The sequence below is a fragment of the Schistocerca piceifrons genome, chromosome X, assembly GCF_021461385.2.
Source record: "Schistocerca piceifrons isolate TAMUIC-IGC-003096 chromosome X, iqSchPice1.1, whole genome shotgun sequence".
Taxonomy (NCBI): domain Eukaryota; kingdom Metazoa; phylum Arthropoda; class Insecta; order Orthoptera; family Acrididae; genus Schistocerca; species Schistocerca piceifrons.
In genome coordinates, this window is record NC_060149.1 from 957,077,360 (window position 1) to 957,221,538 (window position 144,179).

The following is a 144,179-nucleotide window of genomic DNA, read 5'->3' on the forward strand; positions in this document are numbered from 1 at the left end:
TTGAGAAGATGCACTCTTCTTGTACTTATGTCGGCATTGTGCCTTTTGTATTAAATCCCGACGCAATTTCTGTGTTTCATCGTCAATGTGAAGGTCCAAGCGATAGAGTAAGCTGCAGTAGTGCATCGGAATCTGATAATGATCTCCCAGAAAAGGCTCAAAGCAATCACAAAAATTGAGAGGATTTACTCTGCTTGTACTCAAGTTGCCATTCTGCTGTTTGTATTAAATCCCGACTCAATTTCTGAGTTTCATCGTCAGTGTGAAGGTTCGAGGAATAGAGTAAAGGTGCAGTAGTGCATCGGAATCTAATACTGATCTCCGAGGAAACGCTCAAAGCAAACCACAAACAATGAGAAGATTTACTCTTCTTGTACTTAAGTCGGCATTCTGCCTTTTTGTATTAAATCCCGACGCAATATCTGTGTTTCATCGTCACTGTGAAGGTACAAGGAATGGAGTAAAGCTACAGTAGTGCATCGGAATCTAATATTGATCTCGCAGGAAACCCTCAAAACACACCACAAACTATGAGAAGATTTACTCTTCTTGTACTTAAGTTGGCATTGTGCCTTTTGTATTAAATCCCGACGCAATTTCTGTTTTTCATAGTCAATGTGAAGGTCCAAGGGGTAGAGTAACACTGCAGTAGTGTATCGGAATCGAATGCTGATCACCAAGGAAACGCACAAAGCAAACCACAAACAATGAAAAGATTTACTCTAATTGTACTTAAGTCCTCATTGTGCATCTTGTATAAAATCCCGACTTAATTTCTGTGGTTCATCTTCAATGAGAAGGTCCAAGAGTTAGAGTAAAGCTGCGGTAGTGCTTTGGAATCTAATACTGATCCCCGAGGAAACGCTCAAAGCAAACCACAAACTATGAGAAGATTTACTCTTCTTGTACTTAAGTTGGCATTGTGCCTTTTGTATTAAATCCCGACGCAATTTCTGTGTTTCATCGTCAATGCGAAGGTCCAAGCGATAGAGTCAAGCTGCAGTAGTGGATCGGAATCTGATAATGATCACTCAGGAAACGCTCAAAGCAAATCACAAAAATTGAGAGGATTTACTCTGCATGTACTCAAGTTACCATTCTGCCTTTTGTATTAAACTGTGACGCAATTTTTGTGTTTCATCGACAATGTGATAGTCCAAGTGATAGAGTAAAGCTGCTGTAGTGCACCGGAATCTTATTCTGATCTCCCAGGTAACACTCTAAGCAAACCACAAAGAATGAGAAGATTTACTCTTCTTGTACTTAAGTCGGCATTGTGCCTTTTGTATTAAATACCGACGAAATTTCTGTGCTTCATCGTCAATGTGAGGGTCCAAGGGATAGAGTGACGCTGCAGTAGTGCATCGGAACCTAATACTGATCTCCCAGGAAACGCTCAAAGCACACCACGAACAATGAGAGGATTTACTATTCTTGTACATAAGTCGGCATTGTGCGTTTTGTATTAAATCCCGACGCAATTTCTGTGTTTCATCGTCAATGTGAAGGTCCAAGGGATAGAGTAATGCTACAGTAGTGCATCGGAAACTAATACTCATCTCCCAGGAAACGCTTAAAACAGACCACAAACAATGAGAAGATTTACTCTTCTTGTACTTAAGGCGGTATTGTGCCCTTTGTATTAAATCCCGACGCAATTTCTGAGTTTCATCATCAGTGTGAAGGTTCAAGGGATAGAGTAAAACTGCAGTAGTGCTTCGCAATCTAATACTGATCTCCCAGGAGACGCTCAAAGCAAACCACAAACAGTGAGAAGATTTACTCTTCTTGTACTTAAGTCGGCATTCTACCTTTTTGTATTAAATCCCGACGCAATTTCTGTGTTTCATCGTCTATGTGAAGGTCCAGGGGATAGAGAAAAGCTGCAGTGGTGCATCGGAATCTAATACTGATCTCCCAGGAACTGCTCAAAGCAAGCCACAAACAATGAGAAGGTTAATTCTTCTTGTTCTTACGTCGGCATTGTGCCTTTTGCATTATATCCCGACACAATTTCTGTGTTTCATCGTCAATGTGAAGGTCCAGGGGATAGAGAAAAGCTGCAGAGGTGCATCGGAATCTAATACTGATCTCCCAGGAAACGCTCAAAGCACACCACAAACAATGAGAGGATTTACTATTCTTGTACATAAGTCGGCATTGAGCGTTTTGTATTAAATCCCAACGCAATTTCTGTGTTTCATCGGCAATGTGAAGGTCCAAGGGATGGAGTAAAGCTGCAGTAGTGCATCGGGATCTAATACTGATCTCCCAGGAAACGCTCAAAGCTAACCACAAAAGAAACAGCATTTACTCTTCTTGTACTTAAGTCGACATTGTGTACTTTGTATTAAATCCCGACGCAATTTCCGTGATTCATCGTCAATGTGTAGGTCCAAGGGATAGAGTAAATGTGCATTAGTGCATCGGAATCTAATACTGATACCACAGGAAACGCTCAAAGCAAACCACAAACATTGAGAAGATGTACTCTTCATGTACTTAAGACGGCATTGTGCCTCTTATATGAAATCCCGACGCAATTTCTGTGGTTCATCTTCAATGAGAAGGTCCAAGGGTTAGAGTAAAGCTACGGTAGTGCATTGGAATCTAATACTGATCTCCCAGGAAACGCTCAAAGCTAACCACAAAAGAAACAACATTTACTCTTCTTATACTTAAGTCGACATTGTGTACTTTGTATTAAATCCCGACGCAATTTCTGTGTTTCATCGTCAATGTGAAGGTCCAAGCGATAGAGTAAAGCTGCAGTAGTGCATCGGAATCTGATAATGATCTCCCAGAAAACGCTCAAAGCAATCACAAAAATTGAGAGGATTTTCTCTGCTTGTACTCAAGTTGCCATTCTGCCTTTTGTATTAAATCCCGACTCAATTTCTGAGTTTCATCGTCAGTGTGAAGGTTCGAGGAATAGAGTAAAGGTGCAGTAGTGCATCGGAATCTAATACTGATCTCCCAGGAAACGCTCAAAGCAAACCACAAACAATGAGAAGATTTACTCTTCTTGTACTTAAGTCGGCATTCTGCCTTTTTGTATTAAATCCCGACGCAATATCTGTGTTTCATCGTCAATGTGAAGGTACAAGGGATCGAGTAAAGCTACACTAGCGCATCGGAATCTAATACTGATCTCGCTGGAAACGCTCAAAGCAAGCCACAAACAATGAGAAGATTTATTCTTCTTGTACTTACGTCGGCATTGTGCCTTTTGCATTATATCCCGACGCAATTTCTGTGTTTCATCGTCAATGTGAAGGTCCAGGGGATAGAGTAAAGGTGTAGTAGAGCTTCGTAATCTAACACCGATCTCCCAGTAAACGCTTAAAACAAACCACGAACAATGAGAAGATATACTCTTTTTGTACCTAAGTGGGCATTGTGCCTTTTGCATTAAATCCCGACGCAATTTCGTCGTTTCATCGTCAATGTGAAGGGCCAAGGGATAGAGTAAAGCTGTAGTAGTGCATAGGAATCTATTACTGATCTCCCAGGAAACGCTCAAAGCAAACTACAAACAATGAGAATACTTACTCCACTTGTACTTAAGTCGGCATTGTGTCTTTTGTATAAAATTCCGACGCAATTTCTGTGTTTCATCGTCAATGTGAAGTTCCAAGGGATAGAGGAAAGCTGCCGTATTGCATCGGAGTGTAATACTGATGTAACAGGAAACGCTCAAAGCAAACCTCAAACAATGAGAAGATTTACTCTTCTTGTACTTGAGACGGCTTTGTGCCTTTTGTTTTGAATCCCGAAGCAATTTCTGTGTTTCATCGTCAATCTGAAGATCCAAGGGATAAATTAAAGCTGCAACGGTGCATTGGAATCTAATACTGATCTCCCAGGAAACGCTCAAAGTAAACCACAAACAATGAGAAGATTTATTCTTTTTGTTCTTAAGTCGGCATTGTGCCTTTTGTATTAAGACCGACGAATTATTTGTGCTTCATCGTCAGTGTGAGAGTCCAAGGGATAGAGTAAAGCTGCCGTAGTGCATCGGAATATAGTACTGATCTCCCAGGAAGCGCGCAAATCAAACCACAAACAAAAAGAATATTTACCTTTCTTGTACTTAAGTCGACATTGTGCTTTTCGTATTAAATCCCGACGCAATTTCTGTGTTTCATCGTCACTGTGAAGGTCCAAGGGATAGAGTAAAGGTGCAATAGTGCATCGGAATCTAATACTGATCCCAGAGGAAACGCTCAAAGCAAACCACAAACATTGAGAATATTTACTCTACTGGTAGTTAAGTCGGCATTGTGTCTTTTGTATTAAATTCCGAAGAAATTTCAGTGTTTAAACCGTCAATGTGAAGTTCCTAGGGATAGAGTAAAGCTGCAGTAGTGCATCAGAATCTAACACTCATCTCCCAGGAAACGCTCGAAGCAAACCACTAACAATGAGAAGATATACTCATCTAATACATAAGTCGTCATTTTGCCTTTTGTTTAAATCCCGGCGCAATTTCTGTGTTTCATCGGCAATGTGAAGGTCCAAGGGATGGAGTAATGCTGCTGTAGTGCATCGGAATCTAATACTGATCTCCCAGGAAACGCTCAAAGCTAACCACAAAAGAAACAACATTTACTCTTCTTGTACTTAAGTCGACATTGTGTACTTTGTATTAAATCCCGACGCAATTTCTGTGTTTCATCGTCAATGTGTAGGTCCAAGGGATAGAGCAAAGCTGCATTAGTGCATCGGAATCTAATACTGATCCCACAGGAAATGCTCAAAGCAAACCACAAACATTGAGAAGATGTACTCTTCTTGTACTTATGTCGGCATTGTGCCTTTTGTATTAAATCCCGACGCAATTTCTGTGTTTCATCGTCAATGTGAAGGTCCAGGGGATAGAGTAAAGCTGCAGTGGTGCATCGGAATCTAATACTGATCTCCCAGGGAATGCTCAAACCAAACCACAAACAATGAGAAGATTTACTCTTCTTGTACTTAAGTCGGCATTGTTCCTTCTGTATTAATTCCCGACGCAATTTCTGTGTTTCATCGTCAATGTGAAGGTCCAAGGGATAGAGTTAAGCTGCAGTTGTGCATCGCAATCTAATGCTGATCTCCCAGTAATCGTGCAAAACAAACCACAAACAATGAGAATATTTACTCTTTTTGTACATATGTGGGCATTGTGCCTTTTGCATTAAATTCCGACGCAATTTCGTCGTTTCATCGTCAATGTGAAGGGCCAAGGGATAGAGTAAAGCTGTAGTAGTGCATAGGAATCTATTACTGATCTCCCAGGAAACGCTCAAAGCAAACTACAAACAATGAGAATATTTACTCTACTTGTACTTAAGTCGGCATTGTGTCTTTTGTATAAAATTCCGACGCAATTTCTGTGTTTCATTGTCAATGTGAAGTTCCAAGGGATAGAGTAAAGCTGTAGTAGTGCATCGTAATCTAACACCGATCTCCCAGTAAACGCTTAAAACAAACCACAAACAATGAGAAGATATACTCTTTTTGTACTTAAGTGGGCATTGTGCCTTTTGCATTAAATCCCGACGCAATTTCGTCCTTTCATCGTCAATGTGAAGGGCCAAGGGATAGAGTAAAGCTGTAGTAGTGCATAGGAATCTATTACTGATCTCCCAGGAAACGCTCAAAGCAAAATACAAACAATAAGAATACTTACTCTACTTGTACTTAAGTCGGCATTGTGTCTTTTGTATAAAATTCCGACGCAATTTCTGTGTTTCATCGTCAATGTGAAGTTCCAAGGGATAGAGTAAAGCTGCCGTATTGCATCGGAGTGTAATCCTGATCTAACAGGAAACGCTCAAAGCAAACCTCAAACAATGAGAAGATTTACTCTTCTTGTACTTGAGACGGCTTTGTGCCTTTTGTTTTGAGTCCCGACGCAATATCTGTGTTTCATCGTCAATCTGAAGATCCAAGGGATAAATTAAAGCTGCAGTGGTGCATCGGAATCTAATACTGATCTCCCAGGAAACGCTCAAAGTAAACCACAAACAATGAGAAGATTTACTCTTTTTGTTCTTAGGTCGGCATTGTGCCTTTTGTATTAAGACCGACGAATTATTTGTGCTTCATTGTCAGTGTGAAGGTCCAAGGGATAGAGTAAAGCTGCCGTAGTGCATCGGAATATAATACTGATCTCCCAGGAAGCGCTCAAATCAAACCACAAACAAAAAGAATATTTACCTTTCTTGTACTTAAGTCGACATTGTGCTTTTCGTATTAAATCCCGACGCAATTTCTGTGTTTCATCGTCACTGTGAAGGTCCAAGGGATAGAGTAAAGGTGCAATAGTGCATCGGAATCTAATTCTGATCCCAGAGGAAACGCTCAAAGCAAACCACAAACATTGAGAATATTTACTCTACTGGTAGTTAAGTCGGCATTGTGTCTTTTGTATTAAATTCCGAAGAAATTTCAGTGTTTAAACCGTCAATGTGAAGTTCCAAGGCATAGAGTACAGCTGCAGTAGTGCATCGGAATCTAACACTCATCTCCCAGGAAACGCTCGAAGCAAACCACTAACAATGAGAAGATATACTCATCTAATACATAAGTCGTCATTTTGCCTTTTGTTTTAAATCCCGGCGCAATTTCTGTGTTTCATCGGCAATGTGAAGGTCCAAGGGATGGAGTAAAGCTGCTGTAGTGCATCGGAATCTAATACTGATCTCCCAGGAAACGCTCAAAGCTAACCACAAAAGAAACAATATTTACTCTTCTTGTACTTAAGTCGACATTGTGTACTTTGTATTAAAACCCGACGCAATTTCTGTGTTTCATCGTCAATGTGTAGGTCCAAGGGATAGAGTAAAGCTGCATTAGTGCATCGGAATCTAATACTGAGCCCACTGGAAATGCTCAAAGCAAACCACAAACATTGAGAAGATGTACTCTTCTTGTACTTATGTCGGCATTGTGCCTTTTGTATTAAATCCCGACGCAATTTCTGTGTTTCATCGTCAATGTGAAGGTCCAAGCGATAGAGTAAAGCTGCAGTAGTGCATCGGAATCTGATAATGATCTCCCAGAAAACGCTCAAAGCAATCACAAAAATTGAGAGGATTCACTCTGCTTGTACTCAAGTTGCCATTCTGCTTTTAGTATTAAATCCCGACTCAATTTATGAGTTTCATCGTCAGTGTGAAGGTTCGAGGAATAGAGTAAAGGTGCACTAGTGCATCGGAATCTAATACTGATCTCCCAGGAAACGCTCAAAGCAAACCACAAACAATGAGAAGATTTACTCTTCTTGTACTTAAGTCGGCATTCTGCCTTTTTGTATTAAATCCCGACGCAATATCTGTGTTTCATCGTCAATGTGAAGGTACAAGGGATGGAGTAAAGCTACAGTAGTGCATCGGAATCTAATACTGATCTCGCAGGAAACGCTCAAAGCAAACCACAAACTATGAGAAGATTTACTCTTCTTGTACTTTAGTTGGCATTGAGCCTTTTGTATTAAATCCCGACGCAATTTCTGTTTTTCATAGTCAATGTGAAGGTCCAAGGGGTAGAGTAACACTGCAGTTGTGTATCGACATCAATTGCTGATCTCCCAAAAACGCACAAAGCAAACCACAAACAATGAGAAGATTTACTCCACTTGTGCTTAAGTCCTCATTGTGCATCTTCTATAAAATCCCGACTTAGTTTCTGTGGTTCGTCTTCAATGAGAAGGTCCAAGAGTTAGAGTAAAGCTGCGGTAGTGCTTTGGAATCTAATACTGATCCCCGAGGAAACGCTCAAAGCAAACCACAAACTATGAGAAGATTTACTCTTCTTGTACTTAAGTTGGCATTGTGCCTTTTGTATTAAATCCCGACGCAATTTCTGTGTTTCATCGTCAATGCGAAGGTCCAAGCGATAGAGTCATGCTGCAGTAGTGAATCGGAATCTGATAATGATCTCTCAGGAAAAACCCAAAGCAAATCACAAAAATTGAGAGGATTTACTCTGCTTGTACTCAAGTTACCATTCTGCCTTTTGTATTAAATCGCGAAGCAATTTCTGTGTTTCATCGACAATGTGATAGTAGAAGTGATAGAGTAAGGCTGCTGTAGTGCACCGGAATCTTATTCTGATCTCCCAGGTAACACTCTAAGCAAACCACAAAGAATGAGAAGATTTACTCCTCTTGTACTTCAGTCGGCATTGTGCCATTTGTATTAAATACCGACGAAATTTCTGTGCTTCATCGTCAATGTGAGGGTCCAAGGGATAGAGTGACGCTGCGGTAGTGCATCGGAACCTAATACTGATCTCCCAGGAAACGCTCAAAGTACACCACGAACAATGAGAGGATTTACTATTGTTGTACATAAGTCGGCATTGTGCGTTTTGTATTAAATCCCGACGCAATTTCTGTGTTTCATCGTCAATGTGAAGGTCCCAGGAATAGAGTAATGCTACAGTAGTGCATCGGAAACTAATACTCATCTCCCAGGAAACGCTTAAAACAGACCACAAACAATGAGAAGATTTACTCTTCTTGTACTTAAGTCGGTATTGTGCCCTTTGTATTAAATCCCGACGCAATTTCTGTGTTTCATCGTCAATGTGAAGGTCCAGGGGATAGAGTAAAGCTGCAGTGGTGCATCGGAATCTAATACTGATCTCCCAGGAAACGCTCAAAGCACACCACGAACAATGAGAGGATTTACTATTCTTGTACATAAGTCGGCATTGTGCGTTTTGTATTAAATCCCAACGCAATTTCTGTGTTTCATCGTCAATGTGATGGTCCAAGGGATAGAGTTATGCTACAGTAGTGCATCGGAAAGTAATACTCATCTCCCAGGAAACGCTCAAAACAAACCACAAACAATGAGAAGATTTACTCTTCTTGTACTTAAGTGGCATTGTGCCTTTTGCATTAAATCGCGACGCAATTTCGTCGTTTCATCGTCAATGTGAAGGTCCAAGGGATAGAGTAAAGCTGTAGTAGTGCATCGGAATCTATTACTTATCTCCAAGGAAACGCTCAAAGCAAACTACAAACAATGAGTATATTTACTCTACTTGTACTTAAGTCGGCATTGTGTCTTTTGTATAAAATTCCGACGAAATTTCTGTGTTTCATCGTCAATGTGAAGTTCCAAGGGATAGAGTAAAGCTGCAGTAGTGCATCGGAATCTAATACCGATCTCCCTAATCCCGCTCAAAGCAAACATCAAACAATGAGAAGATATACTTATGTAATACTTAAGTCGGCATTTTGCCATTTGTTTTAAATCCCGACGCAATTTCTGTGTCTCATCGGCAATTTGAAGGTTCAAGGGATAGAGTTAAGCTGCAGTATTGCATCGGAGTCTAATACTGATCTAACAGGAAACGCTCAAAGCAAACCTCAAACAATGAGAAGATTTACTCTTCTTCTACTTGAGTCGGAATTGTGCCTTTTGTTTTGAATCCCGACGCAATATCTATGTTTCATCGTCAATCTGAAGGTCCAAGGGATAGAGTAAAGCTGCAGTGGTGCATCGGAATCTAATACTGATCTCCCAGAAAACGCTCAAAGCAAACCACAAACAATGTGAAGATTTTCTCTTCTTGTACTTAAGTCGGCATTGTGCATTTTGTATTAAATCCCGACGCAATTTCTGTGTTTCATCGTCAATGAGAAGGTCCAAGGGATAGAGTAAAGCTGCAGTACTGCATCGCAATCTAATACTCATCTCCCAGGAAACGCACAAAGTAAACCACAAACAATGAGAAGATTTACTTTTTTTGTACTTAAGTCGGCATTGTGCCTTTTGTATTAAGACCGACGAAATATTTGTGCTTCATCGTCAATGTGAATGTCCAAGGGATAGAGTAAAGCTGCAGTAGTGCATCGGAATATAATACTGATCTCCTAGGAAACGCTCAAATCAAACCATAAACAATGAGAAGATTTACTCTTCTTGGACTTAAGTCGCCATTGTGTCTTTTGTATTAAATTCCGACGCAATTTCTGTGTTTCATCGTCAATGTGAAGTTCTAAGGGATAGAGTAAAGCTGCAATAGTGCATCGGAATCTAACACTCATCTCCCAGGAAACGCTCGAAGCAAACCACAAACAATGAGAACATATACTCATCTAATACATAAGTCGGCATTTTGCCTTTTGTTTTAATTCCGGACGCAATTTCTGTGTTTCGTCGGCAATGTGATGGTCCAAGGGATGGAGTGAAGCTGCCGTAGTGCATCGGAATCTAATACTGATCTCCCAGGAAACGCTCAAAGCCAACCACAAAAGAAACAACATTTACTCTTCTTGTACTTAAGTCGACATTGTGTACTTTGTATTAAATCCCGACGCAATTTCTGTGGTTCATGGTCAATGTGTAGGTCCAAGGGATAGAGTAAAGCTGCAGTAGTGCATCGGAATCTAATACAGATCCCACAGGAAACGCTCAAAGCAAACCACAAACATTGAGAAGATGTACTCTTCTTGAACTTAACTCGGCATTGTGATTTTTGTAATTAATCACGACGCAATATCCGTGTTTCAACGTCAATGTGATAGTCCAAGTGACAGAGTAAAGCTGCTGAGGTGCATCGGAATCTTATTCTGATCTCCCAGGTAACACTCTAAGCAAACCAGAAACAATGAAAAGATTTACTCTTCTTGTACTGAAGTCGGCATTTTGCCTTCTGTAATTAATACCGAAGCAATATCTGTGTTTCATCGTCAATGTGAAGGTCCAAATGATAGAGTAAAGTTGCAGTAGTGTATCGGAATCTAATACTGATCTCCCAGGAAACGCTCAAAACAAACCACAAACAATGAGAAGATTTACTCTTCTTGGACTTAAGTCGGCATAGTGCCTTTTGTATTAAATCCCGACGCAATTTCTGTGTTTCATCGACAATGTGAAGGTGCAAGGGATAGAGTAAAGCCGCAGTGGTGCATCGGAATCTAATACTGATATCCCAGGAACGGTTAAAGCAAACCACAAACAATGAGAAGATTTACTCTTCTTGTACTTCAGTTGGCATTGTGCGTTTTGTAATTAATCCCGACGCAATATCTGTGTTTCATCGTCAATGTGAAAGTCCAAATGATAGAGTAAAGCTGCTGTAGTGTATCGGAATCCAATACTGATCTCCCAGGAAACGCTCAAAGCAAACCACAAACAATGAGAAGATTGACTCTTTTCGTACTTTAGTCGGCATTCTGCCTTTTGTATTGAATCCCGAGTCAATTTCTGTGTATCATCGTCAATGTGAAGGTCCAAGGGATAGAGTAAAGTTGCAGTATTGCATCGGAGTCTAATACTGATCTACCAGGAGACGCTCAAAGCAAACCACAAACTATGAGATGATTTACTCATCTTGTACTTATGTTGGCATTGTGCCTTTTGTATTAAATCCCGACGCAATTTCTGTGTTTCATCGTCAAACTGAAGATCCATGGTATACAGTAAAGCTGCAGTAGTGCATCGGAATCTAATACTGATCTCCCAGGGAATGCTCAAAGCAAACCACAAACAATGAGAAGATTTACTCTTCTTGTACTTAAGTCGGTATTGTGCCCCATGTATTAAATCCCGACGCAATTTCGTCGGTTCATCGTCAATGTGAAGGTCCAAGGGATAGAGTAAAGCTGTAGTAGTGCATCGGAATCTATTTTTGATCACCCAGGAAACGCTCAAAGCAAACCACAAACTATGAGATGATTTACTCATCTTGTACTTATGTTGGCATTGTGCCTTTTGTATTAAATCCCGACGCAATTTCTGTGTTTCATCGCCAATGTGGTGGTCCAAGCGATAGAGTAAAGCTGCAATAGTGCATCGGAATTTGATACTGATCTCCCAGGAAACGCCCAAAGCAAATCACAAAAATTGAGAGGATATACTCTTCTTGTACTCAAGTTGCCATTCTCCCTTTTATATTAAATCGCGACGCAATTTCTGTGTTTCATCGACAACGTGATAGTCCAAGTGATAGAGTAAAGCTGGTGTAGTGCATCGGAATCTAATAATGATCTCCCAGGAAACGCTCAAAGCACACCACGAACTATGAGAGGATTTACTATTCTTGTACATAAGTCGGCATTGTGCCTTGTATATTAAATACCGACGCAATATCTGTGTTTCATCGTCAATGTGAAGGCCCAAGGGATAGGGTAATGCTGCAGTGGTGCATCGTAATCTAATACTGATCTCCCAGGAAACGTTCAAAGCAAACCACAATCAAAACGATCAATTACTTTTCTTGTACTTCAGTCGACATTGTGCCTTTTGTATTAAATCCAGACGCAATTTCTGTGTTTCATCGTCAATGTGGAGGTCCTAAGGATAGAGTAATGATGCAGTAGTGCATCGGAATCTAATACTGATCCCCCAGGAAACGCTCAAAGCAAACCAATAACAATGAGAAAATTTACTCTTCTTGTACTGAAATCGGCATTGTGCCTTTTGTAATTAATACCGAAGCAATATCGGTGTTTCATCGTCAGTGTGAAGGTCCAAATGATAGAGTAAAGCTGCAGTAGTGTATCGGAATCTAATACTGATCTCCCAGGAAACGCTCAAAGCAAACCACAAACAATGACAAGATTTACTCTTCTTGTACTTAAGTCGGCATAGTGCCTTTTGTATTAAATCCCTACGCAATTTCTGTGTTTCATCGACAATGTGAAGGTGCAAGGGATAGAGTAAAGCCGCAGTGGTGCATCGGAATCTAATACTGATCTCCCAGGAAACGGTTAAAGCAAACCACAAACAATGAGAAGATTTACTCTTCTTGTACTTCAGTTGGCATTGTGCTTTTGTAATTAATCCCGACGCAATATCTGTGTTTCATCGTCAATGTGAAAGTCCATATGATAGAGTAAAGCTGCAGTAGTGTATCGGAATCCAATTCTGATCTCCCAGGAAACGCTCAAAGCAAACCACAAACATTGAGAAGATTGACTCTTTTTGTACTTTAGTCGGCATTCTGCCTTTTGTATTGAATCCCGAGTCAATTTCTGTGTATCATCGTCAATGTGAAGTTCCAAGGGATAGAGTAAAGTCGCAGTAGTTCACCGGAATCTAATACTCATCTCCCAGGAAACGCTCAAAGCAAACCACAAACAATGAGAACATATACTCATCTAATACATAAGTCGGCATTTTGCCTTTTGTTGTAAATCCCGACGCAATTTCTGTGTTTCATCGGCATTGTGAAGGTCCAAGGGAGGGAGTAAAGCTGCTGTAGTGCATCGGAATCTAATACTGATCTCCCAGGAAACGCTCAAAGCTAACCACAAAAGAAACAACATTTACTCTTCTTGTACTTAAGTCGACATTGTGTACTTTGTATTAAATCCCGACGCAATTTCTGTGTTTCATCGTCAATGTGTAGGTCCAAGGGATAGAGTAAAGCTGTATTAGTGCATTGGAATCCAATAGTGATCCCACAGGAAACGCTCAGAGCAAACCACAAACATTGAGATGATGTACTCTTCTTGTACTTAAGTCGGCATTGTGCCTTTTGTAATTAATCACGACGCAATATCCGTGTTTCAACGTCAATGTGAAGGTCCAAGGGATAGAGTAACACTGCAGTAGTGTATCAGAATCGAATGCTGATCTCCCAGGAAACGCACAAAGCAAACCACAAACAATGAGAAGATTTACTCTACTTGCAATTAAGTCGGCATTGTGCCTCTTGTATGAAATCCCGACGCAATTTCTGTGGTTCATCTTCAATGAGAAGGTCCAAGGGTTACAGTTAAGCTGCGGTAGTGCATTGGAATCTAATACTGATCTCCGAGGAAACGCTCAAAGGAAACCACGAACTATGAGAAGATTTACTCTTCTTGTACGTAAGTTGGCATTGTCCCTTTTGTATTAAATCCCGACGCAATTTCTGTGTTTCGTCGTCAATGTGAAGGTCCAAGCGATAGAGTAAAGTTGAAGTAGTGCATCGGAATATAGTACTGATCTCCCAGGAATCGCTCAAAGCAAACCACAAACAAAACGAATATTTATTTTTCTTGTACTTAAGTCGACATTGTGCCTTTTGTATTAAATCCCGACGCTATTTCTGTGTTTCATCGTCACTGTGAAGGTCCAAGGGATAGAGTAAAGCCGCAATAGTGCATCGGAATCTAATACTGATCCCAGAGGAAAGGCTCAAAGCAACCACAAACAATGAGAAGATTTACTCTTCTTGTACTTCAGTTGGCTTTGTGCTTTTGAAAATAATCCCGACGCAATATCTGTGTTTCATCGTCAATGTGAAAGTCCAAATGATAGAGTAAAGCTGCAGTAGTGTATCGGAATCCAATACTGATCTCCCAGGAAACGCTCGTAGCAAACCTCAAACACTGAGAAGATTTACTCTTCTTGTACTTAATTCAGCATTCTGCCTTTTGCATTAATTCCCGATGCAATTGCTGTGTTTCAACGTCAATGTGAAGGTCCAAGGGATGGAGTAAAGCTGCAGTAGTGCATCGGAATCTAATACTGAATTCTTAGGAAACGCTCAAAGAAAACCAGAAACAATGAGAAGATTAACTCTTCTTGTACTTAATTCAGCATTCTGCCTTTTGCATTAATTCCCGACGCAATTGCTGTGTTTCAACGTCAATGTGAAGGTCCAAGGGATGGAGTAAAGCTGCAGTAGTGCATCGGAATCTAATACTGAATTCTCAGGAAACGCTCAAAGAAAACCAGAAACAATGAGAAGATTAACTCTTCTTGTACTTAAGTCGGCGTAGTGCCTATTGTAATAAATCCCGACGCAATTTCTGTGTTTCATCATCAATGTGAAGGTCCAATGGATAGAGTAAAGCTGTAGCTGTGCATCGGAATCTAATACTGATCTCCCAGGAAACATTCAAAGAAAATAACAAACAATGATAAGATTAACTCTTCTTGTGCTTAAGTGGGCATTGTGCCTTTCGTAAAAAGTCCCGGCGCAATTTCTGTGTTTCCTCGTCAATGTGAAGGTCCAAGGGATAGAGTAAGCCTGCACTAGTGCATCGGAATCTAATACTGATCTCCCAGGAAACGCTCGTAGCAAACCTCAAACACTGAGAAGATTTACTCTTCTTGTACTTAAGTCGGCATTCTGCCTTTTGTATTAAGTCCCGACGCAATTGCTGTGTATCAACGTCAATGTTAAGGTCCAAGGGATGGAGTAAAGCTGCATTAGTGCATCGGAATCTAATACTGAACTCTCAGGAAACTATCAAAGAAAATCAGAAACAATGAGAAGATTTACTCTTCTTGTACTTGAGTCGGCATAGTGCCCATTGTAATAAATCGCGACGCAATTTCTGTGTTTCATCATCAATGTGAAGATCTAAGGGATAGAGTAAAGCTGTAGCAGTGCATCGGAATCTAATGCTGATCTCCCAAGAAACGCTCAAAGCAATCCATAAAGTATGAGAAGATTTACTCATCTTGTAGCTAAGTCGGCATTGTGCCTTTTGTATTAAATCCCGACGCAATTTCTGTGTTTCATCGTCAATTTGAAGGTCCAAGGGATAGGGAAAAGCTCCAGTTGTGAATCGGAAATTTAATACTGATCTCCAAGGAAACGCTCAAAGCAAACCACAAACAATGAGAAGATTTACTTTGCTTGTACGTAAGTCGGCATTGTGCCTTTTGTATTAAATCCCGATGCAATTTCTGTGTTTCATCGCCAATGTGAAAGTCCAAGTGATAGAGAAAAGCTGCAGTAGTGCATCGTAATCTAATGCCGATCTCCCAGGAGACGCTCAAAGCTAATCTCATGCAATGAGAAGATCTACTCTTCTTGTACTTAAGACGGCATTGTGCCTTTTGTATTAAATCCCGACGCAATTTCTGTTTTTCATCGTTATCGGCAAGGCCCAAGGGATACAGTAAACCTGATGTGGTGCATCGAAAACTAAAACTGCTCTAACATGAAACGGTGCAATCAAACCACAAACAATAAGAAAATTTACTCTTCATGTTCTTAAGTCGTCATTGTGCCTTTTGTATTAAATCCTGAGGCAATTTCTACGTTTCATCGTCAATGTGAAGGTCAAAGGGATAGAGTAAAGATGCAGTAGTGCATCGGAATCTAACACTGATCTACCAGGACACGCTCAAAGCAAACCACAAACAATGAGATGTTATACTCTTCTCGTACTTAAGTCGGCATTGTGCCTTTTGTATTATATCCCGGCATAATTTATGTGTTTCTTCGACAATGTGAAGGTCCAAGGGATGGAGGAAAGCTGCAGTAGTGCATCTGAATCTAATTCCGATCTCCAGGAAGCTCTCAATTCAACTCACAAACAATGGGAAGATTTACTCTTCTTATGCTTAAGTCGGAATTGTGCCTTTTGTATTAAATCCCCACGCAATTTCTGTGTTTCATCGTCAATGTGAAGGTCCAAGGGATACAGTAAAGCTGCGGTAGTGCATCGGAATCTAATACTGATCTCCCAGGAAACGCTCAAAGCAAACCTCAAAAAATTAGAAGTTCTTCTCTTCTTGTGCTCTAGTCGTCATTGTGCCTTTTGTATGAAATCCTGAGGAAATTTCTGTGTTTCATCGTCAATGTCAAGGTCCAAGAGATAGAGTAAACATACAGTCGTGCATCGGAATCTAATACTGATCTCCGAAGCAACGCCCAAAGCAAACCACAAACACTGAGAAGATTTACTCTTCTTGTACTTAAGTCGGCATTGTGCCTTTTGCATTACATTCCAACGCAATTTCTGTGTTTCATCGTCAATGTGAAGGTCTAATGGATAGAGTAAAGCTGCAGTAGTGCATCGGAATCTAATACTGATCTCCTAGGAAACGCTCAAAGCAAACCACAAAAAATGAGAAGGTTTGCTCTTCTTTTACGTAAATCGGCATTGTGCATTTTGTATTTAATCCCGAATCAATTTCTGTGTTTCATTGTCAATGGGAAGGTCCAAAGATAGATTAAAGCTGCAGTAGTGCTTCGGAATCTAATACTGATCTCCCAGGAAACGCTCGCAGCACACCTCATACAATGAGAAGATTTACTCTTCTTGTACTTAAGTCGGCATTTTGCCTTTTGTATTAAGTCCCGACGCAATTGCTGTGTTTCAACGTCAATGTGAAGGTCCAAGGGATGGAGTAAAGCTGCAGTAGTGTATCGGAATCTAATACTGATCTCCCAGGAAACGCTCAAAGCAAACCACAAACAATGACAAGATTTACTCTTCTTGTACTTAAGTCGGCATAGTGCCTTTTGTATTAAATCCCTACGCAATTTCTGTGTTTCATCGACAATGTGAAGGTGCAAGGGATAGAGTAAAGCCGCAGTGGTGCATCGGAATCTAATACTGATCTCCCAGGAAACGGTTAAAGCAAACCACAAACAATGAGAAGATTTACTCTTCTTGTACTTCAGTTGGCATTGTGCTTTTGTAATTAATCCCGACGCAATATCTGTGTTTCATCGTCAATGTGAAAGTCCATATGATAGAGTAAAGCTGCAGTAGTGTATCGGAATCCAATTCTGATCTCCCAGGAAACGCTCAAAGCAAACCACAAACAATGAGAAGATTGACTCTTTTTGTACTTTAGTCGGCATTCTGCCTTTTGTATTGAATCCCGAGTCAATTTCTGTGTATCATCGTCAATGTGAAGTTCCAAGGGATAGAGTAAAGTCGCAGTAGTTCACCGGAATCTAATACTCATCTCCCAGGAAACGCTCAAAGCAAACCACAAACAATGAGAACATATACTCATCTAATACATAAGTCGGCATTTTGCCTTTTGTTGTAAATCCCGACGCAATTTCTGTGTTTCATCGGCATTGTGAAGGTCCAAGGGAGGGAGTAAAGCTGCTGTAGTGCATCGGAATCTAATACTGATCTCCCAGGAAACGCTCAAAGCTAACCACAAAAGAAACAACATTTACTCTTCTTGTACTTAAGTCGACATTGTGTACTTTGTATTAAATCCCGACGCAATTTCTGTGTTTCATCGTCAATGTGTAGGTCCAAGGGATAGAGTAAAGCTGTATTAGTGCATCGGAATCCAATAGTGATCCCACAGGAAACGCTCAGAGCAAACCACAAACATTGAGATGATGTACTCTTCTTGTACTTAAGTCGGCATTGTGCCTTTTGTAATTAATCACGACGCAATATCCGTGTTTCAACGTCAATGTGAAGGTCCAAGGGATAGAGTAACACTGCAGTAGTGTATCAGAATCGAATGCTGATCTCCCAGGAAACGCACAAAGCAAACCACAAACAATGAGAAGATTTACTCTACTTGCAATTAAGTCGGCATTGTGCCTCTTGTATGAAATCCCGACGCAATTTCTGTGGTTCATCTTCAATGAGAAGGTCCAAGGGTTACAGTTAAGCTGCGGTAGTGCATTGGAATCTAATACTGATCTCCGAGGAAACGCTCAAAGCAAACCACGAACTATGAGAAGATTTACTCTTCTTGTACTTAAGTTGGCATTGTGCCTTTTGTATTAAATCCCGACGCAATTTCTGTGTTTCGTCGTCAATGTGAAGGTCCAAGCGATAGAGTAAAGTTGAAGTAGTGCATCGGAATATAGTACTGATCTCCCAGGAATCGCTCAAAGCAAACCACAAACAAAACGAATATTTATTTTTCTTGTACTTAAGTCGACATTGTGCCTTTTGTATTAAATCCCGACGCTATTTCTGTGTTTCATCGTCACTGTGAAGGTCCAAGGGATAGAGTAAAGCCGCAATAGTGCATCGGAGTCTAATACTGATCCCAGAGGAAAGGCTCAAAGCAACCACAAACAATGAGAAGATTTACTCTTCTTGTACTTCAGTTGGCTTTGTGCTTTTGAAAATAATCCCGACGCAATATCTGTGTTTCATCGTCAATGTGAAAGTCCAAATGATAGAGTAAAGCTGCAGTAGTGTATCGGAATCCAATACTGATCTCCCAGGAAACGCTCGTAGCAAACCTCAAACACTGAGAAGATTTACTCTTCTTGTACTTAATTCAGCATTCTGCCTTTTGCATTAATTCCCGACGCAATTGCTGTGTTTCAACGTCAATGTGAAGGTCCAAGGGATGGAGTAAAGCTGCAGTAGTGCATCGGAATCTAATACTGAATTCTTAGGAAACGCTCAAAGAAAACCAGAAACAATGAGAAGATTAACTCTTCTTGTACTTAATTCAGCATTCTGCCTTTTGCATTAATTCCCGAAGCAATTGCTGTGTTTCAACGTCAATGTGAAGGTCCAAGGGATGGAGTAAAGCTGCAGTAGTGCATCGGAATCTAATACTGAATTCTCAGGAAACGCTCAAAGAAAACCAGAAACAATGAGAAGATTAACTCTTCTTGTACTTAAGTCGGCGTAGTGCCTATTGTAATAAATCCCGACGCAATTTCTGTGTTTCATCATCAATGTGAAGGTCCAATGGATAGAGTAAAGCTGTAGCTGTGCATCGGAATCTAATACTGATCTCCCAGGAAACATTCAAAGAAAACAACAAACAATGATAAGATTAACTCTTCTTGTGCTTAAGTGGGCATTGTGCCTTTCGTAAAAAGTCCCGGCGCAATTTCTGTGTTTCCTCGTCAATGTGAAGGTCCAAGGGATAGAGTAAGCCTGCACTAGTGCATCGGAATCTAATACTGATCTCCCAGGAAACGCTCGTAGCAAACCTCAAACACTGAGAAGATTTACTCTTCTTGTACTTAAGTCGGCATTCTGCCTTTTGTATTAAGTCCCGACGCAATTGCTGTGTATCAACGTCAATGTTAAGGTCCAAGGGATGGAGTAAAGTTGCATTAGTGCATCGGAATCTAATACTGAACTCTCAGGAAACTATCAAAGAAAATCAGAAACAATGAGAAGATTTACTCTTCTTGTACTTGAGTCGGCATAGTGCCCATTGTAATAAATCGCGACGCAATTTCTGTGTTTCATCATCAATGTGAAGATCTAAGGGATAGAGTAAAGCTGTAGCAGTGCATCGGAATCTAATGCTGATCTCCCAAGAAACGCTCAAAGCAATCCATAAAGTATGAGAAGATTTACTCATCTTGTAGCTAAGTCGGCATTGTGCCTTTTGTATTAAATCCCGACGCAATTTCTGTGTTTCATCGTCAATTTGAAGGTCCAAGGGATAGGGAAAAGCTCCAGTTGTGAATCGGAAATTTAATACTGATCTCCAAGGAAACGCTCAAAGCAAACCACAAACAATGAGAAGATTTACTTTGCTTGTACGTAAGTCGGCATTGTGCCTTTTGTATTAAATCCCGATGCAATTTCTGTGTTTCATCGCCAATGTGAAAGTCCAAGTGATAGAGAAAAGCTGCAGTAGTGCATCGTAATCTAATGCTGATCTCCCAGGAGACGCTCAAAGCTAATCTCATGCAATGAGAAGATCTACTCTTCTTGTACTTAAGACGGCATTGTGCCTTTTGTATTAAATCCCGACGCAATTTCTGTTTTTCATCGTTATCGGCAAGGCCCAAGGGATACAGTAAACCTGATGTGGTGCATCGAAAACTAAAACTGCTCTAACATGAAACGCTGCAATCAAACCACAAACAATAAGAAAATTTACTCTTCATGTTCTTAAGTCGTCATTGTGCCTTTTGTATTAAATCCTGAGGCAATTTCTACGTTTCATCGTCAATGTGAAGGTCAAAGGGATAGAGTAAAGATGCAGTAGTGCATCGGAATCTAACACTGATCTACCAGGACACGCTCAAAGCAAACCACAAACAATGAGATGTTATACTCTTCTCGTACTTAAGTCGGCATTGTGCCTTTTGTATTATATCCCGGCATAATTTATGTGTTTCTTCGACAATGTGAAGGTCCAAGGGATGGAGGAAAGCTGCAGTAGTGCATCTGAATCTAATTCCGATCTCCAGGAAGCTCTCAATTCAACTCACAAACAATGGGAAGATTTACTCTTCTTGTGCTTAAGTCGGAATTGTGCCTTTTGTATTAAATCCCCACGCAATTTCTGTGTTTCATCGTCAATGTGAAGGTCCAAGGGATACAGTAAAGCTGCGGTAGTGCATCGGAATCTAATACTGATCTCCCAGGAAACGCTCAAAGCAAACCTCAAAAAATTAGAAGATCTTCTCTTCTTGTGCTCTAGTCGTCATTGTGCCTTTTGTATGAAATCCTGAGGAAATTTCTGTGTTTCATCGTCAATGTCAAGGTCCAAGAGAAAGAGTAAACATACAGTAGTGCATCGGAATCTAATACTGATCTCCGAAGCAACGCCCAAAGCAAACCACAAACACTGAGAAGATTTACTCTTCTTGTACTTAAGTCGGCATTGTGCCTTTTGTATTAAATCCCGACGCAATTTCTGTATTTCATCGTTAACGGCAATGTCCAAGGGATATAGTGAACCTAATGTGGTGCATCTAAAACTAATACTGGTATCCCATGAAACGCTGAAAGCAAACCACAAACAATAAGAAGATTTACTCTTCATGTCCTTAAGTCGTCATTGTGCTTTTGTATTAAATCCTGAGGCAATTTCTGTGTTTCATCGTCAATGTGAAGGGCAAAGGGATAGAGTAAAGCTGTAGTAGTGAATCGGAATCTAATACTGATCTCCCTGGTAACGTTCAAAGCAAACCACAAACAATGAGAAGATTTACTGTTCTTGTGCTTAAGTCGGCATTGTGCTTTTTGTATAAAATCCCGGCGCAATTTCTGTGTTTCATCGTCAATGTGAAGGTCCAAGGGATAGAGTAAAGTTGCAGTAGTGCATCGGAATGTAATACTGATCTCCCAGGAAGCGCTCAAACCAAACCACAAACAATGAGATGATTTACTGTTCTTGTACTTAAGTCCGCATTGTGCCTTTTGTATTAAATCCCGACGCAATTTCTATATTTCATCGTCAATGAGAAAGACCAGGGGATAGAGTAAAGCTACAGTAGTGCAATGGAATCTAATACTGATCTCCCGGGAAACGCTCAAAACAAACCACAATCAAAGAGAAGATTTACTCTTCTTGTACTTAAGTCGGCATTGTGCCTTTTGTATTAAATCCCGACGCAATGTCTGAGTTTATCGTCAATGAGAGAGTCAAGGGATAGAGTAAAGCTGCAGTAGGGCATTGAAATCCAAAACTGATCTTCCAGGAGAGGCTCAAAACAAACCACATACAATGAGGAGATTTACTCTTCTTGTACTTAAGTCGGCATTGTTCCTTTTGTATTAAATCCCAACGCAATATCTGTGTTTCATCGTCAATTTGAAGGTGCAAGGGATAGAGTAAAGCTGCAGTAGTGCATCGGAATCTAATACCGATCTACAAGGAAACGCTCAATTCAAACCACAAACAATGAGAAGATTTACTCTTCTTGTACGTATTTCGGCATTGTGCCTTTTGTATTATATCCCGACGCAATTTCTGTGTTACATCGTCAGTGTGAAGGTTCAAAGGATAAAGTAAAGCTGCAGTATTGCTTCGGAATCTATTACTGATCACCCAGGAAAGGCTCCACGCAAACCAGAAACAATGAGAAGATTTACTCTTCTTGTACTTAAGTCTGCATTGTGACTTTTGTATAAAGTCCCGACGCAATTTCTGTGTTTCATCGTCAATGTGAAGATCCAAGGGGTACAGTAGAGCTGCAGTAGTGCATCAGAATCTATTTCTGATCTCCAGGAAGCTCTCAATTCATATCACAAACAATGAGAAGATTTACTCTTCTTGTGCGTAAGTCGGCATTGTGCCTTTTGTATTATATCTTCACGCAATTTCTGTGTTTCATCGTCAATTTGAAGGTCCTAGGGATAGAGTAAACCAGCAGCAGTGCATCGGATTCTAATACTGATCTCCCAGGAAAATCTCAAAGCAAACCACAAACAATGAGAAGATTTACTCTTCTTGTACTTAAGTCGGCATTGTTCATTTTGTATTAAATCCTGAGGCAATTTCAGAGTTTCTTCGTCATAGTGAAGGTCCAAGGGATAGAGTAAAGCTGCAGTAGTGCATCGGAATCTAATACTGATCTCCCAGGATACGCTCAAAGTAAACCACAAACAATGAGACGTTATACTCTTCTTGTACTTAAGTCAGCATTGTGCCTTTTTTATTAAATCCCGACGCAATTTCTATGATTCATCGTCTATGTGCGGCCCAAGGGATAGATTAAACCTGCAGGAGTGCATCGGAATCTAATACTGATCTCCCAGGAAACGCTCGGAGCAAACCACAAATAATGAGAAGATTTACTCTTCTTGTACTTAAGTCGGCATTGTGCCTTTTGTATTAAGTCCCGGCGCAATTTCTGTGTTTCATCGTCAATGTGAAGCTCCAGGGGACAGAGTAAATCTGCAGTAGTGATTTGGAATCTAATACTGATCTACCAGGAAGCGCTCAACACAAACCACAAACAGTAAAAAGATTTACTGTTTTTGTACTTATGTCGGCATTGTGCATTTTGTATTATATCACGACGCAATTTCTGTGTATCATCGTCAATGTTAAGGTTCAAGGGACAGAGTAAAGCTGCAGTAGTGCATCGAAATCTAATACTGATCTCACAATAAACGCTCAAAGCATATCACTGCAATGAGAAGATTTACTCTTCTTATACTTATGACGGATTTGTGCCTTTCGTACTAATTCCCGACGAAATTTCTGTATTTCATCGTTAACGTGAAGGTCCAAGGGATACAGTACACCTGATGTGGTGCATCGGAATCTAATACTGATCTCCCAGGAAACGCTCAAAGTTAACCACAAACAATGATATGTTTTACTCTTCTCGTACTTAAGTCGGCATTGTGCCTTTTGAATTATATCTCGACGCAATTTCTGTGTTTCATCGTCAATGTGAAGGTCCTAGGGATGGAGGAAAGCTGCGGTAGTGCATCCGTATCTAATTCCGATCTCCAGGAAGCTCTCAATTCAACTCACAAACAATGGGAAGATTTACTCTTCTTGTGCTTAAGTCGGAATTGTGCCTTTTGTATTAAATCCCCACGCAATTTCTGTGTTTCATCGTCAGTGTGAAGGTCCAAGGGATACAGTAAAGCTGCGGTAGTGCATCGGAATCTAATACTGATCTCCCAGGAAACGCTCAAAGCAAACCTCAAAAAATTAGAAGATCTTCTCTTCTTGTGCTCTAGTCGTCATTGTGCCTTTTGTATGAAGTCCTGAGGAAATTTCTGTGTTTCATCGTCAATGTCAAGGTCCAAGGGATAGAGTAAACATACAGTAGTGCATCGGAATCTAATACTGATCTCGGAAGCAACGCCCAAAGCAAACCACAAACACTGAGAAGATTTACTCTTCTTGTACTTAAGTCGGCATTGTGCCTTTTGCATTACATTGCGACGCAATATCTGTGTTTCATCGTCAATGTGAAGGACCAATGGATAGAGTAAGGCTGCAGTAGTGCATCGGAATCTAATACTGATCTCCTATGAAACGCTCAAAGCAAACCACAAAAAATGAGAAGATTTGCTCTTCTTTTACGTAAATCGGCATTGTGCATTTTGTATTTAATCTCGAATCAATCTCTGTGTTTCATTGTCAATGTGAAGGTCCAAGAATAGATTAAAGCTGCAGTAGTGCTTCGGAATCTAATACTGATCTCCCAGGAAACGCTCGCAGCACACCTCATACAATGAGAAGATTTACTCTTCTTGTACTTAAGTCGGCATTCTGCCTTTTGTATTAAGTCCCGACGCAATTGCTGTGTTTCAACGTCAATGTGAAGGTCCAAGGGATGGAGTAAAGCTGCAGTAGTGCATCGGAATCTAATACTGAACTCTCAGGAAACGCTCAAAGAAAACCAGAAACAATGAGAAGATTTACTCTTCTTGTACTTGAGTCGGCATAGTGCCTATTGTAATAAATCGCGACGCAATTTCTGTGTTTCATCATCAATGTGAAGATCCAAGGGATAGAGTAAAGCTGTAGCAGTGCATCAGAATCCAATACTGATCTCCCAAGAAACGCTCAAAGCAAACCACAAACTATAAGAAGATTTACTCATCTTGTACTTAAGTCGGCAATGTGCCTTTTGTATTAAATCCCGACGCAATTTCTGTGTTTCATCGTCAATGTGAACGTCCAAGGGATAGAGTAGAGCTGCAGTTGTGCATCGGAAATCTAATTCTGATCTCCAAGGAAACGCTCAAAGCAAACCACAAACAATGAGAAGATTTACTCTTCATGTACGTAAGTCGGCATTGTGCCTTTTGTATTAAATCTTGACGCAATTTCTGTGTTTCATCGTTAATGTGAAGGTCCAAGGGATAGAGTAAAGCTGAAGTAGTGCATCGGAATCTAAAACTGATCTCCCAGGGAACTCTCAAAGCAAAACACAAACAATGAAAAGATTTACTTTTCTTGTACTTAAGTCGGCATTGTGCATTTTGAATTAAATCCCAACGCAATTGCTGTGTTTCATCGTCAATTTGAAGGTGCAAGGGATAACGTAAAGCTGCAGTAGTTCATCGGAATCTAATACTGATCTCCCAGGACACGCTCAATTCAAACAACAAACAATGAGAAGATTTACTCTTCTTGTACGTAAGTCGGCGTTGTGCCTTTTGTATTATATCCCTACGCAATTTCTGTGATTCATCGTCAATGTGAAGGTCCAACGGATAGAGTAAAGCTGCAGTTGTGCATCGGAAATTTAATACTGATCTCCAAGGAAACGCTCAAAGCAAACCACAAACAATGAGAAGATTTACTCTTCTTGTATGTAAAGCAGCATTGTGCCTTTTGTATTAAATCCCGACGCAATTTCTGTGTTTCATCGTCAATGTGAAGGTCCAAGGTATAGAGTATAGCTGCAGTTGTGCATCGGAAATCTAACACTGATCACCAAGGAAACGCTCAAAGCAAACCACAAACAATGCGAAGATTTACTCTTCTTGTAAGTAAGTCAGCATTGTGCCTTTTGTATTAAATCCCGACCCAATCTCAGTGTTTCATCGTCAATGTGAAGTTCCAAGGGATAGAGTAAAGCTGCAGTAGTGCATCGGAATCTAATACTGATCTCCCAGGAAACGCTCAAAGCAAACCACAAACAATGAGAGGATTTTCTCTTCTTTTACTTAAGTCGGCACTGTGCCTTTTGCATTAAATCCCGACGCAATTTGCGTGATTCATCGTCAATGTGAGGCCTAAGGGTTAGATTAAAGGTGCAGTAGTGCATCGGATTCTAATACTGATCTCCCAGTAAACGCTCAAAGCAAACCAGAAACAATGAGTAGATTTACTCTTCTTGAACCTAAGTCGGCATTGTGCCTATTGTAATAAACCCCGAAGCAATTTCTGTGTTTCAATAACAACGTGAAGGTCCAAGGGATAGAGTAACGCTGTAGTAGTGCATCGGAATGTAATACTGATCTCCCAGGAAACGTTCAGAGAAAACCACAAACAATGAGAAGATTAACTCTTCTTGTGCTTAAGTGGGCATTGTGCCTTTTGTATTAAATCTCGGCGCAATTTCTGTGTTTCCTCGTCAATGTGAAGGTCCAAGGGATAGAGTGAAGCTGCAGTAATGAATCGGAATGTAATACAGATCTCCCAGGAAGCGCTCAAAGCAAACCAAAAACAATGAGTACATTTTCTGTTCTTGTACTTAAGTCGGCATTGTGCCTTTTGTATTGAATCACGACGCATCTTCTGTATTTCATCGTCAATGAGAAAGTCCATGGTATTGAGTAAAGCTGCAGTAGGGCATTGGGATCTAAAACTGATCTCCCAGGAAACGCTGAAAACGAACCACAAACAATGAGAAGATTTACTCTTCTTGTACATAAGTCGGCTTTCTCTGCCTTTTGCATTACGTCCCGACGCAATTTCTGTGTTTCATCGTCAATGTGAAGGTCCACAGGATAAAGTAAAGCTGCAGTAGTGCATCGGAATCCAATACTAATCTCAAAGGAAACGCTCAAAGAAAATCAGAAACAAAGAGAAGATTTTTCTCTTCTTGTACTTAAGTCGGCATTGTGCCTTTTGTATTACATCCCTACGCAATTTCTGTGATTCATCGTCAATGTGAAGGTCCAGCGGATAGAGTAAAGCCGCAGTTGTGCATCGGAAATCTAATAGTGATCTCCAAGGAAACGCTCAAAGCAAACCACAAACAATGAGAAGATTTACTCTTCTTGTATGTATGTCAGCATTGTGCCTTTCGTATTAAATCCTGACGCAATTTCTGTGTTTCAGCGTCAATGTGAAGGTCCAAGGGATAGAGTAAAGCCGCAGTAGTGCTTCGGAATCTAATACTGATCTCCCAGGAAACGCTCAAAGCAAATCTAATGCAATGAGAAGATCTACTCTTCTTGTACTTAAGTCGGCATTGTGCCTTTTGTATTAAATCGCGACGCAATTTCTGTATTTCATCGTTAACGGCAATGTCCAAGGGATACAGTGAACCTAATGTGGTGCATCTAAAACTAATACTGGTCGCCCATGAAACGCTGAAAGCAAACCACATACAATGAGAAGATTTACTCTTCTTGTACTTAAGTCGGCATTGTGCCTTTTGTATTAAATCCCAACGCAATTTCTGTGTTTCATCGTCAATTTGAAGGTGCAAGGGATAGAGTAAAGCTGCAGTAGTGCATCGGAATCTAATACTGATCTCCCAGGAAACGCTCAAAGCAAACCAAAAACAATGAGAATATTTAATCTTCTTGTACTTAAGTCGGCATTGTGCCTTTTGTATTAAATCCCGACGCAATTTCTGTGTTTCATCGTCAATGTGAAGGTCCAAGGGATACAGTAAAGCTGCGGTAGTGCATCGGAATCTAATACTGATCTCCGAAGCAACGCCCAAAGCAAACCACAAACACTGAGAAGATTTACTCTTCTTGTACTTAAGTCGGCATTGTGCCTTTTGCATTACATTCCGACGCAATTTCTGTTTTTCATCGTCAATGTGAAGGTCCAATGGATAGAGTAAGGCTGCAGTAGTGCATCGGAATCTAATACTGATCTCCTATGAAACGCTCAAAGCAAACCACAAAAAATGAGAAGATTTGCTCTTCTTTTACGTAAATCGGCATTGTGCATTTTCTATTTAATACCGAATCAATTTCTGTGTTTCATTGTCAATGTGAAGGTCCAAGGATAGATTAAAGCTGCAGTAGTGCTTCGAAATCAAATACTGATCTCCCAGTAAACGCTCGGAGAACACCACATACAATGAGAAGATTTACTCTTCTTGTACTTAAGTCGGCATTCTGCCTTTTGTATTAAGTCCCGACGCAATTGCTGTGTTTCAACGTCAATGTGAAGGTCCAAGGGATGGAGTAAAGCTGCAGTAGTGCATCGGAATCTAATACTGATCTCCCAGTAAACGCTCAAAGCAAACCAGAAACAATGAGTAGATTTACTCTTCTTGTACTTAAGTCGGCATTGTGCCTATTGTATAAAATACCGACGCAATTTCTGTGTTTCCTCGTCAATGTGAAGGTCCAAGGGATAGAGTAAAGCTGCAGTAGTGCATCGGAATGTAATACTGATCTCCCAGGAAGCGCTCAAAGCAAACCACAAACAATGAGAAGATTTTCAGTTCTTGTACTTAAGTCGGCATTGTGCCTTTTGTATTAAATCCCGACGCAATTTCTGTATTTCATCGTCAATGAGAAAGTCCATGGGATTGAGTAAAGCTGCAGTAGGTCATTGGGATCTAAATCTGATCTCCGAGGAAACGCTCAGAACGAACTACAAAAAATGAGAAGATTTACTCATCTTGTACTTAAGTCGGTATTGTGCTTTTGGAATATATCCCGCCGAAATTTCTGTGTTTCATCGTCAATGTGAAGGTCAAAGGGATAGAGTAAGGCTGCAGTAGTGCATCGGACTCTAATACTAATCTCCCAGGAAACGCTCAAAGAAAATCAGAAAAAATGAGAAGATTTACTCTTCTTGTACTTAAGTCGGCATTGTGCCTATTGTATTAAATCCCGACGCAATATCTGTGTTTCATCATCAATGTGAAGATCCAAAGGATAGAGTAAAGCTGTAGCAGGGCATCGGAATCTAATACTGATCTCCCAGGAAACGTTCAAAGCAAAACACAAACTGTGAGAAGGTTAACTCTTCTTGTGCTTAAGTTGGCATTGTGTATTTTGTGTAAAATCCCGGCGCAATTTCTGTGTTTAATCGTCAATGTGAAGGTCCAAGGGATCGAGTATAGCTGCAGTAGTGCATCAGAATGTAATACTGATCTCCCAGGAGGCGCTCAAAGCAAACCACAAACAATGAGAACATTTACTGTTCATGTGCTTAAGACGGCATTGTGCCTTTTGTATTAAATACCGACGCAATTTCAGTGTTTCATCGTCAATGTGAAGGTCCATGGGATAGAGTAAAGCTGCAGTAGTGCATCGGAATCTAATACTGATCTCCCAGGAAACGCCCAAAGCAAACCACATACTATGAGAAGAATTATTCATCTTGTACTTAAGTCGGCATTCTGCCTTTTGCATTAAATCCCGACCCAATTTCTGTGTTCCATCGTCAATGTGAAGGCCAAGGGATAGAGTAAAGCTGCAGTAATGTATCAGACTCCAATACTGATCTCCCAGGAAACGCTCAAAGCAAATCACAAACAATGAGAAGATTTACTCTTCCTGTACTTAAGTCGGCATTGTACCTTCTGTATTAAATCCCCACGCAATTTCTGTGTTTCATCATCAAGGTGAAGGTCCAAGTGATAGAGTAAAGCTGCAGTAGTGCATCCGAATCTAATACTGTTTTCCCAGGAAACGCTCATCGGAAACCAGAAAAAATGAGAGGAGTTACTCTTCTTGAACGTAAGTCGCCATTGTGCCTTTTGCATTCCATTCCGACGTAATTTGTGTGTTTCATCGTCAATGTGGAGGTCCAAGCGATAGAGTAAAGCTGCAGTAGTGCATCGGAATCTAATACTGATCTCCCAGGAAACGCTCATAGCAAATCTCGAACAATGAGGAGATTTACTCTTCTTCTACTTAAGTTGGCGTTGTGCCTTTTGTATTAAATCCCGACGTAATTTCTGTGTTTCATCGTCAATGTGAAGGTCCAAGGGATGGAGTAAAGCTGCAGTAGTGCATCGGAATCTAATACTGAACACTCAGGAAACGCTCAAAGAAAACCAGAAACAATGAGAAGATTTACTCTTCTTGTACTTAAGTCAGCATTGTGCCTTTTGTATTAAATCCCGACGCAATTTCTGTGTTTCATTGTCAATGTGAAGGTCCAAGGGATAGAGTAAAGCTGCAGTTGTGAATCGGAAATCTAATACTGATCTCCAAGGAAACGCTCAAAGCAAACCACAAACAATGAGAAGATTTACTCTGCTTGTACGTAAGTCGGCATTGTGCCTTTTGTATTAAATCCCGATACAATATCTGTGTTTCATCGCCAATGTGTAAGTCCAAGGGATAGAGTAAAGCAGCAGTAGTGCATGGGAATCTAATACTGATCTCCCAGGAGACGCTCAAAGCAAATCTCATGCAATGAGAAGATCTACTCTTCTTGTACTTAAGACGGCATTGTGCCTTTTGTATTAAATCCCGACGCAATTTCTGTTTTTCATCGTAAACGGCAATGTCCAAGGGATACAGTAAACCTGATGTGGTGCATCGAAAACTAAAACTGGTCTCCCATGAAACACTGAAAGCAAACCACAAACAATAACAAGATTTACTCTTCCTCTTCTTAATTCGTCATTGTGCCTTTTGTATTAAATCCTGAGGCAATTTCTACGTTTCATCGTCAATGTGAAGGTCAAAGGGATAGAGTAAAATTACAGTAGTGCATCGGAATCTAACACTGATCTCCCAGTACACGCTCAAAGCAAACTACAAACAATGAGATGTTATACTCTTCTTGTACTTAAGTCGGCATTGTGCCTTTTGTATTAAATCCCGGCGCAATATCTGTGTTTCATTGTCAATGTGAAGGTCCAATGAATAGAGTAAATTTGCAGTAGTGCATCGGAATCTAATACTGATCTCCCAGGAAACGCTCAAAGCAAACCACAAACAATGAGAGGATTTACTCTTCTTGTACTTAAGTCGGCATTGTGCCTTTTTTATTAAATCCCGACGCAATTTGCGTGTTTTATCGTCAATGTGAGGCCTAAAGGAAAGATTAAAGCTGCAGTAGTGCATCGGAATCTAATACTGATCTCCCAGTAAACGCTCAAAGCAAACCAGAAACAATGAGTAGATTTACTCTTCTTGTACTTAAGTCGGCATTGTGCCTATTGTATTAAACCCCGACGCAATTTCTGTGTTTCATCATCAATGTGAAGGTCCAAGGGGTAGAGTAACGCTGTACTAGTGCATCGGAATGTAATAATGATCTCTAAGGAAACGTTCAAAGAAAACCACAAACAATGAGAAGATTAACTATTCTTGTGCTTAAGTGGGCATTGTGCCTTTTGTATTAAATCCCGACGCAATTTCTGTATTTCATCGTCAATGAGAAAGTCCATGGTATTGAGTAAAGCTGCAGTAGGGCATTGGGATCTAAAACTGATCTCCCAGGAAACGCTCAAAACGAACCACAAACAATGAGAAGATTTTCAGTTCTTGTACTTAAGTCCTCTTTCTGCCTTTTGCATTACGTCCCGACGCAATTGCTGTGTTTCATCGTCAATGTGAATGTCCACAGGATAAAGTAAAGCTGCAGTAGTGCATCCGAATCCAATACTAATCCCCCAGGAAACGCTCAAAGAAAATCAGAAACAAAGAAAAGATTTACTTTTCTTGTACTTAAGTCGGCATTGTGCCTATTGTATTAAATCCCGACGCAATATCTTTGTTTCATCATCAATGTGAAGATCCAAAGGATAGAGTACAGCTGTAGCAGTGCATCGGAATCTAATACTGATCTCCCAGGAAACGTTCAAAGCAAAACACAAACTCTTAGAAGATTAACTCTTCTTGTGTTTAAGTTCTCATTGTGCCTTTAGTGTAAAATCCCGACGCAATTTCTGTGTTTTATCGTCAATGTGAAGGTCCAAGGGATGGAGTAAAGCTGCAGTAGTGCATCGGAATCTAATACTGATCTCCCAGGAAACGCTCAAAGCGACCACAAACAATGAGTATATTTAATCTTCTTGTACTTAAGTCGGCATTGTGCCTTTTGTATTATTTCCCGACGCAATTTCTGTGTTTCATCGTCAATGTGAAGGTCCAAGGGATAAGGTAAAGCTGCAGTTGTGCTTCGGAATCTAATACTGATCTCACAGGAAACGCTCAATGCAAACCACAAACAATGAGAAGATTTACTATTCTTGTACCTAAGTCGGCATTGTGCCTTTTTTCTTACAAACCGACGCAATTTCTGTGTTTCATCGTCAATGTGAAGGTCCAAGGGATAGAGTAAAGATGCAGTAGTGCATCGGAATCTAATACTGATCTCCCAGGCAACGGCCAAAGTAACCCACAAACACTAAGAAGATTTACTCTTCTTGTACTTAAGTCGGCATTGTGCTTTTTAAATTATATCCTTACGCAATTTCTGTGTTTCATCGTCAATGTGCAGGTCCAAGGGATAGAGTAAAGCTGCAGTAGTGTTTCGGAATCTAATACTGATCTCCCAGGACACGCTCAGTTCAAACCACAAACAATGAGAGAATTTTCACTTCTATTGCGTTTTGTATTAAATCCCCACGCAATTTCTGTGTTTCATTGTCAATGTGAACTTCCAAGGGATACAGTAATGCTGTAGAAGTGCATTGGAATCTAATACTGATCTCCCAGGAAGCGGTAAAAGCAAACCACAAACAATGAGAAGAGTCAGCTTTCCTGTACTTAAGTCGGCACTGTGCCTTTTGTATTAAATCCCGACGCTATTTCTGTGTTTCATCGTCAATGCGAAGGTCCAAGGTATTGGGTAAAGCTGCAGTAGTGCATCGGAATTTAATACTGATCTCCCAAGAAACGCTCAAAGTAAACCACAAAAAATGAGAAGATTTACTCTTCTTGTGCTTAAGTCGTCATTGTGACTTTTGTATGAAATCCTGAGGAAATTTCTGTGTTTCTTCGTCAATGTCAAGGTCCAAGGGACAGAGTAAAGATACAGTAGTGCATCGGACTCTAATACTGATCTCCCAGGCAACGCCCAAAGCAAACCACAAACACTGAGAAGATTTACTCTTCTTGTACTTAAGTCGGCATTGTGCCTTTTGTATTATATCCCGAAGCAATTTCTGTGTTTGATCGCCAATGTGAAGGTCAAAGGGATATAGTAAAGCAGCAGTAGTGCATCTGAATCTAACACTGATATCCCAGGAAACGCTCAAAGCAAACCACTAACAATGAGAAGATTTACTCTTCTTGTACTTATGTTGGCATTGTGAATTTTGTATTAAATCCGGACGCTATTTCTGTGTTTCATCGTCATTGTGAAGGTGCAAGAGATGGAGTAAACCTGTAGTAGTGCATCGGAATCTAATACTGAGCCTCCAGGAATCGCACAAAGCAAATCACAAACAATGAGAAGATCTACTCCTCTTGTACTTAAGTAGCCATTGTGCCTTTTGTATTCAATCCCGACGCAACTTCTGTGTTTCATCGTCAATGTGAATGTCCAAGGGATAGAGTTAAGCTGCAGTAGTGCATCGGAATGTAACACTGATGTGCCAGGAACCGATCAATGCAAACCACAAACAATGAGAGGATTCACTCTTCTTCTACTTAAGTCGGCACTGTGCAATTGGTATTAAATCCCAACGCAATATCTGTATTTCATCGTAAACGTGAAGGTCCTAGGGATACAGTAAACCTGATGTGGTGCATCGAAATCTATTACTGGTCTCCCAGGAAAATCTGAAAGCAAACCACAAGCAATGAAAAGACCTATTCTTCTTGTACCTAAGTCGGCATTGTGCCTGATGTATTAAATCCCGACGCAGTTTCTGTAATTCATCGTAAACGCGAAGGTCCAAGGGATACAGTAAACCCGATGTGGTGCATCGTTATCTAGTACTGGTCTCCCAGGAAACGCTGAAAGCAAACCACAAACAATGAGAAGATTTACTCTTATTGTATTTATGTCGGCTTTCAGCCTTTTCTATTAAAACCCGACGCAAAATCTGTGTTTCATCATCAATGTGAAGGACCAAGGGATAGAGTAAAGATGCAGTACTGCATCGGAATCTAAACTGATAACCCAGGAAACGCCCAAAGCAAACCACAAACAATGAGAGGATTTACTCCTCTTGTACTTAAGTCGGCATTGTGCGTTTTGTATTAAATCCCGACGCAATTTCTGAGATTCATCGTCAATGTGAAGGTCCAAGGGATGGAGTAGAGCTGCAGTAGTGCATGGGAATCTAATACTGATCTCCCAGGAAATGCTCATAGCAAACCACAAACATTGAGAAGCTTTACTCTTCTTGTACTTAAGTCGGCAATGTGCATTTTGTATTAAATCCCGACGCAATTTTTTGTCTTTCATCGTCAATGTGAAGGTGCAAGGTATAGAGTAAAGCTGCAGTAGCGCATCGGAATCAAATACTGATCTCGCAGAAACGCTCAAAGCAAAGCACAAACAACGAGAAGATTTACTCTTCTTGTACTGAAGTCGGCATTGTGCCTATTGTATTAAACCCCGAAGCAATTTCTGTGTTTCATCAACAACGTGAAGGTCCAAGGGATAGAGTAACGCTGTAGTAGTGCATCGGAATGTAATACTGATCTCCCAGGAAACGTTCAAAGAAAACTACAAACAATGAGAAGATTAACTCTTCTTGTGCTTAAGTGGGCATTGTGCCTTTTGTATTAAATCCCGGCGCAATTTCTGTGTTTCCTCGTCAATGTGAAGGTCCAAGGGATAGAGTGAAGCTGCGGTAGTGAATCGGAATGTAATACAGATCCCCCAGGAAGCGCTCAAAGCAAACCACAAACAATGAGAACATTTTCTGTTCTTGTACTTAAGTCGGCATTGTGCCTTTTGTATTAAATCCCGACGCATCTTCTGTATTTCATCGTCAATGAGAAAGTCCATGGTATTGAGTAAAGCTGCAGTAGGGCATTGGGATCTAAAACTGATCTCCCAGGAAACGCTCAAAACGAACCACAAACAATGAGAAGATTTACTCTTCTTGTACTTAAGTCGGCTTTCTGCCTTTTGCATTACGTCCCGACGCAATTTCTGTGTTTCATCGTCAATGTGAAGGTCCACAGGATAAAGTAAAGCTGCAGTAGTGCATCGGAATCCAATACTAATCTCAAAGGAAACGATCAAAGAAAATCAGAAACAAAGAGAAGATTTTCTCTTCTTGTACTTAAGTCAGCATTGTGCCTTTTGTATTAAATCCAGACGCAATTTCTGTGTTTCATCGTCAATGTGCAGGGCCATGGGATAGAGTAAAGCTGCAGTAGTGCATCGGAATCCAATACTAATCTCAAAGGAAACGCTCAAAGAAAATCAGAAACAAAGAGAAGATTTTTCTCTTCTTGTACTTAAGTCGGCATTGTGCCTTTTGTATTACATCCCTACGCAATTTCTGTGATTCATCGTCAATGTGAAGGTCCAGCGGATAGAGTAAAGCCGCAGTTGTGCATCGGAAATCTAATAGTGATCTCCAAGGAAACGCTCAAAGCAAACCACAAACAATGAGAAGATTTACTCTTCTTGTATGTATGTCAGCATTGTGCCTTTCGTATTAAATCCTGACGCAATTTCTGTGTTTCAGCGTCAATGTGAAGGTCCAAGGGATAGAGTAAAGCCGCAGTAGTGCTTCGGAATCTAATACTGATCTCCCAGGAAACGCTCAAAGCAAATCTAATGCAATGAGAAGATCTACTCTTCTTGTACTTAAGTCGGCATTGTGCCTTTTGTATTAAATCGCGACGCAATTTCTGTATTTCATCGTTAACGGCAATGTCCAAGGGATACAGTGAACCTAATGTGGTGCATCTAAAAGTAATACTGGTCTCCCATGAAACGCTGAAAGCAAACCACATACAAAGAGAAGATTTACTCTTCTTGTGCTAAAGTCGGAATTGTGCTTTTTGTATTAAATCCCCACGCAATTTCTGTGTTTCATCGTCAATGTGAAGGTCCAAGGGATACAGTAAAGCTGCGGTAGTGCATCGGAATCTAATACTGATCTCCCAGGATACGCTCAAAGCAAACCTCAAAAAATTAGAAGATCTTCTCTTCTTGTGCTCTAGTCGGCATTGTGGCTTTTGTATGAAATCCTGAGGAAATTTCTGTGTTTCATCGTCAATGTCAAGGTCCAAGGGATAGAGTAAACATACAGTAGTGCATCGGAATCTAATACTGATCTCCGAAGCAACGCCCAAAGCAAACCACATACACTGAGAAGATTTACTCTTCTTGTACTTAAGTCGGCATTGTGCCTTTTGCATTACATTCCGACGCAATTTCTGTGTTTCATCGTCAATGTGAATGTCCAATGGATAGAGTAGAGCTGCAGTAGTGCATCGGAATCTAATACTGATCTCCTAGGAAACGCTCAAAGCAAACCACAAAAAATGAGAAGATTTGCTCTTCTTTTACGTAAATCGGCATTGTGCATTTTGTATTTAATCCCGAATCAATTTCTGTGTTTCGTTGTCAATGTGAAGGTCCAAGGATAGATTAAAGCTGCAGTAGTGCTTCGGAATCTAATACTGATCTCCCAGTAAACGCTCGGAGAACACCTCATACAATGAGAAGATTTACTCTTCTTGTACTTAAGTCGGCATTCTGCCTTTTGTTTTAAGTCCCGACGCAATTGCTGTGTTTCAACGTCAATGTGAAGGTCCAAGGGATGGAGTAAAGCTGCAGTAGTGCATCGGAATCTAATACTGAACTCTCACGAAACGCTCAAAGAAAACCAGAAACAATGAGAAGATTTACTCTTCTTGTACTTGAGTCGGCATAGTGCCTATTGTAATAAATCGCGATGCAATTTCTGTGTTTCATCATCAATGTGAAGATCCAAGGGATACAGTAAAGCTGTAGCAGTGCATCGGATCCAATACTGATCTCCCAAGAAACGCTCAAAGCAAACCACAAACTATGAGAAGATTTACGCATCTGGTACTTAAGTCGGCAATGGCCTTTTGTATTAAATCCCGACGCAATTTCTGTGTTTCATCGTCAATGTGAACGTCCAAGGGATAGAGTAGAGCTGCAGTTGTGAATCGGAAATCTAATTCTGATCTCCAAGGAAACGCTCAAAGCAAACCACAAACAATGAGAAGATTTACTCTTCTTGTACGTAAGTCGGCATTGTGCCTTTTGTATTAAATCCCGACGCAATTTCTGTGTTTCATCGTTAACGTGAAGGTCCAAGGGATAGAGTAAAGCTGAAGTAGTGCATCGGAATCTAATACTGATCTCCCAGGAGACGCTCAAAGCAAATCTCATGCAATGAGAAGATCTACTCTTCTTGTACTTAAGACGGCATTGTGCCTTTTGTATTAAATCCCTTCGCATTTTCTGTATTTCATCGTTAACGGCAAGGACCAAGGGATACAGTTAACCTGATGAGGTGCATCGAAAACTAAAACTGGTCTCCCATGAAACGCTGAAAGCAAACCACAAACAATAAGAAGATTTACTCTTCATGTTCTTAAGTCGTCATTGTGCCTTTTGTATTAAATCCTGAGGCAATTTCTATGTGTCATGGTAAATGTGAAGGTCAAAGTGATAGAGTAAAGATGCAGTAGTGCATTGGAATCTAACACTGATCTACCAGGAAACGCTCAAAGCAAACCACAAACAATGAGAGGATTTACTCTCCTTGTACTTAAGTCGGCACTGTGCCTTTTATATTAAATCCCGACGCAATTTGTGTGATTCATCGTCAATGTGAGACATAAGGGATAGATTAAAGCTGCAGTTGTGCATCGGAATCTAATACTGATCTCCCAGTAAACGCTCAAAGCAAACCAGAAACAATGAGTAGATTTACTCTTCTTGTACTTAAGTCGGCATTGTGCCTATTGTATTAAATACCGACGCAATTTTTGTGTTTCCTCGTCAATGTGAAGGTCCAAGGGATAGAGTGAAGCTGCAGTAGTGCATCGGAATGTAATACTGATCTCCCAGGAAGCGCTCAAAGCAAACCACAAACAATGAGAAGATTTTCAGTTCTTGTACTTAAGTCAGCATTGTGCCTTTTGTATTAAATCCCGACGCAATTTCTGTATTTCATCGTCAATGAGAAAGTCCATGGGATTGAGTAAAGCAGCAGTAGGGCATTGGGATCTAAAACTGATCTCCCAGGAAACGCTCAGAACGAACTACAAAAAATGAGAAGATTTACTCATCTTGTACTTAAGTCGGTATTGTGCTTTTGGATTATATCCCGCCGAAATTTCTGTGTTTCATGGTCAATGTGAAGGTCCAAGGGATAGAGTAAGGCTGCAGTAGTGCATCGGACTCTAATACTAATCTCCCAGGAAATGCTCAAAGAAAACCAGAAAAAATGAGAAGATTTACTCTTCTTGTACTTAAGTCGGCATTGTGCCTATTGTATTAAATCCCGACGCAATATCTGTGTTTCATCATCAATGTGAAGATCCAAAGGATAGAGTAAAGCTGTAGCAGGGCATCGGAATCTAATATTGATCTCCCAGGAAACGGTCAAAGCAAAACACAAACTGTGAGAAGGTTAACTCTTCTTGTGCTTAAGTTGGCATTGTGTCTTTTGTGTTAAATCCCGACGCAATTTCTGTGTTTTATCGTCAATGTGAAGGTCCAAGGGATCGAGTATAGCTGCAGTAGTGCATCAGAATGTAATACTGATCTCCCAGGAATCGCTCAAAGCAAACCACAAACAATGAGAACGTTTACTGTTCATGTGCTTAAGACGGCATTGTGCCTTTTGTATTAAATACCGACGCAATTTCAGTGTTTCATCGTCAATGTGAAGGTCCATGGGATAGAGTAAAGCTGCAGTAGTGCATCGGAATCTAATACTGATGTCCCAGGAAACGCCCAAAGCAAACCACATACTATGATAAGAATTACTCATCTTGTACTTAAGTCGGCATTGTGCCTTTTGTATTAAATCCCGAAGCAATTTCTGAGCTTCATCGTCAATGTGAAGGTCCAAGAAATAGAGTAAAGCTGCAGTTGTGTTTCGGAATCTAATACTGATTTCCCAGGAAACGCTCAAAGCAAACCACAAACAATGAGAAGATTTACTCTTCTTGTACGTAATTTGGCATTGTCCCTTTTGTATTAAATCCCGACGCAATCTCTGTGTTTCATCGTCAATTTAAAGGTCCAAGGGATAGAGTAAGGCGGCAGTAGTGCATCGTAATCTAATACTGATCTCCCAGGAAACGCTCAAAGCAAACCACAAAAAATTAAAAAAGATATACTCTTCTCGTACTTAAGTTGGCATTCTGCATTTTGTATTAAATCCCGACCCAATTTCTGTGTTTCATCATCAAGGTGAAGGTCCAAGTGATAGAGTAAAGCTGCAGTAGTGCATCCGAATCTAATACTGTTTTCCCAGGAAACGCTCATCGGAAACCAGAAAAAATGAGAGGATTTACTCTTCTTGAACTTAAGTCGCCATTGTGCCTATCATTCCATTCCGACGTAATTTCTGTGTTTCATCGTCAATGTGGAGGTCCAAGGGATAGAGTAAAGCTGCAGTAGTGCATCAGAATCTAATACTGATCTCCCAGGAAACGCTCAAAGCAAATCTCGAACAATGAGGAGATTTACTCTTCTGCTACTTAAGTTGGCGTTGTGCCTTTTGTATTAAATCCCGACGTAATTTCTGTGTTTCATCGTCAATGTGAAGGTCCAAGGGATAGAGTAAAGCTGCAGTAGTGGATCGGAATCTAATACTGATCTCGCAGGAAACGCTCAAAGCAAACCACAAACAATGAGAAGATTTGCTCTTTTTTTAATTAAGTCGGCATTGAGCATTTTGTATTTAATCCTGACGCAATTTCTGTGTTTCATCGGCAATGTGAAGGTCCAGGGAATAGATTAAAGCTGCAGTAGTGCTTCGGAATCTAATACTGATCTCCCAGGAAACGCTCGAAGCAAACCTCAAACACTGAGAAGATTTACTCTTCTTGTACTTAAGTCGGCATTCTGCCTTTTGTATTAAGTCCAGACGCAATTGCTGTGTTTCAACGTCAATGTGAAGGTCCAAGGGATGGAGTAAAGCTGCAATAGTGCATCGGAATCTAATACTGAACACTCAGGAAACGCTCAAAGAAAACCAGAAACAATGAGAAGATTTACTCTTCTTGTACTTAAGTCAGCATTGTGCATTTTGTATTAAATCCCGACGTAATTTCTGTGTATCATCGTCAATGTGAAGGTCCAAGGGATAGAGTAAAGCTGCAGTAGTGCATCGGAATGTAATACTGATCTCCCAGGAGACGCTCAAAGCAAATCTCATGCAATGAGAAGATCTACTCCTCTTGTACTTAAGACAGCATTGTGCCTTTTGTATTAAATCCCGACGCAATTTCTGTTTTTCATCGTAAACGGCAATGTCCAAGGGATACAGTAAACCTGATGTGGTGCATCGAAAACTAAAACTGGTCTCCCATGAAACACTGAAAGCAAACCACAAACAATAACAAGATTTACTCTTCCTCTTCTTAATTCGTCATTGTGCCTTTTGTATTAAATCCTGAGGCAATTTCTACGTTTCATCGTCAATGTGAAGGTCAAAGGGATAGAGTAAAGATACAGTAGTGCATCGGAATCTAACACTGATCTACCAGTACATGCTCAAAGCAAGCCACAAACAATGAGATGTTATACTCTTCTTGTACTTAAGTCGGCATTGTGCCTTTTGTATTAAATCCCGGCGCAATTTCTGTGTTTCATCGTCAATGTGAAGGTCCAATGTATAGAGTAAATTTGCAGTAGTGCATCGGAATCTAATACTGATCTCCCAGGAAACGCTCAAAGCAAACCACAAACAATGAGAGGATTTACTCTTCTTGTACTTAAGTCGGCATTGTGCCTATTGTATTAAACCCCGACGCAATTTCTGTGTTTCATCATCAACGTGAAGGTCCAAGGGATAGAGTAACGCTGTACTAGTGCATCGGAATGTAATACTGATCTCCAAGGAAACGTTCAAAGAAAACCACAAACAATGAGAAGATTAACTCTTCTTGTGCTTATGTGGGCATTGTGCCTTTTGTATTAAATCCCGACGCAATTTCTGTATTTCATCGTCAATGAGAAAGTCCATGGTATTGAGTAAAGCAGCAGTAGGGCATTGGGATCTAAAACTGATCTCCCAGGAAACGCTCAGAACGAACTACAAAAAATGAGAAGATTTACTCATCTTGTACTTAAGTCGGTATTGTGCTTTTGGATTATATCCCGCCGAAATTTCTGTGTTTCATCGTCAATGTGAAGGTCCAAGGGATAGAGTAAGGCTGCAGTAGTGCATCGGACTCTAATACTAATCTCCCAGGAAATGCTCAAAGAAAACCAGAAAAAATGAGAAGATTTACTCTTCTTGTACTTAAGTCGGCATTGTGCCTATTGTATTAAATCCCGACGCAATATCTGTGTTTCATCATCAATGTGAAGATCCAAAGGATAGAGTAAAGCTGTAGCAGGGCATCGGAATCTAATATTGATCTCCCAGGAAACGGTCAAAGCAAAACACAAACTGTGAGAAGGTTAACTCTTCTTGTGCTTAAGTTGGCATTGTGTCTTTTGTGTTAAATCCCGACGCAATTTCTGTGTTTTATCGTCAATGTGAAGGTCCAAGGGATCGAGTATAGCTGCAGTAGTGCATCAGAATGTAATACTGATCTCCCAGGAATCGCTCAAAGCAAACCACAAACAATGAGAACGTTTACTGTTCATGTGCTTAAGACGGCATTGTGCCTTTTGTATTAAATACCGACGCAATTTCAGTGTTTCATCGTCAATGTGAAGGTCCATGGGATAGAGTAAAGCTGCAGTAGTGCATCGGAATCTAATACTGATGTCCCAGGAAACGCCCAAAGCAAACCACATACTATGATAAGAATTACTCATCTTGTACTTAAGTCGGCATTGTGCCTTTTGTATTAAATCCCGAAGCAATTTCTGAGCTTCATCGTCAATGTGAAGGTCCAAGAAATAGAGTAAAGCTGCAGTTGTGTTTCGGAATCTAATACTGATTTCCCAGGAAACGCTCAAAGCAAACCACAAACAATGAGAAGATTTACTCTTCTTGTACGTAAGTTGGCATTGTCCCTTTTGTATTAAATCCCGACGCAATCTCTGTGTTTCATCGTCAATTTAAAGGTCCAAGGGATAGAGTAAAGCGGCAGTAGTGCATCGTAATCTAATACTGATCTCCCAGGAAACGCTCAAAGCAAACCACAAAAAATTAAAAAAGATATACTCTTCTCGTACTTAAGTTGGCATTCTGCATTTTGTATTAAATCCCGACCCAATTTCTGTGTTTCATCATCAAGGTGAAGGTCCAAGTGATAGAGTAAAGCTGCAGTAGTGCATCCGAATCTAATACTGTTTTCCCAGGAAACGCTCATCGGAAGCCAGAAAAAATGAGAGGATTTACTCTTCTTGAACTTAAGTCGCCATTGTGCCTTTCATTCCATTCCGACGTAATTTCTGTGTTTCATCGTCAATGTGGAGGTCCAAGGGATAGAGTAAAGCTGCAGTAGTGCATCAGAATCTAATACTGATCTCCCAGGAAACGCTCAAAGCAAATCTCGAACAATGAGGAGATTTACTCTTCTGCTACTTAAGTTGGCGTTGTGCCTTTTGTATTAAATCCCGACGTAATTTCTGTGTTTCATCGTCAATGTGAAGGTCCAAGGGATAGAGTAAAGCTGCAGTAGTGGATCGGAATCTAATACTGATCTCGCAGGAAACGCTCAAAGCAAACCACAAACAATGAGAAGATTTGCTCTTTTTTTACTTAAGTCGGCATTGAGCATTTTGTATTTAATCCTGACGCAATTTCTGTGTTTCATCGGCAATGTGAAGGTCCAGGGAATAGATTAAAGCTGCAGTAGTGCTTCGGAATCTAATACTGATCTCCCAGGAAACGCTCGAAGCAAACCTCAAACACTGAGAAGATTTACTCTTCTTGTACTTAAGTCGGCATTCTGCCTTTTGTATTAAGTCCAGACGCAATTGCTGTGTTTCAACGTCAATGTGAAGGTCCAAGGGATGGAGTAAAGCTGCAATAGTGCATCGGAATCTAATACTGAACACTCAGGAAACGCTCAAAGAAAACCAGAAACAATGAGAAGATTTACTCTTCTTGTACTTAAGTCAGCATTGTGCCTTTTGTATTAAATCCCGACGTAATTTCTGTGTATCATCGTCAATGTGAAGGTCCAAGGGATAGAGTAAAGCTGCAGTAGTGCATCGGAATGTAATACTGATCTCCCAGGAGACGCTCAAAGCAAATCTCATGCAATGAGAAGATCTACTCCTCTTGTACTTAAGACAGCATTGTGCCTTTTGTATTAAATCCCGACGCAATTTCTGTTTTTCATCGTAAACGGCAATGTCCAAGGGATACAGTAAACCTGATGTGGTGCATCGAAAACTAAAACTGGTCTCCCATGAAACACTGAAAGCAAACCACAAACAATAACAAGATTTACTCTTCCTCTTCTTAATTCGTCATTGTGCCTTTTGTATTAAATCCTGAGGCAATTTCTACGTTTCATCGTCAATGTGAAGGTCAAAGGGATAGAGTAAAGATACAGTAGTGCATCGGAATCTAACACTGATCTACCAGTACATGCTCAAAGCAAGCCACAAACAATGAGATGTTATACTCTTCTTGTACTTAAGTCGGCATTGTGCCTTTTGTATTAAATCCCGGCGCAATTTCTGTGTTTCATCGTCAATGTGAAGGTCCAATGTATAGAGTAAATTTGCAGTAGTGCATCGGAATCTAATACTGATCTCCCAGGAAACGCTCAAAGCAAACCACAAACAATGAGAGGATTTACTCTTCTTGTACTTAAGTCGGCATTGTGCCTATTGTATTAAACCCCGACGCAATTTCTGTGTTTCATCATCAACGTGAAGGTCCAAGGGATAGAGTAACGCTGTACTAGTGCATCGGAATGTAATACTGATCTCCAAGGAAACGTTCAAAGAAAACCACAAACAATGAGAAGATTAACTCTTCTTGTGCTTATGTGGGCATTGTGCCTTTTGTATTAAATCCCGACGCAATTTCTGTATTTCATCGTCAATGAGAAAGTCCATGGTATTGAGTAAAGCTGCAGTAGGGCATTGGGATCTAAAACTGATCTCCCAGGAAACGCTCAAAACGAACCACAAACAATGAGAAGATTTTCAGTTCTTGCACTTAAGTCGGCTTTCTGCCTTTTGCATTACGTCCCGACGCAATTTCTGTGTTTCATCGTCAATGTGAATGTCCACAGGATAAAGTAAAGCTGCAGTAGTGCATCCGAATCCAATACTAATCCCCCAGGAAACGCCCAAAGAAAATCAAAAACAAAGAAAAGATTTACTTTTCTTGTACTTATGTTGGCATTGTGCCTTTTGTATTAAGTCCCGACTCAATTTCTGTGTTTCATCGTCAATGTGAAGGTCCAAGGGATAAGGTAAAGCTGCAGTTGTGCTTCGGAATCTAATACTGATCTCACAGGAAACGCTCAATTCAAACCACAAACAATGAGAAGATTTACTATTCTTGTACCTAAGTCGGCATTGTGCCTTTTTTCTTACAAACCGACGCAATTTCTGTGTTTCATCGTCAATGTGAAGGTCCAAGGGATAGAGTAAAGATGCAGTAGTGCATCGGAATCTAATACTGATCTCCCAGGCAACGGCCAAAGCAACCCACAAACACTAAGAAGATTTACTCTTCTTGTACTTAAGTCGGCATTGTGCTTTTTAAATTATATTCTTACGCAATTTCTGTGTTTCATCGTCAATGCGCAGGTCCAAGGGATAGAGTAAAGCTGCAGTAGTGTTTCGGAATCTAATACTGATCTCCCAGGACACGCTCAGTTTAAACCACAAACAATGAGAGGATTTTCACTTCTATTGGGTTTTGTATAAAATCCCCACGCAATTTCTGTGTTTCATCGTCAATGTGAACTTCCAAGGGATACAGTAATGCTGTAGAAGTGCATTGGAATCTAATACTGATCTCCCAGGAAGCGGTAAAAGCAAACCACAAACAATGAGAAGAGTCAGCCTTCCTGTACTTAAGTCGGCACTGTGCCTTTTGTTTTGAATCCCGACGCTATTTCTGTGTTTCATCGTCAATGCGAAGGTCCAAGGTATAGGGTAAAGCTGCAGTAGTGTATCATAAATTAATACTGATCTCCCAGGAAACGCTCAAAGTAAACCACAAAAAATGAGAAGATTTACTCTTCTTGTGCTTAAGTCGTCATTGTGACTTTTGTATGAAATCCTGAGGAAATTTCTGTGTTTCCTCGTCAATGTCAAGGGCCAAGGGACAGAGTAAATATACGGTAGTGCATCGGACTCTAATACTGATCTCCCAGGCAACGCCCAAAGCAAACCGCAAACACTGAGAAGATTTACTCTTCTTGTACTTAAGTCGGCATTGTGCCCTTTGTATTATATCCCCAAGCAATTTCTGTGTTTGATCGTCAATGTGAAGGTCAAAGGGATATAGTAAAGCAGCAGTAGTGCATCGGAATCTAATACTGATTTCCCAGGAAACGCTCAAAGCAAACCACTAACAATGAGAAGATTTACTCTTCTTGTACTTATGTTGGCATTGTGAATTTTGTATTAAATCCGGACGCTATTTCTGTGTTTCATCGTCATTGTGAAGGTGCAAGAGATGGAGCAAATCTGTAGTAGTGCATCGGAATCTAATACTGGTCTCCCAGAAACGCTTAGAGCAAAGCACAAACAACAAGAAGATTTACTCCTCTTGTACATAAGTCGGCTTTGTGCCTTTTGTATTAAATCCCGATGCAATATCTGTGTTTCATCGTCAATGTGAAGGTCCAAGGGATGGAGCTAAGCGGCAGTAGTGCTTCGGAATCTAATACCGATCTCCCACGAAACGGGCGCAGCAAACCAGACACAATGATAAGATTTTCTCTTCTTGTACTTAAATCGGCATTGTGCCTATTGTATTAAATCCCGACGCAATTTCTGTGTTTCATCGTTAATATGAAGGTCCAAGGGATGGTGTAAAGCTGCATTAGTGCTTCGGAATCTGGTACTGATCTCTCAGGAATCGCTCAAAGCAAACCACAAACAATGAGAGAATCCACTCTACTTGTACTTAAGAAGGCATTGTGACTTTTGTATTCAGTCCCGACCCAATTTCTGCGTTTCGTCGTCAATGTGAAGGTTCAAGGGATAGAGTAAATCTGTAGATGTCCTTCGGAATCTAATACAGAACTCCCATGAAAGGGTCAAAGCAAACAACAAACAATGAGAAGATTTACTCTTCTTGTACTTAAGTCAGCATTGTGAATTTTGTGTTAAATCCGGACGCAATTTCTGTATTTCGTCGTCATTGTAAAAGTGCAAGGGATGGAGTAAAGCTGCAGTAGTGCATCGGAATCTAATACTGATCTCTCAGCAAACGCACAAAGCAAACCACAAACAATGAGAATTTTTACTCTTCTTGTACTTTTGTCGGCATCGTACTTTTTGTATTACAGCCCGACGCAATATCTGTGTTTCATCGCCAATGTAAAGGTTCAAGGGATACAGTTAAGCTGCAGTAGTGCATCGGAATCTAATACTGATAATTCAGGAAACGCTCTAAGCAAACCACAAAAATAAGAACATTTGTCTTCTTGTGCTTAAGTCGTCATTGTGCCTTTTGTATTAAATCCTGAGGAAATTTCTGTGTTTCATTGTCAATGTAAAGGTCCAAGGGATGGAGTAAAAATGCAGTAGTGCGATGGAATCTAGTACTGATCCTCTAGGGATAGCTCAAAGCAAACCACAAATAATGAGAAGATCTTCTCTTCTTGCACTTAAGGCGGAATTGTGCCTTTCGTACTAAATCCCGACGCTATTTCTGTGTTTCATCGTCAATGTGAAGGTCCATGGGATAGAGTAAAGCAGCAGTTGTCCTTCGGAATCTAATACTGATCACCCAGGAAACGCTCAAAGCTAACCACAAACAAAGAGAAAATTTACTCTTCTTGCTCTTAAGTCGGCGTTGTGCCTTTTGTATTAAATCCCGACGCGATTTCTGGGATTCATCGTCAATGTGAAGGGTCAAGGGATAGAGTAAAGCTGCAGTAGTGCATCAGAATCTAATACTGATCATCCAGGAAACGCTCAAACCAAAGCAGAAACAATGAGTAGATTTACTCTTCTTGTACTTAAGTCGGCATTGTGCCTTTTCATTTAAATTCAGACGCAATTTCTGTGTTTAATCGTCAATGTGAAAGTCCAAGGTATAGAGTAAAGCTGCAGTAGTGCATCGGAATCTAATACTGATCTCCCAGGAAACACTCAAAGCAAGCCACAAAACAATGAGATGAGTTACTCTTCTTGAACTTAAGTCGGCATTGTGCCTTTTGTATTAAATCCCGACGCAATTTCTGTGGTTCATCATCAATGTGAAGGCCCAAGGGATAGAGTAAAGCTGCAGTAGTGCATCGAAATGTAATACTGATCTCCCAGGAAACGCGCAAGGCAAACCACAAACAATGAGAAGTTTTATTAATCTGGTACTGAATTCGGTATTGTGCTTTTTGTATTAAATACCGACGCAATTTCTGTGTTTCATCGTCAATGTGAAGGTCCAAGGGATAGAGTAGAGCTGCAGTAGAGCATCGGAGTCCAATACTGATCTCCAAGGAAACACTGAAAGCAAACCGCAAACAATGAGAAGATTTACTCTGCTTGTACTTAAGTCGCCATTGTGACTTTTGTACTAAATCACGACGCAATTTCAGTGTCTCATCGTCAATGTGAAGGTCCAAGGGATAGAGTGAAGCTGCAGTATTGCATCGTATTCTAATACTGATATCCCAGGAAAGGCTCAATTCAAACCACAAATAATGATAAAATTTACACTTCTTCTGCTTATGTCGGCATTGTGCCTTTTGGATTATCCCCACGCAATTTCTGTGTTTCATCGTCAATGTGAAAGTCCAAGGGATACAGTAAAGCTGCGGTATTGCATCGGAATCTAATACTGATCTCCCAGGAAACGCTCAACACAAAATACAAACAATGAGAAGATTTTCTCTTCTTGTACTTAAGTCGGCATTGTGCCTTTTGTATTAAATCCCGACGCAATTTCTGTGTTTCATCGCCAATGTGAAGGTCCAAGGTATAGTGTAAAGCTGCAGTAGTGCATCGGAATCTAATACGGATCACTCCAGAAACGCTCAAAGCAAGCCACAAAAATAAGAAGATTTACTCTTCTTGTGCTTATGTCGTAATTATGCCTTTTGTCACAAATCCTGAAGAAATTTCTGTGTTTCGTCGACAATGTGAAGGTCTAAGTGATAGGGTAAAGCTGCAGTAGTGCAACGGAATCTAATACTGTTCTCCCAGCAGACGCACAAAGCAAACCACACACAATGAGAAGATTTACTCTTCTTGTACTTAAGTTGGCATTGTGCCTCTTGTATAAATCTCGACGCAATATCTGTGTTTCATCACCAATGTGAAGGTCCAAGGGATAGAGCAAAGCTGTAGTAGTGCATCGGAATCTAATACTGATCTCCCTGGTAACGTTCAAAACAAACCACAAACAACGAGAAGATTTACTGTTCTTGTGCTGAAGTCGGCATTGTGCTTTTTGTATAAAATCCCGGCGCAATTTCTGTGTTTCATAGTCAATGTGAAGGTCCAAATGATAGAGTAAAGTTGCAGTAGTGCATTGGAATCTAATACTGATCTCCAAGGAAACGCTCAATTCAAACCACAAACAATGACAAGATTTACTCTTCTTGTACGTAAGTCGGCATTGTGCCTTTTGTATTATATACCGACGCAATTTCAGTGTTACATCGTCAATGTGTAGGTCAAAACGATAAAGTAAAGCTGCAGTAGTGCTTCGGAATCTAACAATTTTCACCGCGGAAAGGCTCCAAGCAAACCAGAAACAATGAGAAGATTTACTCTTCTTGTACTTAAGTCGGCATTGTGCCTTTTGTATTAATTCCCGACGCAATTTCTGTGTTTCATCGTCAATGTGAAGGTCCAAATGATAGAGTAGAGCTTCAGTAGTGCAACGGAATCTAATACTGATCTTCCAGGAAACGCTCAAAGCAAACCACAAACTATAAGAAGATCCACTCTTCCTGTACTTAAGCCGGCTTTGTGCCCTTTGTATTAAGTCTCGACGCTATTTCTGTGTTTCATCGTCAATGTGAAGGTCCAAGGGATAGAGTAAAGCTGAATTTGTGCTTCGGAATCTAATACTGATCTCCCAGCAAATGCACAAAGCAAACTTCTTGTACTTATGTCGGCATTGTGCCTTTTGTATTAAATCCCGACGCAATTTCTATATGTCATGGTATACGTGAAAGTCCCAGGGATACAGTAAACCTTATGTGGTGCATCGAAATTTAAATGCTGGTCTCCCAAGAAACGCTGAAAGCAAACCACAAACAATGAGAAGAAATACTCATCTTGTACTTAAGTCGGCATTGTGCCTTTTGTATTAATTCCCGACGCAATTTCTGTGTTTCATCGTCAATGTGAAGGTCCAAATGATAGAGTAGAGCTTCAGTACTGCATCGGAATCTAATACTGACATTCCAGGAAACGCTCAAAGCAAACCACAAACTATGAGAAGGTTTATTGCTCTTGTACTTAAGTCGGTATTGTGCCTTTTGTATTAAATCCAAACGCAATTTCTGTGTTTCGTCGACAATGAGAAGGTCCAAGGGATAGAGTAGGGCTGCAGTAGAGCATCGGAATCCAATACTGCTCTCCCAGGAAATGCTCGAATCAAACCACAAACAATAAGAAGATTTACTCTTCTTGTACTTAATCTTTCATTGTGCCTTTTGTATTAAATCCGGTCGCAATTTCTGCGTTTCATCGTCAATGTGAAGGTGCAATGGATGGAGTAAAGCTGCAGTAGTGATTCGGAATCTAATACTGATCTCCCTGCAAACGCACAAAGCAAACCACACACAATGAGAAGATTTACTCTTCTTGTACTTAAGTTGGCATTGTGCCTTTTGTATAAATCCCGACGCAATATCCGTGTTTCATCACCAATGTGAAGGTCCAAGGGATAGAGTAAAGCTGCGTTTGTGCATCGCAATCTAATACTGATCTCCCAGCAAACGGACAAAGCAAACTTCTTGTACTTATGTCGACATTGTGCCTTTTGTATTAAATCCCCACGCGATATCTGTGATTCATCGTAAATGTGAAGGTCCAAGGGATAGAGTGAAGATGCAGTAGTGCATCGGAATCTAATATTGATCTCCCAGGAAACGCTTAAAGCAGACCAGAAACAATGAGAAGATTTGCTCTTCTTGTACTGATTTCGGCATTGTGCCTTTTGTATTAAATCCCAACGCAATTTCTATATTTCATGGTAAACGTGAAAGTCCAAGGGATACAGTAAACCTGGTGTGGTTCATCAAAATCTAATACTGGTCTCCCAGGAAACGCTGAAAGCAAACCACAAACAATGAGAAGATTTACTCTTCTTGTACTTAATCTTTCATTGTGCCTTTTGTATTAAATTCAGAGGCAAATTCTCTGTTTCATCGTCAGTGTGAAGGGCCAAGGGACAGAGTAAAGATGCAGTAGTGCATAGGAATCTAATACTGATCTCCCAGGTAACGCTCGAAACAAACCACAAAGAATGAGAAGATTTACTCTTCTTGTACTTAAGTGGGCATTGTGCCTTTTGTATTAAGTCACGACGCAATTTCTGTGTTTCATCGTCAATGTGAAGGTTCAAGGGATAGAGTCTAGCTGCAGTATTGCATCGGATTCTAATACTGATATCCCATTAAAGGCTCAATTCAAACCACAAACAATGAGAAAATTTACACTTCTTGTGCTTAATTCGACATTGTGCCTTTTGTATTAAATCCCGACGCATTTTCAGTGTTTCAGCGTCAATGTGATGGATTAAGGGATAGAGTAAAGCTAAAGTAGTGCATCGGAATGAAATCCTGATCTCTCAGGAACCGATCAATGCAAACCACAAACAATGAGAGGATTTACTCTTCTTCTACTTAAGTCGGCATTGTGCATTTGGTATTAAATCCCGAAGCTATATCTGTATTTCATCGTAAACATGAAGGTCCTAGGGATACAGAAAACGTGATGCGGTGCATCGAGATGTAATACTGGTCTCCCAGGAAAAGCTGAAAGCAACCCACAAACACTGAGAAGATTTACTCTTCTTGTACTTAAGTCGTCATTGTTGCTTTTGTATTAAATCGTGAGGCAATTTCTGTGTTTCATCGTCAATGTAAAGGTCCAAAGGATAGAGTAGAGAGGCAGTAGTGCATCGGAATCTAATACTGAGCTCCCAGGAAAGGCTCAAAGCAAACCACGAAAAATAAAAAGATTTACTCATCTTGTACTTAAGTCGGCAATGTGCCATTTGTATTAAATCCCGACGCAATTTCTGTGTTTCATCGCCAATGTGAGGGTCCGAGGTAGAGTAAAGCTGCAGTAGGGCTTCGGAATCTAATACTGATCTCTCAGGAAACGCTCAAAGCCAACCACAAACAATGAGAAGATTTACTCTTCTTGTACTTAAGTCGGCAATGTGCCTTTTGTATTAAATCCCCACGCAATTTCTGTGTTTCATCGTCAATGTGAAGGTCCAAGGGATACAGTAAATCTAGAGTGTTGCTTCGGAGTCTAATACTGATCTCCCAGGAAACGCTCAAGGCCAACAACAAACAATAAGAAGATTTACTCTTCCTGTACTTAAGTCGGCATTGTGCCTTTCGTACTAAATCCCGACGTTATTTCTGTGTTTCATCGTCAATGTGAAGGTCCATGGGATAGAGTAAAGCACCAGTTGTCCTTCGGAATCTAATACTGATCACCCAGGAAACGCTCAAAGCTAACCACAAACAAAGAGAAAATTTACTCTTCTTGCACTGAAGTCGGCGTTGTGCCTTTTGTATTAAATCCCGACGCGATTTCTGGGATTCATCGTCAATGTGAAGGGTCATGGGATAGAGTAAAGCTGCAGTAGTGCATCGGAATCTAATACTGATCATTCAGGAAACGCTCAAACCAAAGCAGAAACAATGAGTAGATTTACTCTTCTTGTACTTAAGTCGGCATTGTGCCTTTTCATTTAAATTCAGACGCAATTTCTGTGTTTCATCGTCAATGTGAAGGTCCAAGGTATAGAGTAAAGCTGCAGTAGTGCATCGGAATCTAATACGGATCACTCCAGAAACATTCAAAGCAAACCACAAAAATAAGAAGATTTACTCTTCTTGTCCTTAAGTCGTCATTGTGCCTTTTGTGACAAATCCTGAGGAAATTTCTGTGTTTCAACGTCAATGTGAACGTCCAAGGGATAGAGTAAAGCTGCAGTAGTGCAACGGAATCTAATACTGATCTCCCAGGAAACGCTCAAAGCAAGCCACAAAACAATGAGATGATTTACTCTTCTTGAACTTAAGTCGGCATTGTGCCTTTTGTATTAAATCCCGACGCAATTTCTGTGTATCATCATCAATGTGAAGGTCCAAGGGATAGAGTAAAGCTGCAGTAGTGCATCGAAATCTAATACTGATCTCCCAGGAAACGCTCAAAGCAAACCACAAACAATGAGAAGTTTTATTCCTCTTGTACTGAAGTCGGTATTGTGCCTTTTCTATTAAATACCGACGCAATGTCTGTGTTTCATCGTCAATGTGAAGGTCCAAGGGATAGAGTAGAGCTGCAGTAGAGCATCGGAATCCAATACTGAACTCCCAGGAAACACTGAAAGCAAACCACAAACAATGAAAAGATTTACTCTACTTGTACTTAAGTCGGCATAGTGCCTTTTGTACTAAATCACGACGCAGTTTCTATGTTTCATCGTCAATGTGAAGTCCCAGGGATAGAGTAGAGCTGCAGTAGTGCATCGGAATCTAATACTGATCTCTCAGGAAATGCTCAAAGCTAACCACAAACAATGAGCAGATTTACTCTTCTTGTACTTAAGCCGCCATTGTGCCTTTTGTATTAAATCGAGAGGGAAATTCTGTGTTTCATCGTCAGTGTGAAGGTCCAAGGGATAGAGTAAAGATGCGGTAGTGCATAGGATTCTAATACTGATCTCCCAGTAAACGCTCGAAACAAACCACAAAGAATGAGAAGATTTACTCTTCTGGTACTTAAGTGGGCATTGTGCCTTTTGTATTAAGTCCCAACGCAATTTCTGTGTCTCATCGTCAATGTGAAGGTCCAAGGGATAGAGTGAAGCTTCAGTATTGCATCGTATTCTAATACTGATATCCCAGGAAAGGCTCAATTCAAACCACAAACAATTAGAAAATTTACACTTCTTGTGCTTATGTCGACATTGTGCCTTTTGTATTATCCCCACGCAATTTCTGTGTTTCATCGTCAATGTGAAAGTCCAAGGGATACAGTAAAGCTGCAGTATTGCATCGGAATCTAATACTGATCTCCCTGGTAACGTTCAAAGCAAACCACAAACAATGAGAAGATTTGCTGTTCTTGTGCTTAAGTCGGCATTGTGCTTTTGTATAAAATCGCGGCGCAATTTCTGTGTTTCATCGTCAATGTGAAGGTCCAAGGGATAGAGTAAAGCTGAGTTTGTGCATCGGAATCGAATACTGATCTCCCAGCAAACGCACAAAGCAAACATCTTGTACTTATGTCGGCATTGTGCCTTTTGTATTAAATCCCGACGCAATTTCTATATTTCATGGTATATGTGAAAATCCAAGGGATACAGTAAACCTTATGTGGTGCATCGAAATCTAATGCTGGTCTCCCAAGAAACGCAGAAAGCAAACCACTAACAATGAGAAGAATTACTCTTCTTGTACTTAAGTCGGCATTGTGCCTTTTGTATTAATTCCCGACGCAATTTCTGTGTTTCATCGTCAATGTGAAGGTCCAAATGATAGAGTAGAGCTTCAGTACTGCATCGGAATCTAATACTGACATTCCAGGAAACGCTCAAAGCAAACCACAAACTATGAGAAGTTTTATTCCTCTTGTACTTAAGTCGGTATTGTGCCTTTTGTATTAAATCCAAACGCAATTTCTGTGTTTCATCGTCATTGAGAAGGTCCAAGGGATAGAGTAGAGCTGCAGTAGAGCATCGGAATCCAATACTACTCTCCCGGGAAATGCTCAAAGCAAACCACAAACAAAAAGAAGATTTACTCTTCTTGTACTTAAGTAGGCAATGTGCCTTTTGCATTAAATCCGGTCTCAATTTCTGCGTTTCATCGTCAATGTGAAGGTGCAAGGGATAGAGTAAAGCTGCGTCTGTGCATCGGAATCTAATACTGATCTCCCAGCTAACGCACAAAGCAAACTTCTTGTACTTATGTCGGCATTGTGCCTTTTGCATTAAATCCCCGCGCAATATCTGTGATTCATCGTAAATGTGAAGGTCCAAGGGATAGAGTGAAGATGCAGTAGTGCATCGGAATCTAATACTGATCTCCCAGGAAACGCTCAAAGCAAGCCACAAAACAATGAGATGATTTACTCTTCTTGAACTTAAGTCGGCATTGTGCCTTTTGTATTAAATCCCGACGCAATTTCTGTGTATCATCATCAATGTGAAGGTCCAAGGGATAGAGTAAAGCTGCAGTAGTGCATCGAAATCTAATACTGATCTCCCAGGAAACGCTCAAAGCAAACCACAAACAATGAGAAGTTTTATTCCTCTTGTACTGAAGTCGGTATTGTGCCTTTTGTATTAAATACCGACGCAATGTCTGTGTTTCATCATCAATGTGAAGGTCCAAGGGATGGAGTAGAGCTGCAGTAGAGCATCGGAATCCAATACTGAACTCCCAGGAAACACTGAAAGCAAACCACAAACAATGAGAAGATTTACTCTACTTGTACTTAAGTCGGCATAGTGCCTTTTGTACTAAATCACGACGCAGTTTCTATGTTTCATCGTCAATGTGAAGTCCCAGGGATAGAGTAGAGCTGCAGTAGTGCATCGGAATCTAATACTGATCTCTCAGGAAATGCTCAAATCTAACCACAAACAATGAGCAGATTTACTCTTCTTGTACTTAAGTCGTCATTGTGCCTTTTGTATTAAATCGAGAGGGAAATTCTGTGTTTCATCGCCAGTGTGAAGGTCCAAGGGATAGAGTAAAGATGCGGTAGTGCATAGGATTCTAATACTGATCTCCCAGTAAATGCTCGAAACAAACCACAAAGAATGAGAAGATTTACTCTTCTGGTACTTAAGTGGGCATTGTGCCTTTTGTATTAAGTCCCAACGCAATTTCTGTGTCTCATCGTCAATGTGAAGGTCCAAGGGATAGAGTGAAGCTTCAGTATTGCATCGTATTCTAATACTGATATCCCAGGAAAGGCTCAATTCAAACCACAAACAATGAGAAAATTTACACTTCTTGTGCTTATGTCGACATTGTGCCTTTTGTATTATCCCCACGCAATTTCTGTGTTTCATCGTCAATGTGAAAGTCCAAGGGATACAGTAAAGCTGCAGTATTGCATCGGAATCTAATACTGATCTCCCTGGTAACGTTCAAAGCAAACCACAAACAATGAGAAGATTTGCTGTTCTTGTGCTTAAGTCGGCATTGTGCTTTTGTATAAAATCGCGGCGCAATTTCTGTGTTTCATCGTCAATGTGAAGGTCCAAGGGATAGAGTAAAGCTGAGTTTGTGCATCGGAATCGAATACTGATCTCCCAGCAAACGCACAAAGCAAACATCTTGTACTTATGTCGGCATTGTGCCTTTTGTATTAAATCCCGACGCAATTTCTATATTTCATGGTATATGTGAAAATCCAAGGGATACAGTAAACCTTATGTGGTGCATCGAAATCTAATGCTGGTCTCCCAAGAAACGCTGAAAGCAAACCACTAACAATGAGAAGAATTACTCTTCTTGTACTTAAGTCGGCATTGTGCCTTTTGTATTAATTCCCGACGCAATTTCTGTGTTTCATCGTCAATGTGAAGGTCCAAATGATAGAGTAGAGCTTCAGTACTGCATCGGAATCTAATACTGACATTCCAGGAAACGCTCAAAGCAAACCACAAACTATGAGAAGTTTTATTCCTCTTGTACTTAAGTCGGTATTGTGCCTTTTGTATTAAATCCAAACGCAATTTCTGTGTTTCATCGTCATTGAGAAGGTCCAAGGGATAGAGTAGAGCTGCAGTAGAGCATCGGAATCCAATACTACTCTCCCGGGAAATGCTCAAAGCAAACCACAAACAAAAAGAAGATTTACTCTTCTTGTACTTAAGTAGGCAATGTGCCTTTTGCATTAAATCCGGTCTCAATTTCTGCGTTTCATCGTCAATGTGAAGGTGCAAGGGATAGAGTAAAGCTGCGTCTGTGCATCGGAATCTAATACTGATCTCCCAGCTAACGCACAAAGCAAACTTCTTGTACTTATGTCGGCATTGTGCCTTTTGCATTAAATCCCCGCGCAATATCTGTGATTCATCGTAAATGTGAAGGTCCAAGGGATAGAGTGAAGATGCAGTAGTGCATCGGAATCAAATACTGATCTCCCAGGAAACGCTCAAAGCAATCCAGAAACAATGAGAAGATTTGCTCTTCTTGTACTGAATTCGGCATTGTGCCTTTTGTATTAAATGCCGACGCTATTTCTATATTTCATGGTAAACGTGAATGTCAAAGGGATACAGTAAACCTGGTGTGGTGCATCGAAATCTAATACTGGTCTCCCAGGAAACGCTGAAAGCAAACCACAAACAATGAGAAGATTTACTCTTCTTGTACTTAAGCTTTCATTGTGCCTTTTGTATTAAATTCAGAGGCAAATTCTGTGTTTCATCGTCAGTGTGAAAGTCCAAGGGAAAGACTAAAGATGGAGTAGTGCATAGGAATCTAATACTGATCTCCCAGGTAACGCTCGAAACAAACCACATAGAATGAGAAGATTTACTCCTCTTGTACTTAAGTGGGCATTGTGCATTTTGTATTAAGTCACGACGCAATTTCTGTGTTTCATCGTCAATGTGAAGGTTCAAGGGATAGAGTCTAGCTGCAGTATTGCATCGGATTCTAATACTGATATCCCAGTAAAGGCTCAATTCAAACCACAAACAATGAGAAAATTTACACTTCTTGTGCTTAAGTCGGCATTGTGCCATTTGTATTAAATCCCTACGCAATTTCTGTGTTTCATCGTCAATGTGAAGATCCAAGGGATAGAGTAAGGCTGGAGTAGTGCATCGGAATCTAACACTGACCTCCCAGGAAATGCTCAAAGCACACCACATACATTGAGAAGATTTACACTGCTTGTACTTAAGTCGGCATTGTGCCTTTTGAATTGATTCCCACGCAATTTCAGTGTTTCATCGTCAATGTGAAGGTCCAAGGGATAGAGTAGAGCTGCAGTAGTGCATCGGAATCTAATACTGATCTTCCATGAAACGCTCAAAGCAAACCACAAACTATGAGAGGGTTTACTCATCTTGTACTTATGTCAGCATTGTGCCTTTTGTATAATTTCCGGACGAAATTTCTGTGTTTCATCGTCAATGTGAAGGTCCAAGGGATGGAGTAAAGCTGCAGTAGTGCATCGGAATCTAATACTGATCTCCCAGGAAACGCTCAAACCAAACCAGAGACAATGAGAAGATTTACTCTCCTTGTACTTAAGCCTTTTGTAACAAATCCCAACGCAATATCAGTGTTTCATCGCCAATGTGAAGGTCCAAGGGATAGGGTAAAGCTGCAGTAGTGCATCGGAATCTAATACTGATCCCCCAGGAATCGCACATAGCAAAACACAAACATTGAGTAGATCTCTTCTTGTACTTAAGTCGGCATTGTGCCTTTTGTATGAAGTCCCGACGCTATCTCTGTGTTTCATCGTCAATGTGAAGCTCCAAGGCATAGAGTAAAGCTGCAATAGTCCATCGGAATCTAATACTGATCTCCCAGGAAACGCTCAAAGCAAACCAGAAACAATGAAAAGATTCAATCTTATTGTACTTAAGTCGGCATTGTGCGTTTTGTATTGAACCCCGACGCAATTTCTGTGTTTCATCGACAATGTGATGGGCCAAGGGATAGAGTAAAGCAGCAGTAGTGCATCGGAATTTAATACTGATCTCCCAGGAAACGCTCAAGCAAACCAGAAACAATGAGAAGATTTACTATTCTTGTACTTAAGTCGGTATTGTGCCTTTTGTATTAAATCCCAACGCAATTTCTGTATTTCGTCGTAATCGTGAAGATGCAAGGGATACAGTAAACCTGATGTTGTGCATCGATATCTAATACTGGGCTCCCAGGAAACGCTGAAAGCAAACCACAAACAAAGAGAAGATTTCCTCTTCTCGTACTTAAGCCGTCATTGTGCCTTTTGTATTAAATCCCGAATCAATTTCTGTGTTTCATCGTCAATGTGAACGTTCAAGGGATGGAGTAAAGATGCAGTAGTGCATAGGAATGTAATACTGATCTGTCAGGAAGCGCTCGAAGCAAACCACAAATAATAAGAAGATTTACTCTTCTTGTACTTACGACGTCATTGTGCCTATTGTATAAATGCCGAGGCAAATTCTGTGTTTCATCGTCAGTGTGAAGGTCCAAGGGATAGAGTAAAGATGCAGTAGTTCATAGGAATCTAATACTGATCTCCCAGGAAATGGTCGAAGAAAACCACAAGGAATGAGAAGATTTACTCTTCTTGTACTTAAGTGGGCATTGTGCCTTTTGTATTAAATCCACACGCAATTTATGTGTTTCATCGTCAATGTGAAGGACCAAGGGATACAGTAAAGCTGCATTATTGCATCGGAATCTGATACTGATTTCTAAGGAAACGCTCAAAACAAACCACATACAATGAGAAGGTTTACGCTCCTTAAACTTAAGTCGGCATTGTGCCTATTATATTAAATACGGACGCAATATCTGTATTTCATCGTAAACGTGAAGGTCCAAGGGATAAAGTAAACCAGTTGTACTGCATCAAAATCTAATACTGGTCTCTCAGGAAACCCTCAAAGCAAACCACAATCAATGTGAATATTTACTCTTCTTGTACTTAAGTCGGAATTGTGCCTTTTGTATTAAATCCGGTCGCAATTTCTGTGTTTCATCGCCAATGTGAAGGTCCAAGGGATAGAGTAAAGCTGCAGTAATGCTTCGGAATCTAATACCGATCTCTCAGGAAACGCTCAAAGGAAACCACAAACAATGAGGAGATTTACACTTCTTGTACTTAAGTCGGCATTGTGCCTTTTGAATTAATTCCCACGCAATTTCTGTGTTTCATCGTCAATGTGAAGGTACAAGGGATAGAGTAAGGATGCAGTAGTGCATACGAATCTGATACTGATCTCCCAGTAAGCGCTCGAAGAAAACCACAAATAATAAGAAGATATACTCTTCTTGTACTTAAGTCGACATTGTTCCTTTTGTATTAAATTCTGAGGCAACGTCTGTGTTTTATCGTAAATGTGAAGGTCCAAGGGATAAAGATGCGGTAGTGCATCGGAACCATATACTGATCTCCCAGGAAACGATCAAAGAAAACCAAAAACAATGAGAAGATTTACTCTTCTGGTACTTTAGTCGGCATTGTGCCTTTCGGATTAAGACCCGACGCAATTTTTGTGTTTCATCGTCAATGTGAAGGTCCAAGAGGTGGAGTAAAGCTGCACTAGTGCATCGTAATCTAATTCTGACTTCCCAGGAAACGCTCAATTCAAACTACAAACATTGAGAAGATTTACTTTTCTTGTCCTTGTGTCGGCATTGTGCTTTTTGTATTAAATCCCAACGCAATTTCTGTGTTTCATCGTCAATGTGAACGTCCAAGGGATAGAGTAAGGCTGCTGTAGTGCATCGCAATCCAACACTGATCTCCCAGGAAACGCTCAAAGCATACCACATACAATGAGAAGATTTACTCTTTTCGTAAATTAGGCGGCATTGTGCTTTTGTATTAAATCCCGACGCAATATCTGTGTTTCTTCGCCAATGTGAAGGTCCAAGGGATACAGTAAAGCTGCATTATTGCATCGGAATCTAATACTGATTTCCCAGGAAACGCTCATAACAAACCACAAACAATGAGAAGATTAACTCTTCTTGTACTTAAATCGGCATTGTGCCTTTTGTATTAAATCCCGACGCAATTTCTGTGTTTCATCGTCAATGTGAAGGTGCAAGGGATGGAGTAAAGCTGCATTTGTGCTTCGGAATCTAATACTGATCTCCCAGCAAATCACAAAGCAAACCATAAACAATGAGAAGATTTTCTCTCCTTGTACTTAATTCGGCATTTTGCCTTTTGTATCAAATCCCAACGCAATATCAGTGTTTCCTCGTCAATGTGAAGGTCCAAGGCATAGAGTAAAGCTCCAGTAGTGCATCCGAATCTAATACTGATCTCATAGGAAACGCTCAAAACAAGCCACATTCAATGGGAATATTTACTCCTCTTGCACTTACGTCGGCATTGTGCCTTTTGTATTATATCCCGACGCAATTTTTGTGTTTCATTGTCAATGTGCAGGTCCAAGGGATTGAGAAAAGCCCCAGTATTGCATCGGAATCTAATACTGATCTCCCGCGTAACGCTCAAAGCAAACCGCAAACAATGATCAGATATACTCTTCTTGTACTTAAGTCTGCATTGTGCCTTTTGTATTAAATCCCGACGCAATATCTGAAATTATTCGTCAATGTGGAGGTCCAAGGGATAGAGTAAAGCAGCAGTAGTGCATCGGAATCGAATACTGATCTCCCAGGACACACTCAAAGCAAACCCCTAACAATGAGAAGATTTACTCTTCTTGTACTTAAGTTGGCATTGTGCCTTATGTATTAAAATCCCAACGCAATTTCTGTGTTTCATCGTCAATGTGATCGTCAAAGGGATAGAGTACAGCTGCAGTAGTGCATCGGAATCTAATACTGATCTCCCAGGACACACTCAAAGCAAACCCCTAACAATGAGAAGATTTACTCTTCTTGTACTTAAGTCGGCATTGTGCCTTTTGTATTAAATCCCGACGCAATATCTGAAATTATTCGTCAATGTGGAGGTCCAAGGGACAGAGTAAAGCAGCAGTAGTGCATCGGAATCGAATACTGACCTCCCAGGAAACGCTCAAAGCAAACCACTAACATAAGGAGATTTACTCTTCTTGTAGTTAGTGCGGCATTGAGCCTTTTACATTAAATCCTGACGCAATTTCTGTGTTTCATCGTCAATGTCAAGGTCCAGTGGAAAGAGGAAAGCTCCGAGAGTGCATCGGAATCTAATACTGATCTCCCAGGAAGCGCTCAAAGCAAACCTCAAACATTGAGAGGATATACTTATTCTGTACTTAAGTCGGCATTGTGAATTTTGTATTAAATCCCGACGCAATTTCTGTGTTTCAACGTCAATGTGAAGGTCGAAGGGAAAGCGTAAAGCTACAGTAGTGCATCGGAATTAATTACTGACTTTGCAGGAAACGCTCAAAGCAAACCATAAACAATGAGATGAATTTTTCTTCTTGTACTTAAGTCAGCATTGTGCCTTATGTATCAAATCCCAACGCAATTGCTGTGTTTCATCGTCAATGTGATTGGCAAAGGGATAGAGCAAAGCTGTAGTAGTGCATCGGAATCTACTACTGATCTCCCAGGACACACTCAAAGCAAACCAAAAACATTGAGCAGATTTACTCTTCTTGTACTTAAGTCGGCACTGTGAACTTTTGTATTAGTTCCCGACGCAATATTTGTGTCCATCGTCAATGTGAAGGTCCAAGGGATAGAGTAATGCAGCAGTAGTGCATCGGAATCTAATACTGATCTCCCAGGAAACGCTCAAAGCAAACCACAAACAATGAGATGATTTACTTTTCTTGTACTTAAGTCGGCATTGTGTGTTTTGTTTTAATCCCGACGCAATTTCTGTGTTTCATCGTCATTGTGAAGCTGCAAGGCATAGAGAAAAGCTGCAGTAGTGCATCGGAATCTAACACTGATTTCACTGGAGACGCTCAAAGCAAACCGCAAACAATGCGCAGATTTACTCTTCTTGTACTTATGTCTGCATTGTGCCAGTTGTATTAAATCCCGACGCAATTTCTGTGTTTCATCGTCAACGGGAAGGTCCAAGGGATTGAATAAACCTGCAGTATTGCATCGGAATCAAATACTGATCTCCCAGGTAACGCTCAAAGCAAACCAGAAACAATGAGATGATTTACTCCTCTTGTACTTAAGTTAGCATCGTACCTTTTGTATTAAATCCCAACACAATTTCTGTGTTTCATCGTCAATGTGTAGGTCCAAGCTATAAAGTAAAACTGCAGTAGTGCATCGGAAACTAGTACTGATCTCCCAGCAATCTTTTAAAAGCAAACCACAAACAATGAGAAGATTTTCTCTTCTTGTACTTAAGTCGGCATTGTGCCTTTTGAATTAAATCCCGACGCAATTTCTGTGTTTCGTCGTAATTGTGAAGGACCAAGGGATAGAGAGAAGCTGCAATAGTGCATCGGAATCTAATACTGATCTCCCAGGAAACGCTCAAAACAAGTCACAATCAATGGGATGATTTACTCTTCTTGTACTTAAGTCGACATTGTGCCTTTTGTATTAAATCCCGACGCAGTTAATTTCTTTCATCGTCAATGTGAACGTAGAAGGGATAGAGTAAAGTTGCAGTAGTGCATCGGAATCTAATACTGATCTCAAAGGACACGCTCAAAGCAAACCATAAACAATGAGGAGATTTACTCTTCTTGTACTTAAGTCGGCATTGTGCTTTATGTATTAAATCCAGACGCAATTTCTCTGCGTCATCGTCAATGTGAAGGTCCAAAGGATAGAGTAAAGCTGCAGTAGTGCATCGGATTCTAATTTTGATCTCCCAGGAAACGCTCAAAGCAAACCAGCAACATTGAGAAGATTTACTCTTCATGTACTTATGTTGGCATTATGCCTTTTGTATTAAATCCCGACGCAATTCCTGTGTTTCATCGTCTATGTGAAGGTCCAAGAGATATACTATATCTGCAGTATTGCATCGGAATCTAATACTGGTCTCCCGGGAAACGCTCAAAGCAAACCACAAACTATGAGGAGATTGACTCTTCTAGTACTGAAGTCGGCATTGTGCCTTTTGTATTAAATCCCGACGCAATTTTTGTGTTTCATCGTCAATGTGCTGGTCCAAGGGATTGAGAAAAGCTGCAGTATTGCATCGGAATCTAATACTGATCTCCCACGTAACGCTCAAAGCAAAGCACAAACATTGAGAAGATTGCCTCTTCTTGTACTTAAGTCGGCATTGTGCCTTTTGTATTAAATCCCGACGTAATTACTGTGTTTCATCGTCAATGTGAAGCTCCAAGGGATAGAGTAAAGCTGCAGTAGTGCATCGGAATCGAATACTGATCTCCCAGGAAACGCTCAAAGCAAACGTCTAACATAAGAAGATTTACTCTTCTTGTAGTTAGGGCGGCATTGTGCTTTTTGTATTAAATCCCGACGCAATTTCTGTGTTTCATCGTCAATGTGAAGCTCCAAGGGATAGAGCAAAGCTGCAGTAGTGCATCGGAATCTAATACTGATCTCACAGGAGACGCTCCAAGCAAACTCCAAACAAAGAGCTGATTTACTCTTCTTGTACTTAAGTCTGCATTGTGCCTTTTGTATTAAATCCCGACGCAATTTCTGTGTTTCATCGTCAATGTGAAGGTCCAAGGGATAGAGTAAAGCTGCAGTAGTGCATCGGAAGCTAATACTGATCTCCCAGGAAACGCTAAAAGCAAACCATAAACAATGAGAGGATTTACTCTTCTTGTACTTAAGTCGGCATTATGCATTTTTTATTAAATCCCGACGCAATTTCAATGTTTCATCGTCAATGTGAAGCTCCAAGCGATACAGGAAAGCTGCAGTCTTGCATCCGAATCTAATACTGATCTCCCAGGAAACGCTCAAAGCAAACCACAAACAATGAGAAGATATACTCTTCTCATACTTGAGTCGACATTGTGCCGTTAGTATTCAACCCCCGACCCAATTTCTGTGTTTCATCGTCAATGTGAAGGTCCAACAGATAGAGTAGAGCTGCAGTAGTGCATCGGAATCTAATATTAATCTCCCAGGAAACGGCCAATGCAAACCACAAACAATGAGACGATTTACTCATCCAGTACTTAAGTCGGCATTCTAGCTTTTGTATTAAATCCCGACTCTATATCTGTGTTTCATCATCAATGTGAAGGTCCATTCGATAGAGTAAAGCTGCAGTAGTGCATCGGAATCAACTACTGATATCCCAGGAACCGCTCAAAGCAAACAACAATCAATGAGAAGATTTGCTCTGCTTGTACTTGAGTCGGCATTGTTTATTTTGTATTATATCCCGAAGCAATTTCTGTCTTTCACCGTCAATGAGAAGATCCAAGGGATAGAGTAAGGCTGCAGTACTGCATCGGAATCTATTACTGATCTCACAGGAAACGGTCAAGGCAAACCACAAACAATGAGAAGATTTACTCTTCTTGTAACTATGTCGGCATTGTGCCTTTTCAATTAAATCCTGACGCAATTTCTGTGTTTCAACGTCAAAGTGAAGGTCCAAGGGATAGCGTAAAGCTGCAGTAGTGCATCGGAATCAAATACGAACCTCGCAGGAAACGCTCAATGCAAACCACAAACAATGAGAAGATTTACTCTTCTTGTACTTAAGTCGGCATTGTGCCTTTTGTATTAAATCCCAACGCAATTTCTATGTTTCATCGTCATTGTGATCGTCAAAGGGATAGAGTAAAGCTGCAGTAGTGCATCGGAATCTAATATTGATCTCCCAGGACACGCTCAAATTAAACCTCAAACAAAGAGAAGGATTATTCTTCTTGTACTTAAGTCGGCATTGTGGCTTTTGTATTAAATCCCGACGCAATTACTGTGTTTCATCGTCAATGTGAAGCTCCAAGGGATAGAGTAAAGCTGCAGTAGTGCATCGGAATGTAATACGGATCTCCCAGGAAACGCTCAAAGCAACACACAAACAATGAGAAGATTTACTTTTCTTGTACTTAAGTCGGCATTATGCCTTTTGTATTAAATCCCGACGCAATTTCAGTGTTTCACCGTCAATGTGAACGTCCAAGGGATAAAGTAAAGCTACTTCTTGTACCTAAGTCGTCATTGTGCCTTTTGTATTAAATCCCGACGCATTTTCTGTGTTTCATCGTCAATGTGAAGTTACAAGGGATAGAGTAAAGCTGCAGTAGTGCACAAGAGTCTAATCCTAATCTGCCAGGACACGCTCAAAGCAAAACACAAACAATAAGAAGATTTACTCTTCTTGTAATTAAGTTGGTATTTTGTCTTTTGTATTAAATCCCGACGCCATTTCCGTGTTTCATCGTCAATGTGGAGGTCCAAGGAATGGAGTAAAGCTGCAGTAGTGCATCGGAATCTAATACCGATCACCCAGGACACGCTCTAAGCAAACCTCAAACAGTGAGAAAATTTACTCTTCTTGAACTTAGGTCGGCATTGTGCCTTTTGCATTGAATCCCGACGCAATATCTGTGTTTCATCGTTAATGTGAAGTTCCAAGGGATAGAATAAAGCTGCAGTAGTACATCGGTATCTAATACATATCTCCCAGGATACGCTAAAGGAAAAAACCGCAAACAATGAGAAGTTTCACTCTTCTTGTACTTAAGCCGGTATTGTACCTTTTGTATCAAATCCCGACGCAATTTCTATGCTTCATCGTCAATGTGAAGGTCCAAGGGAAAGAGTAAAGCTGCAGTAGTGCAACGGAATCCAATACTGATCTCCCAGGAAACGCTCAAAGCAAACCAGAAACTATGAGAGGACTTCCCCTTCTTCTACTTAAGACGGCATTCTGCCTTTTGTATTAAATCCCGACGCTATTTCTGTGCTCATCGACAATGTGAAAGTCCATGGGATAGAGTAGACCTGCAGTAGTGCATCGGAATCTAATACTGATCTCCTAGCAAACGCTCAAAGCACACCACAAACAAAGAGAAGATTTACTCTTCTTGTACTTAAGTTGGCATTGTGCCTTTTGTATTAAATCGCGGTGCAGTTTCTGTGTTTCATCGTCAATGTGTAGGTCCAAGGAATAGAGTAAAGCTGCAGTAGTTCATTGGAATCTAATCCTGGTCTCCCAGGAAACGCTCAGAGCAAACCACAAACTATGAGAAGATTCAGTCTTATTGTACTTAAGTCGGCATTGTGCAATTGTATTAAATCTCGATGCAATTTCTGTGTTTCATCGTCAATGTGAAAGTCCAAGGGGTAGAGTAAAGCTGCAGTAGTGCATCGCAATCTAATACTGATCTCCCAGGAACGCTCAAAGCAAACCAGAAACATTGAGAGGATTTACTCTTCTTGTACTTAAGTCAGCATGTTCCCTTTTGTATTAAATCCCGACGCAATTTCTGTGTTTCATCGTCAATGTGAAGGTCCTAGGGATAGAGTAAAGCTGCAGTAGTGCATCGGAATCTAATACTGATCTCCCAGCAAACGCTCAATGCAAACAACAAACAATGAGAAGATTTACTGTGCTTGTACTTAAGTAAACCTTTTGTGCCTTTTGTATTAAATCCCGACGCAATTTCTGTGTTTCATCGTCAACGTGGAGGTCCAAGGATAGAGTAAAGCTGCAGTACTGCATCGGAATCTAATACTGGTCTCCCAGGAATCGCTCAGAGCAAACCACTATGAGAAGATTCAGTCTTGTTGTACTGAAGTCGGCATTGTGCCTTTTGTATTAAATCCTGATGCAATTTCTGTGCTTCATTGTCAATATGTAGGTCCAAGGGATAGAGTAAGGCTGCAGTAGTGCATCGGAATTTAATACTGATCTCCCAGCAAACGCTCAATGCAAACAACAAACAATGAGAAGATTTACTCTTCTTGTACTTAAGTCGGCATTGTGCCTTTTGTATTCAATCCCGACGCACTTTCTGTGCTTCATCGTCAATGTGAAGGTCCTAAGGATATAGTAAAGCTGCGGTAGTCCATCGGAATCTAATACTGGTCGCCCAGGAAACGCTCAAAGGAAACCACAAACGATGTGAAGATTTACTCTTCTTGTACTTAGTCGGCACTGTGCCCTTTGTACTAAATCCCGCCCCAATGTCTGTGTTTCATCGTCGATGTGAAGGTCTAAAAGATAGAGTAGAGCTGCAGTGGTGCATCCGAATCTGATACTGATCTCCCAGGAAATGGCCAAAGCAAACCGCAAAAAATGACAAGATTAACTCTTCTTGTAATTAAGTCGGCATTATGAATTTTGTATTAAATACCAACGCTATTTCTGTGTTTCATCGTCAAGGTGAGCCTCCAAGGGATAGAGAAAAGCTGACGAAGTGCATCGGAATCAAATACCTAACTCACAGGTAACGGTCAAAGCAAACCAGAAACAATGAGAGGAATTACTCTCCTTATACTTAAGTCACCATTCTGGCTTTTGTAATAAATCCCGACGCAATTTCTGTGTTTCATCGTCGATGTGAAGGTCCAAGGGGTAGAGTAAAGCTGCAGTAGTGCATCGGAATTTAATACTGATCTCCCAGCATACCCTCAATGCAAACCACAAACAATGAGATGATTTACTCTTCTTGTACTTAAGTCGGCATTGTGCCTTCTGTATTATATCCCGACGCAATTTCTGTGTTTCACCGTCAATATGAAGGTCCATGAAATAGAGTAAAGCTGCAGTAGTGCATCGGAATCTAATACTGATCTCCCAGGAAACGCTCAAAGCAAAGCACAAACAATGAGCAGATTTACTAATCTTGTACATATGTTGGCATTCTACCTTTAGTATTAAATCCTGACGCAATTTCTATGTTTTTTCGTCAATATGGAGGTCCAAGGGATAGAGTAAAGCTGCAGTGGTGCACCGGAATCTAATCTTAATCTGCCAGGACACGCTCAAAGCAAAACACAAACAATAAGAAGATTTACTCTTCTTGTAGTTAAGTCGGCATTGTGCCTTTTGTATTAAATCGCGACGCAATTTTTGCGTTTCATCGTCAATGTGATAGTCCAAGGGATAGAGTAAAGCAGCAGTAGTGCATTGGAATCTAATACTGATCTCCCGGGAAACGCTCATAGCAAACCACATACAATGAAAAGATTTTCTCTTCTTGTACTTAGTCGGCATTGTGCCTTTTGTATTGAAACCCGACCCAATGTCTGTGTTTCATCGTCAACGCGAAGGTCCAACAGATAGACTAGAGCTCCAGTAGTGCATCTTAATCTATGACCGATCTAAGAGGAAACGGCCAATGCAAACCACAAACAATGAGAAGATTTATTCTTCCAGTACTTAAGTCGGCATTCTGGCCTTTGTATTAAATCCCGACGCATTTTCTGTGTGTCATCGTCAATATGAAGGTCCAAGGGGTAGAGTAAAGCAGCAGTAGTGCATCGCAATCTAATAGTGATCTTCGAGGAAACGCTCAAAGCAAACCACAAACAATGAGAAGGTTTTCTCTTCTTGTACCTAAGTCGGCATTGTGCCTTTTGTATTAAATCCCGACCCAATGTCTGTGTTTCATCGTCGATGTGAAGGTCCAACAGATAGAGAAGAGCTGCAGTAGTGCATCGGAATCTAATACTGATCTCCCAGGAAACGGCCAAAGCAAACTACAAACATTGAGAAGATTAACTCTTCTTGTACTTAAGTCGGCATTTTGAATTTTGTAATAAACCCCGATGCTATTTCTGTGTTTCATCGTCAAGGTCAACGTCCAAGGGATAGAGTAAAGCTGCAGAAGTGCATAGGAATCAAATTCGTAACTCCCAGGCAACGGTCAATGCAAACCAGAAACAATGAGATTTACTCTTCTTGTACTTAAGTCGTCATTCTGGGTTTGTATTAAATCTCGAAGCAATTTCTGTGTTTCATCGACAATGTGAAGGTCCAAGGGATGGAGTAAAGCTGCAGTAGTGCATCGGAATCTAATACTGATCTCCCAGGAAACGCTCAAAGCAAACCACAAACTATGGGGAGTTATTCACTTCTTGCACTTATGTCGGCATTGTGCCTTTTGTATTAAATCCCGACGCAATTTCTCTGTTTCATCTTCAATGTGAATGTCCAATGGATAGAGTGAAGCTGCAGTAGTGCATCGGAATCCAATACTTATCTCCCAGGAAACGCTCAAAGCAAACCACAAACAATGAGAAGAATCGCTCTCCTTGTACTTAGGTCAGCATTGTGGCTTTTGTATTAAATCCCGCCGCAACTTCTATATTCATCGTCAATGTGAAGGTCCAAGGGTTAGAACTAATCTGCAGTTGTGCAACGGAATGTAATACTAAACTCCCAGGAAACGCTCGAAACAAACCAGAAACAATGAGAAGATTTACTCTTCTTGTGCTTAAGTCGACATTGTGCTTTTTCTATTAAATCCCAACGCAATTTCTGTTTTTCATCGACAAAGTCAAGGTCCAAGGAATAGAGTAGAGCTGCAGTAATGTATCGGAATCTACTACTGATCTCCCAGGAAACGCTCGAAGCAAACCACAAACAATGAGAAGATTCGCTCTTCTTGCACTTAGGTCAGCATTGTGGCTTTTGTATTAAATCCCGCCGCAACTTCTATATTCATCGTCAATGTGAAGGTCCAAGGGTTAGAGCTAATCTGCAGTTGTGCAACGGAATGTAATACTAAACTCCCAGGAAACGCTCAAAACAAACCAGAAACAATGAGAAGATTTACTTTTCTTGTACTTACGTCGGCTTTGTGCCTTTTCTATTAAATAATGACGCAGTTGCTGTGTTTCATTGGCAATGTGAAGGTACAACGGATAGAGTAAAGCTGCAATAGTGCATCGGAATCTAATACTGATCTTAAAGGAAACGCTCAAAACAAACCACGAATAATGAGAAGATTTACTGTTCTTGTACTTATGTCGGCATTGTGCATTTTGTATTAAATACCGACACAATTTCTCTGTTTCATCGTCAATGTGAAGATCCGTGGGTTAGAGTAAAGCTGCAGTAGTGCATCGGAATTTAATACTGATCTCCCAGGAAACGCTTAAAGCAAACCACAAACAATGAGAAGATTTACTCTTCTTGTACTTAGTTGGCATTGTGCCTCTTGTATTAAATCCCAACGCAATATCTGGGTTTCATCGTCAATGCGAAGATCCAAGGGATAGAGTAAAGCTGCAGTAGTGCAACGGAATCTAATACTGATCTCCGAGGAAATGCTCTAAGCAAACCATAAAAAATGAGAAGATTTACTGTCCTTGTACTTAAGTCGGCATTGTGCCTTTTGTATTAAAATTCCGACGTAATTTCCGTGTTTCATCGTCAATGTGAAGGTCCAAGGGACAGAGTAAAGCTGCAGTAGTGCACCGGAATCCAATACTTATCTGCCAGCAAATGCACAAAACAAACCACAAACAATGTGTACACTTACTCTTCTCGTAGTTAGTCGGCTTTGTGCCTTTTGTATTAAATCCCGACCCAATGTCTGTGTTTCATCTTCAATGCGAATGTCGAAGGGATATAATACTGATTTCCCAGGAAACGCTCAAAGCAAAACACTAACTATGAGAAGATTTACTCTTCTTGTACTTAAGTTGCCTTTGTGTCTTTTGTATTAAATCCCGACACAATTTCTGTGTTTCACCGTCAATATGAAGGTCCAAGTTGTAGAGTAAACCTGCAGTAGTGCATCGGAATCTAATACTGATCTCGCAGGAAACGCTCAAAGCAAACCGCAAACAATGAGAAGATTTACTCTACTTGTACATAAGTCGGCATTGTGCCTTTTGTATTAAATCCCGAGACAATTTCTGTGTTTCATCGTCAGTGTGAAGGTCCAAGGGATAGAGTAAAGCTGCAGAAGAGCATCTAAATAAAATACTGATCTCCCAGGAGACGCTCATAGTAAACCACAATCAACGAGAATATTTAATGTGCTTGTACTTAAATCGGCATTGTGCCTTTTCTATTAAATCCCGACGCAATTTCGGTGTTTCGTCGTCAATGTGAAGATCCAAGGGATAGAGTAAAGCTGCAGTAGTGCATCGGAATCTAACACTGATCTCCCAGGAAACGCTCAAAGCATGCCACAAACAATTTGAAGATTTACTCTTCTTGAACGTAAGTCGGCATTGAGTCTTCTGTATTAAATACCGACGCAATTTCTGTGTTTCGTCGTCAATGTTAAGGTCCAAGGGATAGAGTAAAGCTTCATTAGTGCATAGGAATCTAATACTGATCTTCCAGGAAACGCTCAGAACTTACCACAAACAATGAGAAGATTTACTCTTCTTGTACTTAAGTCAGCTTTGTGTCTCTTGTATTAAATCCCGACGCAATTTCTGTGTTTCATCGTCAATGTGAAAGTCCAAGGGATAGAGTGAGGCTGCAGTAGTGCATCGGAATCTAATACTGATCTCCCAGGAAACGCTCAAAGCAATCAACAAACTATGAGGAGTTTTACTCTTCTTGCACTCAAGTCGACATTGTGCCTTTTGTATTACATCGCGACGCAATTTCTGTGTTTCATCTTCAATGTGAATGGCCAATGGATAGAGTGAAGCTACAGTAGTGCATCGGAATATAATACTGATCTCCCAGGAAAAGCTCAAAGCAAACCACAGACAATGAGGAGATTCGCTCTTCTTGTACTTAGGTCGGCATTGTGGCTTTAGTATTAAATCCCGACGAAACTTCTATGTTTCATCATCAATGTGGAGGTCCAAGGGATAGAGTAAAGCTGCAGTAGTGCAACGGAATCTGATACTGATCTCCCAGGATAAGCTCAAAGCAAACCACAAACAATTGGGATATATACTCTGCTTGTACTAAATTCGGCATAGTGCCTTTTGTATTAAATACCGACGCAATTTCTGTGTTTCATCGTCAATGTGAAGATGCAAGGGATAGAGTAAAGCTGCAGTAGTGCAACGGAATCTAATACTGATCTCCGAGGAAATGCTCTAAGCAAACCATAAGCAATGAGAAGATTTACTCTTCTTGTACTTAAGTCGGCATTGTGCCTTTTGTATTAAAATTCCGACTTTATTTCCGTGTTTCATCGTCAATGTGAAGGTCCAAGCTATAGAGTAAAGCTGCGGTAGTGCATCGGAATCTGATACTTATCTCCCAGGAATTGCTCAAAGCAAACCACAAACAATGAGAATATTTATTCTTCTTGTACTAAAGCTGGCATTGTGCCCTTTGTATTAATTCCCGACGCTATATCTGTGTTTCATCGTCAATGTGAATGTCCAAGGAATAGAGTAAAGCTGCAGTAGTGCATCGGAATCTAATACTAATCTTCCAGGAAACGCTCAAAGCAAACCACAAACAATGAGAAGATTTACTCTTCTTGTACTTATGTTGGCATTGTGCCTTTTGTATTAAATACCGACGCAATTTCTGTGTTTCATCGTCAATGTGAAGGTCCACGGGATGGAGTAAAGCTGCAGTAGTGCATCGGAATCTAATACTGATCTCCCAGGAAACGCTCAAAGCAAACCTCAAACAATGAGAAGATTTACTCTTCCTGTACTTGGTTGGCATTGTGCCTTTAGTATTAAATCCCAACGCAATTTCTGGGTTTCATCGTTAATGTGAAGATGCAAGAGATAGAGTAAAGCTGCAGTAGTGCAACGGAATCTAATACTGATCTCCGAGGAAATGCTCTAAGCAAACCATAAGCAACGAGAAGATTTACTCTTCTTGTACTTAAGTCGGCATTGTGCCTTTTGTATTAAATCCCGACGCAATTTCTGTGTTTCATCTTCAATGTGAATGTCCAATGGATAGGGTGAAGCTACAGTAGTGCATCGGAATCTAATACTGATCTCCCAGGAAACACCCAAAGCAAACCACAGACAATGAGAAGATTCGCTCTTCTTGTACTTAGGTCGGCATTGTGCCTTTTGTATTAAATCCCGACGCAACTTCTATGTTTCATCGTCAACGTGAAGGTCCAAGGGATAGAGAAAAGCTGCAGTAGTGCATCGGAATCTAATACAGACCTCCCAGGAAACGTTCAAAGCATACCACAAACAATGAGAAGATTTACTCTTCTTGTACTTAAGTCGGCATTGAGCCTTTTGTATAAAATCCTGACGCAATTTCTGTGTTTCATCGTCAACGCGAATGTCCAAGGGATAGATTTAAGCTGCAGTAGTGCAACGGAATCTAATACTGATCTCCGAGGAAATGCTCTAAGCAAACCATAAACAATGAGAAGATTTACTCTTTTTGTACTTAAGTCAGCATTGTGCCTTTTGCATTAAAATTCCGACGTAATTTTCGTGTATCACCGTCAATGTGAAGGTCCAAGGGATAGAGTAAAGCTGCAGTAGCGCATCGGAATCTAATACTTATCTCCCAGGAAATGCTCAAAGCAAACCACAAACAATGAGAAAATTTATTCTTCTTGTACATAAGTCGGCATTGAGCATTTTTTATTAATTCCTGAGGCAATTTCTATGTTTCATCGTCAATGTGAAGGTACATGGGATAGATTAAAGCTGCAGTAGTGCATCGGTATCTAATACTGATCTCCCAGGAAACGCTCAAAGCAAACCACAAACTATGAGAAGATTTACTCTTCTTGTAGTTAAATCGCTATTGTGCTGTCTGTATTCAATCCCGACGCAATTTCTGTGTTTCATCGTCAATGTGAAACTCCAAGGGATAGAGTACAGCTCCAGTAGTGCATCGGAATCTAATACTGATGTCGCAGGAAACGCTCATAGTAATCCACCATCAATGAGAATATTCAATCTGCGTGTTCTTATGTTGGCATTGTGCCTTTTGTATTAACTCCCGACGCAATTTCTGTGTTTCATCTTCAATGTGAATGTCCAATGGATAGAGTGAAGCTGCAGTAGTGCATCGTAATCTAATACTGATCTCCCAGGAAACGCTCAAAGCAAATCACAGACAATGAGTAGATTCGCTCTTCTTGTATTGTGCCTTTTGTGTTATAACTCGACGCAACTTCTATGTTCCATGGTCAATGCGAAGGTACAAGGAATAGAGTAAAGCTGCAGTTGTGCAACGGAATCTTATACTGATTTTACAGGAAACGCTCAAAGCAAACCACAAACAATGAGATGATTTATTCTTCTTGTTCTTATGTCGGCATTGTGCCTTTTTATATTAAATTCCGACGCAATTTCTGTGTTTCATCGTAAATGAGAAGGTCCAAGGGATAGAGTAAAGCATCAGTAGTGCATCGGAATCTAATACTGATCTACCAGGAAACGCTCAAAGCAAACCACAAACAATGAGGAGATTTACTCTACTTGTACATAAGTCGGCATTGTTCCTTTTGTATTAAATCCCGACGCAATATCTGTGTTTCAGCGTCAATATTAGGGTCCAAGGAATAGCGTAAAGCTGCAGTAGTGCATCGGAATCTAATACTGATCTCCGAGGAAACTCTCAAAGAAAACCACAAACATTGATAAGATCTACTCCATTAGTAGTGAAGTCTGCATTGTGGCTTTTGTGTTAAATCCCGATGCAATTTCTGTATTTCATCGTCAATGTGAACGTCAAAGGGATAGAGTAAAGCTGCAGTAGTGCATCGGAATCTAATACTGATCTCACAGGAAACGCTCAAAGCAAACCACAAACATTGAAAGGAATTACTCTTCTTGTACCTAAGTCGGCATTGTGCCTTTTGCATTACATCCCGACCCAATTTCTGTAATTCATCGTCCATGTGAGGGTCCAAGGAATAGATTAAACCTGCGGTAGTGCATCGGAATCTAATACTGATCTCCCAGGAAACGCTTAAACGAACCACAAACAATGAAAAGATTTACTCTTCTTGTACTTATATCGGCATTGAGCCTTTTGTATTTCATACCGACGCAATATCTGTGTTTCATCGACAATGTGAAGGTCCAAGGGATAGAGTAAAGCAGCAGTTGTGCATCGGATTCTCATTCTGACCTCCCAGGAAACGATCAATGCAAACCACAAACAATGAGAAAATTTACTCCTCTTGTACATAAGTCGGCTTTGTGAAGTTATTATTCAATCCTGACGAAATTTCTGTGTTTCATCGTCAATGTGAACGTCCAAGTTATAGAGTAAAGCTGCAGTAGTGCATCGGAATCCAATACTGATCTCGCGGGAAACGCTGTAAGCAAACCACAAACAAAGAGAAGGTAGCCTCCTCTTGAACTTAAATCGGCATTGTGCCTTTTGTATTAAATCCCGACGCAATTTCTGTGTTTGATCTTCAATGTGAATGGCCGATGGATAGAGTGAAGCTACAGTAGTGCATCGGAATATAATACTGATCTCCCAGGAAAAGCTCAAAGCAAACCACAGACAATGAGGAGACTCGCTCTTCTTGTACTTAGGTCGGCATTGTGCCTTTTGTATTAAATCCCGACGCAACTTCTATGTTTCATCGTCAATGTGACGGTCCAAGGGATAGAGTAAAGCTGCAGTAGTGCAACGGAATCTAATACTGATCTCCCAGGATAAGCTCAAAGCAAACATCAAACAATTAGGACATACACTCTGCTTGTACTAAAGTCGGCATAGTGCCTTTTGTATAAAATACCGACGCAATTTCTGTGTTTCATCGTCAATGTGAAGATGCAAGGGATAGAGTAAAGCTGCAGTAGTGCAACGGAATCTAATACTGATCTCCGAGGAAATGCTCTAAGCAAACCATAAGCAATGAGAAGATTTACTCTTCTTGTACTTAAGTCGGCATTGTGCCTTTTGTATTAACTCCCGACGCAATTTCTGTGTTTCATCTTCAATGTGAATGTCCAATGGATAGAGTGAAGCTGCAGTAGTGCATCGTAATCTAATACTGATCTCCCAGGAAACGCTCAAACCAACCACAGACAATGAGTAGATTCGCTCTTCTTGTATTGTGCCTTTTGTGTTATAACTCGACGCAACTTCTATGTTCCATCGTCAATGCGAAGGTACAAGGAATAGAGTAAAGCTGCAGTTGTGCAACGGAATCTTATACTGATTTTACAGGAAACGCTCAAAGCAAACCACAAACAATGAGAGGATTTATTCTTCTTGTTCTTATGTCGGCATTGTGCCTTTTTATATTAAATTCCGACGCAATTTCTGTGTTTCATCGTAAATGAGAAGGTCCAAGGGATAGCGTAAAGCTGCAGTAGTACACCGGAATCTAATACTGATCTCCCAGGAAACGCTCGAAGCAAACCACAAACAATGAGATGATTTACTCTTCTATAACTTAAGTCGGCATTGTGCCTTTTGTATTAAATCCCGACCCAATGTCTGTGTTTCATCGTCAATGTGAAGGTCCAAGGAATAGAGTAAAGCATCAGTAGTGCATCGGAATCTAATACTGATCTACCAGGAAACGCTCAAAGCAAACCACAAACAATGAGGAGATTTACTCTTATTGGAATTAAGTCGACATTGTGCCTTTTGTATTAAATCCAGACGCAATTTCTGTGTTTCATCGTCTATGTGAAGGTCCAAGGGAAAGAGCAGAGCTGCAGTAGTGCATTTGAATCTAATACTGATCTCCCAGGAAACGCTCAAAGCAAACAACAAACAATGAGAAGATACACTCTTCTTGTACTTAAGTCGGCATTGTGGCTTTTGTATGAAATAACGACGCAATTTCTGTGTTTCATGGTCAATGTGAAGGTCCAAGGGATAGAGTCGAGCTGCAGTAGTGCATCGGAATCTAATACTGATCTCCGAGGAAACGCTCAAAGAAAACCACAAACATTGATAAGATCTACTCCATTAGTAGTGAAGTCTGCATTGTGGCTTTTGTGTTAAATCCCGACGCAATTTCTGTCTTTCATCGTCAATGTGAACGTCAAAGGGATAGAGTAAAGCTGCAGTAGTGCATCGGAATCTAATACTGATCTCACAGGAAACGCTCAAAGCAAACCACAAACATTGAAAGGAATTACTCTTCTTGTACCTAAGTCGGCATTGTGCCTTTTGCATTACATCCCGACCCAATTACTGTAATTCATCGTCCATGTGAGGGTCCAAGGAACAGATTAAACCTGCGGTAGTGCATCGGAATCTAATACTGACCTCCCAGGAAACGCTTAAACGAACCACAAACAATGAAAAGATTTACTCTTCTTGTACTTATATCGGCATTGAGCCTTTTGTATTTCATACCGACGCAAAATCTGTGTTTCATCGTCAATGTGAAGGTCCAAGGGATAGAGTAAAGCAGCAGTTGTGCATCGGATTCTCATACTGACCTCCCAGGAAACGATCAATGCAAACCACAAACAATGAGAAAATTTACTCCTCTTGTACATAAATCGGCTTTGTGAAGTTATTATTCAGTCCTGACGAAATTTCTGTGTTTCATCGTCAATGTGAACGTCCAAGTTATAGAGTAAAGCTGCAGTAGTGCATCGGAATCCAATACTGATCTCGCGGGAAACGCTGAAAGCAAACCACAAACAAAGAGAAGGTAGCCTCCTCTTGAACTTAAGTCGGCATTGTGCCTTTTCTATTAAATCCCGACGCAATTTCTGTGTTTCATCTTCAGTGTGAATGTCCAAGGGATAGAGTGAAGCTGCAGTAGTGCATCGGAATCTAATACTGATCTCCCAGGAAAAGCCCAAAGGGAACCACAAACAATGGGAAGATTCACTCTTCTTGTACTTATGTCGTCATTGTGCCTTTTGTATTAAATCCCGAAGCCATTTCTATGTTTCATCGTCAATGTGAAGGTCCAAGGGGTAGAGTAATGCTGCAGTAGTGCAACGGAATCTAATACTAATCTCCTAGGAAACGCTCAAAGTAAACCAGAAACAATGAGAGGATTTATTCTTCTTGTACTTAAGTCATCATTGTGCCTTTTGTATTAAATCCCGACGCAATTTCTGTGTTTCATCGTTAATGAGAGGGTACAAGGGATAGATTAAAGCTCCAGTAGTGCATCGGAATCTAATACTGAACTCCCAGGAAACGCTAATAGTAACCCACAAACAATGCGAATATTCGATCTGCGTGTACTTAAGTCGGCATTCTGCCTTTTGTATTAAATCCCGACGCAAATTCTGTGTTTCATCGTCCATGTGAAGTACCAAGGGATAGAGTACAGCTTCAGTAGTGCATCGGAATCTAATACTGATCTCCCAGGAAACGCTCAAAGCAAACCACAAACTATGAGGAGTTTTACTCTTCTTGCACTCAAGTCGACATTGTGCCTTTTGTATTACATTGCGACGCAATTTCTGTGTTTGATCTTCAATGTGAATGGCCAATGGATAGAGTGAAGCTACAGTAGTGCATCGGAATATAATACTGATCTCCCAGGATAAGCTCAAAGCAAACCACAAACAATTAGGATATATACTCTGCTTGTACTAAAGTTGGCATAGTGCCTTTTGTATTAAATAGCGACGCAATTTCTGTGTTTCATCGTCAATGTGAAGGTCCAAGCTATAGAGTAAAGCTGCGGTAGTGCATCGGAATCTGACACTTATCTCCCAGGAAATGCTCAAAGCAAACAACAAACAATGAGAATATTTATTCTTCTTGTACTAAAGCTGGCATTGTGCCCTTTGTATTAATTCCCGACGCAATATCTGTGTTTCATCGTCAATGTGAATGTCCAAGGCATCGAATAAAGCTGCAGTAGTGCAACGGAATCTAATACTGATCTTCCAGGAAACGCTCAAAGCAAACCACAAACAATGAGATGATTTACTCTTCTTGTACTTATGTCGGCATTGTGCCTTTTGTATTAAATACCGACGCAATTTCTGTGTGTCATCGTCAATGAGAAGGTCCACGGGATGGAGTAAAGCTGCAGTGGTGCAACGGAATCTAATACTGATCTCCGAGGAAATGCTCTAGGCAAACCATAAGCAATGAGAAGATTTACTCTTCTTGTACTTAAGTCGGCATTGTGCCTTTTGTATTAAAATTCCGACGTTATTTCCGTGTTTCATCGTCAATGTGAAGGTCCAAGCTATAGAGTAAAGCTGCGGTAGTGCATCGGAATCTGACACTTATCTCCCAGGAAATGCTCAAAGCAAACAACAAACAATGAGAATATTTATTCTTCTTGTACTAAAGCTGGCATTGTGCCCTTTGTATTAATTCCCGACGCAATATCTGTGTTTCATCGTCAATGTGAATGTCCAAGGCATCGAATAAAGCTGCAGTAGTGCAACGGAATCTAATACTGATCTTCCAGGAAACGCTCAAAGCAAACCACAAACAATGAGATGATTTACTCTTCTTGTACTTATGTCGGCATTGTGCCTTTTGTATTAAATACCGACGCAATTTCTGTGTGTCATCGTCAATGAGAAGGTCCACGGGATGGAGTAAAGCTGCAGTGGTGCATCGGAATCTAATACTGATCTCCCAGGAAACGCTCAAAGGATACAACAAACAATGAGAATATTTATTCTTCTTGTACTAAAGCTGGCATTGTGCCCTTTGTATTAATTCCCGATGCAATATCTGTGTTTCATCGTCAATGTGAATGTCCAAGGCATCGAGTAAAGCTGCAGTAGTGCAACGGAATCTAATACTGATCTTCCAGGAAACGCTCAAAGCAAACCTCAAACAATGAGAAGATTTACTCTTCCTGTGCTTGGTTGGCATTGTGCCTTTAGTATTAAATCCCAACGCAATTTCTGGGTTTCATCGTCAATGTGAAGATGCAAGGGATAGAGTAAAGCTGCAGTAGTGCAACGGAATCTAATACTGATCTCCGAGGAAATGCTCTAAGCAAACCATAAGCAATGAGAAGATTTACTCTTCTTGTACTTAAGTCGGCGTTGTGCCTTTTGTATTAAAATTCCGACGTAATTTCTGTGTTTCACCGTCAATGTAAAGGTCCAAGGGATAGATTAAGCAGCAGTAGTGCATCGGAATGTAATACTTATCTCCCAGGATATGCTCAAAGCAAACCACCAACAATAAGAAGATTTATTCTTCTTGTACTGAAGCCGGCATTGAGCATTTTTTTATTAAATCCTGACGCAATTTATGTGTTTCATCGTCGATGTGAAGGTCCAAGGGATAGAGTAAAGCTGCAGTAGTGCATCGGAATCTGATACTGATCTCCCAGGAAACGGTCATAGTAAACCACAAACTATGAGATTATTCAATCTGCGTGTACTTAAGACGGCATTGTGTCTTTTGTATTAAATACCGACGCAATTTCTGTGTTTCATCGTCAATGTGAAGCTCCAGGTTAAAGCGTAAAGCTGCAGTAGTGCACCGGAATCTAATACGGATCTCGCAGGAAACGCTCAAAGCAAACCACAAACAATGAGAAGATTTACTCCTCTTGTACGTAAGCTATCATTGTGCTTTTTGTATTAATTCCCGACGCAATATCTGTGTTTCATCGTCAATGTGAAGGTCCAAGGGATAGAGCAAAGCAGCAGTAGTGAATCGGAATCTATTACTGATCTCCCAGGAAACGCTCAAAGCGAACAACAAACAATGAGAAGATTTACTCTTCTTGTACCTAAGTCGGCATTGTGACTTTTGTATTAAATCCTGACGCAATATCTGTGTTTTATCGTCAATGTGAAGGTCCAAGGAATAGACTAAAGCTGCAGTAGTTCATCGGAATCTGATACTGATCTCCCAGGAAACGGTCATAGTAAACCAGAAACTATGAGATTATTCAATCTGCGTGTGCTTAAGTCGGCATTGTGCCTTTTGTAGTAAATACCGACGCAATTTCTGTATTTCATCGTCAATGTGAATGTCCAAGGGATAGAGTGAGGCCGCAGTAGTGCATTGGAATCTAATACTGATCTCCAAAGAAACGCTCAAAGCAAACCACAAACTATGATGAATTTTTCTCTTCTTGCACTCAAGTCGGCATTGTGCCTTTTGTATTAAATCCCGACGCAATTTCTGTGATTCATCTTCAATGTGAATGTCCTATGGAAAGAGTGAAGCTACAGTAGTTAATCGGAATCTAATACTGATCTCCCAGGAAACGCCCAAAGCAAACCACAGACAATGAGAAGATTCGCTCTTCTTGTACTTAGGTTGGCATTGTGCCTTTTGTATTAAATCCCGACGCAACTTCTATGTTTCATCGTCAACGTGAAGGTCCAAGGGATAGAGAAAAGCTGCAGTAGTGCATCGGAATCTAATACAGACCTCCCAGGAAACGCTCAAAGCATACCTCAAACAATGAGAAGATTTACTCTTCTTGTACTTAAGTCGGGATTGAGCCTTTTGTATTAAATTCTGACGCAATTTCTGTGTTTCATCGTCAACGCGAATGTCCAAGGGATAGATTTAAGCTGCAGTAGTGCATCGGAATCTAATACTGATCTCCCAGGAAAAGCCCAAAGCAAACCACAGACAGTGAGAAGATTCGCTCTTCTTGTAATTAGGTCGGCATTGTGCCTTTTGTATTAAATATCGACGCAATTTCTGTGTTTCATCTTCAGTGTGAAGGTCCAAGGGATAGAGTAAAGCTGCAGTAGTGCATCGCAATCTAATACCGATTCCCAGGAGACGCTCAAAGCAAACCACGAAAAATGAGAACAGTTACTCTTGTTGTACTTAGTTGGCATTGTGCCTTTAGTATTAAATCCCAACGCTATTTCTGTGTTTTATCATCTATGTGAAGACCCAAGGGATAGAGTAAAGCTGCAGAAGTGCAACGGAATCTAATACTGATCTCCGAGGAAATGCTCTAAGCAAACCATAAACAATGAGAAGATTTACTCTTCTTGTACTTAAGTCAGCATTGTGCCTTTTGCATTAAAATTCCGACGTAATTTCCGTGTATAATCGTCAATGTGAAGGTCCAAGGGATAGAGTAGAGCTGCAGTAGCGCATCGGAATCTAATACTTATCTCCCAGGAAATGCTCAAAGCAAACCACAAACAATGTGAAAATTTATTCTTCTTGTACTTAAGTCGGCATTGAGCATTTTTTATTAATTCCTGAGGCAATTTCTGTGTTTCATCGTCAATGTGAAGGAACATGGGATAGAGTAAAGCTGCAGTAGTGCATCGGTATCTAATACTGATCTCCCAGGAAACGCTCAAAGCAAACAAGAAACAATGAGAAGATTTACTCTTCTTGTTGTTAAATCGCCATTGTGCCTTTTGTATTAAATCCCGACGCAATTTCTGTGTTTCATCGTCAATGTGAAGGTACAAGGGATAGAGTAAAGCTGCAGTAGTGCATCGGAATCTAATACTGATCTCCCAGGAAACGCTCATAGCAAACCAAAAACAATAAGAATACTTAATCTGCTTGTACTTAAGTCGGCATTGTGCCTTTTGTATTTAATCCCAACGAAATTTCTGTGTTACATCGTCAATGTGAAGGTCCAAGGGATAGAGTACAGCTCCAGTAGTGCATCGGAATCTCATGTTGATCTCGCAGGAAACGCTCAAAGCAAACCACAAACAATGAGAATATTTACTCTGCTTGTACTCAAGTCGGCATTGTGATTTTTGTTTTAAATCCCGACGCCATTTCTGTGTTTCATCGTCAATGTGAAGTTCCAAGGGATAGAGTACAGCTGCAGTAGTGCATCGGAATCTAATACTAATCTCCCAGGAAACGCTCATAGTAAACCACAAACAATGAGAATGTTCAATCTGCGTGTACTTAAGTCGGCATTGTGCCTTTTGTATTAAATCCCGACTCAATTTCTGTGTTTCATCATCAATGTGAAGTTCCAAGAGATAGAGAACAGCTGGAGTAGTGCATCGGAATCTAATACTGATCTCGCAGGAAACGCTCATTGTAATCCACCATCAATGAGAATATTCAATCTGCGTGTTCTTAAGTCGGCATTGTGCCTTTTGTATTAAATCCCGACGCAATTTCTGTGTTTCATCTTCAATGTGAAAGTCCAATGGATAGAGTGAAGCTGCAGTAGTGCATCGGAATCTAATACTGATCTCCCAGGAAACGCTAAAAGCAAACCACAGACAATGAGTAGATTCGCTCTTCTTGTATTGTGCCTTTTGTGTTATAACTCGACGCAACTTCTATGTTCCATCGTCAATGCGAAGGTACAAGGGATAGAGTAAAGCTGCAGTTGTGCAACGGAAGCTTATACTGACTTTCCAGGAAACGCTCAAAGCAAACCACAAACAATGAGAGGATTTATTCTTCTTGTTCTTATGTCGGCATTGTGCCTTTTTATATTAAATTCCGACGCAATTTCCGTGTTTCATCGTAAATTAGAAGGGTCAAGGGATAGCGTAAAGCTGCAGTAGTACACCGGAATCTAATACTGATCTCCCAGGAAACGCTCAAAGCAAACCACAAACAATGAGGTGATTTATTCTTCTATAACTTAAGTCGGCATTGTGCCTTTCGTATTAAATCCCGACCCAATGTCTGTGTTTCATCGTCAATGTGAAGGTCCAACACATAGAGTAGAGCTTCTGTAGTGCATCGGAATCTAATACTTATCTCCCAGGAAACGCTCAAAGCAAACCACAAACAATGAGATTTACTCCTTTTGTAGTTAAGTCGGCACTGTGCCTTTTGTATTAATTCGCGACGCAATTTCTGTGTTTCATCGTCAATGTGAATTTCCAAAGGATAGAGTAAAGCAGCAGTAGTGCATCGGAATCTAATACTGATCTACCAGGAAACGCTCAAAGCAAACCACAAACAATGAGGAGATTTACTCTACTTGTACATAGGTCGGCATTGTTCCTTTTGTATTAAATCCCGACGCAATATCTGTGTTTCAGCGTCAATATTAGAGTCCAAGGAATAGAGTAAAGCTGCAGTAGTGCATCGGAATCTAATACTGAACCCCCAGGAAACGCTCAAAGCAAACCACAATCACTGTGAAATTTTACTCTTATTGGAATTAAAGCGGCATTGTGACTTTTGTATTAAATCCCGACGCAATTTCTGTGTTTCATCGTCAATGTGAAGGTCCAAGGGAAAGAGCAGAGCTGCAGTAGTGCATTTGAATCTAATACTGATCTCCCAGGAAACGCTCAAAGCAAACCACAAACAATGAGAAGATACACTCTTCTTGTACTTAAGTCGGCATTGTGCCTTTTGTATTCCATCCCGACCCAACTTCTGTGTTTCATCGTCAATGTGAAAGTCCAAGGGATAGTGTAAAGCTGCACTAGTGCAACGGAACCTAATACTGATCTCCCAGGAAACGCTAAAAGAAAACCACAAACATTGAGAAGATCTACTCCATTAGTAGTGAAGTCTGCATTGTGGCTTTTGTGTTAAATCCCGACGCAATTTCATTCTTTCATCGTCAATGTGAACGTCAAAGGGATAGAGTAAAGCTGCAGTAGTGCATCAGAATCTAATACTGATCTCACAGGAAACGCACAAAGCAAACCACAAACTATGAGAAGATTTACTCTGGTTGTACTTAAGTCAGCTTTGTGTCTTTTGTATTAAATCCCGACGCAATTTCTGTGTTTCATCGTCAATGTGAAAGTCCAAGGGATAGTGTAAAGCTGCACTAGTGCATCGGAATCTAATACTGATCTCCCAGGAAACGCTCAAATCAAACCGCATACTATGAGGAGTTTTTCACTTCTTGCAACTACGTCGGCATTGTGCCTTTTGTATTCCATCCCGACCCAACTTCTGTGTTTCATCGTCAATGTGTAGGTGCAAGGGATAGAGTAAAGCTGCAGTAGAACATCGGAATCTAATACTGATCTCCGAGGAAACGCCCAAAGCAAACCACTAACAATGAGAATATTTACTCTGCTTGTACTTAAGACGGCATTGTGCTTTTGTATTAAATCCCAACGCAATGAAAGGGCCAAGGGATAGAGTGAAGCTGCAGTAGTGCATCGGAATCTAATACTGATTTCCCAGGAAACGCTCAAAGCAAACCACAAACAATAAGAAATTTACTCTTATTGTAATTAAGTAAGCATTGTGCCTTTTGTATTGATTCCCGACGCAATTTCTGTATTTCATCGTCAATGTGAAGGTCCAAGGGATAGAGTAAAGCACCAGTAGTGCATCGGATTCTAATACTGACCTCCCAGGAAACGCTCAATGCAAACCACAAACAATGAGAAAATTTACTCCTCTTGTACATAAGTCGGCTTTGTGAAGTTATTATTCAATCCTGACGAAATTTCTGTGTTTCATCGTCAATGTGAACGTCCAAGTTATAGAGTAAAGCTGCAGTAGTGCATCGGAATCCAATACTGATCTCGCGGGAAACGCTGAAAACAAACCACAAACAAAGAGAAGGTAGCCTCCTCTTGTACTTAAGTCGGCATTGTGCCTTTTGTATTTAATCCCGACGCAATTTCTGTGTTTCATCATCAATGTGAATGTCCAAGGGATAGAGTGAAGCTGCAGTAGTGCATCGGAATCTAATACTGATCTCCCAGGAAAAGCCCAAAGCGAACCACTAACAATGGGAAGGTTCACTCTTCTTGTACTTGTGTCGTCATTGTGCCTTTTGTATTAAATCCCGAAGCCACTTCTATGTTTCATCGTCAATGTGAAGGTCCAAGGGATAGAGTAAAGCTACAGTTGTGCATCGGAATCTAATACTGATCTCGAAGGATACGCTCAAAGTAATCCACAAACATTGAGAAGATTTACTCTTCTTGTACCGAAGTCGGCATTGTGCGTTTTGTATTACTTCCCGACCCAATTTTTGTCCTTCATCATCAATGTTAAGGTTCAAGAGATACAGTAAAGCTGCAGTAGTGCATCGGAATCTAATACTTACCTCCCAGGAAACGCTCAAAGCAAATTACAAACAATGTGGAGATTTACTCATCTTGTACTTAAGTTGGCTTTGTGCATTTTGTATTAAATCCTGACCCAAAATTTGTGTTTCATCGTCAATATGAAGGCCCAAGGGATAGAGTAAAGCTGCAGTAGTGCATCGGAATCTAATACTAGTCTCCCAGGAAACGCTCAAAGCAAACCACAAGCAATGAGAATATTTACTTTGCTTGTACATAATTCGGGATCGTGCCTTTTGTATTAAATCCTGAAACAAATTTCTGTGTTTCATAGTCAATGTGAAGCTATAAGGGATTGAGTGAAGCTGCAGTACTGGATTGGAATCTAATCCTGATCTCCCAGGAAACGCTCAGAGTTAATCACAAACAATGAGAATATTTTATCTGCGTGTACTTAGGTCGGCATTGTGCCATTTGTATTAACTCCCGACGCAATTTCTGTGTTTCATCGTCAATGTGAAGTTCCAAGGGATAGAGTACAGCTGCAGTAGTCCATCGGAATCTAATAGTGATCTCCCAGGAAACGCTCAAAGCAAACCACAAACTATGAGAAGATTTACTCTGCTTGTGCTTAAGTCAGCTTTGTGTCTTTTGTATTAAATCCCGACGCAATTTCTGTGTTTCATCGTCAATGTGAAAGTCCAAGGGATAGAGTAAAGCAGCAGTAGTGCATCGGAATCTAATACTGATTTCCCAGGAAACGCTCAAATCAAACCCTATACTATGAGGAGTTTTTCTCTTCTTGCAATTGAGTCGGCATTGTGCCTTTTGTACTAAATCCTAACGCAATTTCTGTGTTTCATCTTCAATGTGAATGTTCAAGGGATAGAGTAAAGCTGCAGTAGTGCATCGGAATCTAATACTCACCTCAAAGGAAACGCTCACAGCATACCACAATCAATTAGAAGATTTGCTCTTCTTGTACTTAAGTCGGCGTTGAGCATTTTGTGTTAAATCCTGACGCAATTTCTGTGTTTCATCGTCAATGCGAAGGTCCAAGGGATAGAGTAAAGCTGCAGTAGTTCATGGGAATCTAATACTGATCTCCCGGGAAACGCTCAAAGCAAACCACAAACAATCAGAAGATTTACTCTTCTTGTACTTAGGTCGGCATTGTGTATTTTCTATTAAATAACGACGCAATTTCTGTGTTTCATCGTCAATGTGAAAGTCCAAGCGATAGAGTTAAGCTGCAGTAGTACGTCTGAATATAATACAGATCTTCCAGGAAACGCTCAAAGCAAACCACAAACAATGAGATGATTTACTCTTCTTGTACATTAGTCGGCATTGTGCCTTTTGTATTAAATCCCGACTCAATTTCTGTGTTTTATCGTCAATGTGGGTGTCCAAGGGGTAGAGTAAAACTGCAGTATTGCATCGGAATCTAATACTGATCTCCCAGGAAACGCTCAAAGCGGACCTCAAACAATGAGAAGATTTAATCTGCTTCTACATAAGTCGGCATTGTGCCTTTTGTATTAAATAACGGCGCAATTTCTGTGTTTCATCGTCAATGTGAAGTTCCAAGAAATTGAGTAAAGCTGCAGTAGTGCATCGGAATCTAATTCTGATCTTCCAGGAAACGCTCAAAGCAAACCACAAACAATGAGAAGATTTACGTTTCTTGTACTTAAGTCGGCATTGTGCCTTTTGTATTCCATCCCGACCCAACTTCTGTGTTTCATCGTCAATGTGTAGGTGCAAGGGATAGAGTAAAGCTGCAGTAGAACATAGGAATCTAATACTGATCTCCGAGGAAACGCCCAAAGCAAACCACTAACAATGAGAATATTTACTCTGCTTGTACTTAAGTCGGCATTGTGCCTTTTGTATTAAATCCCGACGCAATTTCTGTGTTTCATCGTCTATGTGAAGGTCCAAGGGATAGAGTAACGCTGTTGTGGCGCATTGGAATCTAATACTGATCTCCCAGGAAACGCTTAAACGAACCAAAAACAATGAAAAGGTTTACTCTTCTTGTACTTATGTCGGCATTGAGCCTTTTGTATTTAATACCGACGCAATATCTGTGTTTCATCGTCAATGTGAAGGTCCAAGGGATAGAGTGAAGCTGCAGTAGTGCAACGGAATCTAATGCTGATCTCCCAGGAATCGCTCAAAGCAAACCAGAAACAATGAGTAGATTTTCTCTTCTTGTACTTAAGTCGGCATTGTGCCTTTTGTATTAAATCCCCACGCAAATTCCGTGTTTCATCGTCAATGTGAAGGTCCACGGGATAGAGTAAAGCTGCAGTAGTGCATCGGAATTTAATACTGATCTCCCAGGAAACTCTCATAGCAAACCACAAACTATGAGAATATTTACTCTGCTTGTACTTAAGTCGGCATTGTGCCTTTAGTATTAAATCCCGACGCAGTTTCTGTCTTTCATCGTCAATGTGTAGGTCCAAGTTGTAGAGTAGAGCTGCTGTAGTGTATCGGAATCTAATACTTACCTCCCAGGAAACGCTCAAAGCAAACCACAAACAATGTGGAGATTTACTCATCTTGTACTTAAGTTGGCATTGTGCATTTTGTATTAAATCCTGACCCAAAATTTGTGTTTCATCGTCAATATGAAAGCCCAAGGGATAGAGTAAAGCTGCAGTAGTGCATCGGAATCTAATACTAATCTCCCAGGAAACGCTCAAAGCAAACCACAAGCAATGAGAATATTTACTTTGCTTGTACATAATATGGGATCGTGCCTTTTGTATTAAATCCTGACGCAATTTCTGTGTTTCATAGTCAATGTGAAGCTATAAGGGATAGAGTGAAGCTGCAGTACTGCATCGGAATCTAATCCTAATCTCCCAGGAAACGGTCAAAGCAAACCACAAACAATGAGAAGATTTAAACTTATTGTACTTAAGTCGGCATTGTGCCATTTGTATTCAATCCCGACGCAATTTCTGTGTTTCATCGTCAATGTGAAGGTCCAAGTTATAGACTGAAGCAGCTGTAGTGCATCGGAGTCTGATATCGATTTCCAAGGATACGCTCAAAGCAAACCACAATCAATGAGAAGATTTAATCTTCTTGTACTTAAGTCGGCATTGTGCCTTTTGTATTAAATCCCGACTAAATTTCTGTGTTTTATCGTCAATGTGAGGGTCCAAGGGATAGATTAAAGCTGCAGTAGTGCATCGGAATCAAATACTGATCTCCCAGGAAACGCTCATAGCAAACCACAAATAAAGAGAATATTTAATCTGCTTGTACATAAGTCGGAATTTTGCCTTTTGTATTAAATAACGACGCAAATTCTGTGTTTCACCGTCAATGTGAAGTTCCAAGAGATAGAGTAAAGCTGCAGTAGTGCATCGGAATCTAATCCTGATCTCCCAGGAAACGGTCAAAGCAAACCACAAACAATGAGAAGATTTAAACTTATTGTACTTAAGTCGGCATTGTGCCATTTGTATTCAATCCCGACGCAATTTCTGTGTTTCATCGTCAATGTGAAGGTCCAAGTTATAGACTGAAGCAGCTGTAGTGCATCGGAGTCTGATATCGATTTCCAAGGATACGCTCAAAGCAAACCACAATCAATGAGAAGATTTAATCTTCTTGTACTTAAGTCGGCATTGTGCCTTTTGTATTAAATCCCGACTAAATTTCTGTGTTTTATCGTCAATGTGAGGGTCCAAGGGATAGATTAAAGCTGCAGTAGTGCATCGGAATCAAATACTGATCTCCCAGGAAACGCTCATAGCAAACCACAAATAAAGAGAATATTTAATCTGCTTGTACATAAGTCGGAATTTTGCCTTTTGTATTAAATAACGACGCAAATTCTGTGTTTCACCGTCAATGTGAAGTTCCAAGAGATAGAGTAAAGCTGCAGTAGTGCATCGGAATCTAATACTGATCTCCCAGGAAACGCTCAATGCAAACCACAAACTATGAGAAGATTTACTCTTCTTGTACTTAAGTCGGCTTTGTGTCTTTTGTATTGGATCCCGACGCAATTTATGTGTTTCATCGTCAATGTGGAGGTCCAAGGGATAGAGTAAAGCAGCAGTAGTGCATTGGATGCTAATACTGATCTCTTTAGGAGACGCTCAAAGCAAACCACAACCATTGAGAAGATTTACTCTTCTTGTACTTAAGTCGGCATTGTGCCTTTTGTATTACATCCCGACCCAACTTCTGTGTTTCATCGTCAATGTCTAGGTGCAAGGGATAGAGTAAAGCTGCAGTAGAACATCGGAATCTAATACTGATCTCCGAGGAAACGCCCAAAGCAAACCACTAACAATGAGAATATTTACTCTGCTTGTACTTAAGTCGGTATTGTGCCTTTTGTACTAGATCCCGACGCAATTTCTGTGTTTCATCGTCAATGTGAAGGGCCAAGGGATAGAGTGAAGGTGCAGTAGTGTATCGGAATCTAATACTGATCTCCCAGGAAAAGCTCAAAGCGAACCACAAACAATGGGAAGATTCACTCTTCTTGTACTTATGTCGTCATTGTGCCATTTGTATTAAATCCCGAAGCCACTTCTATGTTTCATCGTCAATGTGAAGGTCCAAGGGATAGAGTAAAGCTACAGTTGTGCATCGGAATCTAATACTGGTCTCCCAGGGAACTCTCATAGCAAACCACAAACAATGAGAAGATTTCATTCGATGTAGGCTTTCATGGCCCGCGTCTTTATCAGTAAACTCTTCCGGGCTAAGTTGCCGTGGTCGATCTGTAGAACTTCTTCTCCCTGACGTTTCGTTCTCAACTACGGAGAACATCTTCCGAGGTGAGTCGACGACTGGCTGCTAGGAGCTGGGGCCGCCGCTTTATATAGAGTTCGTAGGGGGCGCCACCACACGTCACATGGCGTCGATGTGCAGCTATCTCTGGCTATCGTCTGTTCTCTCGATTGCAGGCAATCGATTGTCACGTGATTGATGCAACGTCGACCGCCACCAAGCGTCTGATAAAACAGTCTTCAATTCCTACAGAAGTTAAAAAGTATCTTTGTGAAACGGAGGCTTATCCTCTGAGATTATATGGATTACCAAAGATACATAAACCTGATGTTCCTTTGAGACCAATAGTCAGCGCAATTGGAGCTCCTACCCAAGAACTAGCCAGACACCTTGCCTCTTTGTTACAACCTCACATAGGCAAAACTGAGAGTCATATTAAAAACTCTCTACACTTCATTGAGAAATTGAGGGAAATTACTGTCGGTCCTAATCACATACTTGTCAGTATTGATATAGTGTCTTTGTTCACGATGGTTCCAGTTGATGAAGCTCTCTCCCATATAGCCAATATGTTCCCTACTGATATAGTAGCCTTGTTCCAACACTGTCTATCCTCAACCTATTTTCAGTATAATGGTGAATTTTATGAACAGATCGATGGGGTAGCCATGGGAAGTCCCCTAAGTCCCGCAATTGCGAATTTATTCATGGAATATTTTGAACAAAGAGCATTGCAGTCGGCCAAAAAAAGCCCCTCGAAGTGGTATCGGTATGTGGATGATACCTTTGTAATATGGAATCATGAGGAAGAAGACTTGAATGATTTTCTGGTACACTTAAATAGCATCAACCCAAAGATTAAATTTACTATGGAGAAGGAGAAGAATGGACAACTTAACTTCTTGGATGTATCAGTTATCAAACGGGCGGATGGGACCTTAGGCCATAAGGTCTACAGGAAAGGTACACATACCGATCGCTACCTCCATAAGAACTCAAACCACCACCCTAGGCAAAAGAGGGGGATCATAAAAACATTAGTGGATAGGGCCAATAAGATTTGTGAACCAGGCTACTTACAAGAAGAACTAAATCATTTACGAATGGCCTTTGCGAAAAATGGTTATACAAAAAACGAGATTAATCGAGCACTTCACCCAAATAGAAAAATGCCTAAAAATAGGAGACAGCAACAACCATCAGCTGGAAAAGTATTTCTTCCGTTCATCCATAATATCACGGATCGCATTGGAAAAGTACTAGCCAAGTTTCAGGTAGAGACCATTTTTAGACCTACTAAGAAAATTAGTGAATGCCTAAGATCAACAAAAGATGCTCGTCAACCCCTAGCCACCCCAGGGGTATATAAAATTCCGTGTAGTTGTGGCAGGGTTTACATAGGAACTACCAAAAGAAGCATCAATACACGGTTGACGGAGCACAAAAGAAACTGTCGCTTGGGACATATCGACAAATCGGCAGTAGCGGAACATGTTTTTAAGGATGGAGATCACGACATAAAATTTGGTGAAACAAGCGTGCTAGCGAGGACGTCGCACTATTATACACGTATGTATAGAGAGGCAATTGAAATCCACAAACATCAATACAATTTTAATCGTAAAGAAGAAGGATTAAAATTGGATAAGATATGGCGGTCGACGTTGCATCAATCACGTGACAATCGATTGCCTGCAATCGAGAGAACAGACGATAGCCAGAGATAGCTGCACATCACCGCCATGTGACGTGTGGTGGCGCCCCCTACGAACTCTATATAAAGCGGCGGCCCCAGCTCCTAGCAGCCAGTCGTCGACTCACCTCGGAAGATGTTCTCCGTAGTTGAGAACGAAACGTCAGGGAGAAGAAGTTCTACAGATCGACCACAGCAACTTAGCCCGGAAGAGTTTACTGATAATGAGAAGATTTACTCTTCTTGTACTTAGGTCGGCATTGTGCATTTTGTATTAAATAACGACGCAATTTCTGTGTTTCATTGTCTATGTGAAGGTCCAAGCGATAGAATTAAGCTGCAGTAGTACATCTGAATATAATACAGATCTTCCAGGAAACGCTCAAAGCAAACCACAAACAATGCGAGGATTTTGTCTTCTTGTACTTAAGACGGCATTGAGCATTTTGTATTAAATCCCGACGCAATTTCTGTGTTTCATCGTCAATATGAAGGCCCAAGGGATAGAGTAAAGCTGCAGTAGTGCATTGGAATCTTATACTAATCTCCCAGGAAACGCTCAAAGCAAACCACAAACAATGAGAATTTTTACTTTGCTTGTACATAATTCGGGGTCGTGCCTTTTGTATTAAATCCTGACGCAATTTCTGTGTTTCATAGTCAATGTGAAGCCATAAGGGATAGAGTGAGGCTGCAGTACTGCATCGCAATCTAATCCTGATCTCCCAGGAAACGCTCAAAGCAAACCACAAACAATGAGAGGTTTCAAACTTATTGTTCTTAAGTCGGCATTGTGCCATTTGTATTCAATCCCGACGCAATTTCTGTGTTTCATCATCAATGTGAAGGTCAAAGTTATAGACTGAAGCAGCTGTAGTGCATCGGAGTCTAATACCGATTTCCAAAGAAACGCTCAAAGCAAACCACAATCAATGAGAAGATTTAATCTTCTTGTACATAAGTCGGCATTGTGCCTTTTGTATTAAATCCCGACGCAATTTCTGTGTTTCATCGTCAATGTAAAGGTCCAAGGGATAGAGTAAAGCAGCAGTAGAGCATCGGAATCTAATACTGATCTTTCAGGAAACGCTCAAAGCAAACCTCAAACAATGAGAAGATTTACTTTTCCTGTACTTAGTTCAGAATTGTGCCTTTTGCATTAAATCCCGACGCAATTTCTGTGTTTCATCGTCAATGTGACGGTCCAAGTAATAGAGTGAAGCTGCAGTAGTGTATCGGAATCTAATACTGATCTTCCAGGATACTCTCAAAGCAAACCTCAAACAATGTAAAGTTTTACTCTTCTTGTACTTAAGTCAGGATTGTGCCTTTTGTATTAAATCCCGACGCAAATTCTGTGCTTCATCGACAATGTGAAGGTCCAAGGGATAAAGTAAAGCTGCAGTAGTGCATCGGAATCTAATACTGATCTCCCAGGAAACGCTCAAAGCAAACCAAGCAAACCACACACAATGAGACGATTTACTCTTCTTGTACTGAAGTCGGCATTGTGCCGTTTGCATTCAATCCCGACGCAATTTCTGTGTTTCATCGTCAATGTGAAGGTCCAGGTTATAGAGTAAGGCAGCAGTAGTGCATCGGAATTTAATACTGATCTCCCAGGAAACGGTCAATGCAAACCACAAACAATGAGAAGATTTACTCTTCTTGTAATTAAGTCGGCATTGTGCCGTTTGTATTCAATCCCGACGCAATTTCTGTGTTGCATCGTCAATGTGAAGGTCCATGTTACAGAGTGAAGCAGCTGTAGTGCATCGGAATCTAATACCGATCTCCGAGGAAAGGCTCCAAGCAAACCACAATCAATGAGAAGATTTACTCTTCTTGTACTGAAGTCGGAATTGTGTAGTTTGTATTAAATCCCGACGCAATTTCTGTGTTTCATCGTCAATGTGAAGGTCCAAGATATGGAGTGAAGCAGCAGTAGAGTATCGGAATTTAATACTGTTCTCCCAGGAAATGTTCAAAGCAAACGACAAACAATGAGAAGATTTACTCATCTTTTACTTCAGTTGGCATTGTGCCGTTTGCATTCAATCCCGACGCAATTTCTGTGTTTTATCTTCAATGTGGAGTTCCAAGTTATAGTGTAAAGCAGCAGTAGTGAATCGGAATCTAATACTGATCTCCCAGGAAACGGTCAAAGCAAACCACAATCAATGAGAAGATTTACTCTTCTTGTACTGAAGTCGGCATTGTGCATTTGTATTAAATCCCGACTCAATTTCTGTGTTTCATCGTCAATGTGTAGGTCCAAGGGATGGAGTAAAGCTGCAGTAGTTCATCGGAATCTAATACTGATCTCACAGGAAACGCTCAAAGCAAACCAGAAACAATGAGAAGATTTACTCTTCTTGTACTTAGGTCGTAATTGTGCCTTTTATATTAAATCCCGGCGTAACTTCTGTGTTTCATCGTCAATGTGAAGTTCCAAGGGATAGAGTAAAGCTGCAGTAATGCATCGGAATTTAATACTGATCTCCCAGGAAACGCTCAAAGCAAACCAAGCAAACCACACACAATGAGACGATTTACTCTTCTTGTACGTAAGTCCGCATTGTGCATTTCGTATTAAATCCCGACGCAATCTCTGAGTTTCATCGTCAATATGAACGTCCAAGGGATAGAGTAAAGCTGCAGTAGTGCATCGGAATCTAATACTGAACACCCAGGAATCGCTAAAAGCAAATCACAAACAATGAGAAGATTAACTCTTCCTTTACTTGAGTTGGCAGTATGGCATTTGTATTAAATCCGGACGCAATTTCTGTGTTTCATCATCAATGCGAAAGTCCAAGGGATAGAGTAAGTCCACTGTAGAGCATCGGAATCTAATACTGATCTCCGAGGAAACGTTCAAAGCAAACCAGAATCAATGAGAAGATTTACTCTTCTTTTACTTAAGTCGACAATGTGCCTTTTGTGTTAAGTCCCGACGCAATTTCTGTGTTTCTTCGTCAATGTGAAGGTCCAAGGGGTAGAGTAAAGCTGCAGTAGTGCATCGGAATCGAATACTGATCTCACAAAAAACGCTCAAAGCAAACCACAAACTATGTGATGATTTACTCTTCTTGTACATAAGTCGGCATTGTGCTATTTGTATTAAATACCGACGCTATATCTGTGTTTCATCGTCAATGTGAAGGTCCATGGGATACAGTTAAGCAGCAGTAGTGCATCGGAATCTAATACTGATCTCCCAATAACGGTCAAAGCAAACCACAACCAATGAGAAAATTTACTCTTCTTGTACTTAAGTTGGCATTGTGCCGTTTGTATTAAATCCCGACGCAATTTCTGTGTTTCATGGTCAATGTGAAGGTCCAAGTTATTGAGTAAAGCTGCAATGGTTCATCGGAATATAATACTGATCTCGCAAGAGACGCTCAAATCAAACCACAAACAATGAGAAGTTTTACTCCTCTTGTACTTAAGTCGGCATTGTGCCTTTTGCATTAAATCCCGACGCAATTTCGGTGTTTCATCGTCAATGTGAGCATCAGAGGGATAGAGTAAAGCTGCAGTAGTGCAACGGAATCTAATACTGATCTCCCAGGAACCGCTCAAAGTAAACCACAAACAATGAGAAGATTTACTCTTCTTGTACTTAAGTCGGAATTGTGCCTTTTGTATAAAATCCCGACGCAATTTCTGTATTTCATCGTCAATGTCAACGTGCAAGGGATAGAGTAAAGCAGCAGTAGAGTATCGGAATTTAATACTGTTCTCCCAGGATATGTTCAAAGCAAACCACAAACAATGAGAAGATTTACTCATCTTGTACTGAAGTCGGCATTGTGCCGTTTGCATTCAATCCCGACGCAATTTCTGTGTTTTATCTTCAATGTGGAGTTCCAAGTTATAGAGTAAAGCAGCAATAGTGCATCGGAATCTAATACTGATCTCCCAGGAAACGGTCAAAGCAAACCACAATCAATGAGAAGATTTACTCTTCTTGTACTTAAGTCGGCATTGTGCATTTGTATTAAATCCCGACGCAATTTCTGTGTTTCATCGTCAATGTGTAGGTCCAAGGGATGGAGTAAAGCTGCAGTAGTTCATCGGAATCTAATACTGATCTCACAGGAAACACTCAAAGCAAACCAGAAACAATGAGAAGATTTACTCTTCTTGTACTTAAGTCGTAATTGTGCCTTTTGTATTAAATCCCGGCGTAACTTCTGTGTTTCTTCGTCAATGTGAAGGTCCAAGGGATAGAGCAAAGCTGCAGTAGTTCATCGGAATTTAATACTGATCTCCCAGGAAACGCTCAAAGCAAACCAAGCAAACCACACACAATGAGACGATTTACTCTTCTTGTACTTAAGTCGGCATTGTGCTTTTTGTATTAAATCCCGACGCAATTTCCATGTTTCATCGTAAATGTGAAGGTCCAAGGGGTAGAGTAAAGCTGCAGTAGTGCATAGGAATCTAATACTGATTTTCCAGGAAACGCTCACAGCAAACCAGATACAAAGAGAAGATTTACTCTTCTTGTACGTAAGTCGGCATTGTGCATTTCGTATTTAATCCCGACGCAATCTCTGAGTTTCATCGTCAATGTGAACGTCCAAGGGATAGAGTAAAGTTGCAGTAGAGCATCGGAATCTAATACTGAACACCCAGGAAACACTAAAAGCAAATCACAAACAATGAGAAGATTAACTCTTCCTTTACTTGAGTTGGCAGTATGGCATTTGTATTAAATCCGGACGCAATTTCTGTGTTTCATCATCAATGTGAAAGTCCAAGGGATAGAGTAAGTCCACTGTAGTGCATCGGAATCTAATACTGATCTCCAAGGAAACGTTCAAAGCAAACCAGAATCAATGAGAAGATTTACTCTTCTTTTACTTAAGTCGACAATGTGCTTTTTGTGTTAAGTCCCGACGCAATTTCTGTGTTTCTTGGTCAATGTGAAGGTCCAAGGGACAGAGTAAAGCTGCAGTAGTGCATCGGAATCTAATACTGATATCACAAAAAACGCTGAAAGCAAACCAGAAACAATTAGAAGATTTACTCTTCTTGTACTTAAATCGTAAACGTTTCTTATATATTAAATCCCGACGCAACTTCTGTGTTTCATCGTCAATGTGAAGGTCCAAGGGATAGGGTAAAGCAGCAGTAGTGCATCGGAATCTAATACTGATCTACCAGGTAACGGTCAAAGCAAACCACAAACAATGAGAAAATTTACTCTTCTTGTACTTAAGTTGGCATTGTGCCGTTTGTATTAAATCCCGACGCAATTTCTGTGTTTCATGGTCAATGTGAAGGTCCAAGTTATTGAGTAAATCTGCAATAGTTCATCGGAATATAATACTGATCTCGCAGGAAACGCTCAAATCAAACCACAAACAATAAGTAGTTTTACTCCTCTTGTACTTAAGTCGGCATTGTGCCTTTTGCATTAAATCCCGACGCAATTTCGGTGTTTCATGGTCAATGTGAGCTTCAGGGGGATAGAGTAAAGCTGCAGTAGTGCAACGGAATCTAATACTGATCTCCCAGGAAACGCTCAAATTAAACCACAAACACTGAGAACATTTACTCTTCTTGTACTTAAGTCGGAATTGTGCCTTTCGTATTAAATCCCGACGCAATTTCTGTGTTTCATCGTCAATGTGAAGGTCCAAAAGATAGAGTAAAGCGGCAGTAGTGCATCGGAGTCTAATGCTGATCTCCGTGGAAACGCTCAAAGCAAACCACAAACAATGAGAAGACTTACCCTTCTTGTACTTAAGTCGGCATTGTGCCTTTTGTATTAAGTCCCGACCGAATTTCTGTGTTTCATCGTCAATGTGAAGGTCCAAGGGATGGAGTAAAGCTGCAGTAATGCAGTGGAATCTAATACAGATCTCCCAGGAAACGCTCAAAGCAAACCAGATACAATGAGAAGACTTACTCTTCTTGTACTAAAGTCGGCATTGTGCCGTTTGTATTCAATCCCGACGCACTTTCTGTGTATCATCGTCAATGTGAAGGTCAAAGTTATAGAGTAAAGCTGCAGTGGTGCATCGGAATCTAATACTAATCTCCCAGGAAACGATCGAAGCAAACCACAAACAGTGGAAGAATTACACCTCTTGTACTTAAGTCGGCATTGTGCCTTTTGTTTTAAATCCCGACGCAATCCCTGTGTTTCATCGTCAATGTGAACGTCCAAGTGATAGAGTAAAGTTGCAGTAGTGCATCGGAATCTAATACTGTTCTCACAGGAAACGCTCAAAGCAAACCTCAAATAATGACAAGATTTACTCTTCTTGTACTAAAGTTGGCATTGTACCGCTTGTATTAAATCCCGACGCAATTTCTGTGTTTCTTGGTCAATGTGAAGGTCCAAGTTATTGAGTAAATCTGCAATAGTTTATCGGAATATAATACTGATCTCACAGGAAACGCTCAAATCAAACCACAAACAATAAGAAGTTTTACTCCTCTTGTACTTAAGTCGGCATTGTGCCTTTTGCATTAAATCCCGACGCAATTTCGGTGTTTCATCGTCAATGTGAGCATCAGAGGGATAGAGTAAAGCTGCAGTAGTGCAACGGAATCTAATACTGATCTCCCAGGAATCGCTCAAAGTAAACCACAAACAATGAGAAGATTTACTCTTTTTGTACTTAAGTCGGAATTGTGCCGTTTGTATTAAATCCCGACGCAATTTCTGTGTTTCATGGTCAATGTGAAGGTCCAAGTTATTGAGTAAAGATGCAATAGTTCATCGGAATATAATACTGATCTCGCAGGAGACGCTCAAATCAAACCACAAACAATGAGAAGTTTTACTCCTCTTGTACTTAAGTCGGCATTGTGCCTTTGGCATTAAATCCCGACGCAATTTCGGTGTTTCATCGTCAATGTGAGCATCAGAGGGATAGAGTAAAGCGGCAGTAGTGCAACGGAATCTAATACTGATCTCTCAGGAAACGCTCAAAGTAAACCACAAACAATGAGAAGATTTACTCTTCTTGTAAAGTCGGAATTGTGTCTTTTGTATTAAATCCCGACGCAATTTCTGTGTTTCATCGTCAATGTGAAGGTGCAAGGGATAGAGTAAAGCAGCAGTAGAGTATCGGAATTTAATACTGTTCTCCCAGGAAATGTTCAAAGCAAACCACAAACAATGAGAAGATTTACTCATCTTGTACTTAAGTCGGCATTGTGCCGTTTGCATTCAATCCCGACGCAATTTCTGTGTTTTGTCTTCAATGTGGAGTTCCAAGTTATAGAGTAAAGCAGCAATAGTGCATCGGAATCTAATACTGATCTCCCAGGAAACGGTCAAAGCAAACCACAATCAATGAGAAGATTTACTCTTCTTGTACTTAAGTCGGCATTGTGCATTTGTATTAAATCCCGACGCAATTTCTGTGTTTCAACGTCAATGTGTAGGTCCAAGGGATGGAGTAAAGCTGCAGTAGTTCATCGGAATCTAATACTGATCTTACAGGAAACGCTCATAGCAAACCAGAAACAATTAGAAGATTTACTGTTCTTGTACTTAAGTCGTAATTGTGCCTTTTATATTAAATCCCGGCGTAACTTCTGTGTTTCATCGTCAATGTGAAGGTCCAAGGGACAGAGCAAAGCTGCAGTAGTTCATCGGAATTTAATACTGATCTCCCAGGAAACGCTCAAAGCAAACCAAGCAAACCACACACATAGAGACGATTTACTCTTCTTGTACTTAAGTCGGCATTGTGCTTTTTGTATTAAATCCCGACGCAACTTCCATGTTTCATCGTAAATGTGAAGGTCCAAGGGGTAGAGTAAAGCTGCAGTAGTGCATAGGAATCTAATACTGATTTTCCAGGAAACGCTCACAGCAAACCAGATACAAAGAGAAGATTTACTCTTCTTGTACGTAAGTCGGCATTGTGCATTTCGTATTAAATCCCGACGCAATCCCTGAGTTTCATCGTCAATGTAAACGTCCAAGGGATAGAGTAAAGTTGCAGTAGAGCATCGGAATCTAATACTGAACACCCAGGAAACACTAAAAGCAAATCACAAACAATGAGAAGATTAACTCTTCCTTTACTTGAGTTGGCAGTATGGCATTTGTATTAAATCCGGACGCAAATTCTGTGTTTCATCATCAATGTGAAAGTCCAAGGGATAGAGTAAGTCCACTGTAGTTCATCGGAATCTAATACTGATCTCCGAGGAAACGTTCAAAGCAAACCAGAATCAATGAGAAGATTTACTCTTCTTTTACTTAAGTCGACAATGTGCCTTTTGTGTTAAGTCCCGACGCAATTTCTGTGTTTCTTGGTCAATGTGAAGGTCCAAGGGACAGAGTAAAGCTGCAGTAGAACATCGGAATCTAATACTGATCTCACAAAAACGCTCAAAGGAAACCAGAAACAATTAGAAGATTTACTCTTCTTGTACTTAAATCGTAATTGTTTCTTATATATTAAATCCCGACGCAACTTCTGTGTTTCATCGTCAATGTGAAGGTCCAAGGGATACGGTAAAGCAGCAGTAGTGCATCGGAATCTAATACTGATCTCCCAGGTAACGGTCAAAGCAAACCACAAACAATGAGAAAATTTACTCTTCTTGTACTTAAGTTGGCATTGGGCCGTTTGTATTAAATCCCGACGCAATTTCTGTGTTTCATGGTCAATGTGAAGGTCCAAGTTATTGAGTAAATCTGCAATAGTTCATCGGAATATAATACTGATCTCGCAGGAAACTCTCAAATCAAACCACAAACAATAAGAAGTTTTACTCCACTTGTACTTAAGTCGGCATTGTGCCTTTTGCATTAAATCCCGACGCAATTTCGGTGTTTCATCGTCAATGTGAGCATCAGGGGATAGAGTAAAGCTGCAGTAGTGCAACGGAATCTAATACTGATCTCCCAGGAAACGCTCAAAGTAAACCACAAACACTGAGAAGATTTACTCTTCTTGTACTTAAGTCGGAATTGTGCCTTTTGTATTAAATCCCGACGCAATTTCTGTGTTTACTCGTCAATGTGAAGGTCCAAAAGATAGAGTAAAGCGGCAGTAGTGCATCGGAGTCTAATACTGATCTCCGTGGAAGCGCTCAAAGCAAACCACAAACAATGAAAAGACTTACCCTTCTTGTACTTAAGTCGGTATTGTGCCTTTTGTATTAAGTCCCGACCCAATTTCTGTGTTTCATCGTCAATGTGAAAGTCCAAGGGATGGAGTAAAGCTGCAGTAATGCATTGGAATCTAATACAGATCTCCCAGGAAACGCTCAAAGCAAACCAGATACAATGAGATGACTTACTCTTCTTGTACTTAAGTCGGCATTGTGCCGTTTGTATTCTATCCCGACGCACTTTCAGTGTATCATCGTCAATGTGAAGGTCAAAGTTATAGAGTAAAGCTGCAGTGGTGCATCGGAATCTAATACTGATCTCGCAGGAAACGCTCAAAGTAAACCACAAACAATGAGAAGATTTACTCTTCTTGTACTTAAGTCGGAATTGTGCCGTTTGTATTAAATCCCGACGCAATTTCTGTGTTTCATGGTCAATGTGAAGGTCCAAGTTATTGAGTAAAGCTGCAATAGTTCATCGGAATGTAATACTGATCTCGCAGCAGACGCTCAAATCAAACCACAAACAATGAGAAGTTTTACTCCTCTTGTACTTAAGTCGGCATTGTGCCTTTTGCATTAAATCCCGACGCAATTTCGGTGTTTCATCGTCAATGTGAGCATCATAGGGATAGAGTAAAGCTGCAGTAGTGCAACGGAATTTAATACTGATCTCTCAGGAAACGCTCAAAGTAAACCACAAGCAATGAGAAGATTTACTCTTCTTGTACTTAAGTCGGAATTGTGCCTTTTGTATTAAATCCCGACGCAATTTCTGTGTTTCATCGTCAATGTAGAGGTGCAAGGGATAGAGTAAAGCAGCAGTAGAGTATCGGAATTTAATACTGTTCTCCCAGGAAATGTTCAAAGCAAACCACAAACAATGAGAAGATTTACTCATCTTGTACTTAAGTCGGCATTGTGCCGTTTGCATTCAGTCCCGACGCAATTTCTGTGTATTATCTTCAATGTGGAGTTCCAAGTTATAGAGTAAAGCAGCAGTAGTGCAACGGAATCTAATACTGATCTCACAGGAAACGCTCAAAGCAAACCACAATCAATGAGAAGATTTACTCATCTTGTACTTAAGTCGGCATTGTGCTTTTTGTATTAACTCCCGACGCAATTTCCATGTTTCATCGTAAATGTGAAGGTCCATGGGGTAGAGCAAAGCTGCAGTGGTGCATAGGAATCTAATACTGATTTTCCAAGAAACGCTCACAGCAAACCAGATACAATGAGAAGATTTACTCTTCTTGTACGTAAGTCGGCATTGTGCATTTTGTATTAAATCCCGACGCAATCTCTGAGTTTCATCGTCAATGTGAACGTCCAAGGGATAGAGTAAAGTTGCAGTAGAGCATTGGAATCTAATACTGAACACCCAGGAAACACTAAAAGCAAATCACAAACAATGAGAAGATTAACTCTTCCTTTACTTGAGTTGGCAGTATGGCATGTGTATTAAATCCAGACGCAATTTCTGTGTTTCATCAGCAATGTGAAAGTCCAAGGGATAGAGTAAGTCCACTGTAGTGCATCGGAATCCAATACTGATCTCCGAGGAAACGTTCAAAGCAAACCAGAATCAATGAGAAGAGTTACTCTTCTTTTACTTAAGTCGACAATGTGCCTTTTGTGTTAAGTCCCGACGCAATTTCTGTGTTTCTTGGTCAATGTGAAGGTCCAAGGGATAGAGTAAAGCTGCAGTAGTGAATCGGATTCTAATACTGATCTCACAAAAAACGCTCAAAGCAAACCAGAAACAATTAGAAGTTTTTCTCTTCTTGTACTTATATCGTAATTGTTTCTTATATATTAAATCCCGACGCAACTTCTGTGTATAATCGTCAATGTGAAGGTCCAAGGGATACAGTAAATCAGCAGTAGTGCATCGGAATCTAATACTGATCTCACAGGTAACGGTCAAAGCAAACCACAAACAATGAGAAAATTTACTCTTCTTGTACTTAAGTCGGCATTGTGCCTTTTGTATTAAGTCCCGACCCAATTTCTGTATTTCATCGTCAACGTGAAGGTCCAAGGGATGGAGTAAAGCTGCAGTAGTGCATTGGAATCTTATACAGATCTCCCAGGAAACGTTCAAAGCAAACCTGATACAATGAGAAGACTTACTCTTCTTGTACTTAAGTCGGCATTGTGCCATTTGTATTCAATCCCGACGCACTTTCTGTGTATCATCGTCAATGTGAAGGTCAAAGTTATAGAGTAAAGCTGCAGTGGTGCATCGGAATCTAATACTGATCTCGCAGGAAACGATCAAAGCAAACCACAAACAATGAGAAGATTAATCATCTTGTACTTAAGTCGGAACTGTGCCTTTTGTATTAAATCCCGACGCAATTTCTGTGTTTCATCGTCAATGTGAAGGTCCAAAAGATAGAGTAAAGCGGCAGTAGTGCATCGGAGTCTAATACTGATCTCCGAGGAAACGCTCAAAGCAAACCACAAACAATGAGAAGACTTACCCTTCTTGTACTTAAGTCAGGATTGTGCCTTTTGTATTAAGTCCCGACCCAATTTCTGTGTTTCATCGTCAATGTGAAGGTCCAAGGGATGGAGTAAAGCTGCAGTAGTGCATTGGAATCTAATACAGATCTCCCAGGTAACGCTCAAAACAAACCATATACAATGAGAAGACTTACTCTTCTTGTACTTAAGTCGGCATTGTGCCGTTTGTATTCAATCCCGACGCAATTTCTGTGTTTCATCGTCAATTTGAAGGTCAAAGTTATAGAGTAAAGCTGCAGTGGTGCATCGGAATCTAATACTGATCTCGCAGGAAACGATCAAAGCAAACCACAAACTGTGGAAGATTTACACCCCTTGTACTTAAGTCGGCATATTGCCTTTTGTTTTAAATCCCGACGCAATCCCTGTGTTTCATCGTCAATGTGAACGTCCAAGTGATAGAGTAAAGCTGCAGTAGTGCATCGGAATGTAATACTGATCTCACAGGAAACGCTCAAAGCAAACCTCAAATAATGACAAGATTTACTCTTCTTGTACTTAAGTCGGCATTGTGCCTTTTGTATTAAATACCGACGCAATATCTGTGAATCATCGTCAATGTGAAGGTCCAAGGGATAGAGTAAAGCAGCAGTAGTGCATCGGAATCTAATACTGATCTCCCAGGAAGCGGTCAAAGCAAACCACAAACAACGAGGAGATTTACTCTTTTTGTACTGAAGTCGGCATTGTGCCGTTTGTTTTAAATCCCGACGCGATTTCTGTGCTTCATCGTCAATGCGAAGGTCAAAGGGATAGGGTAAAGCAGCAGTAGAGTATCGGTATCTAATACTGATCTCCCAGGAAATGTTTAAAGCAAACCACAAACAATGAGAAGACTTACTCATCTTGTACTTAAGTCGGCATTGTGCCGTTTGCATTCAATCCCGACGCAATTTCTGTGTTTTATCGTCAATGTGAAGGTCCAAGTTATAGAGTAAACCAGCAGTAGTGCATCGGAATCTAATACTGATCTCCCAGGAAAAAAACCACAATCAATGAGTAGATTTACTCTTCTTGTACTTATCTCTGCATTGTGCCTTTTGTATTAAATCCCGACGCAATTGCTGTGTTTCATCGTCAATGTGAAGGTCCAAAAGATAGAGTAAAGCGGCAATAGTGCATCGGAGTCTACTACTGATCTCCGTGGAAACGCTCAAAGCAAACCACAAACAATGAGAAGATTTACCCTTCTTGTACATAAGAAGGCATTGTGCCTTTTGTATTAAGTCCCGACCCAATTTATGTGTTTCATCGTCAATGTGAATGTCCAAGGGATGGAGTAAAGCTTCTGTAGTGCATTGGAATCTAATACTGATCTCCCAGGAAACGCTCAAAGCAAACCAGATACAATGAGAAGACTTGCTCTTCTTGTACTTAAGTCGGCATTGTGCCGTTTGTATTCAATCCCGACGCAATTTCTGTGTTTCATCGTCAATTTGAGGGTCAAAGTTATAGAGTAAAGCTGCAGTGGTGCATCGGAATCTAATACTGATCTCGCAGGAAACGATCAAAGCAAACCACAAACAGTGGAAGATTTACACCCCTTGTACTTAAGTCGGCATATTGCCTTTTGTTTTAAATCCCGACGCAATCCCTGTGTTTCATCGTCAATGTGAACGTCCAAGTGATAGAGTAAAGCTGCAGTAGTGCATCGGAATGTAATACTGATCTCACAGGAAACGCTCAAAGCAAACCTCAAATTATGACAAGATTTACTCTTCTTGTACCTAAGTCGGCATTGTGCCTTTTGTATTAAATACCGACGCAATATCTGTGAATCATCGTCAATGTGAAGGTCCAAGGGATAGAGTAAAGCGGCAGTAGTGCATCGGAATCTAATACTGATCTTCCAGGAAACGCTCAAAGTAAACCACAAACAATGAGAAGATTTACTCTTCTTGTACTTATGTCGGCATTGTGCCGTTTGTTTTAAATCCCGACGCGATTTCTGTGTTTCATTGTCAATGCGAAGGTCCAAGGGATAGGGTAAAGCAGCAGTAGAGTATCGGTATCTAATACCGATCTCCCAGGAAATGTTTAAAGCAAACCACAAACAATGAGAAGACTTACTCATCTTGTACTTAAGTCGGCATTGTGCCGTTTGCATTCAATCGCGACGCAATTTCTGTGTCTTATCGTCAATGTGAGGGTCCAAGTTATTGAGTAAAGCAGCAGTAGTGCATCGGAATCTAATACTGATCTCCCAGGAAACGGTCAAAGCAAACCACAATCAATGAGAAGATTTACTCTTCTTGTACTTATCTCGGCATTGTGCCTTTTGTATTAAATAATATGTAGGTCCAAGGGTTGGAGTAAAGCTGCAGTAGTTCATCGGAATCTAATACTGATCGCACAGGAAACGCTCAAAGCAAACCAGAAACAATTAGTAGATTTACTTTTCTTGTACTTAAATCGTAATTGTTTCTTATATATTAAATCCCGACGCAATTTCTGTGTTTCATCATCAATGTGAAGGTCCAAGGGATAGAGTAAAGCTGCAGTAGTGCATCGGAATCTAATACTGATCTTCCAGGAAACGCTCAAAGTAAACCACAAACAATGAGAAGATTTACTCTTCTTGTACTTATGTCGGCATTGTGCCTTTTGTATTAAATCCCGACGCAATTTCTGTGTTTCATCGTAAATGTGAAAGTCCATGGGATAGAGTAAAGCGGTAGTAGTGCATTGGAGTCTAATACTGATCTCCGTGGAAACGCTCACAGCAAACCACAAACAATGAGAAGATTTACCCTTCTTGTACTTAAGTCGGCCTTGTGAATTTTGCATTAAATCCCGACCCAATTTCTGTGTTTCTTCGTCAATGTGAAGGTCCAAGGAATGGAGTAAATCTGCAGTAGTGCATTGGAATCTAATACTGAACTCCCAGGAAACGATCAAAGCAAACCAGATGCAATGAGAAGATTTGCTCTACTTGTACGTATGTCAGCATTGTGCCTTTCGTATTAAATCACGACGCAATATCTGAGTTTCATCGTCAATGTGAACGTCGAAAGGATAGAATGAAGGTGCAGTAGTACAACGGAATCTAATACTGAACTCCCAGGAAGCGGTCAAAGCAAATCACAAACTATGAGAAGATTAACTCTTCCTTTACTTAAGTCGGCATTATGGGATTTGTATTAAATCCCGACGCAATTTCTGTGTTTCATCATCAAAGTGCAAGTCCAAGGGATAGAGTAAGTAAGGCTGCTGTAGTGCATCGGAATCAAATACTAATCTCCCAGGAACCGCTCAAAGCAAAACACAAACAATGGGAAGATTAACTCTTCTTGTACTTAAGTCGGCATTGTGCCTTATGTATTAAATCCCGACGCAATTTCTGTGTTTCATCGTCAATGTGGAGGTCCAAGGGATGGAGTAAAGCTGCAGTAGTGCAGCGGAATATAATACTGATCTCACATGAATCGCTCAAAGCAAACCAGAAACATTAAGAAGATTTACTCTTCTTGTACTGAAGTCCGAATTGTGCCTTTTGTATTAAATCCCGACGCAATTTCTGTGTTTCATTGTCAAAGAGAAGGTCAAAGGGATGGAGTAAAGCTGCAGTAGTGCATCGGAATCTAATACTGATCTCCCAGGTAACGCTCAAAGCAAACCAGACACAATGAGAAGATTTATTCTTCTTGTACGTAAGTCGGCATTGTGCGTTTTGTATTAAATCCCTACTCAATTTCTGTGTTTCATCGTCAATGTGAGCATCAAAGGGATAGAGTAAAGCTGCAGTAGTGCATCGGAATCTAATACTGATCTCCAAGGAGACGCTCAAAGCAAACCACAAACAATGAGAAGATTTACTCTTCTTGTACTTAAGCCGGCATTGTGCCTTTTGTATTAAATCCCGACGCAATTTCTGTGTTTCATCAGCAAAGAGAAGGTCAAAGGGATGGAGTAAAGTTGCAGTAGTGCATTGGAATCTAATACTGATCTCCCAGGTAACGCTCAAAGCAAACCAGACACAATGAGAAGATTTATTCTTCTTGTACGTAAGTCGGCATTGTGCATTTCGAAATAAATCCCGACGCAATCTCTGAGCTTCATCGTCAATGTGGAGGTCCAAGGGATAGAGTACAGCTGCAGTAGTGCATCGGAATCTAATACTGAACTCCCAGGCAACGCTCAAAGCAAATCACAAACAATGAGAAGATTAACTCTTCTTTCACATAAGTTGGCATTATGGCACTTGTATTAAATCCCGACGCAATTTACATGTTTCATCGTCAATGCGAAAGTCGAAGGGATTCAGTAAATCTGCTGTAGCCCATCGGAATCTAATACTGATCTCCGAGGAAACGCTCAAAGCAAACAAGAATCAATGCGATCATTTTCTCTTCTTGTACATAAGTCGGCTTTATGCTTTTTTTATTAAATCCCGACGCAATTTCTGTGTTTCTTCGTCAATGTGAAGGTCCAAAAGATAGAGTAGAGCTGCAGTAGTGCATCGGAATCTAATACTGATCTAACAGGAATCGCTCAAAGCAAACCACAAACAATGAGAAGATTTACTCTTCTTGTACTTAAGACTGCATTGTGCATTTTGTATTAAATTCCGACGCAATACATGTGTTTCATCGTCAATTTGACGGTCGAAGGGATAGAGTAAAGCAGCAGTAGTGCATCGGAATCTAATACTGATCTCCCAGGAAACGGTCAAAGCAAACCACTAACAATGAGAAGATTTACTCTTCTTGTACTTAAGTCGGCATTGTGCCGTTTGTATTCTATCCCGACGCAATTCCTGTGTTTCATCGTCAATGTGAAGGTCCAAGTTATAGAGTTAAGCAGCAGTAGTGCATCAAAATCTAATACTGATCTCGCAGGAGCCGCTCAAAGCAAACCACAAACAATGAGAAGATTTAATTCTCTTGTACCTAAGTCGGCATTGTGCCTTTTGTTTTGAATCCCGACGTAATTTCTGTGTTTCATCGTCAATGTGAACGTCAAAGGGATAGGGTAATGCTGCAGTAGTGCATCGGAATCTAATACTGATCTCCCAGGAATTTCTCAAAGCAAACCACAAACAATGAGAAGATTTACTCTTTTTGTATGTAAGCTGGCATTCTGCCTTTTGTAATAAATCCCGACGCAATTTGTGTGTTTCATCGTCAACGCGAAAGTCCAAGGGATAGAGTAAAGCGGGTGTAGTGCATCGGAATCCAATACTGATCTCACAGGAAACGCTCAAAGCAAACCACGAACAGTGAGAAGATTTACCCTTCTTGTACTTATGTCGGCATTGTGCCTTTTGAATTAAACCCCGACCCAATATCTGTGTTTCATCGTCAATGTGAAGGTCCAAGGGATGGAGTAAAGCTGCAGTAGTGCATTAGAATCTAATACTGATTTCCCAGGAAACGCTCAAAGCAAACCAGATACAATGGGAAGGTTTACTCTTCTTTTACTTAAGTCAGCATTACGGTCTTGTATTAAATTCCGATGCAATATCTGTGTTTCATCGCCAATATGAGGGTCCAAGGGATAGAGTAAAGCTGGAGTAATGCATCGGAATCTATTACTGAACTCCGAAGAAACGGTCAAAGCAAACCACAAACAAAGAGAAGATTATGTCTTCTTTTCCTTAATTCGGCATTATGGCTTTTGTATTAAATCCCGACGCAATATCTGTGTTTCATCGTCTATGTGAAGGTCCAAGGGATAGTGTAAAGCTGCAGTAGTGCATCGGAATCTAATCCTGATCTCCCAGGAAACGCTCAAAGCATACCACAAACATTGAGTAGATGTACTCTTCTAGTACTGATGTCGGCATTGTGCCTTTTGTATTAAATCCCGTCGCAATTTCCATGTTTCATCGTCAATTTGAAGGTCCAAGGGATAGAGTACAGCTCAGTACTGAATCAGAATCTAATACTGATCTCCGAGGAAACGCTCAAAGGATACCACATGCAATGAGGAGATTTACTCTTCTTGTACTTACGTCGGCATTGTGCCTTTTGTATCACATCCCGACGCAATTTCTGTGTTTCATCGTCAATGTGAAGGTCCAAAGGATAGAGTAAATCTGCTGTAGTGCATCGGAATCTAATACTGATCTCCGAGGAAATGCTCTAATCAATCCAGAATCAATGAGAAGATTTACTCTTCTTGTATGTAAGCTGGCATTGTGCCTTTTGTAATAAATCCCGACGCAATATCTTTGTTTCATCGTCAACGTGAAGGACCAAAGGATAGAGTAAAGCGGCGGTAGTGCATCGGAATCAAATACTGATCCCACAGGAAACGCTCAAAGCAAACCACGAACAGTGAGAAGATTTACCCTTCTTGTACTTAAGTCGGCATTGTGCCTTTTGAATTAAATCCCGACCAGATATCTGTGTTTCATCGTCAATGTGATGGTCCAAGGGATGGAGTAAAGCTGCAGTAGTGCATTAGAGTCTAATACTGATCTCCTAGGAAACGCTCAAAGCAAACCAGATACAATGGGAAGGTTTACTCTTCCTTTACTTAAGTCGGCATTATGGCCTTGTATTAAATTCCGACGCAACATCTGTGTTTCTTCGTCAATATGAAGGTCCAAGGGATAAAGTAAAGCTGGAGTAGTGCATCGGAATCTAATACTGAACTTCCAGGAAACGGTCAAAGCAAACCATAAACAATGAGATGATTAACTCTTCCTTTACTTAAGTCGGCATTATGGCTTTTGTATAAGATCCCGACGCAATTTCTGTGTTTCGTCGTCAATGTGAGGGTCCAAGGGATAGAGTAATGCTGCAGTAGTGCATCGGAAAGTAATACTGATCTCCCAGGAAACGCCCAAAGCAAACCACAAACAATGAGAGGATTTACTCTTCTTGTACTTAAGTCCGCATTGTGCTTTTTGTATTAAATCCTGACGCAATTTCTGTGTTTCATCGTCAATGTGAAATTCTAAGGGATAGAGTAAAGCTGCAGTATTGCATCCTAATCTAATACTTATTTCCTTGGAATCACTCAAAGAAAACCACAAACAATGAGAAGATATACTATTTTTGTACTTAAGTCGACATTGTGCCGTTTGTATTAAATCCCGACGCAATATCTGTGTTTCATCGTCTATGTGAAGGTCCAAGGGATAGAGTAAAGCTGCAGTAGTGCATCGTAATCTAATACTGAACTCCCAGGAAACGGTCATAGCAAACCACAAACAATGAGAAGATTTACTCTTCTTGTACTTAAGTCAGCATTGTGCCGTTTGTATTCAATCCCGACGCAATTCCTGTGTTTCATCGTCAATGTGAAGGTCCAAGTTATAGAGTAAAGCTGCAGTAGTGCATCGAATTCTAACACTGATCTCGCCGGAGACGCTCAAAGCGAACCACAAACAATGAGAAGATTTACTCTTCTTGTACCTAAGTCGGCGTTGTGCCTTTTGTATTAAATCCCGACCTAATTTCTGTGTTTCATCGTTAATGTGAACGTCAAAGGGATAGGGTAAAGCGGGTGTGGTGCATCGGAATCTAATACTGATCTCACAGGAAACGCTCTAAGCAAACCACGAACATTGAGAAGATTTACCCTTTTTGTACTTAAGTCGGCATTGTGCCTTTTGAATTAAATCCCGACCCAATATCTGTGTTTCGTCGTCTCATGTGAAAGTCCAAGGGATGGAGTAAAGCTGCAGTAGTGCAATAGAATCAAATACTGATCTCCCAGGAAACGCTCAAAGCAAACCAGATACAATGGGAAGGTTTACTCTTCCTTTACTTAAGTCGGCATTATGGCCTTTGTATAAAATCCCGACGCAATTTCTGTATTTCATCGTCAATGTGAAAGTCGAAGGGATAGAGTAAAGCTGCAGTAGTGCATCGGAAACTAATACTGATCTCCCAGGAAACGCCCAAAGCAAACCACAAACATATGAGAGGATTTACTCCTCTTGTACTTAAGTCCGCAGTGTACTTTTTGTATTAAATCCTGACGCAATTTCTGTGTCTCATCGTCAATTTGAATGTCCAAGGGATAGAGTAAATCTGCAGTATTGCATCCCAATCTAACACTTATTTCCTTGCAATCACTCAAAGAAAACCACAAACAATGAGAAGATTTACTCTTTTTGTACTAAAATTGGCATTGTGCCATTTGTCTCTGATTACGAAGCACTACTGCAGCTTTACTCTATCCCTTGGACCTTCACATTTACGATGAAACACGGAAATTGCGTCGGGATTTAATACAAGAAGCACAATGCCGTCTTAAGTACAAGAAGAGTAAATCTTCCCATTGTGTGCGGTTTGCATTGAGCGCTTCCTGGGAGATCAGTATTAGATTCCGATGCACTACTGCAGCTTTACTCTATCCCTTTGATGCTCACATTGACGATGAAACACAGAAATTGCGTAGGGATTTAATACAATACGCACAATGCCGACTTAAGTACAAGAGGAGTAAATCATGTCATTGTTTGTGGTTTGCTTTGAGCGTTTCCTGCGAGATCAGTATTAGATTCCGATGCATTATTGCAGCTTTACTCAATAACTTAGACCTTCCCATTGACGATGAAACACAGATATTGCGTCGGTATTTAATACAAAAGGCACAGTGCCGCCTTAAGTATAAGAAGAGTAAAACTTTTCATTGTTTGTGGTTTGCTTTGAGAGTTTCCTGGGAGATCAGTATTAGATTCCGATGCACATCTGCAGCTTCACTCAATTCCTTGGATCTTCACATTGACAATGAAACACAGAAATTGGGTCGGGATTTAATACATAAGGCACAATGCCGACTTAAGTACAAGAAGAGTAAATCTTCTCACTGTTTGTGGATTGCTTTGACCGTGTCATGAAAAATCAGTATTAGATTGCGATGCACTACTGCTGCTTTATTGTATCCCTTGGACCTTCACACTGGCGATGAAACACAGATATTGCGCTGGTATTTAATACAAAAGCCACAGTGCCGAATTAAGTACAAGAAGAGTTAGTCTCCCCATTGATTGTGTTTTGCTTTGGTCTCCCACGAGCCGCTCAAACCACAAACTCTTTGAAGATTTACTCTTCTTGTTCTTAAGTCGGCATTGTGCCTTTTGTATTCAATCCCGATGTGATTTTGGTGTTTCATGGTCAATGTGAAGGTCCAAGGGATACAGTAAACCTTCACTGGTGCATCGGAATGTAATACTGGTCTTCCAGGAGCCGCTCAAACAACCAACTCTTAGAAGATTCACTTATCTTGTACTTAAGTCTGCATTGTGCATTTTGAATTCAATCCCGCAGCAATTTCTGTGTTTCATAGTCAATGTGAAGGTCCAAGAGATACAGTAAACCTGCACTGGTGGATCGGAATCTAATACTGGTCTCCCAGGAGCCGCTCAAACCACAAACTCTTAGAAGATTCACTCTTCTTGTACTTAAGTCGGCATTGTCCCTTTTGTATTATATCCCGATGCAATTTCTGTGTTTCATCGTCAATGTGAAGGTCCAAGGGATACAGTAAACCTGCGCTGGTGCATCGGAATCTAATACTGGTCTCTCAGGAACCGCTCAAACCACTATAACTTAGAGGATTCACTCTTCTTGTACTTAAGTCGGCATTGTGCCTTTTTTGTTCAATCACAATGCAACTTCTGTGTTTTAAGTCAATGTGAAAGTCCAAGGGATACAGTAAACGTACCCTGGTGCATCGGGATGTAATACTGGTCTCCCAGGAGCTGCTCAACCCACAAACTCTTAGAAGATTCACTCTTCTTGTACTTAAGTCGGCATTGTCTTTTTGTATTTAATCCCGAAGCGATTTCGGTGTTTCATGGTCAATGTGAAGGTCCAATTGATACAGTAAACCTGCACTGGTGCATTGGAATCTAATACTGGTCTCCCAGGAGCCGCTGAAAGCACAAACTCTCATAAGTTTCACTCTTCTTGTACTTATTTCAGCATTGTGCCTTTTGTATTCTATCCCGTTGCGATTTCTGTGTTTCATGGTCAATGTGAATGTCCAAGGGATAGAGTTAATTCTGCACTGGTGCGTTGGAATCTAATACTGGTATCCCATGAGCCGCTCAATGCACAAACTCTTCGAAGATTCATTCTTCTTGTCCTTATGTCGGCATTGTGCCTTTTGAATTAAATCCCAATGCGATATCTGTGTCTCATGGTCAGTGTGAAGGTCCAAGGGATACAGTAAACCAGCACTATTGCATCGGAATCTAATACTGGTCTCCTAGGAGCAGCTCAAACCACAAACTCTCAGAAGATTCACTCTTCTTGTACTTAAGTCGGCATTGTCCCTTTTGTATTCAATCCCAATGCGATTTCTGTGTTTCATAGTCAATGTTAAGGTCCAAGGGATACAGTAAACCTGCACTGGTGCATCGGAATCTAATACAGGTCTCCCAGGAGCCGTACAAAACACAATCTCTTAGAAGATTCATTCGTTTTAGACTTAAGTCGGCATTGTGCCTTTTGCATTTAATCCCGATGAGATTTCTGTGTTTCATGGTCAATGTGAAGGTCCAAGGGATAGAGTTTATTCTGCACTGGTGCGTTGGAATCTAATACTGGTATCCCAGGAGCCGCTCAATGCACAAACTCTTACAAGATTCACTCTTCTTTTATTTTTGTCGGCATTGTGCATTTTGTATTCTATCCTGTTGCGATTTCTGTGTTTCATGGTCGATTTGAAGGTCCAAGGGATACAGCAAACCTGCGCTGGTGCATCGGAATCTAATACTGGCCTCCCAAGGGCCGCTCAAACCACAAACTCTTAGGAGATTCACTCTTCCTGTACATAAGTCGGCATTGTCCTTTTTGTATTCAATCCCGATGCAATTTCTGTGTCTCATGGTCAATGTGAATGGCCAAGGGATACAGTAAACCTCCACTGGTGCATCGGAATCTAATACTGGTGTTCCAGGAGCCGCTCAAACAACCAACTCTTAGAAGATTCACTCCTCTTGTACTTAAGTCGGCTTTGTCCCTTTTGTATTATATCCCGATGCAATTTCTGTGTTTCACCGGCAATGTCAATGTCCAAGGGATACAGTAAACCTGCGCTGGTGCATAGGAATCTAATACTGGTCTCCCAGGAGCCGCTCAAACCACAATCTCTTAGAAGATTCACTCTTCTTGTACTCAAGTCGGCTTTGTGCATTTTGTGTTCAATCCCGATGCAACTTGTGTGTTTCAAGTCAACGTGAAAGTCCAAGGGATTGAGTAAACCTGCACTAGTGGATCGGAATCTATTACTTGTCTCCCAGGAGCCGCTCAAACTACAAACTCTTAGAAGATTCACTCTTCTTGTACTTAAGTCGGCATTTCGTTTTCTGAATTCAATCCCGATTCAATTTCTTTGTTGCATGGTAAACGTGAATGTCCAAGGGATACAGTAAATCTGCACTCTTGCATCGGAATCTAATACTGGGCGCCCAGGAGCCGCTCAAAGCACAAACTCTTCGAAGATTCATTCTTCTTGTCCTTATGTCGGCTGTCGGCATTTTACCTTTTGAATTCAATCCCAATGTGATTTCTGTATCACATGGTGAATGTGAAGGTCCAAGGGATACAGTAAACCAGCACTATTGCATTGGAATCTAATACTGGTCTCCCAGGAGCCGCGCAAACCACAAACTCTTAGAAGATTCACTCTTCTTGTACTTGAGTCTGCATTGTGGCTTTTGTAATCAATCCCGATTCAATTTCTGTGTTTCAAGTTAATGTGAAAGTGCAAGGGATACAGTAAACCTGGAGTCGTGCATCTGATGTAAATACTGGTCTCCCAGGAGCCGCTCAAACAACAAACTCTTAGAAGATTCACTCTTCTTGTACTTAAGTCGGCATTTCGCGTTCTGAATTCCATCCCAATGCAATTTCTTTGTTTCATGGTAAACGTGAATGTCCAAGTGATACAGTGAACCTGCACTGTTGCATCGGAATCTCATACTGGTCTCCCAGGAGCCGCTCAAAACACAAACTTTTCGAAGAATCATTCTTCTTGTCCTTATGTCGGCATTTTGCCTTTTGAATTCAATCCCAATGCGATTTCCGTATCGCATGGTCAATGTGAAGGTCCAAGGGATACAGTAAACCAGCACTATTGCATCGGAATCTAATACTGGTCTCCCAGGAGCCGCGCAAACCACAAACTCTTAGAAGATTCACTCTTCTTGTACTTAAGTCGGCATTGTCCTCTTTGTATTCAATCCCGATGTAATTTCTGTGTTTCATGGCCAATGTGAAAGTCCAAGGGATCAGTCAACCTGCACTGGTGCTTTGGAATCTAATACTGGTCTCCCAGGAGCTGCTCAAACCACAAATTCTTAGAACATTCACTCTTCTTGTACTTAAGTCTGCATTGTGCCTTTAGTATTCAATCACGAAGCAATTTCTGTGTTTCAAGGACAATGTGAATGTCCAAGGGATACAGTAAACCTGCGCTGGTGCATCGGAATCTAATACTGGTCTCCCAGGAGCCGCTCAAACCACAATCTCTTAGAAGATTCACTCTTCTTGTACTTAAGTCGGCATTGTGCCTTTTGTATTAAATCCCGATGCAACTTCTGTGTTTCAAGTCAATGTGATAGTCCAAGGGATAAAGTAAACCTGCACTAATGGATCGGAATATAATACTGGTCTCCCAGGAGCCGCTCAAACCACAAACTCTTAGAAGATTCGCTCTTCTTGTACTTAAGTCGGCATTGTGCTTTCAGAATTCAATCCCGATGAAATTTCTGTGTTTCATGGTCGATGTAAATGTCCAAGGGATCAGTAAACCTGCACTGGTGCTTTGGAATCTAATACTGGTCTCGTAGGAACCGCTCAAACCTTAAACTCTTAGAAGATTCACTTTTCTTGTACTTAAGTCGGCATTGTCCCTTTTGTATCCAATGACGATGCAAATTTTCTGTTTTATGGTCAATGTGAAGGTCCAAAGGATACAGTAAACCTGCACTAGTGATTCGGAATCTAATGCTATTCTCCCTGGAGCCGCTCAAATCACAAACTCTTAGAAGATTCACTCTTCTTGAACTTAAGTCATTATTGTTCTTTTTGTATTCAATCCCGATGCAATTTCTGTGTTTCATGGTCAATGTGAAGATCCAAGGGATACAGTAAACCTGCACTGGAGCATCGGAATCTAATACTGGTCTCCCAGGAGCTGTTCAAAGCACAAACTCTCAGAAGTTTCAATCTTCTTGTACTTAAGTCGGCATTGTGAATTTTGTATTCTATCCCATTGCGATTTCTGTGTTTCATGGTCAATGTGAAGGTCCAAGGGATACAGTAAACCTGCACTGGTCCATCGGAATCTAATACAGGCCTCCCAGGAGCCGCTCAAACCACAATCACTTAGAAGATTCACTCTTCTTGTACTTGAGTCGGCATTGTCCTTTTTGTATTCAATCCAAATGCAATTTCTGTATTTTCATGGTCAATGTAAAGGTCCACGGGATACAGTAAACCTGCGCTGCTGCATCGGACTCTAATACTGGTCTCAGAGGAGCCGCTCAAACCACAAACTGTTAGAAGATTCACTCTTCTTGTACTTAAGTCGGCATTGTCGCTTTTGTATTCAATCCTGATGCAATTTCTGTGTTTCATCGTCAATGTGAAAGTCCAAGGGATACAGTAAACCTGCACTGGTCCATCGGAATCTAATACTGGTCTCCCAGGAGCCGTTCATTGCACAAACTCTTAGAAGATTCATTGTTCTTGTACTTAAATCGGCATTGTGCTTTTTGCATTCCATCCCGATGCGATGTCTGTGTTTGATGGTCAATGTGAAGGTCTAAGGGATACATTAAACCTGCACTGGTGCATCGGAATCTAATCCTGGTGTTCCAGGAGCCGCTCAAACCACAAACTCTTAGAAGATGCACTCTTTTTGTACTTGAGTTGGTACTGTCCCTTTTGTATTTAATCCCGATTCAATTTCGGTGTTTCATGGCAATGTGAATGTCCATGGGATACAGTAAACCTGCGCTGGTGCATCGGAATCTAATACTGACCTCCCAGGAGCCGCTCACAGCACAAAATCTTAGAAGATTCACTCTTCTTGTACTTAAGTCGACATTGAGACTTTTGTATTCAATCCCGATGCGATATCTGTGTTTCATGGTCAATGTGAAGGTCAAAGGGATACAGTAAACCTGCACTGGTGAATCGGAATCAAATTGTGGTCTCGGAGGAGCCGCTCAAATCACTTACTCTTAGAAAATTAACTCTTCTGGTACTTATGTCGGCATTGTCACTCTAGTATTCATTCCTCACGCAATTTGTGCGTTTCATGGTCAATGTGAAATTCCAAGGGATACAGTAAACCTGCACTGGTGCATCGGATTCTAATTCTGGTCTCCCAGGAGCCGCTCAAAGCTCAAACTCATAGATGATTCACTCTTCAAGTACTTAAGTCGGCATTGTCCCTTTTGTATTCAATGCCGATGCAATTTCTGTGTTTCATGATCAATGTGAGGGTCCAAGGGATACAGTTAACCTGCACTGGTGCATCGGAATCTAATACTGGTCTCCCAGGAGCCGCTCTAACCACAAACTATTAGGAGACTCAATCTTCTTGTACTTAAGTCGCCATTGTCCTTTTTGTATTCTATCCTGATGCAATATCTGTGTTTCATGGTCAATGTGAAGTTCCAAAATATACAGTAAACCAGCACTGGTGCATCGGAATCTAATACTGGTCTCTTAGGAGCCACTCAAACCACAAACTCTTAGAAGATTCACTCTTCTTGTACTTAAGTCGGCATTGTGCCTTATGTATTCAATCCCGATGCGATATCTGTGTTTCATGGTCAATGTGAAGGGCCAAGGGATACAGTAAATTCTGCACTGGTGCGTCGGAATCTAATACTGGTCTCCCAGTAGCCGCTGAAACCGCAATCTTTTAGAATATTTACTCTTCTTGTGCTTAAGTCGGCATTGTCACGTTTGTATCCAATCCATATGCAATTTATGTGCTTCATGGTCAATGTGAAGGTCCAAGGGATACAGTTAACCTGCACTGGTGCATTGGAATCTAATACTGGTGTACCAGGAGCCGATCAAAGCACAAACTCTTAGAAGATTCACTCTTCTAGTAGTTAAGTCGGCATTGTCTCTTTTGTATTCAATCCCGAAGCAATTTCTGTGTTTCATGGTCATTGTGAGGGTCCAAGGGATACAGTAAACCTGCACTGGTGCATCGGAATCTAATACTTGTCTCCCAGTAGCCGCTCAAACCGCAATCTCTTAGAAGATTCACTCATCATGTACTGAAGTCGCCATTGTCACTTTTGTATTCAATCCGTATGCAATTTCTGTGTTTCATGGTCAATGTGAAGGTCCAAGGAATACAGTAAACATGCACTGGTGCATCGGAATCTAATACTGGTCTCCGAGGAGCCGCTCAAACCACAAACTCTTCGAAGATTCGGTCTTCTATTACTTAAGTCGGCATTGTCCCATTTGTATTACATCCCGATGCAATTTCTGTGTTTCATGGTCGATATGTAGGTCCAAGGGATACAGTAAACCTCCACTGGTGCATCGGAATTTAATACTGCTCTCCCAGGAGCCGCTCATAAGCACAATCTCTTAGAAGGTTCAATCTTCTTGTACTTAAGTCTGCATTGTCCCTTTTTTAATCAATCCCGATGCAATTTCTGTGATTCATGGTCAATGTGAAGGTCCAAGGGATACATTAAACCAACACTCGTACATCGGAATCCAATACCGGTCTCCCAGGAGCAGCTCAAACCACAAACTCTTGGAAGAATCATTCTTCTTGCACATAAGTCGGCATTGTGACTATTGTATTCAGTCCCGATGCGATTTCTGTGTTTGGGGGCAATGTGACTGTCCAAGGGATACAGTAAACCTGCACTCGCGCATCGGAATCTAATGCTGGTCTCCCAGGAGCCGCTAAAAGCCACAAACTTTTCGAAGGTCCACTCTGCTTGTACTTAAGTCGGCATTGTGCCGTTTGTATTCAATCCCATTAAAAAATATGTGTTTCCTGGTAAATGTGAAGGTCCGAGGGATACAGTAAACCTGCACTGGTGCACCGCAATCTAATACTGGTCTCCCAGGAGCCGTTCAAAGCACAAACTCTTAGAAGTTTCACTGTTCTTGTACTTATGTTGCCATTGTGCCTTTTGTATTCAATCCCGATGCAATTTCTGTGTTTCAAGGTCGATGTGAAGGTCCAAGGGATACAGTAAATTCTGCACTGGTGCATTGGAATCTAATACTGGTCCCCCAGGAGCCGCCCACACCACAATCTCTTAGAAGATTCACTCTTCTTGTAATTAAGTCGGCATTATACCTTTTGTATTCAATCCTGATGCAATTTCTGTGTTTCATGAATAATGTGAAGGTCCAAGGGATACAGTAAACCTACTCTGGGCAATCGGAATCTAATACTGGTCTCCCAGGAGCCGCTCAAATTACAAACTCTTAGAAGATTTACTCTTCTTGTACTTACGTCGGCATTGTCCCTTTTGTATTCAATCCCGATGCAAGTTCTGTGTTTCATGGTCAATGTGAAGGTCGAAGGGATACAGTAAACCTGCAGTGGTGCATCGGAATCTAATACTGGTCTCCCAGGAGCCGTTCAAAGCACAAACTCTTAGAAGATTCACTGTTCTTGTACTTAAGTAAGCATTGTGCCTTTTGTATTCAACCTCGATGCGATTTCTGTGTTTCATGGTCAGTGTTAAGGTCCAAGGGATAGAGTAATTCCTGCACTGGTGCATCGGAACCCAATAATGGTCTCCCAGGAGCCGCTCAAACCACAATCTCTTAGAAGATTCACTCTTCTTGTACTTAAGTCGGCATTGTCACATTTGTATTCAATCCGTACGCAATTTCTGTGTTTCATGGTCATTGTGTAGGTCCAAGGGATACAGTAAACCTGCACTTTTGCATCGGAATCTAATACTGGTCTCCCAGTAGCCGCTCAAACCATAAACTTATAGAAGATTCACTCTTCTTGAACTTAAGTTGGCATTCTGCCTTTTGTATTCAATCCCGATAAAAAATCTGTGTTTCATGGTAAATGTGAAGGTCCAAGGGATACAGTAAACCTGCACTGGGCAATCGGAATCTAATACTGGTCCCCCAGGAGTCGCTCAAATCTCAAATTCTTAGAATATTTACTCTTCTTGTACTTAGGTCGGCATTGTCCCTTTTGGATTCAATCCTGATTCAATTTTTGGGTTTCATGGTCAATGTGAAAGCCTAAAGGATACGGTAAACCTTCCGTTTTGCATCGGAATCTAATACTGGTCTCCCAGGAGCCGCTCAAACCATAAACTCTTAGAAGATTCACTCTTCTTGCACTTAAGTCGGCATACACCCTTTTGTATTCAATCCCGATGAAATTTCTGTGTTTCATGGTCAATGTGAGGATGAAAGAGATGAACTAACCTGCACTGAAGCATCGGAATCTGATACTTATCACCCAGGAGCCGCTCAAAGCACAAACTCTTAGAAGATTCACTCATCTTGTACTTAAGTCGGCATTGTCCCTTTGTATTCAATCACGATGCAATTTCTGTGTTTGATGGTCAATGTGAAGGTCCAAGGGATACAGTAATCTTGCACTGGTACATCGGAATATAATACTGGTCTCCCAGGAGCCGCTCAAACCACAAACTCTTGGAAGATTGACACTTCAAGGACTTAAGTCGGCATTGTCCCTTTTGTATTATATCCCGATGGAACTTCTGTGTTTCATGGTCGATGTGAAGGTCCAAGGGATACAGTAAATTCTGCACTTGTGCATCAGAATCTAATACTGGTCTCCAAGGAGCCGCTCAATGCGCAAACTCTTAGATGATTCACTGTTCTAGTACTTAAGTTGGCATTGTCGCTTTTATGTTCAATCCTGATTCAATTTCTGTGTTTCATGGTCAATGTGAAGGTCCAAGGGATACAGTAAACCTCCACTGGTGCATCGGAATCTAATACTGGTCCCCAGTAGCCGCTCAAACCGCAATGTATTAGAAGATTCACTCTTCTTGTACTTAAGTCGGCATTGTCACATTTGTATTCAATCCGTACGCAATTTCTGTGTTTCATGGTCATTGTGTAGGTCCAAGGGATACAGTAAACCTGCACTTTTGCATCGGAATCTAATACTGGTCTTCCAGGAGCCGTTCAAAGCACAAACTCATAGAAGATTCACTCTTCTTGAACTTAAGTTTGCATTCTGCCTTTAGTATACAATACTGATGCTATTTCTGTGTATCAGGGTCTATGTGAAGGTACAAGGAATACAGTAAATTCTGCACTGGTGCATCGGAATCCAATTCTGGCCTCCCAGGAGCCGCTCAAACCACAAAATCTTAGAAGATTTACTCTTGGTGTACTTAAGTCGGCATTGTCCTTTTTGTATTATATCCCGATGCAATTTCTGTGTTTCATGGTCGATCTGTAGGTCCAAGGGATACAGTAAACCTGCACTGGGCAATCGGAATCTAATACTGGTCCCCCAGGAGTCGCTCAAATCTCAAATTCTTAGAATATTCACCCTTCTTGTACTTAAGTCGGCATTGTCCCTTTTTTATTCAATCCCGATGGAATTTCTGTGATTCATGGTCAATGTGAAGGTCCAGGGGATACATTAAACCCGCACTCGTACATCGGAATCCGTTACCGGTCTCCCAGAAGCAGCTCAAACCACGAACTCTTGGAAGAATCACTCTTCTTGCACAAAAGTCGGCATTGTGACTTCTGTATTTAATCCCGATGCGATTTCTTTGTTTCGTGGTCAATGTGACTGTCCAAGGGATTCAGTAAACCTGCACTCGCGCATCGGAATCTAATGCTGGTCTCCCAGTAGCCGCTCAAACCACAAACTTATAGAAGGTTTACTCTTCTTGTACTTAAGTCGGCATTGTGCCTTTTGTATTCAATCCCGATAAAAAATCTGTGTTTCATGGTAAATGTGAAGGTGCGAGGGATACAGTAAACCTGCACTGGTGCATCGCAATCTAATACTGGTCTCCCAGGAGCCGTTCAAAGCACAAACTCTTAGAAGATTCACTGTTCTTGTACTTATGTCCGCATTGTGTCTTTTGTATTCAATCCTGAGGGGCTTTCTGTGTTTCATGGTCAATGTGGAGGTCTAAGGGATACAGTAAATTCTGCACTGGTGCATTGGAATCTAATACTGGTCTCCCAGGAGCCGCTCAAGCCACAATCTCTTAGAAGATTCACTCTTCTTGTACTTAAGTCTTCGTTCTCCCTTTTGTATTCAATCCTGATGCAATTTCTGTGTTTTATGGTCAATGTAAATATCCAAGGGATACAGTAAACCAACACTGGTTCATCGGAATCTAATACTGGTTTCCCAGGACTCGCTCAATGCACAAACTCTTAGAAGATTCACTCTTCTTGTACTTAAGACGGCGTTGTGACTTTTTTATTCATTCGCGATGTGATATCTTTGTTTCATGGTTAATGTGAAGGTCCAAGGGATACAGTAAACCTACTCTGGGCAATCGGAATCTAATACTGGTCTCCCAGTAGCCGCTCAAATTACAAACTCTTAGAAGATTCACTCTTCTTGTACTTACGTCGGCATTGTCCCTTTTGTATTCAATCCGGATGCTATTTCTGTGTTTCATGGTCAATGTGATGGTCGACGGGATACAGTAAACCTGCAGTGGTGCATCGGGATCTAATACTGGTTTCCCAGGAGCCGCTCAAAGCAACAACTCTTAGATGATTCACTCCTCTTGTACTTAAGACGGCATTGTGACATTTTTATTCATTCCCGATGCGCTATTGGTGTTTCATGGTTAATGTGAAGGTCCAAGGCATACAGTAATCTGGCATTGGTACATCGGTATCTAATACTGGTCTCCCAGGAGCCGCTCAAACCACAAACTCTTGGAAGATTGACACTTCTAGGACTTAACTCGGATTTGTCACTTTTGTATTATATCCCGATGCAACTTCTGTGTTTCATGGTCAATGTGAAGGTACAAGGAATACAGTAAATTCTGCACTGGTGCATCGGAATCCAATACCGGCCTCCCAGGAGCTGCTCCAGTCACAAACCCTTGGAAGATTCACTCTTCTTGTATTTGAGTCGGCATTGTGACTTTTGTATTCAATCACGATTCGATTTCTGTGCTTCATGGTCAATGTGAAGGTAAAAGGGATACAGTAAACCTGCACTGGTGCATCGGTAACTAATACTGGTCTCCCAGGAGCCGCTCTAACCACAAACTTTTAGAAGGTTCACTCTTCTTGTATTTAAGTCGGCACTGAGTCTTTTGTATCCAAACCCAATGCGATTTCTGTGTTTCATGGTCAATGTGAAGGTCCAAGGGATACAGTAAAACTGCACTGTAGAATCTTAAACTAATACTGGTCTTCCAGGAGCCATTAAAAGCACAAATTCGTAGAAGATTCACTCTTTTTGTCTTAAGTCGGCATTGTGTCTTTTGTATTCAATCCTGATGCAATTTCTGTGTTTCTTGGTCAATGTGAGGGTCCAAGGGATGCAGTAAACCAGCACTGGTGCCTCGGAATCTAATACTGGTCTCCCAGGAGCCGCTCAAATCACAAACTCTTAGAGGATTCACTCTTCTTGTACTTAAGTCGGCATTGTGCATTTTGTATTCAATCCCGTTGCAAATTCTGTGTTTCATGGTCAATGTGAAGGTACAAGGAATACAGTAAATTCTGCACTGGTGCATCGGAATCCAATACCGGTCTCCCAGGAGCTGCTCCAGTCACAAACCCTTGGAAGATTCACTCTTCTTGTATTTGAGTCGGCATTGTGACTTTTGTATTCAATCACGATTCGATTTCTGTGCTTCATGGTCAATGTGAAGGTAAAAGGGATACAGTAAACCTGCACTGGTGCATCGGTAACTAATACTGGTCTCCCAGGAGCCGCTCTAACCACAAACTTTTAGAAGGTTCACTCTTCTTGTATTTAAGTCGGCACTGAGTCTTTTGTATTCAAACCCATTGCGATTTCTGTGTTTCATGGTCAATGTGAAGGTCCAAGGGATACAGTAAAACTGCACTGTAGAATCTTAAACTAATACTGGTCTTCCAGGAGCCATTAAAAGCACAAATTCGTAGAAGATTCACTCTTCTTGTCTTAAGTCGGCATTGTGTCTTTTGTATTCAATCCTGATGCAATTTCTGTGTTTCTTGGTCAATGTGAGGGTCCAAGGGATGCAGTAAACCAGCACTGGTGCATCGGAATCTAATACTGGTCTCCCAGGAGCCGCTCAAATCACAAACTCTTAGAGGATTCACTCTTCTTGTACTTAAGTCGGCATTGTGCATTTTGTATTCAATCCCGTTGCAAATTCTGTGTTTCATGGTCAATGTGAAGGTCCAAGGGATACAGTAAATTCTGCACTGGTGTATCGGAATCTTATACTGGTCTCCCAGGAGCCGCTCAAAGCACAAACTCTTAGAGGATTCACTCTTCTTGTACTTAAGTCGGCATTCTCCCTTTTGTAATCAATCCCGATGCAATATCTGTGTTTCTTGGTCAATGTGAAGGTCCAAGGGATACAGTTAACCTAAACTGGTGCATCGGAATCTAATACTGGTCTCAAAGAAGCCGCTCGTACCACACTCTCTTAGAAGATTCACTCTTTTTGTACTAAAGTCGTCTTTGTCCCTTTTATATTCAATCCTGATGCAATTGCTGTGTTTCGTCTTCAGTGTGAAGGTCCAAGGGAAACAGTAAACCTGCTATGTATTGGGCAATCAGAATCTTATACGGGTCTCCCCGGAGCCGCTCAAACCACAAACTCTTAGAAGATTCACTCTTTTTGTACTTAAGTCGGCATTGTGCCCTTTGTATTCAATCCCGAAGCAATTTCTCTGTTTCATGGTCAATGTGTAGGTCCAAGGCATACAGTTAACTTGCACTGGTGCATCGGGATCTAATACTGGTCTAACAGGAGCCGCTCAAACTACAAACTCTTAGAAGATTCACTCTTCTCGTACTTAAGTCGGCATTGTTCATTTTGTATTCAATCCCGATGCAATTTCTGTGTTTCATGGTCAATGTGAAGGTCCAAGGGATACAGTAAACCTGCACTGGTGCTTTGGAATTATATACTGGTCTCCTAGGAGCCGCTAAAAGCACAAATTCGTAGAAGATTTACTCTTCTTGTCTTATGTCAGCATTGTGTCTTTTGTATTTAATCCCGATGCAATTTCTGTGTTTCATGGTCAATGTGGAGGTCCAAGGGTAGAGGAAACCTGCCTTGGTGCATCAGAATCTAATACTGGTCTACCAGGAGCCGTTCAAAGCACAGACTCTTAGAAAAATCACTCTTCTTGTACTTAAGTAAGCATTATCCTCTTGGTATTCAATCCCGATGCAATTTCTGTGTTTCTTGGTCACTGTGAAGGTCCAAGGGATACAGAAATCCTGCACTGGTGCATCGGAATCTAGTACTGGTCTAACAGGAGCCGCTCAAACTACTAACTCATAGAAGATTCACTCTTCTTGTGCTTAAGACGTCATTGTCCATTTTGTATTCAATCCCGACGTAATTCCGGTGTTTCATGGTCAATGTGAAGGTCCAAGGGCTACAGTAAACCTGCTCTGATGCATCGGAATCTAATACTGCTCTCCCAGGAGCCGCTCAAAGCACAAACTCTTAGAAGATTCACTCTTCTTGCACTTAAGTCGGCATTGTGACTTTGTATTCAATCCCGATGCGATATCTGTCTCTCATGGTCAATGTCAAGGTCCAAGTGATACAGTAAACCTGTGTTGGTGAATCGTAATCTAATACAAGTCTCCCAGGAGCCGCTCAAATCACATACTCTTGGAAGATTCACTCTTCTTGTACTTAAGTCGGCATTCTCGCTTCTGTATTCAATCCCGATGCAATTTCTGTGTTTCATGGTCGATGTGAATGTCCAAGGGATACAGTAAACCTGCAATGGTGCATCGGAATCTAATACTGGTCCCCCAGGAGCCACTCAAACCACAAAGCCTCAGAAGATTCACTTTTCTTGAACTTAAGTCGGCATAGTCCGTTTGTATTCAATCACAGTGCAATTTCTCTGTTTTACGGTCAATGAGAAGATCCATGGGATACAGTAAACCTGACTCGTGCGCCGGAATCTATTACTGGTCTCCCAGGAGCCGCTCAAACCACAAACTGTTAGAGGATTCACTCTTGTTGTACTTAAGTTGGCATTGTGCTTATTGTATTCAATCCCGATGCAGTGTCTGTGTTTCATGGTCAATGTGAAGGTCCAAGGGATACAGTAAACGTGCACTGGTGCTTAGGAATCTATCACTGGTCTCCCAGGAGCCGCTCGAACCCCAAATTCTTAGAAGATTCACTCTTGTTGTCCTTAATTCGGCATTGTCCCTTCTGTATTCTATCCCATTGCGATTTCTGTGTTTCATGGTTAATGTGAAGGTCCAAGGGGTACAGTAAACATGCATTGATGCATCGGAAGCTAGTACTGCTCTCCCAGGAGCCGCTCAAAACACAAACTGTTAGTAGATTCACTCTTCTTGGTCTTAAGTCGGCATTGTGACTTTTGTATTCGATCCCGATGCGATATCTGTCCTTCATGGTCAATGTGAAGGTCCAAGGGATACAATAAACCTACACTGGTGAATCGGAATCTAATACTGGTCTCCCAGGGGCCGCTCAAATCACACACTCTTAGAAGATTCACTCTTCTTGTACTTAAGTCGGCATTGTCCCTTTTGTATTCAATCCCGATGCATTTTCTGTGTTTCATGGTCAATGTGAAAGTCCAAGGCATACAGTGAAATTGCACTGGTGCTTCGGAATCTAATACCCGGTCTCCCAAGAGCCGCTCAAACCACAAATTCTTAGAAGATTCAATCTTCTTGTACTTAAGTAGGCGTACTAACTTTTGTAATTAATCCCGATGCAATATCTGTGTTTCTTGGTCAATGTGAAGGTCCAAAGGATACAGTAAACCTGCACTGGTGCATCGGAATCCAATACTGGTCTCCCAGGAGCCGCTCATACCACAGTCTCTTAGAAGATTCACTCTTCGTCTACTTGAGTCGTCTTTGTCTCTTTTATATTCAATCCTGATGCATTTTCTGTGTTTCGTCTTCAATGTGGAGGTCCAAGGGAAACAGTAAACCTGAACTCGTGCACCGGAATCTAATACTGGTCTCCCAGGAGCCGCTCAAACCCCAGACGCTTAGAAGATTCACTCTTCTCGTACTTAAGTCATCATTGTCCATTTTGTATTCCATCCCGATGCAATTTCTGTGTTTCATGGACAATGTGAAGGTCCAAGGGATACGGCAAACCTGCACTGGTGCATCGGAATCTAATACTGGTCTCCCAGGAGCCGTTCAAACCACAAACTCTTAGACGTTTCACTCTTCTTGTACTAAAGTCGGCTTTGTCCCTTTTGAATTCAAACCCGATGCCATTTCTGTGTTTCATGGACAATGTGTAGTCCAAGGGATACGATAGACCTGCACAGGTGCATCGGAATTTAATACTGGTCTCCCAGGAGCTGTTCAAACCACAAACTGTTAGAGGATTCACTCTTCTTGTACTTAAGTTGGCATTGGGGCTTTTGTATTCAATCCCGATGCAGTTTCTGTGAATCATGGTCAATTAGAGGTTGCAAGGGATACAGTAAACCTGCACTGGTGCTTCGGAATCTATCTCTGGTCTCCCAGGAGCCGCTCGAACCCAAAATTCTTAGGAGATTCACTCTTGTTGTCCTTAATTCGGTATGGTCCCTTTTGTATATTATCCCATTGCGATTTCTGTGTTTCATGGTTAATGTGAAGGTCCAAGGGGTACAGTAAACCTGCATTGATGCATCGGAATCTAATACTGCTCTCCCAGGAGCCGCTCAAAGCATAACTCTTAGAAGATTCACTCTTCTTGAACTTAAGTCGGCATTGTGACTTTTGTATTCGATCCCGATGCGATATCTGTCGTTAATGGTCAATGTGAAGGTCCAATAGATACAGTAAACCTGTACTGGTGAATCGGAATGTAATACTGGTCTCCCAGGAGCCGCTAAAATCACATCTTCTTAGAAGATTCACTCTTCTTGTACTGAAGTCGGCATTGTCCCTTTTTTATTCAATCCCAATGCTATTTCTGTGTTTCATGGTCAATGTGAAGGTCCAAGGGTTACAGTAAACCTGCACTGGTGCATCGAAATCTAATACTGGTTTCCCAGGAGAAACTCAAACCACAAACTCTTAGAAGTTTCACTCTTCTTGTACTAAAGTCGGCATAGTCCGTTTGTATTCAATCACGCTACAATTTCTGTGTTTTACGGTCAACGTGAAGGTCCAAGGGATACAGTAAACCTGCACTGGTGAATCGGAATCTAATACTGGTCTCACAGTGGCCGCTCAAAACACAAACTCTTAGAAGATTCACTCTTCTTGTACTTAAGTCGGCATTGTCCCTTTTGTAGTCAACCCCGATGCATTTTCTGTGTTTCATGGTGAATGTGAAAGTCCAAGGCATACAGTAAAATTGCCCTGGTGCTTCGGATTCTAATACTGGTCTCCAAAGAGCCGCTCAAACCACAAATTCTTAGAAGATTCAATCTTCTAGTACTTAAGTAGGCATAGTAACTTTTGTAATCAATCCCGATGCAATATCTGTGTTTCTTGGTCAATGTGAAGGTCCAAGGGATACAGTAAACCTGCACTGGTGCATCGGAAACTAATACTGGTCTTCCAGGAGCCGCTCATACCACAGTCTCTTAGAAGATTCACTCTTCGTCTACTTGAGTCGTCTTTGTCCCTTTTATATTCAATCCATATGCAATTTCTGTGTTTCGTCTTCAATGTGAACGTCCAAGGGAAACAGTAAACCTGCAATGCACTGGACTATCGGAATCTAATACGGGTCTCCCAGGAGCCGCTCAAACCACAAACTCTTTGAAGGTTCACTCTTCTTGTCCTTAAGTCGGTATTTTTTTCTTCAATCCCAATGCTATTTCTGTTTTTCATGGTCAATGTGAAGGTCCTAGGGATACAGTAATCCTGCACTGGTGAATCAGAATCTAATACTGGTCTTACAGGAGCTGTTCAAAGCACAAACTTTTAGAAGATTTACTCTTCTTGTACTTAAGGCGGCATTGTGACTTTAGTATTAAATCCCGATGAGATTTCTGTGCATCATGGTCAATGTGAAGGTCCAGACGATACACTAAATTCTGCACTGGTGCTTCGGAATCTAATACTGGTATCCCAGGAGCTGCTCAAACCACAAACTCTTACAAGATTCACTCTTGTTGTACGTCAGTCGGCATTGTGCCTTTTGTATTCTATCCCGTTACGATTCCTGTGTTTCATGGTCAATGTGAAGGTCCAAGGGAAACAGTAAACCTGAACTGTTGCATCGTAATCTAATACTGGTCCCCGAGGAGCCGCTCAAACCACAAACACTTAGAAGATTCACTCATTTTGTACTTAAGTCTGCATTGTGCTCTTTGTATTCAATCCCGAATCAATTTCTGTCTTTCATGGTCAATGTGTAGGTCCGAGGCATACAGTTAACCTGCATTGGTGCATCAAGATCTAATACTGGTCTAACAGGAGCCGCTCAAACTACAAACTCTTAGAAGATTCACTCTTCTCGTACTTAAGTCGGCATTGTTTATTTTGTATTCAATCCCGATGCAATTTCTGTGTATCATGGTCAATGTGAAGGTCCAAGGGATACAGTAAACCTGCACTGGTGCTTTGGAATCTTATAGTGGTCTCCCAGGAGAAGCTAAAAGCACAAATTCGTACAAGATTCACTCTACTTGTCTTAAGTCGGCATTGTCTTTTTTATGTATTCAATCCCAATGCGATTTCTGTGTTTCATGGTCAATGTGAAGGTCCAAGGGATACAGAAAACCTGCACTGGTGCATCGGAATCTAATACTGGTCTAACAGGAGCGGTTCAAATTACAAACTCTTAGAGGATTTACCCTTCTTGTGCTTAAGACGTCATTGTCCATTTTGTCCCGACGTAATTCCGGTGTTTCATGGTCAATGTGAAGGTCCAAGGGACACAGTAAACCTGCACTGAAGCATCGGAATCTAATACTGCTCTCCCAGGAGCCGCTCAAAGCACAAACTCATAGAAGATTCACTCTCCTTGATCTTAAGTCGCATTGTAACTTTGTATTCAATCCCAATGCGATATCTGTCTTTCATGGTCAATGTCATGGTCCAAGTGATACAGTAAACCTGTGTTGGTTAATCGGAATCTAATACAAGTGTCCCAGGAGCCGCTCAAATCACATACTCTTAGAAGATTCACTCTTCTTGGACTTAAATCGGCATTGTCCCTTTTGTATTCAATCCCGATGCAATTTCTGTGTTTCATGGACAATGCGAAGGTCCAAGGGATACAGTAAACCTGCACTGGTGCATCGGAATCTAATACTGGTTTCCCAGGAGCCGTTCAAACCACAAACTCTTAGAAGTTTCAGTCTTCTTGTACTAAAGTCGGCTTTGTCCCTTTTGAATTCAAACCCGATGCCATTTCTGTGTTTCATGGTCAATGTGTAGGTCCAAGGGATACAGTAGACCTGCACAGGTGCATCGAAATCTAATACTGGTCTCCCAGGAGCTGTTCAAACCACAAACTGTTAGAGGATTCACTCTTCTTGTACTTAAGTTGGCACTGTGCGTTTTGTATTCTATCCCGATGCAGTTTCATTGTTTCATGGTCAATTTGAGGTTGCAAGGGATACAGTAAACCTGCACTGGTGCTTCGGAATCTATCTCTGGTCTCCCAGGAGCCGCTCGAACCCCAAATTCTTTGAAGATTCACTCTTGTTGTCCTTAATTCGGTATGGTCCCTTTTGTATTCTATCGTATTGCGATTTCTGTGTTTCATGGTTAATGTGAAGGTCCAAGGGGTACAGTAAACCTGCATTGATGCATCGGAATCTAATACTGCTCTCCCAGGAGCCGCTCAAAGCATAAACTCTTAGAAGATTCACTCTTCTTGAACTTAAGTCGGCATTGTGACTTTTGTATTCGATCCCGATGCAATATCTGTCCTTCATGGTCAATGTGAAGGTCCAATAGATACAGTAAACCTGTACTGGTGAATCGGAATGTAATACTAGTCTCCCAGGAGCTGCTAAAATCACATCTTCTTAGAAGATTCACTCTTCTTGTACTTAAGTCGGCACTGTCCCTTTTTTATTCAATCCCAATGCTATTTCTGTGTTTCATGGTCAATGTGAAGGTCCAAGGGTTACAGTAAACCTGCACTGGTGCATCGAAATCTAATACTGGTTTCCCAGGAGAAACTCAAACCACAAACTCTTAGAAGATTCACTCTTCTTGTACACAAGTTGGCATAGTCCGTTTGTATTCAATCACGCTACAATTTCTGTGTTTTACGGTCAATAAGAAGGTCCAAAGGATACAGTAAACCTGAACTCGTGCACCGGAATCTATTACTCGCCTCCCAGGAGCCGCATAAACCTCAAACTCTTAGAAGATTCACTCCTCTCGTACTTAATTCGGCTTTGTCCCTTTTGTATTCAATCGCAATGCGATTTCTGTGTTTCATGGTCAAGGTGAAGGTCTAAGGGATACAGTAAACCTGCACTGGTGAATCGGAATCTAATACTGGTCTCACAGGGGCCGCTCAAATCACAAACTCTTAGAAAATTCACTCTTCTTGTACTTAAGTCGGCATTGTCCCTTTTGTATTCAATCCCGATGCATCTTCTGTGTTTCCTGCTCAATGTGAAGGTCCAAGGGATACAGTAAAATTGCACTGGTGCTTCGGAATCTAATACTGGTCTCCCAAGAGCCGCTCAAACCTCAAATTCTTTGAAGATTCAGTCTTCTTGTACTTAATTAGTCATAGCAACTTTTATAATCAATCCCGATGCAATATCTGTGTTTCTTGGTCAATGTGAAGGTACAAGGCATACTGTAAACCTGCACTGGTGCATCGGAATCTAATACTGGTCTCCCAGGAGCCGCTCATACCACAGTCTCTTAGAATATTCACTCTTGGTCTACTTGAGTCGTCTTTGTCCCTTTTATATTCAATCCTGATGCAATTTCTGTGTTTCGTCTTCAATGTGAACGTCCAAGGGAAACAGTAAATCTGCAATGCAATGGGCTATCGGAATCTAATACGGGTCTCCCAGGAGCCGCTCAAACCACAAACTCTTTGAAGATGCACTCTTCTTGTCCTTAAGTCGGTATTTTTTTCTTCGATCCCAATGCTATTTCTGTGTTTCATGGTCAATGTGAAGGTCCTAGGGACACAGTAAACCTGCACTGGTGAATCCGAATCTAATACTGGTCTTCCAGGAGCCGTTCAAAGCACAAACTCTTAGAAGATTCACTCTTCTTGTACTTAAGTCGGCATTGTGCCCTTTGTATTCAATCCCGATTCAATTTCTGTGTTTCATGGTCAATGTGTAGGTCCAAGACATACAGTTAACCTGCACTGGTGCATTGGGATCTAATACTGGTCTAACAGGAGCCGCTCAAACTACAAACTCTTAGAAGATTCACTCTTCTCGTACTTAAGTCGGCATTGTTCATTTTGTATTCAATCCCGATGCAATTTCTGTGTTTCATGGTCAATGTGATGGTCCAAGGGATACAGTAAACCTGCACTGGTGCTTTGGAATCTTATACTGGTCTCCCGGGAGCCGCTAATAGCACAAATTCGTACAAGATTCACTCTACTTGTCTTAAGTCGGCATTGTCTTTTTTATGTATTCAATCCCAATGCGATTTCTGTGTTTTATGGTCAATGTGAAGGTCCAAGGGATACAGAAATCCTGCACTGGTGCATCGGAATCTAATACTGGTCTAACAGGAGCGGCTCAAACTACAAACACTTAGAGGATTTACCCTTCTTGTGCTTGAGACGTCATTGTCCATTTTGTATTCAATCCCGACGTATTTCCGGTGTTTCATGGTCAATGTGAAGGTCCAAGGGATACAGTAAACCTGCACTGAAGCATCGGAATCTAATACTGCACTCCCAGGAGCCGCTCAAAGCACAAACTCATAGAACATTCACTCTTCTTGAACTTAAGTCGGCATTGTGACTTCGTATTCAATCCCGATGCGATATCTGTCTTTCATGGTCAATGTCAAGGTCCAAGTGATACAGTAAACCTGTGTTGGTGAATCGGAATCTAATACAAGTCTCCCAGGAGCCGCTCAAATCACATACTCTTAGAAGATTCACTCCACTTGTACTTAAGTCGGCATTGTCAATTTTGTATTCAATCCCGACGCAATTTCTGTGTTTCAAGGTCAATGTGAAGGTCCAAGGGATACAGTAAACCTGCACTGGTGCATCGGAATCTAATACTGGTCTCCCAGGAGCCACTCAAACCACAAAGCCTTAAAAGTTTCACTTTTCTTGAACTTAAGTCGGCATAGTCCGTTTGTATTCAATCACGGTGCAATGTTTGTGGTTTACGGTCATTGAGAAGATCCATGGCATACGGTAAACCTGAACTCGTGCACCGGAATCTAATACTGGTCTCCCAGGAGCCGCTCAAACCCCAGACGCTTAGAAGATTCACTCTTCTCGTACTTAAGCCATCATTTTCCATTTTGTATTCAATCCCGATGCAATTTCTGTGTTTCATGGACAATGTGAAGGTCCAAGCGATACGGTAAACCTGCACTGGTGCATCGGAATCTAATACTGGTCTCCCAGGAGGCGTTCAAACCACAAACTCTTAGAAGTCTCACGCTTCTTGTACTAAAGTCGGCTTTGTCCCTTTTGAATTCAAACCCGATGCCATTTCTGTGTTTCATGGTCAATGTGTAGGTCCAAGAGATACAGTAGACCTGCACAGGTGCATCGGAATCTAATACTGGTCTCCCAGGAGCTGTTCAAACCACAAACTTTTAGAGGATTCACTCTTCTTGTACTTAAGTTGGAATTGTGCCTTTTGTATTCAATTCCGATGCAGTTTCTGTGTTTCATGGTCAATTTGAGGGTCCAAGGGATACAGTAAACCTGCACTGGTGCTTCGGAATTTGTCTCTGGTCTCCCTGGAGCCGCTCGAACCCCAAATTCTTAGAGGATTCACTCTTGTTGTCCTTAATTCGGTATGGTCCCTTTTGTATTCGATCCCGATGCGATATCTGTCCTTCATGGTCAATGTGAAGGTCCAACAGATACAGTAAACCTGTACTGGTGAATCGGAATGAAATACTGGTCTCCCAGGAGCCGCTCAAATCACATCTTCTTAGAAGATTCACTCTTCTTGTACTTAAGTCGGCATTGTCCCTTTTTTATTCAATCCCGATGCTATTTCTGTGTTTCATGGTCAATGTGAAGGTCCAAGGGTTACAGTAAACCTGCACTGGTGCACCGAAATCTAATACTGGTCTCCCAGGAGAAACTGAAACCACAAACCCTTAGAAGATTCACTCTTCTTGTACTTAAGTCGGCATAGTCCGTTTGTATTCAATCACGCTGCAATTTCTGTGTTTTACGGTCAATGTGAAGGTCCAAGGGATGCAGTAAACCTGAACTCGTGCACCGGAATCTATTACTGGTCTCCCAGGAGCCGCTTAAACCACAAACTCTTAGAGGATTCACTCTTTTCGTACTTAATTCGGCTTTGTCCCTTTTGTTTTCAATCCCAATGAGATTTCTGTGTTTCATGGTCAATGTGAAGGTCCAAATGATACAGTAAACCTGCACTGGTGAATCGGAATCTAATACTGGTCTCCCAGGGGCCGCTCAAATCAAAAACTCTTAGATGATTCACCCTTCTTGTACTTATGTCGGCATTGTCCCTTTTGTATTCAATCCCGATGCAATTTCTGTGTTTCATGGTCAATGTGAAGGTCCAAGGGATACAGTAAAATTGTACTGGTGCTTTGGAATCTAATACTGGTCTCCAAAGAGCAGCTCAAACCACAAATTATTTGAAGATTCACTCTTGTTGTACTTAAGTAGGCATAGTAACTTTTGTAATCAATTCCGATGCAATATCTGAGTTTCTTTGTCAATGTGAAGGTCCAAGGGATACAGTAAACCTGCACTGGTGCATCGGAATCTAATACTGGCCTCCCAGGAGTCGCTCATACCACAGTCTCTTAGAAGATTCACTCTTCTTGTCCTTAAGTCGGTATTTTTTCTTTCAATCCCAATGCTATTTCTGTGTTTCATGGTAAATGTGAAGGTCCAAGGGATACAGTAAACATGCAATGTAGCATCGGAAACTAATACTGGTCTGCCAGGAGCCGCTCAAACCACAAACTGTTAGAAGATTCACTCTTCTTGCACTTAAGTCGGCATTGTGCCTTTTGTATTCTATCCCGATGCAATTTCTGTGTTTCATGGTCAATGTGAAGTTCCAAGGGATACAGTAACCCTGCACTGGTGCTTTGGAATCTAATACTGGTCTCCTAGGAGCCGCTCAAACCACAAACTCTTAGAAGATTCACTCTTCTTGTCCTTAAGTCGGTATTTTTTTTTTCAATCCCAATGCTATTTCTGTGTTTCATGGTAAATGTGAAGGTCCAAGGGATACAGTAAACCTGCACTGTAGCATCGGAAACTAATACTGGTCTGCCAGGAGCCGCTCAAACCACAAACTCTTAGAAGATTCACTCTTCTTGCACTTAAGTCGGCATTGTGCCTTTTGTATTCTATCCCGATGCAATTTCTGTGTTTCATGGTCAATGTGAAGGTCCAAGGGGTACAGTAAACCTGCATTGATGCATCGGAATCTAATACTGCTCTCCCAGGAGCCGCTCAAAGCATAAACTCTTAGAAGATTCACTCTTCTTGAACTTAAGTCGGCATTGTGACTTTTGTATTCGATCCCGATGCAATATCTGTCCTTCATGGTCAATGTGAAGGTCCAATAGATACACTAAACCTGTACTGGTGAATCGGAATGTAATACTAGTCTCCCAGGAGCTGCTAAAATCACATCTTCTTAGAAGATTCACTCTTCTTGTACTTAAGTCGGCACTGTCCCTTTTTTATTCAATCCCAATGCTATTTCTGTGTTTCATGGTCAATGTGAAGGTCCAAGGGTTACAGTAAACCTGCACTGGTGCGTCGAAATCTAATACTGGTTTCCCAGGAGAAACTCAAACCACAAACTCTTAGAAGATTCACTCTTCTTGTACAAAAGTTGGCATAGTCCGTTTGTATTCAATCACGCTACAATTTCTGTGTTTTACGGTCAATAAGAAGGTCCAAGGGATACAGTAAACCTGAACTCGTGCACCGGAATCTATTACTCGCCTCCCAGGAGCCGCATAAACCTCAAACTCTTAGAAGATTCACTCCTCTCGTACTTAATTCGGCTTTGTCCCTTTTGTATTCAATCGCAATGCGATTTCTGTGTTTCATGGTCAAGGTGAAGGTCTAAGGGATACAGTAAACCTGCACTGGTGAATCGGAATCTAATACTGGTCTCACAGGGGCCGCTCAAATCACAAACTCTTAGAAAATTCACTCTTCTTGTACTTAAGTCGGCATTGTCCCTTTTGTATTCAATCCCGATGCATCTTCTGTGTTTCCTGCTCAATGTGAAGGTCCAAGGGATACAGTAAAATTGCACTGGTGCTTCGGAATCTAATACTGGTCTCCCAAGAGCCGCTCAAACCTCAAATTCTTTGATGATTCAGTCTTCTTGTACTTAATTAGTCATAGCAACTTTTATAATCAATCCCGATGCAATATCTGTGTTTCTTGGTCAATGTGAAGGTACAAGGCATACTGTAAACCTGCACTGGTGCATCGGAATCTAATACTGGTCTCCCAGGAGCCGCTCATACCACAGTCTCTTAGAAGATTCACTCTTGGTCTACTTGAGTCGTCTTTGTCCCTTTTATATTCAATCCTGATGCAATTTCTGTGTTTCGTCTTCAATGTGAACGTCCAAGGGAAACAGTAAATCTGCAATGCACTGGGCTATCGGAATCTAATACGGGTCTCCCAGGAGCCGCTCAAACCACAAACTCTTCGAAGATGCACTCTTCTTGTCCTTAAGTCGGTATTTTTTTCTTCGATCCCAATGCTATTTCTGTGTTTCATGGTCAATGTGAAGGTCCTAGGGATACAGTAAACCTGCACTGGTGAATCCGAATCTAATACTGGTCTTCCAGGAGCCGTTCAAAGCACAAACTCTTAGAAGATTCACTCTTCTTGTACTTAAGGCGGCATTGTGACTTTAGTATTAAATCCCGATGAGATTTCTGTGCATCATGGTCAGTGTGAAGGTCCAAGCGATACAGTAAATTCTGCACTGGTGCTTCGGAATCTAATTCTGTTATCCCAGGAGCTGCTCAAACCACAAACTCTTAGAAGAATCACTCTTGTTGTACGTCAGTCGGCGTTGTGCCTTTTGTATTAAATCCCGTTACGATTCCTGAGTTTCATGGTCAATGTGAAGGTCCAAGGGATACAGTAAACCTGAACTGTTGCATCGTAATCTAATACTGGCCCCGAGTAGCCGCTCAAACCACAAACTCTTAGAAGATTCACTCATTTTGTACTTAAGTCGGCATTGTGCCCTTTGTATTCAATCCCGATTCAATTTCTGTGTTTCATGGTCAATGTGTAGGTCCAAGACATACAGTTAACCTGCACTGGTGCATTGGGATCTAATACTGGTCTAACAGGAGCCGCTCAAACTACAAACTCTTAGAAGATTCACTCTTCTCGTACTTAAGTCGGCATTGTTCATTTTGTATTCAATCCCGATGCAATTTCTGTGTTTCATGGTCAATGTGAAGGTCCAAGGGATACAGTAAACCTGCACTGGTGCTTTGGAATCTTATACTGGTCTCCCGGGAGCCGCTAATAGCACAAATTCGTACAAGATTCACTCTACTTGTCTTAAGTCGGCATTGTCTTTTTTATGTATTCAATCCCAATGCGATTTCTGTGTTTTATGGTCAATGTGAAGGTCCAAGGGATACAGAAATCCTGCACTGGTGCATCGGAATCTAATACTGGTCTAACAGGAGCGGCTCAAACTACAAACACTTAGAGGATTTACCCTTCTTGTGCTTGAGACGTCATTGTCCATTTTGTATTCAATCCCGACGTATTTCCGGTGTTTCATGGTCAATGTGAAGGTCCAAGGGATACAGTAAACCTGCACTGAAGCATCGGAATCTAATACTGCACTCCCAGGAGCCGCTCAAAGCACAAACTCATAGAACATTCACTCTTCTTGAACTTAAGTCGGCATTGTGACTTCGTATTCAATCCCGATGCGATATCTGTCTTTCATGGTCAATGTCAAGGTCCAAGTGATACAGTAAACCTGTGTTGGTGAATCGGAATCTAATACAAGTCTCCCAGGAGCCGCTCAAATCACATACTCTTAGAAGATTCACTCTACTTGTACTTAAGTCGGCATTGTCCCTTTTGTATTCAATCCCGATGGAATTTCTGTGTTTCATGGTCAATGTGAAGGTCCAAGGGATACAGTAAACCTGCACTGGTGCATCGGAATCTAATACTGGTCTCCCAGGAGCCACTCAAACCACAAAGCCTTAAAAGTTTCACTTTTCTTGAACTTAAGTCGGCATAGTCCGTTTGTATTCAATCACGGTGCAATGTTTGTGGTTTACGGTCATTGAGAAGATCCATGGCATACGGTAAACCTGAACTCGTGCACCGGAATCTAATACTGGTCTCCCAGGAGCCGCTCAAACCCCAGACGCTTACAAGATTCACTCTTCTCGTACTTAAGGCATCATTTTCCATTTTGTATTCAATCCCGATGCAATTTCTGTGTTTCATGGACAATGTGAAGGTCCAAGCGATACGGTAAACCTGCACTGGTGCATCGGAATCTAATACTGGTCTCGCAGGAGGCGTTCAAACCACAAACTCTTAGAAGTCTCACGCTTCTTGTACTAAAGTCGGCTTTGTCCCTTTTGAATTCAAACCCGATGCCATTTCTGTGTTTCATGGTCAATGTGTAGGTCCAAGAGATACAGTAGACCTGCACAGGTGCATCGGAATCTAATACTGGTCTCCCAGAAGCTGTTCAAACCACAAACTTTTAGAGGATTCACTCTTCTTGTACTTAAGTTGGAATTGTGCCTTTTGTATTCAATTCCGATGCAGTTTCTGTGTTTCATGGTCAATTTGAGGGTCCAAGGGATACAGTAAACCTGCACTGGTGCTTCGGAATCTGTCTCTGGTCTCCCTGGAGCCGCTCGAACCCCAAATTCTTAGAGGATTCACTCTTGTTGTCCTTAATTCGGTATGGTCCCTTTTGTATTCGATCCCGATGCGATATCTGTCCTTCATGGTCAATGTGAAGGTCCAACAGATACAGTAAACCTGTACTGGTGAATCGGAATGAAATACTGGTCTCCCAGGAGCCGCTCAAATCACATCTTCTTAGAAGATTCACTCTTCTTGTACTTAAGTCGGCATTGTCCGTTTTTTATTCAATCCCGATGCTATTTCTGTGTTTCATGGTCAATGTGAAGGTCCAAGGGTTACAGTAAACCTGCACTGGTGCATCGAAATCTAATACTGGTCTCCCAGGAGAAACTGAAACCACAAACCCTTAGAAGATTCACTCTTCTTGTACTTAAGTCGGCATAGTCCGTTTGTATTCAATCACGCTGCAATTTCTGTGTTTTACGGTCAATGTGAAGGTCCAGGGGATGCAGTAAACCTGAACTCGTGCACCGGAATCTATTACTGGTCTCCCAGGAGCCGCTTAAACCACAAACTCTTAGAGGATTCACTCTTTTCGTACTTAATTCGGCTTTGTCCCTTTTGTTTTCAATCCCAATGAGATTTCTGTGTTTCATGGTCAATGTGAAGGTCCAAATGATACAGTAAACCTGCACTGGTGAATCGGAATCTAATACTGGTCTCCCAGGGGCCGCTCAAATCACAAACTCTTAGATGATTCACCCTTCTTGTACTTATGTCGGCATTGTCCCTTTTGTATTCAATCCCGATGCAATTTCTGTGTTTCATGGTCAATGTGAAGGTCCAAGGGATACAGTAAATTTGTACTGGTGCTTTGGAATCTAATACTGGTCTCCAAAGAGCAGCTCAAACCACAAATTATTTGAAGATTCACTCTTGTTGTACTTAAGTAGGCATAGTAACTTTTGTAATCAATTCCGATGCAATATCTGTGTTTCTTGGTCAATGTGAAGGTCCAAGGGATACAGTAAACCTGCACTGGTGCATCGGAATCTAATACTGGCCTCCCAGGAGTCGCTCATACCACAGTCTCTTAGAAGATTCACTCTTCTTGTCCTTAAGTCGGTATTTTTTCTTTCAATCCCAATGCTATTTCTGTGTTTCATGGTAAATGTGAAGGTCCAAGGGATACAGTAAACCTGCACTGTAGCATCGGAAACTAATACTGGTCTGCCAGGAGCCGCTCAAACCACAAACTCTTAGAAGATTCACTCTTCTTGCACTTCAGTCGGCATTGTGCCTTTTGTATTCTATCCCGATGCAATTTCTGTGTTTCATGGTCAATGTGAAGTTCCAAGGGATACAGTAAACCTGCACTGGTGCTTTGGAATCTAATACTGGTCTCCTAGGAGCCGCTCAAACCACAAACTCTTAGAAGATTCACTCTTCTTGTCCTTAAGTCGGTATTTTTTTTTTTCAATCCCAATGCTATTTCTGTGTTTCATGGTCAATGTGAAGGTCCAAGGGATACAGTAAACCTGCACTGTAGCATCGGAAACTAATACTGGTCTGCCAGGAGCCGCTCAAACCACAAACTCTTAGAAGATTCACTCTTCTTGTACAAAAGTCGGCATAGTCCGTTTGTATTCAATCACGCTGCAATTTCTGTGTTTTACGGTCAATGTGAAGGTCCAAGGGATACAGTGAACCTGAACTCGTGCACCGGAATCTAATACTGGCCTCCCAGGAGTCGCTCATACCACAGTCTCTTAGAAGATTCACTCTTCTCGTCCTTGAGTCGTCTTTGTCCCTTTTATATTCAATCCTGATGCAATTTCTGTGTTTCGTCTTCAATGTGATGGTCCAAGGGAAACAGTAAACCTGCAATGCACTGCGCAATCGGAATCTACTACAGGTCTCCCAGGAGCCGCTCAAACCACATACTCTTAGAAGATTCACTCTTCTTGTCCTTAAGTCGGTATTTTTTTTTTTTTCAATCCCAATGCTATTTCTGTGTTTCATGGACAATGTGAAGGTCCAAGGGATACAGTAGACCTGCACAGGTGCATCGGAATTTAATACTGGTCTCCCAGGTGCTGTTCAAACCACAAACTGTTAGAGGATTCACTCTTATTGTACTTATGTTGGCATTGTGCTTCTTGTATTCAATCCCGATGCAGTTTCTGTGTTTCATGGTCAATTTGAAGGTCCAAAGGATACAGTAAACCTGCACTGGTGCTTCAGAATCTATCAGTGGTCTCCCAGGAGGCGCTCGAACCCCAAATTCTTAGAAGATTCACTCTTGTTGTCCTTAATTCGGCATTGTACCTTTTGTATCCTATCCCATTGCGATTTCTGTGTTTCATGGTTAATGTGAAGGTCCAACGGGTACAGTAAACCTGCATTGATGCATCGGAATCTAATACTGATCTCCCAGGAGCCGCTCAAAGCACAAACTCTTAGAAGATTCACTCTTCTTGAACTTAAGTCGGCATTGTGACTTTTGTGTTCTCTCCCGATGCAATTTCTGTGTATCATGGTCAATGTGAAGGTCCGAGGGATACAGTAAACCTGCACTGGTGAATCGGAATCTAATACTGGTCTCCCAGGGGCCGCTCAAATCACAAACTCTTAGATGATTCACTCATCTTGTACTTAAGTCGGCATTGTCCCTTTTGTATTCAATCCCGATGCAATTTCTGTGTTTCATGGTCAATGTGAAGGTCCAAGGGATACAGTAAATTTGTACTGGTGCTTTGGAATCTAATACTGGTCTCCAAAGAGCAGCTCAAACCACAAATTATTTGAAGATTCACTCTTGTTGTACTTAAGTAGGCATAGTAACTTTTGTAATCAATTCCGATGCAATATCTGTGTTTCTTGGTCAATGTGAAGGTCCAAGGGATACAGTAAACCTGCACTGGTGCATCGGAATCTAATACTGGCCTCCCAGGAGTCGCTCATACCACAGTCTCTTAGAAGATTCACTCTTCTTGTCCTTAAGTCGGTATTTTTTCTTTCAATCCCAATGCTATTTCTGTGTTTCATGGTAAATGTGAAGGTCCAAGGGATACAGTAAACCTGCACTGTAGCATCGGAAACTAATACTGGTCTGCCAGGAGCCGCTCAAACCACAAACTCTTAGAAGATTCACTCTTCTTGCACTTAAGTCGGCATTGTGCCTTTTGTATTCTATCCCGATGCAATTTCTGTGTTTCATGGTCAATGTGAAGTTCCAAGGGATACAGTAAACCTGCACTGGTGCTTTGGAATCTAATACTGGTCTCCTAGGAGCCGCTCAAACCACAAACTCTTAGAAGATTCACTCTTCTTGTCCTTAAGTCGGTATTTTTTTTTTCAATCCCAATGCTATTTCTGTGTTTCATGGTCAATGTGAAGGTCCAAGGGATACAGTAAACCTGCACTGTAGCATCGGAAACTAATACTGGTCTGCCAGGAGCCGCTCAAACCACAAACTCTTAGAAGATTCACTCTTCTTGTACAAAAGTCGGCATAGTCCGTTTGTATTCAATCACGCTGCAATTTCTGTGTTTTACGGTCAATGTGAAGGTCCAAGGGATACAGTGAACCTGAACTCGTGCACCGGAATCTAATACTGGCCTCCCAGGAGTCGCTCATACCACAGTCTCTGAGAAGATTCACTCTTCTCGTCCTTGAGTCGTCTTTGTCTCTTTTATATTCAATCCTGATGCAATTTCTGTGTTTCGTCTTCAATGTGATGGTCCAAGGGAAACAGTAAACCTGCAATGCACTGCGCAATCGGAATCTACTACAGGTCTCCCAGGAGCCGCTCAAACCACATACTCTTAGAAGATTCACTCTTCTTGTCCTTAAGTCGGTATTTTTTTTTTTTCAATCCCAATGCTATTTCTGTGTTTCATGGACAATGTGAAGGTCCAAGGGATACAGTAGACCTGCACAGGTGCATCGGAATTTAATACTGGTCTCCCAGGAGCCGCTCAAAGCACAAACTCTTAGAAGATTCACTCTTCTTGAACTTAAGTCGGCATTGTGACTTTTGTGTTCTCTCCCGATGCAATTTCTGTGTATCATGGTCAATGTGAAGGTCCAAGGGATACAGTAAACCTGCACTGGTGAATCGGAATCTAATACTGGTCTCCCAGGGGCCGCTCAAATCACAAACTCTTAGATGATTCACTCATCTTGTACTTAAGTCGGCATTGTCCCTTTTGTATTCAATCCCGATGCATTTTCTGTCTCTCATGATCAATGTGAAGTTCCAAGGGATACAGTAAAATTGCACTGGTGCTTCGGAA